Below are 144,179 nucleotides of genomic sequence, written 5' to 3'. Positions count from 1 at the left end.
TGCCTGTTTCTATCTGTCAGGTCTTCAGTTTATTCTTTTTGATTTCTTATGTTAGTTAGTTGTTTGTTTCTACCCACCTAGTGACTGTTTAATAAAATTAAAAGCTTACAATGACATTGTTCTGCAACTAGTCCTCATTTGTGACAGCTGCCATAGTTTTAATTAATCTTTCATGTTAATAATATGACATGTTTTAACTCCTGTATTGATACACAGTGCCTCATGAGGGAATAGTCTATCCTACAGTTACCACTGAACTCAGAAATGAGTTAATTATTGGAGTGTCTTTCTCCTGGGGTCATAAGAATTATTAATTGTATGCACATTTTTGTGAACTCAACTGCTAATTTACAAGCTCCTGTTGTGCTGGATGAGGTGTGTCAGAGTGAGAAAAACACAAAACTATGCAGTGTCAACTCTCAATTCACTATAAAGAAAGCAATGATTACTGATAACTCATGATGAATTCATAATGTTTGTGCCCCCTAAAGTAAAGTGATGAACCAATCACACTTTATTACTAATGAAATACTGATTCTTCATGATGAATTCATGTTTGTGCCCCTGAAAGTGATGAGCGAATCACACTTTATTACTGATTATATACTAATTCTTCATGATGAGTTCATAATGTTTGTGCCCCCTAAAGTAAAGCGATGAACCAGTCACACTTTATTACTGATTAAAAGCTAATAAAATAGCAGAGGTTAATCATTTTACTTACCAAAACGACTGTCATTCTTTTGCCCTCTCAAGAACGTTAAGTACAATATGGCTCATATAAAAACATGACGTTGACGAAATTCACAGGAATAAAAAAGCATATATGACTTCTACACAATACACAGAACCAGAGCACGTGAATCTGTCACTGTAACACGGAAATGAAGAGAAACCAATAACCTACATAACTTAGGTTACTGGTTCTGTAGTTCCACAAACATCTGTAAAACAGACAGAACTGCTAGATAATTATAGTCACAAAGATATTCATACTGCAGCTGTGTTTCCACATAACTCACACAAGCTGAAGATCGAGTCTGTGACTCCGCTTTACTGAAAAACTCAGAACGGAGAACAAAAGAAAGGGGAGAATACGGCGCTAGTTTAGCGCTCGGCTAAGCGCAGTTAGGGCGCCCTCTCGCTGTCTCGGCTCAGTCTGTTTACTACTGGGCCCTGTGAAGTACTGCCACCGCACACATAGCCCTTCACAATAAGAGTCCCTGTCAAAGGAGGAATAACAAATGAACCAAGCAGCATAAAATTAACATGTGATTTTACCCAGACAGAATAGACCGACGCCACATATTACTGCTACAATCACACGACGCTCGTGAGAAACACAAACACCTTACTATTAAAACCAAAAAGGTTTATTGCAAATAAGTAAGCACCAAACCAAATATTTAAGCTACTTTACAACGAATTTAGAAATAATAGTGCCTGCAAATCCGTTCTGTTTCACCACAGATAACAGCTGCATGTTTTACACCTTAGTCTAAAAAGAGGTGAGGCACGAAAATACATACTAGCACTCACAACACTCAGACAGCAATAGCACGTGTAAATATTATCTGCGATGTTAATTACGTATATAATACAGCATGCATATGCATAACTCACCTTTAAAAGTAAGAAAAATGCGAAATATTGCAAAAAGGCAAAAAGAGAAATATTGATTTTTTTTATTATTTCAATTATTTTCATTCGCTTCTCTTAAACGTTGTACTAGAGATATTCACTCAAGTCTCTATGGCCGCTTGACATATAGCATTTAACGCAATTACTGCCATTTACTGGTGAAGAAAAATAGCAGTAATTTCCAGCTGGGGAAACAGTTGAAGTGTTACATTTCAAAATGCTGTGTTTCCATTAATAAAACATTTAGATATAGCAATTTTTAAAAAAGAATAATAGATGTATAACGGGAAACACATTTTCATTTTCTGAAGGACTAACTGTGGCATATATTAAGATAATTAACAGGTTTAATTAAATCAAATGCCTGTTTTCAGTAAATAAACTAGTTTACAATTTATTAAACATACAACAGTTTATATTTCTGTTGTAACAGTATGACACTGCAGTATGACATAGGTAATCATAAACTGCATGACTAGAATGAAACTAACAAAGCTTCTAGCAGTTCGCCAATGTGTGCTAACATTCTTTTTGTATGCTTAATTAAGACATGAATTCCTAATTAATTCAGGCACTGAATAAAGCCTTTATTACCTTCATCTGCATTCATTAGTACATGTGTTAGTAATTTAGTCTTGTGGTTGTTAATATAAGACTTATTCATTTGTTCCTGATTAACGACTCATTACTTTCTGATTAGTTATTCATTAGTAAATGCCTTAATCACTGACAGGTCATGTACCCTTAATATGAAGCGTTACCTAATAATAATAATATCACTAACTTTAGGTCACACTTTTCAGTGAAAAGGATAAAATGCAGCTTAAAGTGCTTCTTTGATATATTGCAAGGACTTTGTAACATGAAGCTTATGGATGTCTCAAATGGGTTCAAAGCTCAAAATGAGAATCTTTAAAGATGAGAGAAATTCGAGAAGTTAAACCAATGATGCAAAAGGAAATGCATATAATGACTGAGCAGAACGGTGAATGCAGAGTCTTCCTTGTTGCAAGCACTCATGTTTTGAAGGCAGCTGCCTCGCTAAAGCTGTAAATCAGAGTCATGTGCTTAGTTGAGTTCTTTCTGTGTTTACAGGAGCGGCTACACAATAGAAGAGGTGTAAATGTTTATTACACAGGTCCAGACTAAGCATATGGTGCCATCATTCAGCATTCTGCTCATAACTGGCAAGCTGGAGATGGAATAGCACGGTCAGTGCCAGCCTGTGGTTATAGTGCATGTTTGTGAACGTGCCATTAGGGGTTGAAGTGTTCTAGTGGTTGCTCAGATAGTTGAGTGGAATATTCCACATCACACATGTTGAATGAAGTGTGAACGGTGTGTTCGCAGCACAGTGATGAAGAAGGGCAGTGCTAGTTATCTCTTGGTTCCAGATTATTGTGCGTTCAGACACTCTTTGTACACTCATAAACTCGTAAAGTTGCCCTTGAACGATAGTAACAGTGGTACTAGTGGTATGTTACTGAAGTTTACAGTGGTGACGTATCACGATACTACGTGAACATGGGAGACCAAGCCAGCAATGTACTAATGGTAAATATATCAGTTTTGGAAATTATAATAGACCTCTGAAGTTGTCCTTCTGTAGCTTGTCATACCTATATTAAGTGTAAACCATTATTCTCTATGGGAAAACTGAATGGCGTTTATGAAAAAATTGCCTGTCCTGTTGTAAACAAAAAAAACGTTACAAACACAATACGTGTTATCTTGTGTACGTATTTCCTCCAAATGTCACTGGATCTTTTGATTTACAAGGTCATTGAACTGTCGGAAAATGAACCCTTTCGAACCAAAAGTCAAGGAATTACAAAATGCAAGTACTATTTGAAATCGCAGTTCATTTTTCCCATAGAGTAAAACTGCATTGCTTATATAACTACAGGATGAAGACACGCCTTCAGAGGTCTGTGCACATGAATGATTATAACGTTAACCTCTTATAATCTCACTTCTATAATCTTACTTCCTAAAGTTTGCTGTTCATTAACCACATGGACTACAGACTTGCTATTTTTTATGTTACAGAAGTCTAGATAATGCACAGGGCAGCGTTCATAAGGCAACATGACATCTACGTAAGCCTTTCATGACAACTGACATAAACCTATCAAAACAAGCTTACTTCAACAAGAGTCAGTTGTCATTCAAATTTACAAGATGAAATTTTCTAATGCAGCCTCTATGACAACTAGAATAAGCCTTCTATGTTAAATGTAGGTTTATGTCCATTGTAAATGTCTTATTTGGGTGTTTACGAACGACGCTCTTCAGTAAAAGTGCATAATAAAAGTTTGGATCTGCCAATGGTTTCTGGACACATGATATATATATTGTTGAGGTGATAAATGTAAAACAAAAATGTTAAATTTTATTGTGATTTGATAACATGACAGTTTTCTGACTTTGTGAGTTGATGAGGACGGTCTAAGTGCATTAAACACACTGAGTGTCTGTGTAGTGTGGCTCTACTTTAGCATCTGTTTCTTTCTCTCTCTCTCTCTCTCTCTCTCTCTCTCTCTCTCTCTCTCTCTCTCTCTCTCACGCTCTCTCACTCTCTCTCTCTCTCCTGTCTCTCTGTGTCTCTGTGCCTGAGTGTCCTACATTCGATTAAAACGGACCTGGTATGGCCGCCATATTTAGCCACCGTACCCACACTCCTTCATGAGCTGCTGGGTCATTTTCTGCCTTATAATATAATTAGAAAGCCTGTGTCAGAGTACGTGCTGTAAAGTCTGTAGCACTGCAAACACAGAGTGCATAAGAAGGTATTATGGAGGTTATTAATGGTATAACTGAATCGTAATAGGCAGGTGAGTTAGTGAACAGCACACAAAATGAAACACAATTGCAGTAATCTTGTTTGTGGTGGGGTGGCTGATGGTGAACTGACTTGTTTTGCATATTTGAAATTAGATTATACTAAATTAGGTATATTTCACTGTTGGCAGATTACAGTTTTATGACTGCAGTTATCTCTACATTTCCTTCTCCTTTAAGCTTCTGGAGTAGCAGTCATGACAAAGTAATAACAAACTTTTATATCATTCTTCCTCATTTGTATTTGTCATTTCTGTCAGAAGTGCAGATGGTAAAAAATACATTTGTGTTGATAAATAGAGGAGCTTCAGTTATTGCCATTATTATTATTATTATTATTATTATTATTATTATTATTGTTATTATTATTACTTTTTTTATTATGATGGTTTGGTTTTCATTAAAATTTATTATTGTGCTCTCAGTCTTGTTGGCATGTTTACCATGTTTTGTTCATTTTTTTTCTGCTCATCAAATGAAACAGAAAAAGTCAGAAATGCAGACTCAAACCTGTGAATACTGAATGTAAACCAAATTTAAATGGAACTAATTATGTAATTATGCAATTAAATATGTATTTGCAAAATTATATTAAAGGGCCACATCATGGAAAACCAAATTTCCCTTGCTTTTTTAAAATAAGGGTATGATGTAATATGTAAACACTGTAAAAAGTTTTGGATATATTATTCACTTCCCAGTCCATATGTTCAATTTATGAAAATTAAGCATCCAAAAAAACTGTCTGTTTTGAATTTGTGTTTGTCAGTCTAGAGCAGTTTATAAGGAGTGTTTCAGCCTGGACCGCTTTTTGAATGAGGCACAGTACAGGGCAGGCAATCAGAACAGAGCTCATTTACATAAATCTGTTTTAAAGGTACAGAAACAGACCTCAGGTAAAAAAATAAAATGCTAGAAAAATGTAGGATATGGGCCCTTTAAGTAGTGTAGAAATATGACATTAATAACTCTCTACGTCTAAGATTTAAAAGGCAAAAATGAGCAGCTGTGAATGAAGAACTTAAGCCAGTGAGATTCTTTTCTAAAGGCAGTCGTTGTTGTTTTAGTCATGTCAGCCAGTAGCTTGACTTTTCTGTTTTCCTCAACGCAAAATCAAAATTGAACTCAGCTGCTCCCGACCGGCCACCCACACAATGCCATTACATCAGCACAAACCACACTGACGCAACCAATCAGTGACATGCCACTGCGGTCATCATGACCATGCATTATTCTCCCGGTCCAGATCGGAGCGGACACACCTGCCTCCACCTAGTGGCCGTTTTGCAGTGCTTTTATACCAAAAAAGCGCTGATTTAGGAAGGCTCTTCTCTGAGCGGCTGGTGTGGAAGCTGGGGAACGGAGGGCTAAAGTCGGTTTGTAGTGGACGAAAGGAAGGAAGTGGGGGTCAGTGCCTGTTTGAGCCTGCCAGGGCTTCCAGAGCTTTCTTTAGTGCAGCCAGCAAGGCCTTTGACATGGATGATTTCTGCGCCAGACACGTAGGCAGCTGGCTGGCACACGCAATGAAGGAGCTGCTGTTACACTGCTGCTGCTTGACTAAACTCACTCACTATCATTCAGAAGTTTGGATCACATGTTTTTAATAATAAAAAACAAATTTTGCTTCAGAAATATGTACAAAGCATGTATAATATGATTCTGTTATGATGCTACTGCTGTTTAAAATGTATGACTTAGATGATTCTAAGTGACTCTATAACACCTAGGAAAGTGGTGTTCAAACCTCAAGGCAAAAACATACAAAAAATAGATTATTACAGTATATTATGTAACAGTTAATAACTTCTTGATGTTTCCAAGAGAGTTAAAATAAAGAATGAATAAAGCATCTAAGCATATTTTTTGCGGTCTGGTTTAAATTAGACTCGACGTTGCATATTGCTGTTGGGACAAAAACCTTGTACCTCCATTTATATATACAGTGCCCTGCATAAATATTTGCACCCCTTATAATCATGAGCAAAATGAGCTGTAAAATATTCTTAAATGCTTATTCTTTTGATCTTTCATTCAAAATATTAGCAAAAATCGAATCTTTAGAGTATAATTGAAAGAAAAAAATAAATTTTGTCATGAAAAATATTTTTCTTAAGTCTATGTGTGCCACAATTGTTGGCACCCCTAGAAGTTCTTAAGAGTGAAATCTAACTGAAGTACATTCCCTTTCATATTTTATGTTTTTAAGTTCACCTGAGTGATTAGAAGAATAGCTCTGCTGTCAAAGCCCAACAAACACAAGCTCCTACAGCTTGCCAAGCGTTACTGGAACTTTCAGTGGGACTGTGTTTATGGTCAGATGAGACCAAAATAGAGGTTTTGGTGTGGACACAAAGATAGCCATGCAGAACAGTACCGCATCCCCACTGTGAAGTATGGTGGTGGATCTGTGATGGTGTTTGTTCAGATACATGGTGTCACAGACTTCAAGTACCAGCAGTAATAAAATCTCAGTGTCTCAGCCAGGAAGCTTAAACTGGGCCGTGGTTTGGATCTTCCAGCAGGACAACGATCCAAAGCACATCTCAAAATCAACACAAAGGTGGTTCACTGACCACAGAATTAAGATGTAAATAACTTGAAAGGTACATTGTGTGAAAGTGTCCTAATTGAGTGGATGAATATAAATGGTACAAAATTACCATTATACACGTCTTTTTCGTTTTTTTTGTAAAGTTACCACTACAAGGTAGCACAAGAAGACACAGGATTTTGTCCTGACAGCCACAATATGTTATTATGGAGTAAAATAACTAAATTATTAATATTAATAAATAATTCTACGTGTTTGAATGGTAGTGTATGTACAGTATATGTACCACAGGGCTGCACATACAGGCTTATACGTCTTTATACAGTACAGCGGTGATAAACACTCATCAGCCTTCAACAGTGTGTTGATATTCCTGCTGAAACAGACACGTCAGCACAGCGGATACACAGAGCACAGACTCTCAGCCGTCACACTGGTCTCTCTGTCTTTTACTGGACTATCAGTCCATTTAAGTTTCATTGTGTTCTGTTTATCTCTTTCTTCTCTACCCTTTAGTCCATCTGTAAGAGCAACTGCTCCAGTTAAGAGTGTGTGTGTGTGTGTGTGTGTGTGTGTGTGTGTGTGTTGAGCGGGTGGAGGAAGTTATTTGTGACTATGTTCTGGTGTCATTACGCTCCAGTAGCCTTCTCTCTCTCTTTCGCTCTCTCTCTCTCTCTTTCTCTCTCTCTCTTTTTTTTTCTCTCTCTCTTGCTCTCTCTCTTTCTCTGTCTCTCTTTTTCTCTCTTTCTCTGTCTCTCTCTCTCTTGTTCTCTTTCTCTGTCTCTCTTTATCTGTCTCGCTCTCTCACTCGCATACTCTTCTTTCTTTCTGTTTCACTCTCTCTCGCTCACTCACTAGCACTCTTTTATTGTGTCTCACTCTCTCTTCTTCTTTCTTTCTTTCTTTTTTCTTTCTCACCTTTATTCATCTTTCTTTCACTCTCTCACACTCAGTCTTTTATTCTATCTTACTATCTCCTCTCTCTCTCTGCCTAACTCAGTCCTCCTCCTTTATTCTGTCCATCTCTTTTTCTCTCTCTCTCTCTCTCTCTCTCTCTTTCTCTGTCTCTCTTTCTCTCACATCTTAATTTATTCTGGTTTTCTCTCTCTCTCTCCCTCTCTCCCTCCTTCCATCTCACTCTCTCACTTACACCAGCTCTCTCACCCTGGCTCGCTCACTCACACTCTTTTTTCACTCTCTGTCTGTCTGTCTCTCTAACTCTCTCTCTCTCTCTCTCTCTCTCACTCACTTGCTCTTTTATTCTCTCTCACTCTCTCTCACCCGCTCTTTTATTCTCTCCCACTCACTCTCTCTTGCTCTTTTATTCTCTCGCTAACTCTTTCACTCATTCACTCTTTTACTCTCTCTCTCTCTCTCTCTCTCCCTCTCCCTCTCTCTTTCTCTCTCTCTTCCACTCCCTAAGGCCACAGCCCCCACTGTAGCATGCATGGAGGAAAAGGCCAATGAACTGGAGTATAAGGAATATAAGGCGTATCAAACTGCAGAACTGGGTTCAAAACCAGACCACATGCAGACGCTTACAGAGGCTGTGAATGAGTGAAATGCGTACATCATTTCCACATGAATAAAATGTATTACATCAAAGCAATTATTACAAAAAAAGTAAACTGAAAGACAGGTTTATGTTATACATAAATGTTATACATTTTATTCACATAGAAATGATGTACACTTTTTAACCGGTTACATTTAATGTGTCTTTTTTTCCTATATACTGACCCAGAGGCTCCACTGCTGGGAAACAATCAGACGTTTAACGTCATTAATGTTGTATGCTTTTGTTCACTTCTGCTGTTCTCTTGTACTCGCACTTTCTTCCTCTTTCATGCTGTCTCTCTTCCGCTGTACATGCTACTGTATATACGTTATATAACCATCTGTCTCATGATCTTAGTGTCACGCACGTCTGCTCGTTTCCCCTCTAAGCCGCTGCAGTTCAGAGCTGAGAGCAGCGCATATCTTGCTCCGGTAGAGAACAGCTGCTTGTCTGTAAATCATCTCACTGATTGATTTTTCATATCAAATAGTGCAGTAAGGGCTGTAAGATCAGTAGAGATGTATACCTTACATCACAGCGCAGTAGGTTCATGCACTGAGTTACCACTAGAGGGCGTAGCTGCACTGATCCTGTGTGGAATATGATGTGCTGTTGCTGGAGGACTTTATTCAGTGGAGTGGAGTACATCTGTAATTGTATGGCTTTGCAAGAGAGGCCTAGCAGTTATTTGGTTAACAGGAGAGGAAGTGGTGAGTGTGGATGTTTGTATGTCTCAGCTGGCTGTTGGCTGCTGTGTTTGTGGTTTAACTTTACATCCCAGAGCTGTTATCACGCTGAGGACACGAGCCTTTCTCTCATCAAGTTATGCACTACACAAACAAACTCACGCATGTACACAAGGGAACTCAAATTTGCATGCACTCAGAGATAAAGCTTCACCCCTAGCATGCAGGAAGTTGTACACTCACTTATGTCCACAGGAGGACTCTTACAATACTGTCAGCACAGATAACGAAATAATAACTAACAATAACAAACATTATATCAGTAGCAATGAACGCAAACTAGTTACCAGTTAAAACGAGTTACCACACATTCATTCTGGCTTAGGCCTCGTTGTAGCTGGATAAGGTACAGGTGTTTACCTGAGGAGCTGCTATAATTTAAGTGTTTACCATTGAAATCCATCATTTTAGTCCAGCAGTGTGCACAGATCATACAAGTCAAGCAGTGATAATTGCAGAGTGAATGACCTTCTATGGCTGGTTCCACAGTACACAAGCTTTCACAGTAAACATAGTTCTCTTCTAATCACCTTCACACTGATGTAATTACCAGACCCTGCTAATTGGCAGAGTTCTGCGATGTGATGTTATTGTCATATTCTCAGCACCTGTTTTATATACATTTTATATACATGATGCATCAATCTGGACTGTAATGTTGTAGTCAAAACTGCTAATAACCAATTTCGAGTCAGAATCAAGGCCAGGACCTTTAGTAGTCAAGTCCGAGTCAAGACCGAGACCTGGAGTAGTTAATTGTACATTCACTATCATTAATTATGCATATATTTAGCTGCTGTCGGAACAAAACCTCGTATTTCCATTTTTGTTGTTTTTCAGTTTTTACATAATTTGAAAAGGCCTGTTGCTCTTTACATTGTGTATAAATTTCATGAATGAATCAAGAGAATCGGACCAAAATGACTCGGAAAAAAAGTCTGGCTCCATTGTAAAGTATGTTTTTCCGTCTCCTGTAAAGTTGTTGTTTCGGAGATACAAGGTTTTGTTCCGACAGCAGCGTTTTATATATATATATATATATATATATATATATGTATATATATATATATATATATATATATGCATAATGCATAATATTACCTTTTACAATGTATTTAGTAAAGTATAACATTAAATAACATGTGGACATTAGTATATATATATATATATATATATATATATATATACTTATAAAAAACTAATAATTGTTATTATAGTCTTAATCAAACTTTGCTTTATAACTGGAAACAAAGCTGACATTATTTTCTGTTCGTTTCTTCTTTAAAACTTATTCAGTATCTCCCTATCGCCTTAAGTCAAATGAACATCAACTACAGTTTCTTAAAACACAAAAAACTGTTACAGTACACATTTAACCACATGTGTTTGTAAATATCACAAATATTGTTGATTATTTGCAAAAATAAAACATTTTATTTATTTTAAGCTTGTTGATTGACTGGTGAAATGCTAGCTAGTCATGCTCATATTTTGAGTGCAAGCATAACCGAAACAAGGAGATACAGCAGTGAATGTAAAGCTCTGGACTTCACCTGCGTGAACTGAAAAGAAGTAACTACAGCTCTGTGCTACTTACTCAGGTAAAGCTTTGAAACCCATCAAATTACACCATCACTTGGAGATTAAACACAGTGAATATGTATCAAAACCTGTCAAATTGAGCCAGAACTCCTCAGCCTTTCTCTATTCAGCCTTCCTCTACTCAGAATTCTATTAGGTGAGTCAGAAAAAAATTGTGTCATCAGTTAAATTCGCAGAAGCTTTTATAGTCGTTTGTGTGGGCTGCAAGTTGCAAAGTTTGGGAACCCCTGATGCGGAGGAAGGACAGTTTTGTTAGATTCATTCTGGTTTTGTTGATGTTCTGTAATAACTCAGCTTCCAGTTAACTCAGATGGAGGCATCACACTTGGCTGGTCTTGACAACAATTTTAGAGTCCACCTTACCCCGAGACAGAGACAAGGCTGAGTCCTAAAGAGCTTGAGACCAAGATGAGACCGAGACCATAGTGTATGGTCTCAAGACTGAGTGCAGACTCTATTTCTAAAACACTGCTGGACTGTCTGTGGTAATGTGTGGGAATTACACAGATACTCTATCCCGTAGTAATCAGCCAGTCAGATCCCTTACAAATCCCACACACACACACACACACACACACACACACATACACACACACACACCTATGTGTCTAGCTTAACAATTTGAGTGTAAAGTAAAATCCTGAATTTCAGAATTTCTCAGTATTTGGTTCTATATGTTCCCCCTATGCCTTAGTGACAGTGGGCACTGAGCACTGGACTCCACAAGCTTAAGCAGAAGCCTCTGATGAGCAGATCAAATCCATCTGAGAGTCGTCTGAAATGTGTTTTAAAAATTGGAAGCAAAAAAAAAGCTGTACAAAAGTTTTGGGCACTGAAGCAAATTATTTTAAACCATTTATCTGGGCAGTCAGTGTGTATTTGCTTGCAAAAACATTGTATATCAGTAGAATAAATGCAAACAAATGCAGTAAATAATGTATAAATCTGTGAGATCTTGTGAGCTGATTATAATACAGTTCTCAGTTATAATACACAATATATAATTTAGTTCCAGATTTCTCCTCAGTGCCCCAGCCAACACATAGATTTACTAAATTCCATCAGCAGCACAGCAGATTTAACATAATGAAGTACTGATTAGCCAAAGCAGGTGTTGGTTGATTATTACAACTCTGGGCTGATATGAGGAGAGATTAGGAAATGGCTAAATGACCACATTGAAATACATAAAATCACTACTTATTGTATTAAATTTATATGTATTTTTTTTCCTAATTTTAATGTTTTTCAGAGCAATAGAAACACAGACAAAACTTTTTGCATATGATTTAGATTCCTAAAACTTCTGTACTGCATATAAAGGTCGTAATGTTCATCTGGATGCATCAAAATCTGATCATCTCTGAATTTGAGCCCCCACCACTTTATCCCCTTAATTGTGTGTAACAGAACACAGAATAGCCTATTAGTCACAGTCTCTTAACACACACCCTCCCACACGCGTCCACTCTGCTTGTTTGTGTGTGTCTGTGTGTGTGTGTGTTCCTGTATCTGGCTGGGCCAAGTGAATCTCTTTTATCCATGAGGCTTTCAGAGCAGATTCTCAAACTGCAGGGGTTCTTTTTGAGCACTGGTGTCTATAAAATGGAGCCCCCCACCCCGCCTACAGTGGACACACACACACACACACACTCAGGGTTTGTTTTTGTACAGTTTCAGGACATGGAGTCTTACATAATGTCCCTTATGTGTTTTATACATTATGTACAGTCACATGCAAAAGTTTGAGTGCAGACCTCTCCTGTAAAGTTGCCATTTTTATATACTTGTACATAAAACAGCGATGGTATTTTTGTTTTATTTTAATAGATAATTACAGTATATTATATATCATTATATTCACTAAATATACCTCTTACCAAATAGTTTTTAGTATTGCATAGTAAATGCACACTACATTAGTTGGGAAACTGCAGTCACTCTGTGGAAATCATGTTATTTTCATGTTTAATTACTTTAGTTTCATATTTAGGTATATATTCATATAGCTATAACAAAACGCACGGTTTTTAAAATTGAAAAAACAAATTCTCTCTTTAGGGTCAAATTTGAGCTGATAAGACAAATGCAATTCACAATTAATTCACAAGATACTGACTTATTTTAATAGTATTGGCAGCCCTAGCGAGTACAGTTGTATAAATTATCTAGAACATCTCTGGTTAAATGACATGTTTTGTTGATTTTCTAAGTGGAAATAGGTGAACACATCCTCTACAATTTCTAGTAGAGGATTGGGAAACATTTCCCTCAATATGTTACATTCTGCAAATAAACAGTAATTGATTATTAAAATGTGTAGAAGTGTGTTCCCTGTATAGGACGTGCTAACTTATTTACACTTACGAAATCAACAAAGCATCATTTGGCCAGGGGTGCCAAAACATTTGCATACCACTGTATCTGTATGTGATAAGGATTTTCTAAGCCCAACCCAAACTTTCACCTCAGTAACCAAAAACAAGTGGTTGACTTTTCTAGCTTTTTCTAAAAAGCAGATAAAAAACAAGTCAAGCAGTGATATTGCAGTGTGGCCTTATAGCTTTATAGGGTAAAGTCTGTGTGTTCGAGCGTCATAAAGGAATGCAGTCAACTGTCTTACTGAACACGACTCAGTCTGATCATATGTCGTGTTTGCGTTCATGTCACGCTGTTGTCACGGTGCGTTCACTCTCTGAACAAATCACATGACTCTTCAACGCTCCAGTTGCCAGCAGGGCACATCAAAGGACCTGTGTGTTGCCCTGTGGAAGCTTTACTCTCTCTGTGTACAGGCGGGTGCGGATACTCAGCGCAGCTCATTTCTATGCAGAGTCATACTGACTTTCCTATTTGGGTTCAGCCAAAAACAGGTGTACGGTCTAATAGACTGAGGATTCCTTAGCCATGATGGCACATAATACCTCACTGACAAGCTCGCTCTTTCTTATATATACGTACACATGCAGTGCGAACACACCCATCTCGCACTTCCTCCTTCCTGTAAAACACAAGGCTGTACTTGTTCATCGTTCCTCTAGGCTTCCTACGCAGAGGTGAAAGGCGAAAGTGCAGACACAGGAGGAAGCGTCGTCAAACTGAGAAATCCTTAGTCATGCTGACTAGTAGTAAAGCTATTTCAGGGTTTGTTTTTTTCACTGCAAGTGGATTTTCAACATCTAATCAGTTTAAGAAATGTTCTGAGGCTGTTAGCGGGTTAAACAGGGCACTACAAAGGCCAAAAAGGCTGTCTAGCTACTGATTTACCAGCACATCTGTGTTATTTATTTATTTTTGAATTTCTATCCCAATTTTTAGCACTGTGTAGTCAAGGTGAGTTCCCACCTGCTAGCTAAGTTCCTACATGCTAGCTAAGGTATGGGCAGTATAGCAAAAATACAACAAGTCTGTACAAGTACTACAACAAGTAAGTGCAAGTACTTAAAGATGTTTTACAGAACACTGTGTGTTATAATATTTAGTTTTTTCTGATTTTTGATAAGTCGGAACAGAAAAGAAAGAAAGAAGTCCCAGATACAGCTTTTATAGCACCACTGTTAGGGTTGAGCTAACATAATACTACACAGTGCATAAGGGTGCTAGCAGAAATGAGCATTAATGAAGTGGTGGGAAATACAGGCTTTTTATAAAGCAATTTTTCACCCTCCTAGCACTGGCAGTATCATGTGATTAGGGGAGTCCTTACTAGTGGGTGGAATTGGAGACAACTGAATTGGGGAGAAAATTGGGGAAAAATAAAAAATAAATAAATAAACAAATAAATATCATGCTCATGGATTGTGTTGTATCTGACTCTCGGTGTAAATAAATGAAAAAAATTGTGCGCACATATGCAGTATTTTACAGCGGCTTTGAGCTCCGCCAGTCAGGTCTTAGAACTGATCTACCAGACCCAACCAAAACCAGCTGGACATTACAGTCTTAAAAAAATGAGCCCAAACTGATAATGAATCTAGGGGCGGCGTTTCACTACATGAACTCCATGTGACACAGGCTGTGTGAATCTTCAGCTTGGGCTGGATGTAAATCAGCCCATCTTAGCCAATTCATATTCTTCTTACAATCTTTTGGTGGTGCTATTGTTCATAAGTCCACAGAAGTCCAAAATGATCAGCTTTTAGTCATTAGTTAACAGTGATGGAACAATGTGGATGCCAAAAAATGAAACTTTATTTTGATGCCTCTTTTCCTTGAAAGTGAGAGAGAAGGCTCAGGGTTGCCTAATCCTGGTCCCGGATCTACCAACCCGCACACTTTCACTCCAACCCTTATCAAACACACCTGATCTGCTGGCAGGTCATGAAGGTCTTTAGGGGCATCTGAATATTGTTGCCAGGTGTGTTGAATCTAAAGTCTCCAGGTGGTAGATCTCCATGACCAGGATTGAGTACATCTGGCTTAGGCCTGCTATGTGACTGTAGCCACTACATCTTTTCACACAAATGCATCTGCTAACGCAACATGATTCGATAGCTCAGCCTGTTTGGAGGGGAACTGTTTTCATCAGATAGCGAGTGCCTGTGTTGGCTAGAATTGCACTGAGTGAAACAGAGAGAGGGAGGGACATCCTACCCACCCACAGACCGAGGTCAGTTATGCTCACTTGTGGTCACTTGTGTACATCTTAAGTGAATCTTGGCATTAATATTTCCCGTCATGCCTTAAATTAGCTGAGTGAATTCTATTCAGGGAAATGTTTAAGTGGGAAGTGAAAAAAGTCCCTTATTGTAAATTGAGTTTTAGAAACTAATTTTAAGTTTCAGTGCTTCGATTATTTGTCAGTTCCAGAATTAAATTAAAATTCACAGCTTTAACTGCATCTCTTAAACATGTAACTAAAGAGGAATACTTAAAGAGGCATTCTGCCAGCCTTTCAAAGTTTCTCCATGATTATACTGATACCATAATTAATGTAATTAAATGGTTGGGATGCAAACAAAGTCATTCAGAGTGGTTTGATGTGACATGGTTCATTGTAGAGAAACTTACCCACTCTGATTTCTTTACAGTGGTAATGGTAAAATAACATGGACGTCTGAAAACACCTTTCCACCTTCAAGGTATTTCAAAATATACATGTTTTGGCCAAGACTATCATATCATGGTGAATAACAATATATCAGGCGTCATGCAATGTATTTATTACCGTTTCATATAAAAGCTCTCTTTGAGGGAGCTTTTAGTGGCTCTTTAGACGTCTGGTTCCTATCACCACCACTGTGAAAAATTCTGACTTGGTGTGTTTCTCTAGAACAGTGTATTTCACACCAAACCACTCTGAATGACTTTGTTTACATCTTAACTATTTAATTGTGCAGACATTTTGAAAAATCTGTGAAATTCCCCTTTAAGTTGTTTTATATAAGTGGCCATTGGACTCCTATCCATGGATGGACACTCCAGCGTTTTTTGCTTTGGCATCGGGTTGTTTAGCACTGACAGTAATATGACTCTAGTAAGAGCAGAACAGGAAATCTTGACTCTGTATAAGTTAACAGCAGAAGCCAATGGGAAGGTCTTCAGCAACTGCCCACTGGCTTCTATTCTAACTGTGTCTTGACCCAACAGTTTTTCTGTTCTTTTCTAAGTACAGAGAGAAGTATAAAAATTATTGTCCACAGTAATTGACCACACACCACTCATTCAGGAGGTAGACGTTAGGTTGGAATAAGCTGGAGTATTCCTTTAAGTGTCGCTCCTGTGGCTCTTGCTGAAGGTCACTTTTTTTATGTATATTGCTTGTTTCTTATTGGCTGCCCGCTTGGACTGACAGTGCCTTTAGCGCCTGCTGTCATCACATGGCAGCGTGGCATTGGCAGAGGGATCTGGGTCATTTGTGCGCAAGTTTGCGAGAGTCCGTCTCCTTAGGACTCGATCACCATAGCAACCTCCCGGAGGTCAGCATCTGGGAAGGCATGCGTGAGCCATTTTGCAATAAACGTCCTTCATTGTGTTTTCCCCTCATACACAGAGTGACAACAAAGATGTCCGAACTAAGTTAGAAAGGAGAGAGAGAGACACAATAGAGAAGTGCAGAGAGAGAGAGGGGCCTCCTTATGTGTCTATCCACATTAATAAGCAAAGAGAAGAGTTGTTAAACGCTCTGAAAGCCAGTGCGTGTTGAACGGAACCCAAACAGCGTGGAAACACTCAGAGTTCTTCCATGCGTGCAGTCAAAGGCCTAGTTTATCGTTCACCATGTGAAGTCCTTGACCTGTTGCCCAGTAGCACTATTTCAAACCCAGTGGAGGAGCAGATATTATAAGCTTCCGAAACTATTGACTCGACAACGCTGTTGTGGTGTAAACACGCTACATTTTTGTGTTGCATGGACAAAGTGCACATGGGCTACGTGACTCATCTGTGCTGTGGGATATACAGGAATAGCATTGAGTTCTAGTCTTTCATCATGGTGGAGCCTGCAGCCTTTTCCCTTGAAGCGCTTTTAACACTTTGATTCAAGAGCTGGGTGTGTGTGATTACCTTACCACTTTCGTTTAACCCAGTCGTTTGGCTGTAATGTCACTCAGTACCATAATACATCGCTGTTGTCGGGACAAAACCTCGTATCTCCATTTTTGTTGTTTTTCAGTTTTTGACATCATTTGAAAATGTCTATTTTCCTTTACATTGTGTGTAAATTACATGATGAAAGAACCAAAAGAAACGGCCCAAAATGACTTGGAAAAAGTCTGGTTTTATAGACTTACATTAAAAGTAAAGGTTTTTTCCTTCTTTTGTAAAGTTACCATTTTTGAGATATGAGGTTTTGTCAACAGCGATATAGGTGTCTGCAAAAGTTTGAACATGTTCTGTTGAAGTGAAAAAAAGTTACCACACCCTCTCCAGTGAACACACCTCTGAATTCGGGGTGGAGGGCAAGGGGGCAGGCCCGCTGCTACTATGTTTATATCATTTAAGAGAGTTCCTTCCCTTTTTTTTCAGTGTGAGAAACATTGAGTACTCACAGCTATTTCACCATTTATAGCTGACAATCATGTGTCAGTAAAGCAACTCAAACTATTGGAATATCAAATGAAAACTAAATTATCTCAATTATCTGAATTTTTTAGCCCTTTAAAATCAAGTGTCAGCCACAAATGTTCCTTTACTGATGATGTAACTAAAGATGAAAGCAGGACAAAAACTTCAGATTCCTGAAGTCAGCAGAACTTTCTGTAAAAACCAGTGGAGCACTTGTTGCTCATGCTTTTTTCACTTTTTTCCTGCTCCTTTTTCCCCCACTCTTTCTCTCTTTCTCTGTCTGCGTGTGTTGGAAAGCCTTGATAAACTCTCAGCACAGATTGCCATGGAGATGTGGTGAATGTGAAAGCGCAGGGTTGTGTCGGGGAGATTATTTCAGCATCCATCGACTGAACTGTGTGTGTGTATGTGTGAGTGAAGGCTCACCCACGTTAATAAACATTAACAAGGACGATAAGATAAGACAGAATGACCACCCACACATCAGCCCAGCTGTCATTGTGTTGTCAGGGCAACACAAGCATGTCACAACTGCCAGATCACACCACAGACTCTTCGGTCACTCATCTACAGCAGAAACACCAGGAGTCTGACCAGTGTGAGAATTTTATGACTGATAACCATTTTAAAGGAGCTAAACCTTTTGATAAATGATATCAGCCAATATAATTTAGTGTTATCAAAAATGACACTCCAGTAGTTTTAGTTAAACAGTTCTGTACTGACTGTTGTGATTGTCAGCTGTGAAATATGACTGTCATTTCTCAGTTGCTGCATCTTGTAAAGTTTTAGGACACCCTCTGAATTATTGAGTTCAGGTGTTTCAGCCAAACCCGTTGCTACAGATGGCTAAAATTAAGCACATAGCCTTGCAGTCTCGATAGACAAACACTGGCAGTAGAATGGATCGTACTGAAGAGCTCAGTGACTTTAAACATGCCACTTTCATAGGACGCCACCTTTACCACAAGTCAGTTAGTGGAATTCCTGTTCTTCTAGATCTGCCCCTGTCAACTGTAAGTGTGATTATTGTGAAATGGAAGCATCTAGGAGCACCAACAGCTTAGCCACGAAGCACTGAAGTGCACAGTGCTTATCCTCTGTTAAATCATTCACTAAATTGCCTCTGGAAGCAACATCAGCAAAAGAACTGCATGTTAGGAGCTTCATAAAGTGGGTTTCAGTGGCCAAGCAGCTACACACAAGCCAAAGATCAAGAGTGGAAGAAGAGTGGAAGAGTGGAAGCTGTTATAGCTGCAAAGTGGGACCAACTCCATATTAATACCTATGGATTTAGAATTGGATATCACTAAAGCTCCTGTAGGTGTAATGTGTAGGTGTCCCAATACTTTTGTCCATATAGCATATCATAGTGTGAGGGGCAGAGCTTCATAGAATTTGTTGCAGTTTTAAATTGTTTGTTAGCTCTTATTTTTCATTACTTCTCTTCACAGAATTTTTGTATGCAATGCTATTCGCAAGCTAAATGAAAGACTTGGATACATTTTACATATTTTTGTTATTCCAACCATGATGAATTTAACATATTGCGGAAAAAATAAAGCATAAAATGTGACCTGTGCAAAAGTAATGACATACTGTATATGCAGTTTGAACACCACTGGTCAGATGGCATGTTTTGTTGATTTTCTGAGTGAAAATAATTGAACACATCCTCTAAAGAGAACCCAAATAAATATGGATGTTTTTCTACTGATTTTAGTGCATCATTTCTATTTATTTGCTGAGTTTAACATATTGGAAAAATGTAAAATATAAGATGTGCCATTATTTGTTGCAGTTTTATTTTTTCTTTCCAGTATATTAAATTCATCAAATAAACAGTAACTGCTTTAAAATCTGGAGATGTTCTCTGTAAAGGATGTTTTACATTTTTTTCACCTAGAAAATCAATTTTCTTTGCGCTCTGATATCAAAACAGAAAATATATTTGAAAGCTTTTTCAGTAGTATTAAATAAACTGCTGCATAAACTGACCATTTAGGCCGGTAGCTGCCGTTTTGGATCGCACAACATATATGAGGGTGGGCCACACCTGTGGGTGGGGAACTACAACAAATGTCAAAACTCTGACACATAACACACTGAGATCCTCACAGGAAAAAAATCTGCTCTTATCTCTTGCTTTGAACACAGAATAATGCCCAACATAACTTTAATATGCTTGTAACTTCAATTATTTTGGGATTCATGCCTTCAGAATTATTGAGCTGGTTAATGATTGTGCCGTGTACATTCAGAGTTGGATAACTGTTTACTGTATGTATCTACTTGTATATGGTGTGCTCGGCTACTTTTGTGCTGTTTGTGTGTTTCCAGTCCATATGGAGATCTAAATGCATAACAAACACCTCATAATTATAGTTATTGTAACAAGACAATAAGATAATAGACTAGAGCCACTGAGACCAATCACACTGCCTCAGCTGGTTTAGGTGTGAAATGAGTGCATATGATCTGCTGTTATATAACATTTGCTTTGTGTCGTATTTGCTACAATCCTTTTTTTTCACTTTAAGACTTTCAGTCAATTTTATGGCTTAAACAAAACATGGTGACACTTTGCTTGAACCTGCTGCATAACATTGACATAACTGTGCATGACATAATAAACACAGATGTCATAAGCTGTCATGAGTGGCCAGGGCTGTAACTAGGATGAAGATTTTAATGAGGTCCATTTAATTGACCTACATCTCATAGTGAATAAAGTGCTAAATATGAGTATTGCACTAACCCTAAGTTTCTTTATTATTATTATTTTTTTTTTTTGGCCAAATTATTTCTTCTATTTTGACCCATCCAAAACTGTTCTGCACCTTTTCCTTTCATTTGTTCCTTCCTTATCCCTCCATTCTTCCATGCTGTAGTATGTTATGAGATGGTAACAAAATACAACTTTAATTTCTCATCTAATCACTAATATAGCTATCAACTAAGCCTGTAGCCTAAACTGAGCAGTTGCTGGAGCTAGACTAAAGCTCGCTGATTTAGCCAGCAAGATTACAAGCAATGCAAACACAAAATGAAACATTGGGTTTGCATTTTACAATTTTAATGTGTTAATTGTGCTCATAAACAATTAGTTAGCTACATTTTTATCAAAGCAATGTTATATATGTTAACCTATAGCATGTGTGCTGCATGCCTGAACATCTCAAGAAGTCAAAGTTATTATTCTCAGGGCTGTGTAGTGTCTGGTACAGATAAACAGAGCGGGCAGTTAAGGCTAGGGCTGAACCACAGCTGGGGCCAGCTGAGAACCAGTCTCTGCATGTTGCATAGATAAGTTGCTGTTTTCCACTCTGAATCTCATAAAACCCAGAAACTGCTGAAATTACGAAGGTCTGGACTTCAGTGTCCTCATAGCTAATTACGGCCATGTGAGTCGCCATGACAGATTTTGTTCAGTGTTAGTAACTGTGTCATGCTGCTATTACCAGTAACATGACAGATGTCCTAATATGATGTCTTGATGAGTAACTAGAGTACACTTGAGCAAAAATGAGCTCACAAGCTGACATCAAACAGTTTGGCATCTGTAATGACAATGACTGATAGTAGTAACATGTTATATTACTAAATAAAGTCTGTCATGACTGTATTTGACATCTGCAATGACATGTTAATGGTATGTCATTTCAGTGTTATTTAGCAGAGTTCGAAAGAAGTGTTATCGAAAACACTTGCTGATATTTTAATGTGAAGATCAATTCTGAAAAAGTATATCGAAACACATTATTGACATTATTCTAGCAGTTTTCCTCAGGTCTGAGGCTTGTTGCATATACTTTGAGCCTGTAGGTATTGGTGCTTTACTGATTCTCACGTTTACCAGTTAATCCGCCAGACCTTGGATGATACCATCAACAACCCGGTACATCATTCAGGCCCTGGTGTCAACTGAGCCTAACTGAGTCTAACAGTTTTGTGGTTACTTTGTGGTTTATAATCTTTGTCATCTTTAAGCCCACTCAACCAGAAACTCCATCCAGTCATCACACGCTAACGAAATAATCAACTGTCGACTCGATGTGGTCCTGCCCGCTTTCTTCAGCTTGTCACAGACGAGTCCCTCTTTGTACAGCTGTACTTGTGTTTGCACACTCGCTGACCATTTTTTCCCCTGTTAACTGGAAACAGTTTCCGTTTCCTGTAAACCGTAAGACACGTCACCCACATGGTCCAGTTAAGCCTGAGGGCAGTTAGGGACTTTTAATAGACTTCTGACCCGTGACTGTTACTGCTCATGGAGTTTTAGTTTGCGTTTGAGTTCGTGTCCTGTTTTTGTGCTAATATGGAGAAGTATGCACTCAGACTGCAGTAATGAAAGCAGTGTTTCCCCGAACTGTCAGGAGCTCTCAGGGTTATTTGTGTAGTTGAGGGTGACAGTATGTACATACGTGTATGAGATGTAAATGCTGTTCATGGTCATGTGGTTCATGTGTGTGTTCACATGCGTGTGGTCTCCTGTCATGTGTGTGGCTGGGAGGTTGTGTGTGTGGCTGTATGTATGCATGTGTATCTGAGAAGGGGTTCTGCAAATGTATGTAAAATGTGCAGTGTATGTAAAATGTGCAGTGACATACTGAGAGAGAGAGAGAGAGAGAGAGAGAGAGAGAGGGAGGGAGAGAGGGAGGGAGGGAGGGAGGGAGGGAGAAAAGAGACAAAAGGAGATAAGCAGAGAGAGAAAAGGTGGGAGAGTGAGAGAGAGGGATTAAGAGAGGGAAGGAGAGAATAGGAGTATAGGAGTAGAGTTAGACAGAGAGGGGGAGAGAGAATGAAAAGGAATGAGAGAAGGAGACAAAGAGAGAAAGAAAGGGGGAGAGAGAATGTGTGTAAGAGAGAGAGAGAGAGTAAAAAAGAATGAAAGGGAGACAAAAACAGAATAAGAGAAGGAGACAGAGAGAAAGAGGAGGAGAGAGAAAAAATGAGAGAGAAAGAGAGGGAGACAAAGAGAGAAAGAGGGGTAAAGAGAATGAGAGAGAGAGAAAGAACTAGAAAGAATGAGAGAGGGAGACAAAGAGAGAAGGAAAGAGAGAGGCAGAGAGAATGAGAGAGCATAAAAAAGAATGAAAGTGGGAGACAGAGAGAGAAAGAGAGGAGGAGAGAGAATGAGAGAGAGAATGAGAAAGATTGAGAAAGAAAGAGAGAAAATGAGAAAATGAATGAAAAGATTGAGGGAGAAAATGAGAGAAAAAATCAGAGAGACAGAGAGGAAAATTAAGAATGAGAAAGATACTGAGAGATAGAGAGAGAAAAAGGGAATAAGAAAGATTGGGAGAGAAAGAAAGAACAAGAGAATGACTGAGAGAGAGAGAGAGAAAGAGAGAGAAAGATATTGAGAGCAAGAGAAAGATGGAAACAAAAATTGAGAGAGAGAAAAGAGAGAGAAAGAAAGAGAATTAGAGAAAGGGAATGAGAGAAATACGCGTGATTCATACGTAAATACTGTACGTTGGATTAGAGTAGATGAGTTGATGAGATTGGAAATGAGAAATTCATTTCTCAGTATGCAGATTTTTGCATTATTGCAGTTTATTGGCTACGTTCAGTTTGTCGTGTCTGGACATTCAACTTCCGACAAAGTTCATTTGTAAAAAAAAAATTATTAATAGCTCTGTAGTAAAGAAACACATTTAATATGTTACCTTTAAGACCTGCTTCATTAATTGCTTAGTGTTAAAGGACCATATCATGAGAAAACAAATTTTCCTCTGTTTTTGTTTTAATAGAAGAGTTTGACGTGGAATGCAAACCTCATCAAAGTTTCAAAATGTACCATACGGTCCATATCGGAAAACTAAGCTGCAAAAATAGACCGCTTTGAATTCAGCTTTTGTGATGTTATGAAAGTCAGCAATTTATATATATTTGCCTAGCTCCGCCCACTTATACTGAAGTTATAAGGAGCCTGAACTGAGTTTAGAATGAGGCACAGTACAGAGCAGCCAATCAGAACAGAGATCGTTTACTCAAACTAGTCTTAAAGGGAGAGATAAATGGTCATGAAAATGAATTTTGGCTTTTTTTTAAAGCATAAAATCATACAAATATTAGTGGACCTCAGGGAGGAAAATAGAAGAGAAGAGAAATTTAGGATATGGGTTCTTTCAAGCCTCTTAAATATAACGGTGTAATATTCTAGTAGAATTTGATGCCGTTTGCTGGATTTTGAAGGACCTTGAAGGGAGTCTGTAATCAATTTGTTTGGCTGCATTTCCGCCTCATTTTCTCACAGTTGGCTGTAGGGCTGTGGTGGTAATGACACCAAATGTGCTGATAAGGAGAGATAGTGAAGTTCTTTTTGTTTGTGCTGCTTCTTATTATCTCTACATTTTCAAATATGTTGCAGTTGTTTAACGTTTGATATTGTAGACGTTTACACATAGTTGCACTGAGTGAAGGTTGTCAGTTTTATTGTCTGCATGAGTTTTATTTAAAACAAAATTAAAGTGATTAAATGAGAAAAGCTGAACTGAACTTATTTCAGTATGAAGGAAAATATCATGCAAAAATTCAAGAAACCCTAAATTTTTTCAGTGGAACCAATAATAGTTATATAAGTACTGATATATAAAATTATACACATACACAAAGCAAATGACTTATGTAGTTATATACAACTGTATATCACTAGAAATCTGCATTTAGATCGATATGCTGCAGTTTTGAAGTGTCTCAAACACAGTACTGATCAAATTAAGAGCATGAGCATCTGTGCGGCCAATAGAAATACATACATTTTTATAATCAAAACATGCTTTCAGTGACAGTTTGTAGACCCGATGAAGATCGCTGATTGTAAAAACCTACTGAAAACATTTACATTCATAACAGAAGGGCTGTGAAAAGCATTGTAAGACTGCTACCCACGCACAGTTGCGCTACTCTCAAGCTCTTCAGAAGTAGTTTATTCGATGTTGAATGAATCGATGAGCTTCATTAACCCGTTTGTTCTAAGAAATCCAGAAATGGAGCTGAACTGAGGCTTAAGCTATGCTGATGATGAGGATTGTGATTTATGTATAAATAGTCTCTCTCAGGCGGGACGCTGCATTGGTGTTGCTTAAAGGGGAATTCCATTGATTTTTATAAAATTTCTTCATAATTCAGTGGTTGAGATTTAAACAGTCACTCAGATTGATTTGATGTGAAATGATTCACTGTAGGGAAACTTACCAACTCAAATTTCTCTACAGTGGCGGTGATGGGAACTGTAACGGCTACAACACAAATATAGCCATCTTATTTATTATCCAAAACCACCAGTGAAACTGCATGTCTTCTGAGTTTTATATATAATGTTGATGATGTTACAATAGTGGAAAATCTGAAAGAATAAAAGACTGTTTTGCTGTACAATGTCCTGCATGTACCTCTCTGCCATAAATGGATTTTTAAAAAAAAGTTTTTGGCCAAAACCTTCTCAATGTCTCGAATATCAGCCATAATATTCATAACAATTGTATGTAATAACTTTCTGTGAGGGATCTTTTAGAGGCATTAAACTCATAAAATTCAGACGTCTGGTTCCCATCACCACCACTGTTAACAATTCGGATTCAGTAAATTTCTCTAGAACAGTGAATTTCACATCAAACCACTCTGAGTGACTTTGTTTACATCTTAAACATGTAATTATGCAGAAATTTTGAAAAATCTGTGCAGTTCCCCTTACAGCACCTATAACAGAGTTAGAGGAAAGAAAACTCTGGGAAAAACAAGCCTTGTCCATTTGTAACCATTAGACCTCCACAGATGTTGTTTTCTTGCTGCTTGTTGTCGTCGTTGGCGATGATCTTATGAAATATGATGTAAGCCGTTGCAGCATCATCTTTCAAACACAACATATTGGCTAATGTGATTTGAATAGAAGATTCTCAGACAAACTTCATTCCAACACACACACAAACAGGTCCCGGTAAGCTGTAATCACTCTGTAGTTCTTGCTGTTGGGCTGGTTGAAGGCTTTTGGAGTCCAAAGCTAATTTTAATGGGCTACATCTGGACTTAAAGCACATTTCGCCCCATTTTCATATTTTCTGCATAATTAAACCACTAAAACTACGTCATTCTGAGTGGTTTGATGTGAAATGGTTCATCGAAGAGAAACTTAGCAATTCAGATTTCTTTTCAGTGCTGGTAAAAGAAACCAGGAGTCACAACTATAATATTTTATTTTCAGGGAAGACCAGTTACACATATACCTTTTTTAAATTGTTTATATGTAATGTTCATAATAGTACAATAGTGGCAAATCTGAAAAAAATGTTTCTCTGTGGACTATTTTGCCCTAAAACACCCTACACATGTTAAAAGATGGTTCTTCCAGGGTTCTTTAGCAAAGACAAAGGTTCTATTTAGAACCATGAGTTTTATACAGAACCATTTCAAGCTTAAATTGGTCTCTGCTTGGTGAAATAGTTCTTTAGATTGATGGAGTATGTGTATATGGTTCTATATTGAACATTTTTGGAAACGGTTCTATACAGCACCAAAAAGGGGTTCTGCTATTGTTACAATGTCATGATTATAGTAATAAAAGAACCTTTTTTGGGTGTTTAAACACACTGAGTGTGTTTACATGCACTTAATAATCCGATAACTGCAGAAAATAAGCTCTCCAAAAGTGTTTTGCTGCCATCTCACGACATCCACCATCTGTTCTCGTGCATGCGCAGACTGAGAAATCTGATAGAAATCGGAGTGTGAGTATACATGCACCGGGAAATCTGATTACTGAGCTAAAATCCAGCTCTCTTTATTGGATTTCTTAATCGGATTTCTAGATTGGAGTATGGTGTTTACATGACCATTTGAATAATCGGAAAACTGCAGAAATCCGATTATGATCAGATTATTGAGTGCATGTATACGCATTCACTGTTGTAAACAGTGTGCTAAGGTGCCTTATTAGGAACACCTGTACATCTACTCATTCATTCAGTTACCTAATCAGCCAGTCATATGTCAGCAATGCAGTGCATAATATCATGCAGATACGGGCCAGCAGCTTCAGGTAATGCTCACATCAACCATCAGAATGGGAAAAGTGATCTCAGTGATTTTGACCGTGGCATGATCGTTGGTGCTAGATGGGATGGTTTGAGTATTTCTATAACCGCTGATCTCCTGGGATTCTCACGCACAGCAGTCTCTAGAGTTTACTCAGAATAGTGCAATAAAGAAACATCCAGTGGGCGGCAGCTCTGCGGATATATATGTTTTGTTGTTGAGAGAGGTCAACAGAGAACGGCCAGACTTGTTCGAGCTGACAGAAAGATTATGGTAACTCAGATGACCACTCTATACAATTTTGGTGAGTGCACATTAAATCTTGAGGTGGATGGGTTACAACAGCAGAAGACCATGTCAGGTTCCACTTCTGTCAGCCAAGAAGTGCAGTGTACACAGGCTAACCAAAACTGGACAGCTGAAAACTGGAAAAGCGTAGCCTGGTCTGATGAATCGATTTCTGCTGAGGCACACAGATGGTGGGGTCAAAATTTGGCACCAACAGCATGAATCCAAGGCCCCAATCTGCCTTGTGTCATGCAGTCCAGGCTGGTGGAGGTGGTGTAATGGTGTGGGCAATGTTGTCCTTGTACACTTTGGGCCCATTAAAACATATCAATCGTGGCTTGAATGCCACAGCCTGCCTGAGCATTGTTGCTCACCATGTGCATCCCTGCATGGCCACAATTTACTATCTTCTAATGGCTACTTACAGAATGATTATGCTCCATGTCACAAAGCAAAAGTCATTTTAAAACTGGTTTCATGAACATTACAGTGAGTTCAGTGTTCTTCGGTGGCCTTCCCAGTCACCAGCATCTTTGGGATGTGGAAGAATAGGAGATTTGCAAAATGTATATCTAAAAAACCTGCAGATATTGCATGATGCAGTCATGTCAGCATGGAGCAGAATCTCAAAGGAATGTTTCTAACATCTTGTGGAATCCTTGCCATGATGAATTGACGCTGTTTTGAGGCCTTACCCAGTATTACTGTAGCATTCCTCATAAAGTGCCTGGCGAGTGTATATGTCTATGTATGGGTGAGCAGTTGCTAGAGGCGATGTCACTCCTGATTGACAGCTGTAATGAGGACGCAGATTTGCTTAGCAAGCTCAGAGGGACGTAACTGCCTGTGGAAATCCTGTTTGTCCTTATTTTTTTTCCTTTCTGTGTTGATTCTCCCTCTTTCTCCGCCTCTCCGAGTGCGTGTTTGTGTGTGAATGTGTGTGTGTGGGAGTTTGATGGCCTGTTGTCCTGCTTAGTGTCGACTGCTGGTGAGTGTGTGTTCTCTGCCTGGTTGTGCAAGCAGAATGAATCATCAGGCCACAGGTGATAAAAAGGGGCATAACAAAGATACAGGAGTTTGGAGGAACAGTGTTACCTGCAGTGGAAGAGAATATGTGTGTGTGTGTGTGTGTGTGTGTGTGTGTGTGTGTGTGTGTGTGTGTGTGTGTGTGCGTGTGAACATGAGTCATGCTCTAGTTTCATTAGTGAGAGAAATACAGAGTTGCCGCTTCTGAATTTGAATTCAGAGAGAGAGTGAGAGAGAGAGGGAGAGGGAGCGAGAGAGATTCACTCGAAGAAGGGAAGCGACTCAGCAGTGAGTGTTTGCGCGTTCGCTCGCGCTGCGCCGTGTTTCTCTGCTCCGTTCTGTCAGAAATAGAGATTAACGCGAGCTGAAGGAGAGTGATGGGCTCAGACCTGAGGTGAGTACACAGTACACTCTCTGTGTGCTTTGTTTTTCTTCTGTAATTCTCTCTCTTCCAGTTTTTGTCTTTTTTACTTCTTGTTCTTGTTCTCTTGCACTCTTTTCTATCTCGTTCTTGCACGCTCTGAGTGTTTCTCTCTGAACTCACTCTGATTACTGCTCTTTCTCCTCTTTTTCTCCCTCTCTTTATCCTTTATCTCTCTGCATTATCTCGCTTTCTCTATCTTTCTCTCGCTCTCTAAGCTCTTTCACACTCCCTCTGCATCATCGTACTCTCTCACTCTTTCCACTCTTTCTCCCTCTTGCGCCCTCATTTTCTCTCCACTCACTCGCGTTCTCTCTCTGCATTATCTCTCTTTTTCTCCGTCTCTCTCCCTCTCAGCTCTCTTTCTCACACACATCCTGCTCTCTTTCTCTCTTGTCTCCCTCTCCTCTTTCTCTCTCTATTTCTCACTCTTACATTGTTTCTCCTCTCTCTCCATCTTTCTCATTATCTCTCTCTTCATTATCTCACTCCTTATCTCTCTATCCCTCTCCCTTACACTCTTCCTCCACTCTCTCTGCATTATCCCACTCTCTTTCTCACTCTTGTCTCTCTCTCCTCTTTCTCTCTCTATTATCTCACTCTCTCTTACTGTTCTATCTCTCTCTCTCTCTCTCCTCACTATTTCTTTCTCTCTCTTTCTCACACACATTCTGTTGCCTCTTTCACTCACTCATACACGTAAACACACAGGTCGGGCTTTCATTCGTCTCCCGGTGGAGTTTTATTCCGTCTGTAGTTCAGCTTGTAAATGCTGTGTTTACTGTGGAGATGAGCTGATAGTGTTGTTTCTAGTGCTGTATTAATATAATAAGTGCTCTAAATGTTGCCTCAGCTTTTGAGCAGCTACAAGTGAGTCTGATTTAGTGTTTTGTTCTTTGAGTGATGTGGAACTGAATGGTGATGTGCTGGAATGTTACATACGGGTGCTTGATGTTCTTTTCAGTGTGCTCGGTCATCATGACCTTTATGACCATGTGATGGATCGTGTCAAAGTGTCCAGAACTGCTGGTTAGATTGGCGCCTTTTTCTGCCCCGACTGTTTGTAGAATGATGTGGTGTAGATAGCTACCCCCGCGCGTGTGTAGTACAGAAAGCGTGCACAGTCAGAACAGCACAGGAAGGGCGGGATCAGCCGCAGCGAACTAGTTCAGAAATGACTCGCGCCTGATTGGCTGCGCGATGCGTCCATCAGATAAAGAGTCCTTGTGGTTGGGTGACGTTCTCCTGGCACTGCGCCAGACCTCCTGCGGGGATTTTACCTTTTTCTCAGGAAGGAGAGATGTGTTGGCCGGGGTTTCCGGGGACCGAGGCCCCTTCAAAACTCATGCGAAAACAAAACTCTTTTCAGTTCTGTAACTCGCTTCACTGACACGTTTCACACTGAGAAAAACTCTTCACAGCTCGCAGCCACAAACGGGACTTTATAGCAGCTCTCATTCTGAGAACAGATTTCTCTCTCTCTCTCTTTCTCTCTTTCTCTCTTTCATATAATTCTCATAACAGAAATGAGGGGATTAAAAATGAGCTGTTTATTTGCTCATTTGCATAACGCACTTGAGCTACAGTGAGTTTCAGCAAAGTTAAGGCCAGTGGATTCTTAAAGAGGACGTAAGCTAATAAAGAGTGGCCAGTGGGGGAGTGAGTGAGAAGGGGAGAGCAAAAGAAAGCTAGAGGGGGAGAAAGAAACAGAAGTAGAGAGAGAATGAAGAGAAAAGAAGATAGAGAGAGCATGCAAACAATATATATATAGAGAGAGAGTGATGTAGAGGGAGCAGGAAGAGGAGAAAAGAAGTGCAGGAGAATAAGATAATGGATAGTTTAGAAAAGAGAGAGAGAATGAAAGAAAGAGAGAAAAGAGAAACAATAGAGAAAGTAATATAGAGAGAATGAAGAGCAGAAAAAAGGGTGGTGGAATAAGAAAAAGTTTATAAAAGACAGTTTTATAAGTTTATAAAAGAGAGAGAGAGAGAACGAAAGAGAGGGAGGAAAGAGAAGTGGAGAGAAAGATGAAATGATAGAGAGAGTCAATGAAGAGAAGAAAATAAGTGCAGGGGAATGAGATAATGGATAGTTTATAAAAGAGAGAGAGGAAGAAAGAGAGAGAAAGTCATATAGAGAGAGAATGAAGAGCAGAAAAAAGGGTGGTGGAATAAGATAAAGTTTATAAAAGACAGAGATAATGCAGAGAGAGCATAGAGAAATAAGAGATAAAGATAGAGGGAACATGAAGGAGAGAAAGAAAGTTCAGCTGAATAAGCTAATGGATAGTTCATAAAAAGAGAGAGCAAACGAGAGAGAGAGAGAACGAAAGAGAGGGAGGAAAGAGAAGTGGAGAGGAAGATGAAATGATGGAGAGAGTCAATATAGAGAAGAAAATAAGTGCAGGGCAATAAGATAATGGATAGTTTATAAAAGAGAGGAAGAAAGAGAAAAAGTCATAGAGGGAACATGAAGGAGAGAAACAAAGTTAAGTGGAATAAGCTAATGCACAGTTTATAAAAGAGAGAGAGAGAGAGAGCATGAAGGAGAGAAAAGAAGTGCAAGGGGGTAAGATATTATGTATATTATAGAACAGAAAATGAGGGGAGAGAGAGATCATGCAGAGAGAGAGGTGAGAGAGTGAGAGACAGACAGGAGAAAGAGAAAGTAATGTAGAGAGAGGATGAAGAAAGGAAGCCAAGAAAATCAACAGAAAATCAGAGGTGGTGTATCAAGATAAGAGAAGAGAGGAGAGATGGATGGAGGGATGGAGGGATGGAGGAGAGGAACCTGGAGCCCTGCTCAGGCATGGTCCAAGGAGGTGATGCCAAGAAGCACATTCTTTGGCAGGATAGGTGGCCGCTGTAAAAGGCACTCTGGAACACAATGTTCAGGTTGAGAACTCCAAGAAACACACAGCGGTAAACAGGGGTCACGTGTTAGGCAGGAAAGTGTCGCAGTAACCCTTCAGGTGCATCAGTACGTCTGCGGAGCAGGAGGAAGCTCGGGCGGGTCCCTTCCTGTAGATTCTAATGATCATATGAGTAATCAAGTAAACTGAAGAGTAGTTTGAAGATTAATTGAGTGATCAGAGTTTAATGAAAGGCCAAACATTGGAAGTGGACTTAATGAAAGAGTAACAAAGTATGTAGAGCCTTTAAAGATATATGATATATTCAGAAACAATAAACAAGACTTTCAAAAGGCTTAATTAAAAAATTGATGTGTCAAAAAATACATATAAATGAGTGTCTGTTAAGCTGTTTTTTACAGTAAAAGAGACCAGTAGGAGAAGATAAAGGGGAATTCTATTGATTTTTTTTTTTTAATTTCTGCATAAATCAGTGGTTGAGATGTAAACAGAGTCGTTCAGTGTGGTTTGATGTGACGTGGTTCATTGTAGAGGAACCTGCTGGCTTAGATTTCTTTGCAATGGTGGTGATATGAACCAGGGGTCGCAATATCTACAATACCACTATAGCCTTTTCAGACGTCTGGTTCCTATCACCACCACTTTAAACAATTCTGAGTCAGTAAGTTTCTCTAGAGTGAAGCGTCTCATATCCATCCACTCTAAATGACTATGCTTCCATCTCATCAATTTAAATGCGCAAATTCTTGGACAAAAAATGTGGTATTTCCTTTAAAACAATACAATTTTTAGGTTAATTGAGTAATTGTGACAGCCCTAATTGCATTAGCATGAGTGTAGATGGCTTAGTCCCAAAGATGACCACCTTTATCCAGACCTCTGTCCTAAGTACCTCCTCTCTGCCCTGAGGGACGATTGCTAAACTCAGTTATGTCAACACACATCCGTGTAGAAGGGTTTGGATAACATCATGGGAACTGAGCTTGGCTCACAATGAAACTGTTTAGTCACTTGTACGATTTGTCCATTCACAGACAAAAGGAGTTCTGAGATGTTTACTTGGAATGACTCTCCCTCTTGCGCAGAGGTGCAAGTTCTAAGTCTGCACACAAGGGGGGGCTGTGGAACCTGTCTCAGGTACAAATCCCTTCACTTTGGTGAGAAAAGCTGAACTCCTGCTGGTAAAATGTGTGATCTGGGACCAGCTTTCTGTGTATCAGCAGTAAACCGAGCTTCTTTATCTCATTAGTGTGAGAGCGTTCTGGGATCTGAGCCCGCAGGTTTTAAAGCGACCCTTTTCTGGCTGGTGTTGTGACTGAGAGTCTGATGTCTGTGTTTTGCATGCACAATGACTGTGAAATGTTCTGCGACACTTTGCCCTCTTTTGAATATTTGATTATCATACATACTTTTTGGTTAATTAAAGAAAAATCCTTTTTTTTGGATACGTATTTTGCAGCAGTTTTTTGTTCATCTAAGTGTCTTCTCTGATGTGAAGGGCAGGTTTTGCCTAAATAATGATCTGACTGATTCATTTATTGGTAAAAGCACATATTGGAACTCTTTTGGCACAAAGGTGATTCAGTCAGCTGAAAGGATTGAGTGCTGGTGAGTTGTTGCTTCCATTTTGTACAATGTGTTTGCAAATCTAAACAGCTTTCTATGTAATATTTTACTGCAAGGTAAATTTGTTAATTTTCCAAGTAAAATGTTGTAGAACATATAAGACGTCCTCTACAGCCATTTTTGCACACTTCAGGGCAAAATTAATATTTTTTTAAATGCTGAAAAAATAAAACGTGAAATTTACTTATGTATTTATTTATTTATTTATTTATACGAAATGTGCCAGAACTTTTGCACAGGCCACATTTTATGTTTTATTTTTCCAGTATGTGAAATTCAGCAGATAAACAGTAGTTAAACAAAAAAATTAATTCTAATAAAAAAAAATTCATGTTATATGACCTGGGGCACCCAAACTTTTGCATGCGGCTGTGTTTGTTGTGTCTGGGTGTGTTGAGAAGTGGCGCAGTGTCATTACCCTGAGAGAGGAGACCACTCAGCAGAGAGAGAGACCTGTTAATGAAGACAGGTTCTAAAAACAGCAGTTATTAAGAGATACAGCAGATACACAGCTTCAGAGAGAGAGAGACATAGAGTGGAGAATGAGAGAGAGAGAGAGAGAGATAGAGAGAGAGAGAGAGCATGCACAGAGAATGAAAGAATGAGGAAAATAGAGAGACAGAAAGAGAGAAGGGAGAGGAAAGTAGAGAAAGATAGACAGACAAAGAGAGAAAATGGTGATAGAAAAGAGAGAGCGAGACAGAGAGAGTCATAAAAAAGGGAGGAGAGAGAGAGTGCGGAGAGGAAGAGAAGTGAAAACAGAGAGCGAGAGAGAAGAGAAACAGAGAGAGACAGAAAGAGACAGAGTGGAGAGGGAGAGAGAGAGAGAGAGGAGAGAGTGTGACAAATGGAGAGAGAGAAAAGGGGAGGGGAGAGAGCGTGAGAGGAGAGGGAATGGAGAGTGAAAAATAGAGTGGAGAGAGAGAAAGAGAGTGAGACAAACAGAGTGCAGAGAAAGAGAAAGAAAGGAAGATAGAGGGACGTGGAAAGAAAGAGGAAGAAAGAGAAATTGAGAAAAAGGTAGAGTATGAGCAGAGAGAGAGGAAAATGAAAGACAGACAAAAAATGTACAGAGAGAGAGAGAGAGAGTGAGAGTGCAGAGAAAGAGGAAGAAAGGAAGATAGAGGGATGTGGAAAGAAAGAGGAAGAAAGAAATTGAGAAAAAGAGTATGAGCAGAGAGAGAGAGGAAAATGAAAGACAAAAAAATGTACAGAGAGAGAGAGAGACAGAGATGGAGAGAAAGTTGAGAGAGAGAGAGAGTGGTCAGGTTGGTGTACGGATGGTGAGGGGTGTTGTCCGGTGGCATAGCTGTGGCTCAAACACATGCAGGCTTGGCAGAGCTCCTGGAACACCAGAACAGTTTATTAGAGGCACCGGCGGAGGCTGTGCGGCCCAGCTGACCGCTGGGCCGGCTGGAGCATCTCACCACTCAGATGGTTTGGTCTGGCCGGGTCTGTGACGAGGTTTCTCAGCCTTACACACTCGACATGTTGTTCACAAACGCTTCCTGAGCTGCCGGGGCTCTGTGTGAAGAGAAGCTCCAGTGCTTCTGTGCAGGCTGAGAGGCTCTAATGTTTTCAGTACCAGGACTAGTACTTGAGAATGAGTGAATGTCCGTGGTAGTCTTCATTGAATTAAAAAGCATTGTATAATGGCCATGTCCATAGCTATGCTCTGCTAAAGGCTCTTTAATTCAATAAAGAATGGATCTTTTTCTCATGTGTGTGATTATTTCCCTATCAGTACGACTCTCTGTGTTTTTCTGAAGATTATCAATACTAATACATTGACTCCCATACCAATTCCTGAGCAGTCATTTCTCCTATTAAATACAAAAAATGTTGAATTAAAAGTTATATATTGCAACAGATTGTTACAGTAATCAAAGGAGCACAGTGCAGAATAAGCATTAATTTAAATTTGTTGTTTTGATTTAACACACCATCTGTTTCCTGTGTTAGTCCAGAGAAGCCATGAGCTGTTGCTAGAATTTTCTAGATTGTTATGTTGAGATAACAAGTTAAGTATCTTGTGATCTCAAGATAACAACTTTGTTATCTTGAGCTCACAAAATACTTAACTCGTTGTCTAAAGATAACAACTTTGTTATTTTGAGATCACAAGATGGTTAACTTGTTATTTCAAGATAAGAATTATAACTATAACTACTATAAGTTATAGAAAATTATAACTGCCTCATGACCTCTCTGGACCTTCGCAGTTTTCTCTTAGAGAATCTACGAAACATGATTTGACAGGGGTGCCCAAACTTTCGCACACGACTGTGAATTAACAGCCAATCACTGACTTTCCTTTCCACTGATATTTGATATTTAATGACATTGATTTTATGGGACAGGAACTGTAGTAATTCAGTTGCGTTCATCCCATAAAAGGGCTGAATGTGAACTCTCAGCCCAACATTAGCATCAACTCTATATTTGTGTTTGTGTACAAAACACGGGTGCGTTAACAGAGCCTTTGTATCGGATCAGTGCTCGGTATCGCCGTCTAGATATCAGAATCAATACTGAGAGAGAAGTTGCATGGCTAATTTTTGACAGAATTAACTCTCTAATCAGCGTTCGCTGCTTGCAGTGAGACTCGCACCTTGTATGTCCACTTCACACAAGAGACTATAAGCTATATATGTTCCTGATTGCATCTCAGTCTAAGTATAGATGGCATTTATGTCTGCTCTATAATAAATCCATAGGTGTCATAGCTCAACGAGTGTTCATTAGTTCCACTGAGTCCCTTCCTTTTAAGAATCTTCAGCCGATCGATCCATAATTTTCTGGGCTGGTATTGACTCAGGATACTCATTAATAACATCTCCGCTAAGTGGCTCGATAGTTCGCTCCAAGAAAAGTGTGGTTTGGGAGGGCAGTAGAGTGCATGTTAGGTCAGCTGCCCTGAATGCTGACAGACCGCTGTAAAAAGGAGAGAGTGACTCATGAGCTTTATATGAAGAAGGAGAAAGAAAGGAAGAAGCAGTCTGATTGGTGGTAGAAGAGCATTTCAAATCTTTTCAAATATGACAAGTGTGAGTGTGTGTTTGTGTATAGAGTTGTATGCAAATGTTTGAACACTACTGGTCAAATTACATATTTTGTTGATTTTCTGAGTGAATATATCAACTCATCGTTTTCGTCAACAATATTTACAAAACTTAATATTGTAGCGTTAACAGAAGAAGAAAATCGGGAGGTAGCCATGATCTGCTGCAAGAAGTGCTCTTTATTGAGCACACTAGCAGAAAAAGGCAAATATAGACCACTGAAACCGATACACTGAAATACTCAGTGACCCTTCCCCCACATACAAAACCCACAAAACAATAAACACATGTATACACAACTTAAACTAACAGACAACAACACAAACAACAGAAATAGTACCTTTTCAGGAGGACATGCATATCATGAGCCTTTGTGTATGGTCATCTACAAAGCCATGATCCCAAAAATGGGATGAGAATATTGAATAAAACTTCTTGAAATACCTTCTGGTGTCTAGTTTATTACATTTCAATCAATAATTACTAAAATGTTCCAAACGTTTGACCTTTTGTAGTGTGTGTGTGTGTGTGTGTGTGTGTGTGTGTGTGTGTGTGTGTGTGTGTGTGTGTTGCGTCTGCACTCATTGTCCATTTTATCAGGCCCATTTACAAAATAGGAGCACTTTGTAGTTCTACAGTTACAGACTGTAGTCCATCTGTTTCTCTGCATACTTTGTTAGCCCCCTTTCACCCTGTTCTTAAGTGGTCAGGACCACCACAGAGCAGGTACTATTTGGGTGGTGGATCATTCTTAGCACTGCAGTGACACTAATGTGGTGGTGGTGTGTTGGTGTGTGTTGCGCAGGTACAAGTGGATCAGACACAGCAGTGCTGCTGGAGTTTTATGTTTTATTTTTTTCCAAATATATTAAATGCGGTAAATAAACAGAACATTGAAATGTGCAGAAGTATGCTCTCCGTGGATGATGTGCACTTATTTTCACCTAGACAATCAACAAAACATATCATTTAACCAGGTGCACCCAAACTTTTGCACACTGTTATTTGCACTAATGCATGCCAGAGTGTGATTGGCACTTCAGCATTCTGACCACTCAACAAAGAAAATAAAGGATGCCCAAGATGTGAATTAAGGAGTACGATCCTACGTTTCGTTCTTGCTGCTGAAGTGCAAGGGCAGTGAGTTTATGTTCACACAGGCTCACACTGACTTTATATAATCTAACACAGTCACTGAGGCTGTTTCCAGGCTGTGTGGGAATATTTAGACTCTGTAGTTTAATATATAGGCTCTGTCTTGTCGCGGTAATGACGGCGCGTTTCCTGCGGTTAAATTCACACCAAATTAAAATATCAATAACACCCCATGTTTTGTGTCACCCAAAATGATATACAGCTACGTCCCTATCTCCATGGCGACGGATGAATAAACATCTGAAAGGGATGTGTTGTTAAAGGAGCCGTTCGCAGCTCTGAGGACTATTAAATGATGGAGTTATATAACCCGTCGGGCAAAGAATTGTTCTGGACGCTTTGTGGCGTTGCGCTGAGGTGCGAGAGAGTTGTGAGAGGGAGCTGGAGGGTGACCAGGCGGAGCGCTGGAAGTGTGTGTGCAGTGTGTGCTTGAAAGATTCATTGTGGTGTGTGCAGCTTCTCATCAAGGTTAATGATGATTGCAGGGAGCCAAACAGCTTGTGCCACTGCCATCAAGGTTAAACACGTGCGTGACCATGTGTGTGAAGCCTGTGTCTGTATATGATGTCAAGGGTGTCTATAAGGCTGAGTATCGCTGTGCAGTTTGTCAGCCTGGCTGATGCTGCCAGGACCTTCAGCTAGTAGTGGGCTGTTGAAATTCTACAGGTATGAATTTTATCATAACTGTTACACTGGTGTAACACAAGTAATCAGATGGACAAACAGCGCATGCCACACTAATGCTATCCCGTTTAGCTGATTGTCTGAGTCAGGGATGTTTCAGGCAAGTTTCAAACAAAAACGAAAGCACAGCAGACCCTCAGTCACCTACTGCTGTCGAGTCCAATGCATCTGAAGTTGTCCGCTTTGTTTTCGAGGCAGCAGACATAAAGGAAGGATCCATTTTTGGAGTCTTAGTCTAATTTGGACAACAAACCTTTTGCTGTGCTTCTGTTTTCTCTCGTACCAGCAGAGGAGCTGCCTGATTCTGTCAGTCGCATCAGGCTTTAGAGCCTTGGACCAGTGTGAATGAGTGTATTATTTTTTTTGTTTTTATCTCCAAAATGGTAACTTTACAGTAGAAGAAAAAAACATACTTTACTTTTAATGTAAGTCAATGGAACCAGACTTTTTTCCAAGTAATTTTGGATCATTTCTTTTGGTCCATTTATCATGAAATTTACACACAATGTAAAGGACAACAGGCTTCTTCGAATTATGTCAAGAACTGAAAAACGGACAAAAATGGAGATAGGAGGTTTTGTTCCGACAGCAGTGATATATAAATATATATATATAGATACAAAACACAATATACATTTTTGGCATACCACAAAATCCTACCTTCAGCACAGCTTATAATATATGACAATATATGATCAAGATTAAGATTGTGTGAGTGTTAGTTACTAAAAAAGTAATCAATTACAAAATACTTCTCTCAAACTGTAATGGGATTACTTTATTTTATACTTCCTTGAAAAATTAAATGCGCTACTCATGACTTTACTTCTGCTGTACTTTCTAAAACACATACAAATCTATACCAACTGGACTGTACAAGGGAAAACCTCAAAAGCCCTTTCAGTACTTTACTTAGAAGGAAATAGCCAATCAAAGTAAACATCATTTAAAAGGCATGTGACTGTCCCCACCTTTGCTCTGACCAACACACATCCAGTTATGCTTGATTAAAATCATGAATTTGACTAATGTTATTTGAACACATAGAAACTAGTCAGAAACAATTCGAAAACAGCTCGAAATAAAATCTTCATGAATAAAATGTAAAGTTTACAGAGCTGATTCGGAATGAAAATCGAGGCCTGTTTAGGTGAGATTCTCTCTTCTTCAGCACAGAGATATTTATCTGTCAGTATCATATCAACGTGATTAGATGCTTTGACAGATTGCTCATTGAGTTTATGGCGCATCCCTCACTGCACTGCTCACACTGACAATCAAAGTCACGCAGTCAGCTGATGCAGGTAGGACACGCATGCAAATTCCATACAAGCACAGGCACAATAAACTTACGATCTAAATAATTCCCGCAAAATTCATATTTTCTCGTAGGGAAATATGCGTAACATAAGTACCGAAGCTGAGTAACTGTAATGTGATTACAGAATCTATACTGTAATGTGTTACACTGCTACATTACAGGAAAAACTAATAACATTACAGCAGCGTGTTACTTGGTACAGCGTTCAATCCAGCCCTGCTTGTGTGTTTGTGAGTTTGTGAAAAAGTGTGTGCGTGTGTCCATGTCTCCTTTGTTTACCTGGCCAGGAGAATGTGAGGAATGTGTGTGTGTAGGCGAGTGTTTGCCTGACATTGCTGCAGGACTTTTGGCCTCTGTCCTTCACCACACCTTCCACACTGAACTTTACCTCTGATCAGCTAGAGCTAAAAGAGGATTAACGAAAAATCCCCTTCAAACATTCAGCAACAACGTTCCCTCACACAGCGCTGACAATGACAAGAGGCAGTGTTGGGGAAAACTGACTTTTACTTGCAATTTTAAAACACAAATTTGAAGAATTATACAAGTTTCAAAATGAACTATTCCCTCATCAGCCCATACAGCCCATATATGGAAACTAAAGCTGCGTGCAACAGCAGCTCATAACGCTGAATTTCAGGCCTCCAACTAAAAAACTAAAAACAAAACACCCCCCAACTGGGAATTCCATGAGAGACAAGGTAAATGTAAAAAAGATGGATTTTGATTTCAGGTTGACCTTAAACACTGTGTGTTTCTACGCTCATTGTCCATTTTATGAGCTCCACTTACTATATAGGTGCACTTTGTAGTTCTACAATTACAGGCTGTAGTCCATCTGTTTCTCTGCGTACTTTGTTAGCCCCCTTTTAGCCTGTTCTTCAGTGGTCAGGACCCCCATGGACCCTCCAGCAGCAGGTACTATTTGGGTGGTGGATCATTCTCAGCGCTGCAATAAGGTGGTCATAATGTTATGCCTGATCGGTGTATAATTGTCCAAAGAATCCATAGGTTCAACCAGAATTTCAGTTTGACCTTAACAGTTTGTTCTGTACGTTTCAGTCCAGACTGCTTTTTGACGGAGACACAATACAGGACAGCCAGCGAGAGCAGCCTGTTTAATTCTATAGGATAAAGAGCGGTTGGAAAATTGGCATGTAAAGATAAATTATGACTGTTTTTGTACACAAAACCACACAAGCGTCTTTAGTGGACCTCAGAACAAAATGCAAAATGTGAGAGACACATAATGACACATAATGACAGGCTTCACAGATTTTTGTCCTTGGTCGTGCTTTAGTCCCCCGCACTACAAGATTCGCCCACAACAACACCACACACTTTCGGATTATGGTCACGAACCAGTTGGGTTGTCAGAATTTATTGCGAACAAACCTGGCCTTAGATCAAAACAAACATGGTGGACAGCAGTCGTGGTAGTGTTGTGTGGATTTTGCAGTGAAAAGTAAGAAGAAAATAAGTATATCATTTTTTTTTTTACAATATTTAGCTTAAACAAAACTATTCTTCTCATTTTTGTGCTTTTTCTCATCCAGCACACCAGACTTAACTCATGAGATCATTAGTAAGATCCTGATTGGCTGGGTTAGATGTGTGGAGTTTGAAAAAACGCAGAAGTGTGCAGAGGATGGGGCCACCAGATTGGGATTGGGAGCCTCTGGTCTAATACTGTGTTTGACTTGTTTCAGAAGTGGGAAGTTGGAGCTCTGAATTTTTGACCTCTGCTTTGTGGTGAGTGCAGAACTTGAGGTTTGAAGTGTTGTATTTAAACAACCCATAAGATCTGCAGATACATAATGCGCTTACAGCTTCAGAAGACATCAGAGTAAGAGTTTTAACCATCTCTCCAAACCTTCAAAAGGCAAATCCGTCTCAGCTCAGTTAGGGATGTGCAGTCCAACTAGGTTTGATACTGAAGTCAATTCAAGTGTAAGTTTATTCATATAGCGCTTTTTACAGTAGGTGTTGTCACAAAGCAGCTTTACAGAAAAATCTGGGTCCGAGCCCCCATGAGCGTCTCCAATGGCAACAGTGGCAAGGGAAAACTCCCTAAGAGCAAGAGGAAGAACCCTTGAGAGGAACCAAGACTCAAAAGGGGAACCCATCCTCCTCTGGTCGACCTGGATAGCAAACAGCGTTAGTATAAAATATTACAATACAAAACGGGAAAAACAGATGGAGCAATGGTTAATTCAAGTGTCCGTCAGAGTTCATGATCAGATATCCAGTCAACTACAGGGGAGGAAAAACAACGGCAAAAAAAAAAAAACGGACTTCGGCTAAATGTGTTGATGAGCTGTAGGCTTATCTTTATATGTAACAGCACTGATGTTGCACAGAAATATAGCAGCACACTATATGTTTTCGTGTTGAATGAGTAACGAAGGCTGCCTCTTCAGATGAGCTAATGAACAACAGAGCTTACAAGTGTCAGGTTAGAAACTGATGAGGACTTGCTGTCTTTGACATGAGGACTTTTCTCCTCCCAACATGTTTCTTACCAGAGAAATATTGTCTCTCTTTCTGGTCCTAGCTATCATCAGCTAGAGTCTGTCAGATCCTTAACAATGCATCGTTGGCAACATGCTCACATTCAGAAACTCGTGTTTTGGAGAAGCAAGTATAATATAGCATAATATCTCAAATACAAGCAAAGCCTCTGGGTTCCACTGAATTGTTCTTTTTCTCTGTCTTCCTGCGATGAAATGCAACAAATACTGAAGTAGTGATATCAGTATTTAAATACTCACCTCAAGCAGTTAACCAAGTACTCCAGTACACTTCCCCACAGCCTGAGGTCTGCTGCTGGGGAAGTCAGGAGAATAGACAGATGGATGGACGGAGGAAGGGATGAGAGGAAGGAAAGTGTGTCCTGCTGATGAATTCCTACACTCAGCGCAGCTGGAGGGGGTCTGGGCTGTGAATGTGTGAATGACAAACAAGAGAGAGAGTGAGAGAGAACGAGAGTGAGACAGAGGGTTGTGAATCAGGAGGGAATAACTGGGTAAAGGGTCAGTGGGCAGAGAAGGACGTTCACACATACAGACTCCACAGTGACTGACCATCACGTTCCTGTGAGCTGAGTCACATGACCACAGCATGAGTTGCTCCTCTGCGGCGCCAGAGCCAATCCCGTCTGCCATAGTGTATCTGAGTGTGTGTGTGTATGTGTGTGTGTGTGTGTGTGTGTGTGAGGTCTGCCACTGGATTCCTGACCTGTGACTTGCAGAAGCACCTGCCACAGTTGCCAATCTGCGGAAATCCAATCTATTTGGTGGTGAAGATGAGTGTGTGTATGTGGAATTTCCCTTCACGTGCAACCTCAAAGAGAGCGATAGGTTAAAGATACCTGCCATTGTTCCATTAAACAGGTATTTAAATGTGCAAAATGCTTTTTGCTACATCAGTATGGTCAATCGAAAGACTGTGTTGCTTGTCAACTAACTTATTTCTTCATGTTTTGTTTGTACTGTATACAGTGGGGAACACCCAAGACCTTTAGACCTTCACAGAGGGTCTAATGATTTCTGTGAACTAAAAATACGTGGCTAGTTACTTTGTATTTAAGAGAATTGTCATGTTTGTTGTATTTAAACTCTGCAAGTATTTTGTACGACTCTTATTTCAGTTGTAACTGGAAACAAAAGCTTTAAGATCTTGAAACTGACAAAAATTGTCCAAGCAGGGCTTTTTTAGTTATGTAAGTAGATTCAGGTAAGCCAGCTCTCCCTTTGGTTAGGCCTTAAGGAACTGAACAGAAGGCTTTACACATTGATTACCAGCATAATCGTCAGTGGAAGTAACCAATCACATTTGGATAAACAATGGATGAGATCAGTTGCTTGATAAAAAAAAAAAAATAGTCACACTATGCATCTGGAAGTCCAGAATACATCACTGTCTGTGAAAACTTGCAGATGTCATACTGTCAGGATTCTTTACTGTACAAGTGCAAAATGCAAAGTAAAATATATGTTGTCTCTTATGAGCTTCACATAAAAATATGGAATGTTACAAGGTTCAAATGCCCATGTTTAAAGGGGAGTTCCACCATTAGGGAATTCCTATCAGCACCACTGTGAACAATTCTGCTAAGTTTCTCTAAAATGGCACATTTCACATCAAACCACTCTGACTTTGCTTACATCTTAATGACTTAATTAGGCAGAAATCTTGGAAAATAGATGGGATTTCCCTTTAATGTAGGTCAGCCAAAAGATGCTTTTGCGCACCAGTGTTAGCCTAGCGCTGACATACTCTTAGAAATCTCTGTATATGTGTGTGTGATCCTTTCCAGCAGTAGCAGAGTTGGTCTTTATGTATCTTCATGTATTTATCTCATTGTGGGGACTAAAGGTTGCCAGATTGATGGAAAACATAAAAGTGGGTGACATTGTGGGGACCCTTATCAGGTCCTCATTTGGAAAATGTGTTTTTACTAAAAGTTAGATTATTATTCTGAAAAGAAGGAGCATAAAGAATTTCTTTTAGTGACTGAAATCATAGTTAGTGTTAGTTTAGCTTTTAGCTACAGTAATACAGAGGTCAACGGAAAGACCCCACAAAGGCAGTAATACAGACTAGTGTGTGTAATTGTGTGTGTTTAAGAGAGAGAGAGAGATATGTGAGCTGCAGTCCATTTGGTTTTACCGAAGCAGTAAGTGTTTATCTTACGACTAGTTTGGGCAAAAGTCTCCCACTTCCTTTCCAGATGATTATACGTTTGGAGCTTCCAACACAGAAGAAAAAATCTGTCTGAAACATCTGTTGCAGTGACATGTTGTTTTTGATTTTCACTCTGTCGTAGTGCGTCCACTCCCACTGGCCCTCCCTCGCTCTCCACACACAAACCCATGAGCGGCGTCTGTCCACACGACCGCGAAGCACCTGACTGGTGTGGTTTGAGGGACGAGTGCGCCCTGGTGGTGACAGAAGTGAAGTGCAGCTACTGATGACTCAGAGTTAAATTGTTTACTGAAAGAGCAAAGGGGGGAAAATGTGAGGGGGTGCAGGGGAGAGAAAGAGAAAGTGAAATGAGATTGCTTAGTGGTTGAGTCATTTGGAAGGCATGGGTTGACTGGATGTGTCGTATGTGACTGTGTTACTCAACACGCACTCAGGCAGATGCAGGAGAGGCTGCTCAGATCATTCCGCTCAGTACGCTGCTGGAGAAAGAGCTGTTGGGTCATTCCGGAGCTCACTGGCGCTCTTTCACTCTCTCTGTCTCCCTGTATTTAACTCTCCCGCTCAGAAGTTGCTGGAGGCCATCAGCGTGGACAGCTGCACCGGCCGAGAGATCTGACTGAGTGAGTGTTACGTTTTCATCTGAGCTGGTTCAGGCTGTAATAAGGCTGTGTGTGCAGGTGTAGGTATGTTGGTATCTGTAGCTAACACTTTCTGAATGTTGTGTAGTTGATAGAGATGGCATGATACCACTTTTCCTTTTCTGATACAGATATTGAACCTGGGGTATTGGCCAATACCGATCCAATCAAGCTTTTTAATGATCTATTTTTGACTGACGTATTTCACTTAAAGGGGTGATTTGGTAAAAAGTCAGATTCAGACAATTTTTTATCTAACTCAGATGAAGTAAATTGGCCAAATTTTGCTTCTTTAGTTTTAAACTGAAGCTATACGCTAACATTGCTGACAATGTTTTTTTCTTTTGTGATTTAAACTTTTTTTGTTTTCACTGTAATTGGTATGCACAGGATAATATCATATTAATCCGGCACAACAAACAAAACAGCAACATTTTTTAAAGCACATCTAGGAAAATAGGCATGAATTAGTCTCAGAGTTCTTAAAAAGCTATAATAATAATAAATATGCCAATCAACAAAGAAGTATTACAAAGTGTTACAGAGTCTACTACTCTGCAGCCTTCTTCCACATTTCATGGTATGATTTACATTTTGGTTAAAAGAACAGGACGCTCATTCTAGTACAGCCCCCCCCAAATCTTTTTTCTATAAAAACATCCACCAAAACTTCTTTCAACTGGCTTGAAGCGCATCCAGGTCTTCATTATGATTGCACAGACTTGTTGATGTGGTTTAGAGCACAGTATGATTTACTGTAAACTATAAAATAGAACTTCCCCATACAGCTATTTATGGTTGTTTTATATTACACAGTAAGTCATACTGTGTACTAAACCACATCAGCAAGTCTGTACAAACTTAGTAAAGACCTGGTTGTGGTTTCGACAGATTGAGACAAAGTTTTGGAGATGTATTCACAGAAAAGATTTGGGTGACTATTGACTTCTAGTGTTTGTCAGCAGTGTTGGCCTCAAAGCTCCAGCTTTAAACAAAAGAAGCAAACACTAAACTTGGACACCAAACTTGTCTTGCCTGATCAACTACACCAGGGGAAAGTGGGCAGTTCTGTAAATTAGATTTTTCGCCAAACTGTCTCCATAAGATCTAAAGAGTATCTAAAAGCAGGCCATCATGCTCAAACTATTCAAACAGTCTGCTACCCCACAGTAAGAAATACATGAGTAATAACAGCACATCACAGTGTGAGTGAGGGCTGTTTCAAGGTTTACAGGATTGGATCAGATTCATTCTTTTTTGTCATCCAATATCAGACCAGCATTTTCTTCTGATATCAGCCTGATACTGAGACCTGGTATCGGCATCTTTAGTAGTTGATTAGTCAATGGCACATGCAGCAGATAAGGGCACTGTAAGTAATACACACTGTCGTACATGCTTACATGTAATGGATGATAAGCTTCTGTTGAAATCAAATATTTACAGAGCAGCTGTACACTGTAGGTTCTTGATAGTCGGATAAGGAGGGTTTCATTTCATGTTGTAAGCGGCAGAGTTTGACCGCAGTGCATGTTGCTGTTGACCAGAGGCTGTAAATAAACAAATATGTTTACAGCAGATTTCTCTGAATGGAGCAATTATGTGGAGATTCTGTGCTAATCTCTCTCCAATCTATCTCTCTTTCCTTTTCTTAAAGACACATCCCACCAGGGGTGGAGCTACAGCGCCTAAAGTGGTGGGGCCAAAATATTGGTCCTTAAAAAAAAATGCAACTGCGGCTGACTGAGTGAATCACAAACTTTGCTGACTGACAAATGACAACTAGGTCACTTACTGACTAAGGAAAACGACATATGTCATGGCTGTAACACAATCTGTTCCAATAAAGCTATTCATAAATAGTGACAGTGTTTATTTTGATTCTGCGGGTTCACTGGATTCCAAATCCTTACATTATAAAGGAGGAGGAGACAGTTCAGTGATTCAGTAATGAATGGGATACCTTGTAATGTTCAAAATGGCACCTGTCACTATGTGAGAAGTCCTGCCCTTCACTAAAAAAGCCAGTTGGCTTTTTGGGAAAGCCGCAAGGTAAAAACCCTATTGAAACTGACTTTTAATAAATTTCACACAGTGCGGAACATAAACTGTGACCAAGTACATTAGTTTGTGTATCACAGTAAAAAACATTTTACTGGATTTGTGATCGTTGTTCGGGAAATGTCCCAATACACCAGCTGAAATTTGATTGTTCTGCTGCTGAGTTTGTCTGTTTGTGCCTATAAGTCACCAGAGACTTGCAATGTAAGGATCCTGAACTCAGTGAAAAAGTGGTGGGGCGTCACCCCTATACTTTGAAAAGTGGCAGGTCAAATGCCAGCTCGTTCCTGTGGTTTCATCGCCATGTTCTGGTGATGGGTTTGGTCTTGTTTGTGTTTTGTTTGTTTGTGGTGTGCCCACACCTAAGCTTCAGGAATGACTGTGTATGTTTGTGTGAGTGGTGGGTGTGGTGAACATAACCTTTATTAAAGTCTTTATTTGATGCCTAATATAGATACAGATACAATAGGCCACCCATGACTCTCAGTAAGATCCTATTTCTTAACATACCTTACCAGTTAGCTTGTGAGATGCTAGAGGCATGCTAGATGCTAGTGGGTGGAGTAGCTTGTTAGATGCCTTGAGAACATCACCATCTTTGAGACATAGCAATAGTGAGAACTAGCAAATGACAATGTCTGTTTTTCATTCTGTAATTTGTATGGTGGGGGGGACCATTCATTTTCGTTTGCACTGGGTCCCATAGGATCTTCTGGTGTATGCAGTTGTTGGGCCTTATTCTGTCTCCAGAGCTGCTGATTCATTGGGGTTCTGGAAAGTTCACCCTCGTTAGCGCGTTAGCAACCTGCTTCCTCATCACTCAGCGTCACCACATGCTTTAATCACAGCCAGCACTAATGAGACTGGAACCGCGACGCTGGATGATGATGTCAGCACTCCTGGAATCTTTTAGGTCAGGGCCAAATGTGGTCAGCCTCCAGGCTTGAAGAGAGCATCTAGTTCTGAAGCCTAGCGTAATTTAACCCAAAGTTTCGTTATTTATCTTAAAGGAATACTCCAGAATCGCTGTTGGCCACATCTGTAAAGTACAGTCGATTACTGCGGACAATAACTGAGATGCTTTTTCGTAGACAGTGGAAAACCTGTTGACTCATGCTTATAATAGAAGCCAATGAGCAGATGCTGCACATATCTTTTACATTTGTATATGAATATATGTTTTCTGCTTATTTTCCCTGACGCTGAAAAATTAATAACTTGTAGTGGCCATTTTTACTAGAAGTTAAACAAATGGAGGGTGGTCTCTGATTTTGCACAGTACTGTATAATATATAGTGAGTAATTCATAGTTTTGGACATAGTCAGAGACTTACTGCCTTAGTCATATAGAGTCTAATAAAGTTTAATGTGGAGGGAGACAGAGAGAGAGAGAGAGGGAGAGAGAGAGAGAGAGAGAGAGAGATAAACAGAGATAGTGGAAGTTGGAAGGGGAGTTCCATTCCGCCCTATCAGAGGTGTGTGTGTGTGTGTTTGCTCGGTCAGGACAGGGTCACCCAGGCATGAGGGGTGAGCTACACTTCCTCTCCTCCCAGGTCTCCAAGGCAACAGGCCTTGGCACTACAGTAACTGTAAGCGGGCTTGCTGTTAGGGCAGTGTGTGAGCGACTCGACATTTAAACACCACTGAGCTCCTTCACTGGCATACAGGAGGCACCCGAGCCAAAAGGGGCCGGATGGGCAGCGGGGGAGAGTCTGAATGTGTATGGACTGCAATGAAGCTCTCAGACGGTAGCCACAGGGCTGAATCATTTTCTTTGTTGAAATCCAATCAAATCCCACCTATATTAGCTTGTTGGATATCCCATTGAAAAAGCATGGGCATTAGTGTGGAGTTGATAAAATGTCTTTGTATGCAGTAGCATTAATATTATCCCTCACTGGAACTAAAAAGCCGAGCCCAAACCCTCAAAAACAGCCCCAGACAATTATCCCTCCTCCACCAAACATCTTGGCACTATGCAGTCTGGTAGGTAGTGTTCTCCTGGCATCTACCAAAGCCAGATTCATCCATCAGACTGCCAGATAGTGAAGCGTGATTCATCACTCAAGAGAACACATTTCTGCAATGCAACACATAGTGATCTTAGGCTTGTGTGCAGCTGCCTGGCCATTGAAAGTCCTTGAGCTGATGTTGCTTCCAGAGGTATACTGGAACTCTGTATGAAGTAATGAAACAGAGAGGATGGGCGATTTTTACACACTACATGCTTTATGACCCCACTATGTGGGTTTGAGGGGTCTACTGCTTAGCGGCGGAGCTGTTGTGGCTCCTAGATGCTTCTGTTTCACAACAGTAGCACTTATAGTTGACCAGGGCTGATCTAGCAAGGCAGCAACATTCACAAACTGACTTGTGGGTAAGGTGGCATCCTATGACTGTGCCACGTTTAAGGTCATTGAGTTCTTTAGTACAATCCATTCTACCACCAGTGTTTGTCTATGGAGATTTTGTGGCTGTTTTATACACCTGTTAGCAATGACTGTGGCTGAAACACCTGAACTCTGTTTAGGAAGGGTGTCCATGTACCTTTGGCCATGTAGTGTATTTTCTGCAAAGTGTTTTGTAAAATCATCAGTGTTTTAAGTGAAATGGAGTCGATTTATGTCCACTTGGATAAAAACGAACACTATAAGAGCGAGTTTGACGCTGGTGATTCTACAGTGAACCGCACACTAACACAACGCTGCGAGTATAAAGACCTGTTAATGTTCGTGTTCACGCTGGGAGAATGGTGGAGCTGTGTGTGTGTGTGTGTGTGTGTGTGTGTGTGTGTGTGTGTGTGTGTGAGACAGTGAGAGAGAGAGTGAGAGAGAGCGAGAGAGTAAGAAAGTGCCAAGGAGGGTGAGAGGGTGGAGTCGGAGTAATTCTCTCTCTCTCGCTCTCTCCCTTTCTCAGTGTCTCTTGCTCTCTCCTCAACGGTGCCATATTTCTCTAATTCTCTTTCATGGGTGTGTGCTTCCTTTTCTCTTTTTTTATGACTGCATGTGTTTGAATGTGAACCTTCAGGAGGGCTTAGATGGACACACCCAGTTTTAGAAAGAGATCCTCAAGTGCACTCACTCACACTCCCTCTCTCACTCACACTCCCTCTCTCACTCTCTCTCTCTCTCTCAGCAGAGCGTAATTGGCGCTCCAGATGCAGGTGCTTTGCAGGGGCCGATGGTAAACGAGTGACCGACCGAGCCACGCAGGAGCGTACGGAGAGGTCTCAGCAGGATCCGCATTCGGACGCATAGAGGTGAACGGATCACCGAAGTCGAACCAAAGGCAGTCGGTATGAGATCAGGTCCCATTTGAGGTATGTGCGCATAGTGCTGGGGGCTTTATGGTTTATGAGTACGTGTTATTATTCTGTGATTTTGAGTCCAGATTGAGAGCCTGTGTGCGTACGTACTTACATCTGTGTGAAACTGAGAGCTGAAAGTACGTCAAACGGAAGGTAACCGAATCTGGCCAGCTCAGGCTAACACCACACTGCTGCTTTACAGTTTCAGTACTTTGTGCTGCGCAGTTTACCTGCTCAGGCTGCGAGTATATGTGTGCAGGCTTGTTAGTGTGTGATGTATGAGAGAGAGAGATAGAGGGAGCGATAAAAATAGGAATAGTCATGAAAGAGGAGAAGAGGAAAACAGTGAGCGAGGGAATTGAGGGCCAGCAGGAGAGAGAGAAACACAGAGACAGGATAAAATGAGGGCACTCTCTCTGACGTAAAATTTTGTGTGTGAACCACACCTCCCTTTCGCCAGTGTGCTTGTGGGTGTGTGTTTGTGTGTGTGTGTGTGTTTTAGGTATGCGTGCTCTCTTGTTGTGCAGACAAATGGAGCCCCTGGGAAGACTAGGGAAAAACATGTTTTGTGGAGGGCGGCGAGCTATTGAGTAACACTGGACGGATTTAATGGAGTGTTCTCACACCAGCCGGCAGGACGTGACAAGCCATGACGACATCACTACGCACAGGAATAGTCAATGGACTGGAACTCAGCTTCACATGGCCTTGTGTATGTGTGTTTGTAGTGTTGATGTCAGACACCGTAGAGCTGCGGTGGGAGGCAACTGGGTGAGTTGATGGTTACTTAGCTTGAGTACAATTAGAACATTGTAGTTGCTTGTAGACCTAGTTGTTAAGGAGGAATTCCATCAATTTTTATGAAAAAACTCTGTAATTTAGTCGTTGAGATGTAAACAGAATCATTCAGAGTGGTTTGATGTGAAATGGTTCATTGTAGAGAAGCGTACTGACTCAAACGTCTTTATAGTGGTGGTGATAGGAACCAGGAGTCGTGATGTCTACAACACAAGCATAGCCATTTTATTTGCTATCCAAAGCAACTAGTGAACCTACTCATGCCTTTTGAGTTTTTATATCCAGTGTTGGTTCGGGTAAATCTGACAAAAATATATATTTGCCTTTCAATGCCCTACATGTACCACTTCACCATGAATGGGTTTAAAAAATATATTGTGAAACTACCATAAAACAATGTCTCAGATATCAGGTTGCACACAATTTCCTTTACTGTGGATCAGTGAGTAGATAGAAGCAAGATTAGTGTCTTACTTTCTTTTTGTACAGTATTAGAATGAATAAAAGAAAGGAGCACCATGCAAAAAGTTGGGCAAACCAAGAGATTGAGGCTCTCAGGTAACTTTTGCCAAGGTGACAGACCATAATTAGCTTGTAAGGGCTATGGCTTGTTCACCGTCATTGCTAGGAAAGACCAGGTGATGGTCAAATTTCAAAGCTTTATAAAGACTCCTCAAACCTTGTCCCAACAATCAGCAGCCATGGAATCCTCTAAGCACTCTAAAAGTTAAAATAATTGATGCCCACAAAGCAAGAGAAGGCTAAGAGAAGATAGATAAGCGTTTTCAGATAGCCATTTCCTCAGTCCGTAATGTAATTGAGAAATGGCAGTTAACAGGAAGAGTTATGAGGTCAAGTTGAGGTCTGGAAGACCAAGAAAACTTTCAGAGAGAACTGCTCATAGGACTGCCAGAAAGGCAAAGCAAAACCGCTGTTTCACTGCAAAAGACCTTCAGGAATATTTAGCAGACTCTGGAGTGGTGGTGCACTGCTCTGCTGTGCAGCGACACCTGCACAAATATGACCTTCATGGAAGAGTCATCAGAAGAAAACCTTTCCTGCATCCTCACCACAACATTTAGCATCAGAGGTTTGCAAAGGAACATCGAAACAAGCCTGGCGCATTTTGGAAACAAGTCGTGTGGACTGACTTAAGTTAAAATAGGAGTTTTTTGCTGTAATGAGCAAAAGTATGTTCGGAGAAAAGGGGTGCAGAATTTCATGAAAAAAACACCTCTCCCACTGTTAAGCACAGGGGGTGGGTCGATCATGCTTTGGGCTGGTGTTGCAGCCAGTGGCAAGGGGTACATTTCACTGGTAGAGGAAGAATGGATTCAATTAAATACCAGCATATTTTGAAAGCAAACATGACATCGTCTATAAAAAAGCTGAAGATGAAAAGAGAATAGCTTCTACAACAGGATAATGATCCTAAACACACCTCAAAATCCACACTGGACTACCTCAAGAGGCTCGAGTTGAAGGTTTTGCCATGGCCCTTGCAGTCCTCCAACCTAAACATCACCTAAAATCTGTTGATAGACCTTAAAATATCAGGACATGCAAGACAGCCCAAGAATCTCACAGAACTAGAAGACTTTGCAAGGAAGATTGGGTGAAATTCCACACATAAGAACACAAAAAAGTGTTTACAAGCTGTGATACTTGCCAAAGGGGTGTTACTAAGCACTGACTACGCACACTGTCCAAACTGTTGCTACAGGCTCTTCCTTTTTTGTTATTTTGAAACTGTAAAAGATGGAAATAAAAAAGTGTTGAAAATATTGAAGCATGTGTCATCTTTGTGTCTTTTTGAAGTCAGGTCATCTTTTATTCGCTTAGCTATTCACAGTAACAGAAATTTTGACCAGGGGTGCCCAAACTTTTGGATGCCACTGTGTAACCATTTCATGTTATAACTGTCTATGGTGTAGTTTTTAGAGACATTCAACTCTTCTGACTATTTTTTGGAATGATGTATTTCATATCAAACCACTTTTGAACCCAGTTTCCCCAAAGCATCTTAGTGTTAAGATTATCTTAACTGGTAGAGAGAGTGTTCAGTGTGATGCTCGCTCTACCATTTAAAAAATTGTCTTTGTGCTGAGATGCTTTCAGGAAACCCAGCCCTAAATGTTTACATCTTAGTGCTTTAATTACATAGAAATTTAACACAATCAATACAATTCTCTTTCACCTCTTTGATGTCTAGATGTATTGTTGTTGTTTTGCTGTGCTGTTTAAAGAGGCTGTCTTTTTGTTTGTGTTTATGTATTCTTTATTCCTGAGAATTAAATTGGCTGTTTTTTTAACCGTGCCTTTCAAACTGCTACATGTAAAATATCTCTGTTCTGATTGGCTGCCCTATATTATGCCACATTCAAAAAGTTCTGCAGGCTAAAACACTCTTTATAGCTTCAATGAGAGTGGGCGGAGCTAAAACTACTTTAAGCTGAATTAAGAACTTAGCATCTGCACTTTTGACAGAATTTCTCTGCTCTGCTTTCTCTGGTTCTTTGAACGATGTGCGATTGTGAACGCTATATTTGCTTGACTGGTTCAGTGTGTGTCTGAAGGCACGTAGACTGATGTGTGTTTGTATGAGAATGAGATTTGGCTCACCCTTTAGTGTTTGCAGTAGTTAGGTCAGGAACGGGTTTGGTTTGTTTCGAGTTTCCCTGAGGACCAGCACAGCAGCACCAAACCATGACATCATTGTTTTCAGAATTAGACTGATCAGGCCTGGCTGCACGGCGCTGTGTTCTGATTGTGTTCTGTAGTTCAGCTGTAAATATGCCTGAATTACCAAATGTTGTTCTCATTTGAGGATTTCCTAAGTTCCTCTGTCTGAAGGCGAGTGTGACCAGACCTCAGTGTTAGACACTCCACAGTCAGAGCTGATGAGACTGTGCTGTGAAAAAGTAATATTTAAAAATATAAAAGAGACATTTAGATAACGTTCATTTAACATTCATATGGCATCTAAAATTCATATAGCATTCATATAACATTCATATAGCTTTCATATAACATTCATGTAATATTCATAATTACATTTCACTGGACAATGAAGTGAGCGTGACTGTCTCGTTCTATTTCTGTCTCTTTTTTTCTCTCTTCCTCTTTCCCTGTCTCCCTCTCCCCCCTGATCTATCTATCTATCTATCTATCTATCTATCTATCTATGTATCTATCTATCTGTCTATTTGTCTAGCTCTTTCTTTCTCTACTTCTGTATCTCTCTTCCTTTTCTGTCTCTATCTGCCTCTCTCTCCCTACCTCTCCTTCTCCCCCTCTCCTTCTTCTTCTCTCTTTCTCTCCCTCACCTTGTCCATCTTTCTCTCCCTCTCTTTCTCTCTCTGTCTCTCTCTCTCTCTCTCTCTCCCCCCCCCTCGCTCTGTCTCTCTCTCTCTCTCTCGAGATAGTGCAGGTGGTTCAGTGTCACAGCGCTAAGTTAGCTGTAAACGTGGTCTGTGAGATGTAAATTGCAGTAGTCCAGGCCGCGTTCAGCGTGTTGTAGAGTGTCCGGTTACTAAATGAGCTCACGCATTGATTTATTGGCAGAGGGAGACGTACAGGATCCGTTTGGTACAGATATTGATTTTAAAGGCGGCGTACGCTCCTGTGGTAATGCAGGAGGACTGTAAAGTTACTGAAGTAAGACGTCAGAGAGATGGGAGTTGGCGTGGTGCCACAGAGTGTTTAGGAGGAGCTAATCACGGTGGGGAGGGGCAGAGAGGTGGGAAGACAATTAGACATCGCAGGGGACTCATCGCTCTAATGCACGGAAGACGCAGCGCATTGATTCACAGTGGAATGTAACCGCGCGATGCAGAGCTGGAGAGCGTATTTGGAAAGTTGCGGTTTCAGTCCTTTGGCCTTCTATTCAGGTGTGTGGAGCTGTTTTAAGTGCACATTACATAATCATCTTGTTCTGCAGCATCATGGCTGTTCAATGCACACCTCTCACATTCTGCTTCCATGAGCTTTTGGCCAGAGCATGTAGCTCATCAGGTTCTCACAGTGTGAAGATTTTGGGCAGAGTGGAGCTCTATTAGGTCATTAATACTCAACTGCACATGCATGATTCATGGTCAGATAGTAGGCTTTTCCTTTTCGGGTTTCTGTTTCTATCCAAGGGTGCTTGCACTCCTACCTCATTAGGCACGGACCAGTCTTTTTATTTAGTTTGGTTCGTTTAGACAGGTGTGAACACACCACTTGTACTCTAAACAAATGAACCGTGGTTTAATTTGCCTCTGGTGGGAACACGTTTTTATGATGGTATGAGGGAATTTAAAGCTTTTCTGTTCTTATAGCAGCATAACAGCGCTGTAGCTGATATTGAAAGACAAGCCATAAAATAATTTATCAAAGTAGGACGTTTGATTTTGGCACATGGACCACAGAACATTGCTGGTGTTGGAGCAAAACCTCGTATCTCCAAAATGGTAACTTTACAGGAGAAGGAAAAAACATACTTTACTTTGAATGTAATTTAATGTACTTTGTAATTGCTTTAAACATAAAGCAATAAGCATTTGGGTTATTGTTTTTGTTTTGACTGTGACACATGTAGACGTTAAGCATCTCTGTTTTAATGATTATGATGCATGTAGACGTATTTAAAGTACACATGCAAATTTTGGGCGCCCCCAAAATGTAGGTGTATGTATAGTGTACAACATAATGGGTAGGATTTTACACTTCATCAAAAAATATATCTGAGATATAGATCTGTATTGTCTGTGTTATGGAAGTTCAAATATAGGCTAAATTTTACGTTACAGAGCTAAATTTTTGGTTTGGCTGAATGTGAGGTTAACACCTTACGTTGCCAGGGTTTTAACTCAACCAGTTTGCATTGAAGTCCCTGTAGTTACTGAATAATAAGCCTTAGTATGTAGTAAGACTGGGATTTTAAGGAGTTAAAGGGGGATTTTGAGTAAATTTGCCTGGCTCTAAATTTCATGAGCCTCTCTTCTTCCTTAAAGGTACTGTATTTCAGTTTGAAATTCCCTGAATGGAGCAATAAAAGGCTCCATTAACCATTAAACACACCCACTACAACGTAGGTGAGTAGGTGTGCTGACACATATCAACACACAAGATTATGGAAGCGCAGGCTTTGAAGTTGGTGTTCTTTGATACTGCTTTGATTCCTCACCCAGCGTCCCTCCGCAGTGCTAGTCCACTAACTTCTAAGAGTTTATTATTGTTCGGTACAGTCATCCAGCTCCTGGTAATTCCAGGAAGGAGAGGGGTGTTTACTGTAAGTCCTTTCTTTCTTTTTTTTTCCTCAGCCGTTTCGGTTTTTGGGAAGTCATCCTGGCCCGGGGCCAGAGAGTTGAGAGCTGAGGGATTTCTCCTATATGAGTCGCCCTCGCGGTTAGCTGGAAGGCCGCAGCGTAACGCGGCCCATCCGCAGGCCGTCAAAGCGACAAGGATGCCTTCTGCACGCAGGAAACTGTGGCTCCTTTTTTCACTCTTTTTTGACCATTAATCATCACCAGAGGTTGGCGCCTTGACAGGCGGAGTGATTTAAGGGCTGCTTGTCGCTTGACTCAGAGGAAGTGAGGCTCTAAGCTACCGTACCGAAATGAAAAGCAAATGGGGGCTGATCTTTGGAGAGAGAACCAGGTGCAGAAGGCCAAACAGAATGCTCGTTGCTTTGGGGCAGGGGGGAGGAGGTCGGGGGTCTCTGGCTGGCAGCTATAGATGAGTCATTTAGAGTCATATAGCACCTCCGCTTCCACAGACTTCCAGCAGTCTTTAACCCTTTAAACAGCAAGGGCCTGTATGTGGCTCACTTTCTTTACTGCTTACAGATTAGTTCCACAGTAGATACTGAACTATTGATCTAGCCGTGCTCCCTCCACAGATACGTTCTAGCAACTGTTGAGAGTTTAGACAAGCTTTAAAGAACAAAAATCTCAAAGTTTGAAAATCGGAAAAGTTTGAGTACATTCTGTGCATGTGAAAGTTTATAACGTTCAGCATGGCGGGAGCAGAAACAGGTCTGCAGAGGAGACGAAGTTTATGCTCTAAGCTTTAAAAGACGGCAGTGGGACAGGCGTCCAGCTTATGTGTCTCAGAACACGACGTCTTCCTCTCGCCACTTTCTTAATACGTATATGTGAAGCTCATCTGGCAAAATTTTAAAGCAGTTAAAAACACAAGCGCTGCTCACTGCTGCTCGTCTCACTCTGACTGGACTCATGATGCTCGTTGTCATGGTAACGCCTGCACTAAGTGGTACTCTACTCATGCACGTAATTTTGGTTGGATTACCTTCAGTGCACATGTAAACAGATTTTCCATCAGACTGTTAAATAGAGTGCATATAAACACCTCAGACTTTATCTATACTTGGAATTCAATCGGATTGGCAAAAATCTTTGCATGTAAACAGCTACTGTTAGGATAAATTTGGTGTAGTTTGTCCTTTTTTGTTGTGCAGCTGAGCATTTAAATCATAAATTATCTCTAAATATATTATCCTTCTCTGTCAATGTATATAATTTACATGCAAATTTTATTTTGAGGCAGCTAGTTTAGAGCTGTTACTACCGGCTAGTTTCTCGGTTTTCAGCTTCTCATAATTTTAATCAGCATAACTGGCTGGGTCTTGTTAAAGGCAGACAGACATGTCTTTTAAGCAGTCTTTACTGTAGTTGGCTTTCTTTCTGAATAACTTTTGTTCAGTCAGCTCAAGTGGGTTTTAGAGAGTAATGTAAAAGTAATTAGTACTGAGATTACTCTTTCCAGAAGGTAATAAGTAACGTAATCTCAGTACATTTCAGAGAAGTAATTAGTTGTAATGGATTACCTTTTTCAAGTAACTAACACAGCACTGCTTACTAGCCTAAGTGGCTAATGTCAGTGCAGTAAAAGTAACATTAAGCTGGAAGAATTGGAAAATAGAACATTTTGTGAAAGAGAGAAACATTCCAGTGATGTTAAGTCCAGCTTTGTGAAGCTAATGCCATACTGAGGGAGCAATTCAACAATGAAATCATGAGGCTCCAAACTAACGGCATATGTTTTAGATTCTTTTGGGACAATGACGTTGCAAAATTGGTAAAATATGTAGTCATAATATCTCACAACATGGCAGTGATAGTGTTCATGTCAGCCACAGTGTTTAAGGCAGAAAGCTTTAGCTCATGATGTATCAGATGTTTCCCAGGCATTTAAGACACGCCCCACTCAGAATGATATAAACAATGACAAAAATGGAAAAAGATAAATGATTACAGTCTAGAACTGAGGAAACAGGAAAGGTGATAGGTTGAAAAGACAAATTAGACAGTTTGGAGACTTTATTTCTCACTAAAACAGGAGCACAATCATTAAATTGATCGCTTAATTGAAAAAAAGTAGTTGATAGATCACATTTAATTATGGACATTGTTGTTAATTGCAGCCCTGGTGTTCATTTGCTACAGCAACATAGCCCAGTTTGGTAACATAGCATTTTAAACCAGCAACTTAATGTTATGTGGGGACTCTAAACAAGGATTGTTATGATTTCTCATTGGATTGAATGGGATATTTTATCCTATGTTAAACTTGTCCAGCCTTGCAACAGCTGCTGTGAAAACTGTGCTGTTTGTATTTGTAGATCATAGCAGTTACTGAATAAGAAGTCTTGTGGAATTGAATCATCCAAAGGGGCACTTTAAGGGCTTAACTCAAGCAGTGCTCTTTTCCAAGAAATTACTAATAATAGTTTAGTGTTACATCATATGTCTGGTGCTGGTTTGTGTTGGTGCTGGTATGGTTTTATAGTAGCACTGTGCTCTGATGGCAGTGAGCTATTGATGTGGGTCTTTTGTTTAATGGGTGTAGGCGGGCAGTGGAAGGTTACCTGTGGTCGGCGTTGAGTAAGTCATGTGGTCATGCCGAGTAAGATGAGACTTGCAAGAGCAAGGAGAGGAAGACTGAAATGCTGCAGTGCTGCTTTTGACAAAGTATCTTCTAATCAGAAAAATACTGGAATTCCCAGGAGCCGGGTGAATTCTCCGCAAGGCTCAGCGAGCGTGGGACTCGTTTGCGGAAATATCACAGAGACGGCATCGCATTTCTTCCTCTGATAAGGAACTGTGCAAATATTATGTATGAGATCCCAAAACAAAAACATACGCGCACACACAGAGGAGTAAGATGAATGGTCATGGTGAGTCAGACTGCCCATTATTAAGAGAGGAGTATTTAATATGATGCAGCCTGCATCACATCCCCTCCAGCATCCCTCCCGTGCCATACTGAGCATGTGTATGTGTGAGGCATAGAAACACTCATCCTCTCAACTTGCTTGAGAAGAGCTGGATCTCTCCGCTCTCTCTGTTGTTCTGTTCAATACTGCTCTGAAGTGCTAGATATTTTCTCTGGCCCTCAATTTAGAGCTCCCCTCCAATTAGATTGTTAAGATTGTTTATCTGTTTTGCCACGAAAGGTCCATTCTCCTGCGGCTGTGTCACACTGCGCGAGCAGAAGTGGGCCAGAGTTCAGCCCCTTCCTGTAAACACATCAAACGGACCAGCCAGATGTTTGAAATTCCCCAGAAAAATCGCAGAAGATTCTGGAGAAATTGCTAACCAAAAGCTGGCCAACCCCAGAGCCTCGGGACCACAGGATTAAGGAGAGAAAATATTTAGCTGCAAGTGTCCAGGAAAGAAAGCGCAACAGCTCTGGTTGTGTTTTACATGTTTTGCATGTGTGGGTGGGTGTTTGTCCTACTCTGGTTTGTGTAGTGAAGATTATGTATTGTGTTTTATAGACTTTGGTCTGTAGTTCAGTGGAGTGTATATAGAGTGCATTCTCTCATAAAGTTATCTGTGTGTGTGTGGACCTGAAGGAAGGAAGGTCATTGGTCATTAATATGATAAATATGCCAGAGAGAGAGAGAGAGAGAGAGAGAGAGAGAGAGAGAGAGAGAGAGAGAGAGACAGGCAGACAGGCAGGCAGGCAAAGGAAGGAATGGCAGAAAGTAGGAGAAAGAGAGATATAGAGAGAATGGGGAATATGAAGTGAAACAAATTGAGAGAGAGAGAGTTACAGAGAGGAAGAGAGAGGGAAAGAAAGTATGGGGAAGAGAGATAGGAGAAAGAGAGACAGAGAGCAAGTGAATGATGTAGAGAGAGAAAGAAAGAGGGATAGAAAGGAGAGAGAGAAGAGAAAGTCACCTAAAAAGAAAGAGGTAGACAGGGAAAGACAGATTAGAAAGAGTGAGAGAGAGAGAGAGAGAGAGGTAGGTAGAGGAACAGAATGAGAGAAAGAGAGAGAGAGAGAGAGAGAGACAGAAAGAGAGGAAGGGAGAGAGGAGAGAGAATGAGACAGAGAGAGAGGCATAGACAGAGAGAGAGAGAGAGAGAGAGAGAGGGAGAGAGAGAAAGACAGACAGAGAAAGAGGGAGAGAGAGAAAGCAGTATCTGCTGACATTATAGCTATCACTCCCCATGGCCCATACATGAACCCAGCAGCACTTGCTGCTGTGCATTAACACAGAGCTGAACTCTATAGGCTGATCTATATTACCCCCTACTCTGTAGCACACACATACACCGCTGCATTAAATCGCTCATCCCTCACAGTGGATGGCTTTTATTAGCTGTGTCAGTGCTGTGGTGGGCACTTGGCAAAACTAATAGCCCTCAGCTCTTCTCAGAGGGGAGTCTTTAAGAGGATCCTGCCACACAGAATCTACCTGCTCTAGACTTCTGCTCTTTGCTTTGGTGGGCCAGGTTATTAGGCTGATGCCTATTAAGCTAATAGGCTTGTTTTCGCGTTAGTTTGTAGGGTTAGACTGAAATTACTTTAAATGATTTGAAATGAGTTTTCCTCTGCCTGTTTTAAATGAGTCACTCTATTTCAATGGAAACATCTGTTTTGATAAGTTGGTGCTTAGTGTGTGTGTGTGTGTGTGTGTGTCTTTGTGTCTGTGTTTTTTTTGTTACTGAGGTTAAGATTCGGGCGTGGTTTAGGGTCAGACTTAGGGTTAGCCATGAAAACTGTTTAACTATTATTTCTTGGTAGTAATTGTGTTCTTGTCTCCTGCAAAGTACATATATATATATATATATATATATATATATATATATATATATATATATATATATATATATATATATATATATGCATATATCACACCCATTGAACGCAATAATTAAGACATGCTATGGGGTTGTTTTTCAGGGGTTGGTTTAGGCCCCTTAGTTCCAGAGAAGGGAAATCTTAATGCTTTAGCATACCAAGACATTTTGGACAATCCCATGCATCCAACTTTTTGGGAACGGTTTGGGGAAGCCCCTTTTCTGTTCCAGCATGACATGGCTGGGTGAGTTTGGTGTGGAAGAACTTGACTGGCCTACACAGAGCTCTGACCTCAACCCCATCAGTGTCTGACCTCACAAATGCTCTTCTGGATGAATGGGCAAAAATTCCCACAGACACATTCAAAAATCTTGTAGAAAGCTTCCCAGAAGAGTGGAATCTGTTATAGCTGCAAATGGGGACCAACTCCATATTAATGCCAATGGATTTAGAATGACATAAAATATCCTGTAGATACAATAATTGTCCATATATATATAAGCTCATCCGAAGCGTGTAAGCATTCCTGCAAGTAGCAACAGTAGTAAGTAGAGGAGGTTTTTAACAGTTTACGAGAGGAGTGTGGATGCGTTTGTTTGCCAAGTACGATCGGCAGTTGCATAATAAATACTGTTAGTGTATTATAGATGTGTGTAATACCAGCTAAACCCAGCAACTCCCAGCTAGCCCTGAGTAACAAAACAAAGCTCCGTAAAACCATGTCTGCGATAATCCATCTTTTTAGTGTATCAAAGCTGAAGTTGGCTTCATATTCAAATTTACATTCCGTTCCACCTTACAAATGTAACTGCTGCACCACTTAGGGTGAAACGGAAATTTTGATTAAGAAGGCAGCTTCAGTCTTGTGCATCCGTGATGTTTCAGATGGACACCTCTGGACCTAACATCCTGGCTTGTGTGTGTGTGTGTGCATGAGGCCCTGGCACCAGTGCAGATGATGCGTAACCGTCTTAGTGCTGTGTCAGGTTAAGCCAAATTTTATTGTAGCCCTTGTTAAAGCAGGCATCGTCACCATGTGGCTTTACAGAAATTGTTATCTGATTTCACAGGGCTGGTTAAGGAGGCCTGGACTTTATTAAGCAGCCGTTTTATCCCTCAGCTGCACTGTGAACCCGTAGTCATCCCCTACTGCCGCCCTTACTGGAACCTCACTGTTTAATGACTGCTCCCCTAAGGAGCACTTACAGGAATAACACACAGCTCAGACATCAGCCCTGTGTGTGTGTGTGTGTGTGTGTGTGTGTGTGTGTGAAAGATCAACAGATTCAGTGCCGCTGTGTGTCACGCTTTGATAGCTCGCCATCATCTAAGTGCTAATTTGATGCTTTTAATAATAAAAAAAAACACTTTTCAGCATGAGATATGAGTCATGAATCATCATATTTGTGCGAGAGGGAGAGATCTATACATATCTCTGTCTCCAGCGCAAAAATACAGGATGTCGTGTCAGGACTCTGCACGTTGCGACAGAAATGGGACAGATGATTGTTTCCCCTTTGTAACACTGCAGGGCTGGCTAACAGAACTTGTCATAATAAAGTGGCTGAGTGTTAGGATGTGTGTGTGTGTGGGTTCTGTCAGACAGAGGTGGTGCTAATGTGTTTTATTAAGCCAGAGAGTAGAACCTGATGACTCACTCTCGCTCAAGGCAGTACGATACCTCTCTGAAACGTGGACACACACACACACACACATGTACGACACACGGGAGGGTAATTGTCTCTGAGGCAGAACAGCCTTTTTGTGTGTGTGTGTATGTGTGTGTGTATGTGTGCGTAATGCTTCCTGTTCAGTGACGGGCACATCCTTCTTCTACCCCCTTCTCATGCGTCCTCAATTGCTTATTTGTCCTTGACGTGTGGACTACCTGCGTGGACCATTCACATAATCTCTCCTTCCCTTCATCAGTACGCCATACTGACTTTGCCTCTCTTCTTTTCTTTCAGAACACCCCTCATTTCCCTCTCTTTACTATACTTGTGCATATGGAAGGTCCTTTCAGCTCAGAGTCGGAAACATCTCACATCATCAAATCGCACATAAATGTATGTAAATGTGTAACATGAACAATATGTCGTCATGGTCACGACAAAACCCCATATCTCCAACATCAGCTGTTCAAGTCGTAATTTCTCAGCTGTTGGAAATTCATGAGTTTATGAGGACCGTCCGAATGCACCATAAGCCTCTACTTACCTTTACACGCAGGTGAAGGTAAGACAAGCTAAAGATAACTCTGCCTACCTTCACAGATCTGTTATGCAATGGGAAGTAGTGTTGCACCTATACCGATACTGTATCAGTGCCAATACTGGCATTTAAATGCAGTATCGGTATCAGTTATGGAGATACTGATACCTGTGAATGATGCCATAAAGCAATTTAAAATGCTCTTGGCAGAATCTATAACGCCAGTTTTAGGTGTTAAGAACGTGCTAACAGAGCTGCTTACCTGAGCAGCTAAGCTGCTTTACGGTCACTTACAGCCTGAGTTAAAGTTATTGAGAGAGCACATTTATTGAAAGAACCGCTGGACTCTTGCTGTATTGCTTTTTGCTGTATGCCTTTAGCCTCAATTTAGCCTTAGCATAGTAGCCCGCTAGCCAGCCTGTGCATCCACTAGCCACGCCTGCGGTGCGCGTCCGTCGCTCAGCTGTATCACTCAGCAGCGGGGTCCCGCGGCCCATCGCCTCAACCAAGCCAGAAAAAACACTGAAAGTCGCTGATACTGACAGCGTGAATGGTGATATTTACTGAACTGACGCAGCGTGAGTGAACAAGACGCATGTATGAGACCAATGAATTGAGAAGTTTGGATGCGAAAGAACATTCAGCTCCGTCTTGTAGCCAGAGAAGCTGCTGTGTGCTGATGTTCAAACACCACAAGTTTATCTGTACACTGTTCAGTTCTGTTTTTAGCTGTTTTGCTCATTAAAGATATTTTACACTTGCTGAAGTTGTTTTGTTATGACTAATTATATAAGAGTAAATACTAAACATATACAGTAAATAAACAAAAATAAGTTTTCTCAAGCATCTTATAAATATAGTCCAGCAAGTAAAGGCCACCTAGCCAAGCTGAGTGTGTTATATTTGACGCAGAACATAGATTTTACCAAAATGTAATTGTATAAATATCAGGACTTATATGTGAGTTAGTATCGGGATCTGTGCTTGGTATCGGCTGATACTAAAGGATCACGTATCAGTATTGGTATCGAAAGGGAAAAAGTGGTATCGGTGCATCTCTAATGGGAGGAGGACACAGGTACTTGACCAGTGTGCAGATAGTTCTTTGTTCAGATTTGTAACCATACACTGCTGTACCGTACTGCCCAGTGGAATAATACTGTGAGTCAACCAAGAACCCAATCGAACATTAGTTGACTCATCGTCTTAGAGGGAGCGGCCCTGCTATATAGTGAATAGGGCATAGTTTGAGAGTGCCATCCTCAGTGTATATGCGTGAATAGTGCAGGCCCAGCAGAGGGGAACACGCCACCCCAGGCAGTGCCGTGCCTTCCAGAGGCCACAAATCCGCCCAGCAGTCACTCAGAGAGAGTGAAAATGGAAAGTGTTTACCCGTCCCAGTTGGGAGCCTGGAAGGCTGTGACTAGGCGCAAAAAACACCAGGAGAGAAGGAGGGTGAGCAAGTGAGCGAGTGGGGAGAGAGAGGTTACATAAACGCCAGCTCTCGTCACTCTCGCCAGAAAACAAGGCCGAACAGGAGGCGTCAAGAAAGAGGGTGATGTCATCGGTGCTAGTGATCCACGAGCAGCCATTCATCAGTGTTTGTGTGTGTCTCTGCATGTCACTTCCTGGGAGAGAATGGAGCGGGAAGTGGATTGACTGGTTGGATGGAACAGCGTCTCTATGGTGGGCCTTTCTCACACATACACTGGAAGTGTATTCACAGCACTGCTCTGCTCTGTTGTAGCTTGTTGACTGCTGGTGTCTGTCATTGCTGTGATTATATCATGAGGTTTAAAACTGAAACACTGCCCTCTTCTGTTTTCTCACAGAACTGCAGACGTTGCTGCTGCCCAGTTTTCCTGTAGGAGCTGGTAAGACCACATTCAGTGTCGTCCAATATCACATGCAGTTGTCTGCGGTTTAATCCAGCCTCTTAACTACTAGCTTTTAGCTACTAACCACTCTGCTATCTCCCTGTGTCTATGTCTGTTGCTGCAAGCCTCAGGGGATTTTAACCTGCTCTTACACGTGACCCACAAATTGATATTTTTATCACAGTTGCTGCCATCTATGTCAAATTCGGCAAAGCCATTCCGCCCCAGGGAGTTAGCAGATGACAGTTACCTGTCAGTCTGTGTAGAAGTCACGACTCTGCTTATATAAGAGCTGGTCTAGTTCTCATTCCCTCAGCCTTGGCCCTCTGTTAGCGCTTAAAGCATGGCTGATGCGAGATCCTGTCATGGTGCCCCAGATGGACGATCAGGTGGGTAATAATCACATCTGAAGGTGAACTCTACGTTCAGAACAGTTTTAGCAATGGGACAAAGCAACACTTGCAGTAGAGAAGGGTAAGATGGCGGCAGCGTGAGACAGCCTGCCTCTGCTAATGTGCTGATGAGTGTTAAAGTCGTGCGTCATGCTTCTGAACTCATTCTTGAAGTCGCAGCAGATGTTGCGTTGCTAATTTGGTTGGATTTCTTCACGTTCAGCATGCACAGCCAAATTGTCAGCACTGGGTAAAGTAAAAGTGGACGAAAGTATGTCATATAGCAAAACAGCAGTGGCATCTTAAAGTGGGGATTTTGTCTGTACTTTTATTGATACCTTTGTCGTACAGTGTCAGAAACCACACAACGTTGCTGTCATGCAAAAACTTGCTGTGTACATTTTTGTCATTTTGTTGTTTTTTTGGCATCATTTGCCAACAAAATGGTCCAGTATTACTTACAGTATTACTAAAGTTTTTTCTTCTGTAAAGTTACCATGACAATGACGATAAGTATGTCTGTTTGAGAATATTTAAAGGGCCAGTGTCCTACATTTTTTCTTTTTTTCCTCTGAGGTCTACCTGTGACATTTGTGTGGTTTTATGTACCAAAACAGCCAGTTTACATGTCTTCCCTTAGGCTATTTGTGTTGCTGTGCCTTTAAGACTGATGTTTGTAAATGAGCTCTGTTCTGACTGACCCTGTATTGTTGCCTCATACTGAAAGCAGTCCAGGCTGAAATACTGCTTATAACTTTGACATAAGTGGGAGGGGTTAAACTGCTGTAGGCTGACTAGGCAGATGGCATCACAAAAGCATTGAATTCAAAAGAAGCTGTCTTTTGCATAATTGAAATATACTGACTGGGGAGTGAATGGTACATTTTGAAACTGGGCCTGCTTGAAACAGTGTTTGCATACTACATCAAATTCTTTAATAAAAAAAAAACAAGGACTTTTTTTGGGGGTTTTACACGATATGGGCCCTTACGTGGCCAGGGCCGCTGGCGGGCTCAGTTTTATTACACACTTCTATAACCTAAGAACAGCTCACCCAGTTTGCATTGAAGTTCCTGTAGTTACTGAATAATAAGCCTTATTATGTAATAAGACTGTGATTTTAAGGGGTTAACAAGTTACTCATTTATATTAGCCCCATAGCTCTGCTGCAAAACTAAATCAAACTTTCCCTGAACTATCAGCACCACTTTAGTCACCAGCTTTGACTGACTGGCTAATGCTTTACCACCTGTGTACCTTCTGAATGCGTCCTGCAAAGTTTAGTACACGGTGACTTGCAGACTCTACTATCTAATCAGAGCTTTTTCAGCATTTGTATCATAATCCTCCAAAGTGAAGGGAAAGTTTTCTGTGCACAGATTTAGGCCTGGACTTTGGCCCAGGATTTACAAAGGATGATTCCATTTAACAGAGTGATTTAGTCATGGACAGAGCAAGCATGATTGGTTTCCTCTAGAAGTACCACAGGTAAAGGTTTCACTGCATGTCCAGTTTATCTTTCTAAAATCAGCCCACTGAATGCCACATCACGGGTCAGTCAGGTTCACTGACCGAGGTCCAGACCTGTTTAAATGATGATATTGTTTAGAGAGCTCTCCGTGACTCATGTTTTCCGACTCCTGTTAGTCGCCCTCTGAAAGTGCAGACGTCATCCTCCCACGGCAGTAACTGATGCAGGGATTCTTGTGGCCCTTTCAGAAGCTGATAAACAGCGCAACAAGGCAGCTTATTACACAAATACAAAGACACAAAGTCACCCCGTCATCGTGACATTCTCCTCAGCTGATCCGCCACGACGCCGAAAGCTGAAACCAGGGTTGGTCGACGTCAGTGCTCAAGAGGTGCGCTGCCATGGCAACCATGACGGTGACATTTGTTTTAACAGACACAACCACTTCCTGTTACAGTGTGCCACCTGCTATGTCAACCTTTCTCCTTTCCTGTTGTCTGTCATCGGCCCGGCTGGCCGTGTGAGGGGCTGGCGATACCATCAGATGAGTGAAAAAAAAAAAACTTCTCCCGGATGCTGGTTTCATATGGTGGTTTAGATGTGTTCTACCCAGTGTCTAGCACCATTTGAAATCAGTGTTCCTGAAGAAGAATGACGGCCAGTGTACAGCTGTGGAGTTGGGTGATCTTCTGTGGTAGAATGTATGGAAGAACAATGTGGATTGGATACTCCAGATTAGCCTACGTGGAGTAAAACTTTAAACAAACCTGGCTGAGTTTCCCAAAAGTGTCTTAGCACAAAGATGATTCTTAAATGGTAGATCATCATATTGAACATTGTCTCTACCAGTTAAGATGATCTTAATACCACAGTGCATTTGGGGAAACTGGGCTTTGTCCATTACTATTCAAATACCTGGGCGGCGTTTTACACGGCTAGACTTCTCAGTAGACTTGGACAACTTAAAGTGAAATTTCACTGTTTTTTCTAAATCTCTGCAAAGATAAATAGTGAAGATGTAAACAAGGTCATTCAGAGTGGTTTGATGTGAAAAACGTGGCATTGTGGGGAAACTTACAGAGTCAGAATTGTCCGCAGTGGTGGTGATGGGAACCAGACGTCTGAAGAATTTGATGTCTCCCTCTCTTTAACCTGTAAAATGAAATGGTTATGAATGTGCTGGTGTCTGAGACGTTATTTTATGATAGTTTTTGGGGACTTTTTACAGTTTTTTTTCCAATTTAGTCATATCAGATTGCACCCACGAATTTGGAACCCCCACTCACACCGTACCACCACTGCCAGGAGGACGAAGGTCAGCGCAAGCTTCCACTGAGTCATGTGAAGCCACCCACTGCATCTTTTTGAACTGTCACTAATGCAACATCATTGGACAGCTGAAAGTGCTTGGAGGAGAACACTAACCACCATTTAGCATCATGCTGGGGGGGTATATATATCTTGTTGGGTTGATAAGGTTCTATTGAAGTATTTCACATCAAACCACTCAGTAACTCAATGATACAGCATTAGACATTTTTTTTTTTAAAATATCAGTGGATTTCCCCTTTAAGCTTAAAGTAAGGACTGTCCAATAACAATGTCCCTTACTTTTTCTCATATTGGGCAGCCTTGACTTTTGGTTAACTTGACTTCATCTGGCAAAGTGAGAAAACCTCCTTTACGAAATGTCCCCAATATGCAAAGCATGAACACTTTTAAGGTAAATTCCACTGATTATTCACATTTTCTGCAAAGGGTAAAGATGTAAACAAAGTCATTCACAGTGGTGTGACATGAAATGCACTGTTCTAGAAAAACATATTGAGTCACAGTGGTGGTGATAGGAACCAGACTTCTGAAGCATTTAATGCCTCTAAAACTCCCTCACAGAAAGCTGTTACACAAAATGATCATGTAAATGCTGCCTGATGCCCGAGACATTGTTTTATGATGAGTTTTGCTCTAAGATTTTGGTTTTAAATCTATTTTTCAAAATCCATTTATGGTGGAGAGGTACATGCAGGGTGTTGTATGGCAAAATAGTCCCCAAACAAAACTTCTTGTTCTAGGTTTACCACTATTTTACCATTATCAACGTTACATATATAAACTCAGTGGTTGTTTTGGATATTAAATAAAATGATTATATTTGTGTTCCTGGTTCCTATCACCACCACTGGAAAGAAATCAGTAAGTTTCTCTATAATGAACCACTTCACATTAAAACACTCAATGAGGTTTATATCTCAATGGTTAAATTATGCAACATTTTTGGAATTCTCCTTTAACACAGTGAGGTATACCTAAAAACATCTACCTAAGTCATCAAAGTGATTAGATTAAGAACTAATGCAAACATGATGTCAATAATGTTGTCTTTTGTGTGGCTGATGACCAAATCCGTGTTTCCTCCTGAACCTTGCTGTGTGGATGAGTCAGGAGAGCACTCTATCACTTGCTCTCTCTCTCACCCAGCCTCTCTCGCCAGCACTCCCTCCCCACCAAAGGATGACTGATTTCCTCTGGTGCTTAGAGTCAGTCCTGTCTTCTAGCACCATTTGAAATCGGTTATAATGACTGGGGATCAATTCTTCACTCTCCCACTGAATTCAATGAACCGGCGCTGCCCTTTTCTTGTGAACTGGTTAATCTGATCTACACATCCTGGCTCAGTCATGTTTAGACTTGCTCAAACCTTCCACCCATGCCGGAGTTATGTGTGAATAAAATATCTTTTCATCCAGATTTGGTGTCTTATATATGAGAGAATTAATCCATTTAAGCCACACTCGGATGTTCCAGAGACTTTACACAGGAGTCTACTCTCACATCTCTCTTGAACTTCTGCCATCAGTTGTAATTATTGCAGCCCCCTGGCTGCCCTGCATGAACTCCTAACCTGTTTGACTGTATTTTACCACTGACTTGTCCCATTGATCTTTCCTCTCTATCTGGGTGCTTCTATCACTATACTATGAAGTTCAATACAAACTAAATTGGTTTTGATCCCAACTTTGATCCTGAACATCCGTCTTACAACGTTTTATTTCTAATTTAACACACTTCCTTGTAATGTTCACATGTTTCTGACCTCTTTGATCAGGTGTGTAAGATTAGGGTTGGAACTAAACTCCACAGGTTAAATACATCTCCAGGAGTAGTGTTAGGAGCCACTGATCTAGAGCAGGGCTTTTCTGCTCCAGTCCTTGAGACCCACTGCCCTGCACGGTGTCAACTGTTCCTTGCCCTATCACACCTAATCAAACTCATGAAGGGCATGATGACTAGATTATTAGTGAGCTGGAGCGGAGACTGCTTCCCTGAAAACCTTTTGTCTGTAGTATTTGTGGTGGACAGGGGGCCAAGAAGACAAAATAGTATAGAAATAAAGGTTAGTAAGGCTTTGATTTGATGTTAAAAATTAATGTTACGCTATATCTTGTTACTCAAATAGTACAAAACACAGAAAACGTAGGTTATATTGATATATTGTATAAAAAATGTCTGTTCTCTTTTTGGGTGAGAGGGTGGGGCCAAATGAAACATTTTCACAGGCCAACTTTAGCCCATGAGCTGCAATTTGGTCAGCCCTGATCTAGAGTATTTGTTCTATGGGCCTCATCTCACACTGTAAACTGTGCCTGCTTGAAACAAATAGGCTAAAAAGCTTGATATTTTGGGAAAAAAAGCTATTAAACTCTTCCCACAGTGTATGTTCTCCATGTGACTGTAAACCATATGAAATATTAAAGCTATGCTGCCCTCTGCTGACTTTTTTATATGTGCACTGTTTTTCTTAGTTAGAAAGAATATATCACAATTGTAAGCTAAAATACGTAGATACAAAAATCCAAGCATAACAAATATGCTTTACTGAAAGCTCCATCTTGCATTCTACAAGCAAGAGAAATAGTCAAACAGTGTATATGTTGCAGTAAAGCTTTACTTGTGGGAGAATCTCTGATCTTCTAAAAGTGCAAGGCTTGGCTCCAAGGCCAGCAAAGCAGCTGTGTGGTGTAAAGCATTTCAGAAAATAAGCAGAAAGGAGAGTTACTTCTCACTCAAACTTCTCTTCCAAGTCCAGAGGGTCAGAATAAAAAAATGTTACTGCATTATTTTTTTATAATCCATGCTTTGATAGTCTGTTAGATCTGTTTTTATAAATCAATGTCAGATTCAACGGACTGCTGATGTAGAGTTCAGCTCAAAGGTAATACTAGTCAACTAAATGGAGCAGCCTTTGTGCATTAAGGCTGATGAGTGATATTCAGTGGGTCACAGTATTTAAATGCCACTGTACACTTCAAGAACATAATATAGTAATAATTTGTATCTAGAGTTTCAGGACACATTTACAATGTACAATCACAATTTGGTTGTGCATGAAGGCTGATGGGTGATATTTAGAAGGTCACAGTATAAACGTGCCTCTGTAATTTATGTTCTACTCCAGTATTGTAATCCAGCTCTACTTATACAAAAAAACATCTAGCTAGAGTTCAATTTCCAGTGTTGTCCTATTCCATGTGCATTGGGTGAGGATCAGCAAAGGTTCTTCTTCCTTATAATTCATGCTTTTAATGGTCCACTAAATGTATACTCATAATTTAGTGTGAGGTCAGCAGATGATCTGGGCGTCCGAACGCAGCTCTCCAGCAAAAATGCCCAACTCTATTTCTCATTGCTGCATATGGCTCGATTTAACGAATCGGTTAAATATCGCCCTCTAGCGGCGAAATATCGCCAGAGCGACGTTTTAAGGTGGACCGGAAAATTAAGTCTTTTTATTCGGATTGTGATGCAAGTATGTGCATTATTGTGTTTACGAATACTGATTTAAGATTCTATCTGATGGACTTTTGACGTCATAAACGGCAGAATATATTTATTGTGACGACATGAGAGATTAATCCACAACATTCCCAATCTGACTGACTGGGTGTTCTCTTGATCCAGCACAGAGTCCTGGGCTGCACCGGTTTTGTGTAAGTTTTTACTCACGTTTGTGCTTAGAATTTTTATTACGTGCTTAATTCACATTAAATGGTCATTTTACTAAATTGAATTGCACCACAAATCCTTAAGTAACGTCTCAACTAGTAACCGCTAACTGCGTATGTCCCCTTAACACAACAATTACCTGTTCAGATAAATGTGCTAGCACGGAGAAACGACGGCAGCATGAAAAAGGTATCCAGTGTAGAAGAGGAGGCCACTATGGCCCAATCCCATTTCTTCTTTTTACACCTACCCCTTGTTTTCGAGTGTCACCCTAACCCCTTGGAACTTAGTTACAAGGGGTAGTGGTTGAAATCTTGCCCTATGAAATGGGACAAACCTCAAATAAAGCAAAACAAAACGTTCGCTTCGTGAACAGCTAGTAGCGCTGCTCTGTAGGCGACCCGGCCCGTCTTCAGTGACAGCAGAGAAGGGTAAAGTTCAGCTCCTCACTGCTGGGCTTTAGTTACATTTAGGGCATCATATGTTTTAAAAGAGGGGGATAAGACAGTTATTTATCATCACCCACCGCTAATTCTTTGGTGATACGAAGCTGAAATCAGCTATTCACCAGCTTATTGTTGTTTTTTCCCGTTCCACCTTAAATGATGCAGCAGGTACATTCTGACGCTTCAGGCGTTGATACTGGTGGACTATTTAAGGTAGAACGGGAAAGTTAGCTAGCTAGCTACCGAGACGTTAGCATACTATAAGCGATTTTATGCTTGTCATGAAGAAAACGACCATAATACATTGAAATGACATTAAACTAAGATAATTCAATGGTTATCGTAATTTTTAACGGAGAAAATACTCACATTTATGGGTTTCTTGGGTCGCCCTCGGAAAAACCTCCGTTTGGAGGGCCATGTGGCCCTAACACTTCGCCCTACCCCTCTATCTCAACAAAAATCGGGACACCCTACCCCTAGATGTGAACGCGCAAAACAGAGGGCTAAGGGCTAAGTGGTAGGGGCGAGGGGTGAAATGGGATTGGGCCTAAATCTGTCTTAAAGCCATTGGGCCTCATTCACCAAACATTCTTAAGACTAAGTTGGTTCTTAAAACCCACTTACGCAGTTTTCATATTTGGGATTTGTTCTTAGGTAGGAACAGAATCTAAACACGCTCAAGAGCGCAGAGGTTCGAATAGTTTTGAGGTTAAAGAACATGTCATGAATCTGACGTAGACTTTTTCCTAGAACCTTTCTTAAGAACAAATTAAAGGTAACACTTGGGAAGATACGGGTGAATGAGGCCCATAGTCACCTGCTGGTGACATCCTGTATAAATAACAATAATATGTGGCCCCAACTTAGACTTGAGAATGAGATAATTAAGTCATGGCCATGACTTAGTAAGGCATGGGAGCGAGATACTAATGCTTGGGCATGAGTTAGGTAAGGCATGGCCAATAGATAATTAAGCTTTGAGCACAGCTTTATAAGGCATGATTTTGTTCCCGCGCCTTACTAAGTCATGGCCACAACTTAATTATTTCGTTCCCACACTATGCTAAGTCTTGAGCATGCATTAGGATCTCGCTTCCACATGTTAATATGGTGTGGCCACACATTATTGTTATCTATATCGGGTGTCACCAGCAGGGCTCCATAGTTTTTTAATGTTGAAACGTGTTTTAAAACTCAACAGACTGTGTCGGAGGAAGGGTTACACAAATTTATCAGAGCTTTAAGATTTTTGTTCGGGAGAAACTACAGCTTTCTGGACAACTTAATGGCTAGGTGGATGCCTGCAACATGTTCCGAGAATAACATGTTTTGGATGCAACCATGCAGGGTGACCAGCTAAACCAGCACCAGACCAGCACTAGAGCTGCAAGCCAGACGTGCTGTTTATGTCAGCAAGGCCTGGATGAAGAAGAAAAAAATAAAACAAAAACACAGCACATACCAACATGACTTCCATGTCTGAGCTGTTTTATGCTGGTCTGGTTCTGGTTTAGCTGGTCGCCCATCATGGCCATGCTGATTAACTAGCATTCACAACTCAACATATGGTCTATGCCTGTTTTTCTAGCAGGGTACTTAGTTTCAAACTTTCCTTTTGCTAAATTTGGTTGTGGCACAGATTCTTAAGTAGTGACTAGCGAAGAACAACATGCTTATATCTCTTTAATATGAATTGTTTTTTCTCTCTACACTAATCATCTGGTGTCTCACCATAAATCTGTTAAAAATGTGAAATATGCAGACATTACCACAATAATAGACCTTATTACAGATAGCAATGAGCCTAGTTATCGGCAGGAGGTGAATCGATCAGCAGCCTGGTGTACCAGCAATGCCCTCCAGCTTTATACATCAAAAACAGTGAAGATCATTGTTATTACAGGAAAAAAACAGACTGTAAAAACTCCAGTGCAGGTTTTAACACAATCAAGATGTACATTACTCACATTAGCGATTCCTTGAAGTGGAGCATCAATGTTGATCATATCTTCAAAAAATCTCAACAGCGGTTTCTGAGACAATTAAAAAATAAAGAGTAAGAAGATCTATCGGTTAAATTGTATTCATCCGTTATTGTGAGTGTTCTTATGTCATCTATTACAGTTTGGTATGGAAATATAGATATTCAAACTCATAATAAATTGCAGGATATTATTGGTAAAGAAAAATGATTTCAACATCGCTTTCAGTTGACTATGTTTATATACAGGGCACTCTTAAGTGAGCAAAGAGAAAAATTTAAGATTCCTCTCATCCAGTGTACATCTTTTCAGAGCACTTCCTTCTGAGAGGCACTATAGATGTTTAAAAACTAAGACAGCCTGTTTGAAGAACAGCTTTTTTACCTCTGCGATAAGGTTACTAAACTCTTCTGAGTATTGAATATCATAGTCATTCTGTAAGATTTCCAACCCAGATAAGACAATTTTCCATGAGTCCCATAGAACAAATGATGTATTGTCTATTGTTTGCTGTTTATGTATTGTATGTTTATGTGTAGTTCTTGCTACAACAGAGTTGAATACAGTTGCCACCTACCTACATGTTGTGTGGCAATAAATTAATAAATGGATGAATCAATCAATACAATGCTCAGAACCATCAATAAACCCACTGCCATGAAAACTTAATGGCAGCTTGCACTGACTTTTTGGAAAGCGTGAAAAGAAAAACCCAGTACAGAAGAGAACTATGTGTAAACACTGTAGTTAAAAGTAAGTACTGTTTCACAGCCTCAGTGAATATAATGGGGTGTTGCATAATGTTGGACCTCACTTTGTTCACCAACTGTCCTTAATATCTGTGAAACCAAAGCTTAGCCAGCACAAATTCTTACTAACTTATCTGTGGTTTTGTTGCTTCCATTATATATTTTGAGTGCATTGGATTGTATATCTAGTTAGTAACAGTAACTTTAAGTAACTGATCAACTTTGGTGATCTTGAGCACTCTCTACAGCATGTTAAGAAACAGGCCTAAGATGGCAGAGCCTCTCCTCTGCCCTTTGGAAGAAGAGTTGATGCCTCCACTCGCAAGGGAAATTTACAAGACAGCCAAAGGTGGGTTACAAGCATCTCATGAAGCTCACAGTAGCACCCTGGGTTTAGTGTTGCTTTGTGGTCAGTGGGATTTACAATCGTTTTTGACAGTCAGTGCATTTACGTGCACTCAATAATCCAATCATAATCAGATTTCAGCAGTTATCCGGTTATTCAAATGGTCATGTAAACAGCAAACTCTGATTTCTTAGATTGGAGTAAGGTCTAGAAATCCGGTTAAGGAATCAGATAAAGAGAGCTGGATTTTAGCTCAATAGTCAGATTTCTCAGTGCGTGTAAACTCTTACTCTGATTTCTTTTGGATTTCTCAGTCTGCGCATGAGCGAAACAGACCGCAGTACCGGAAATAAGCAAGCAGTGTTACTGCACGATGGCAGCAAAACACTTTTGGAGCAACGCTGAAACCAACTACATGTTTGACGAAATGAAAGATTCAAATATTCTTTATATTTTAGATGATGTATGTTCATGTTTTCAGGTAGAGTAGTTTTAAAAAAAGCCACAGTATGATGTTTGAGTTTTACATTATGTTTACATCACGTCTTCTTCTGTGAGTTTATTGGCTGGTTGCAAAGCAGAAATCTGATTACTGCCTGACTCATGTAGACCCGTTGTTTCCCCATTGTCTGATTACTCAAGTGCATGTAAACGCGTTGATCGGACAAAATCTGATTCTCAGCTGTTATCAGATTATTAAGTAATGTAAATACACATGTTTTTGACAGTTGCTGTTTTCTGCCTCTGTTTTGTCTTTGTTATGCTTAATGCTTGTTATAATGTCAGCTTCTCAGTATATGCATTATCTTTTATTTGAATTGTGTCTGGCTTATAACGTCAGGCCTCAGGGACTACAGCTGAAAATGAGCCAGTTGGCTAACATTGGCCTTAAACTTGGAGCTGATAAATGTGCATCATCCCTGATATATGACTAAAATTGAAATATTAAAAAACATACACACTTAAAAAAGATGGTTCTTCAAGGGTTATTATTAGTAAAGAAAATGGTCTATATAGTACCCAAAGGGGTTCTTCCACTGTTACAAGCTTGATGACATAACAATAGAAGAACTCTTTTTGGTGCTATATAGAACCCTTTTCAAAAAGGTTCTATATAGAACCATCTACAGCACATTCTTAAGAGCTCTTTCATGATACAAAGAACCCTTTAATCATACAAAGGGTTCTTTGAGTGTTCATGGTTCTATATAGAACCATTTTCTTTACTAAAGAACCCTTGAAAAGCCATATTTTTAAGAGTGTGTGTTATTATGTGCCTGGTGAACACACTGAAAAATGTCATCTTCTGACAGTGTCCATTTCTGAGGAGGTGTGGAAGATTCTGAGAGAGAAATCACAGCTGAAGCTGGCCCTGTTAGAGACGTTGCAAGGGCCGTCACGACTTAAGGTTTGTTTGGCATAAAAAAACAGGCTGATTTGTTTTTTTGTGTTGTTTTGTTCTTGTTATTGTCCAAAAAGCTCTATTCAAAAGCCCATCTGTGGGACTGTGACATTATGAAACACTCACCTTATAATACTTTTTTCCCCTAAGTCTGATGTTCTTCACTGTGTTTACAAAGGCCTCCAGTGTCTCTGTGCTCTCTGCTGCACCCACTGTGCTGTATATCTGAGTCACTGGCCATGTTCTGGTAATTAGTTCAGAAGTGGACGCAGATGTGCTGTTGAAAAGCAGTTAGACTGTGAGGTCGGAGTTGAGAAATGACCAAATGTATTTATCAATTTAAACCCTTAAAATCCCAGGCTTATTATATACTAAGTCTTATTATTCAGTAACTACAGGGGCTTCAGTGCAAACCGGCTGAGCTGTTCTTAGGTCATAGAAGTATGTGATAAAACTTTCGGACTGCCAGCAGGCCCTGGCCAATTAAGGGGTTAAAAACATAAGTTAACTTTTTTGTTAACTTTTTTGAAGGTCAATAAAATCAAAGTTGCAACTTTTAAAATAATATTTACCAGTAATAATAGGTTCCCTCCCCTTACAGCACCACTTATCATGAAAGAAAACCCTCAGTGAGCTCAGAGACCCTCCAAGTGTTTCACAGTTCAGAAGGAAAGTAGGGGAGAGTGGGCTAGTTGGCACAATGGTCACTCTCTGCTGTATGTCCCAGGCAGAGAAACATCTTAGCTATAGCTTCAAAGGTTTAAACATCAAATAGCTTTTAATTTCAACCAAACCACAAATAGAAACATTCAGTGTCAACCAAATAACGTTTTAAATCACAATCAAAAGTGATGTAGTAGCACCACTGCAGTGTAGTTAGTGTCATTTAGTGTGCTATATGTGTGACAACAGCCCTACACTTGGGTAGGCTGGCACATGTGCCAACCAACCCCAAAATCAATGTGTCAACCAACCCTACCCACATCCTGACACACCACTGTGTTTATTTTTATGTTAGCTTGTTAGCATTACTTCTCAAAGGCTTTCAAATCACATGTAAGATATAATTGAAATTAGTATTATAGCCATTTCTACTTACTAAAATGAATATATTATTCAATATCTCTCTTTAAAATGATTCTATAATAAATGTATTCAGGGATTTTTTTTTTCTTTTAACACAGAAAAACCTAAGCTATCCCCGCCTCAAGAGCTTTTGATAAAATAAATAGGTGTTGGTCAAAAGGGTAATTGTTTTATGTTGTATTTTGTTATATTTTATGTTATATTTTGTTTATGTATATTTTGAGTTCCCCCTACAGACACAGAAGTTAATACTGCCAGCCCACCCCATTCATGTTGTCTTTAAGTTACTTTTTTACCACTACATTTTTACTGCTTTTACTTTTTTTAGTCTTTTGTAAATGCCAGCTGTCCTTTACATACATTTCATGGTGAATGTGATAATTGAAGTTATAGGTTATTAGTTATAAGATATTTTAGGTCTTTTTAATGGAATACGTTTGTGAATTATAGCACCATTGTTTTTAATCAGATTTAAATTTGATTCTACATTGCTACAAATTAAAGCAATTAGCCATGAGAGAGCGTGTATTACACTGATTTTATCACAGGCAAGGGTGTTATTAGGTATGACATGCCTAATAACACCCTAAATCCCTGATTGCCTAATTCCCACATTGGAGGCTGATCTCAAGTAGCTCCTACTCACTATGCAGTGCACTATGTAGGAATGAAAATACTGCCTCCCAGACCCAGAAAGTGCATAATGTGTCTAACAAATAGTCATTTTTAATTCAGCCACGTCTGCACAGTTTCACACTGGACAAATAATGCACTGTTTGGGTATAGATGCCAGAATTTCATAACTTACATATAGGAAAACAAAACCAGGTTCCTTCTTTATCATTAATTACACGGGGTGGTCCATGTGAGCAGAATTAATTAATTAAAAAACATCATGCTGTTAATTATTCCATTAACAGCATGATGTTTTATAGTGACTGGGCACAGTAATACAGAATTTGATTGTTGTGAGGTGGTCATAGGTGTGTGTATTTTGAGTATTTTACAACAATCAGATTTTAGGACTGGATTATCCACTTTATAAAGGAGGTTTTATAATGGCCATGGCATAAAACATCCTAATCCCAGCTATTTATGAGCTAGAGCCATTGGAGATATCTCTAAAACCATCAGACAAGGCAATAGGTTAAAGCAGATACTTCGTAGAGGAAATGTTTTGAATGTCTACCTCTTAAGATTCAAGAAGGTTCTATATAGAACCACATACAACACATTCTCCGTCAATCTGAAGAACCCTTTCATGATGCAAAGAACCCATTAATCATGCAAAGGGTTTTTTAACTGTTCATGGTTCTATATAGAACCATTTTCTTTACTAAACAACCCTTGAAGAGCCACCTTTTATAAAAGTGTACATTTAAAGCAACAAAACATTCAGACTTCGATAAGGATAATGACTTTTCTCCTTTTTTGAAAATTATGGTTTATTTACATTTTATATCAATTACTAGTCATTGTTTGTGCTGTTATGTTGTTTTGTGTCCTAGTGTAGGCCACAATGTGTCAGCACAATGTTTTAAACCAGGTTCCATTCCTCGCGGGCCACAACAATGCAGACTTCAGCACATGGCCTCATTAAACACAGCTGATTCAGCTCATCAGCTAATTAGCAAGGCCTTCATGAACTGAATTCAGAGTGATAGATGAGGGTAAACATTAATCTCCGCAGCCATTGAGCCCAGAAGTTCCCAGTTTGACATACCTGTGTTAAAGTATTGCCATGTGTTAAGGGTTTTCATACTTTCAGAGATTTTGTGCTTTGTGAGTAGTTTGTTTTATAGGAATGTTCAGAGATTACATCTCACGTTAAATAAAGGTTCTTGAAAGTAAATATAAAGTAACTGTGCATTACCATTTGCAAAGTGTTTGAAAAATGTTTTGAACAGTTTGCTGCAGAAGTTGTGTTTACTTCTTTTCACAAAATATGTACTTTGGCCTGAACTGCCCAAACTTTTTCTTACCACTGTATAATTGGTCAATATTAATTTTCCTTGCCTGCTGCTGCACAGTGACTCATTTTCAAGGTGGGCAAAAGTCACTATATTTTTAATGGAAGATTGCAAGAAAATAAGAGTCTTTTAAAAGATATGATGAATCATGCCTAATATGATGCAGCACATGAACTAACAAAGTAAAAAAGGTCAGTGTTGATATTAGGTTGACTTTAACATGCACTCAAGTTAAGAATCTTTTTTTTCTTCTGTAAAATTACCACTTTGGAGATACAAAGTTTTGTTATGACAGCAACGATATGCATTTGGGGTATAAAAATACATGCTGAAGGGGGCAGAATTGCATCAGAAATGTCAGGGTGACATTTTGATCCAATGAACAATGAATAACAAGGCAATAGAGTGGTCAGAGATTATTGTGGATATTGCATGGTTCATGCATTCATCTCTTGTAAAGGTTAGACTTTTCCTGAGTTCATTGTCTTCATTTTTTTTTTGTCTTCAAGACGTTTGCTGATCACATGGAGCGTGCAAAACGGCTGGAGCTTCAGCACAAGTCACGGTGGCAGAAAATTCACACTCGTGTGGTGCTTATGTACAAAGCCTCTGAGTCTAACACTGACCGCACCGCCCTGCTAATGGCCAACAACCCAACACAAAACCCCACTGAGATGGACGGAGGTGATAGCCCAGCCAAATACCTGCCCTGTGAGCTATTCACCAAGGTACTACATACATACGTCTCCTTCTTAATTGTGCTGAAATAATAAGTCCAAGGCTGCCACTACAATTCCCAAAAGCAGCTAAAGTATTTTAGCTGTTTTATTAAAGGCTATGGAGTCAGTTTCTAGTGAATTCAGGTCATAACTCCACATAATATAAGCATTATTAGCCTTCTATTTTTATACAAATGAATGCATTTAAAAGTATTATGACTTAATGAAAGTGTGATAACCAGACAATTAATGCATAATTATACATCACCTCTCTAGAGGATGCCCGTCTTCAGTCATCAGCACAGCTTACCTGCTCTTACTCATCCATTTCAAATAACAACTGGCTCACTGAAGGACACCAGTGGCCTGGGCAGCAGGTATGTGTGGAAAGCATAACACATTCTGTAAAAGAGATGCTGTGGTTGTGTGACCCATATGGGCAGTTGTAGGAAGCCCCCCTTATTGCAGTCATCATGCTTGTTGTATTTAAACTCTGCAAGTACTGTATTAATTTCATTGTTAAGTTTTAGTTAGAAACAAATGGTTTCAGGATTTATTTTCTTTGTGGTATCTAAGTCGATACAGCCAACTGAGCTCTCCTATAGGTTAGGACTTCAGGAGCTGAACAGAAATTCAGATGTCCGTGACTGATCTGGAATGGAGGCAAAAGTTCATGCCAGTCTCAGTTAGCTTAGCGCTGACATATTTATTAGAATCCCGTAGAGATGCTAGCAGAAATTAGCATTATCATAGAGGTGTTTTTTGACCGAGTGTTGACATTTATGGCCCGAACTCGGGATCTGGCTCTAATAGTCACAGTTCACCACTGGTTGACTTAAATGTGTGACCTGGATTGATATTTTGTCTGAGCCACCTTGTAGGCATCAGAGGGGAAATTTCTGCAAAATTCCTTTTTAATTTATAATTTTTCTTTTTTACAGTGGTGGTGATAGGAACCAGGGGTCACAATGTGTACAACAGAAATATAGCCATTTTATTTACTAAGCAACATGACCAGTGAACATACATATGTCTTTTGAGTTTTATTTGTAATGTTGATGATGGCAAAATAGTGTTAAAGTACAAAAAAATAAACTTTCTTTGAGTGTTTTGCCTTACAACAGCCTTCATGTACCTCTCTGCCACATAAACCTTTAATACATAAATATTTTTAAACGTTTAAGCAAAAATCTTATCTCAAAACTATTGCAAATCATTTAACCACTATGAATGACTTTGTTTACATCTTCACATTTTGAAAACTTTTGAAAAATCAGTAGAATTCCCCTTTAACGAAGACCCGTCCTGTTATAGCTAATAGATGTTTATGCACAGATCTTCAGGTTTGCCAAACAGCCACTCTGTCCATTTTCCTGCACCAAAATCCACTGTGTCCAGCAATCAAGTTGGAACAGAGGGTGAGTTACAACTTTTAAATGGTTTAAATGAGAGCTTTCACCTGAAAAAGTAGTGCATTGAATTTACTTGACTTTGACTTACTTTAGACTGTTTTGATGTAATATATGTTATTAATGTGGAAATGATGCACATATTTGAATCAAGTAAATTCACCACATTACTTTTCTCAGTTTACACAAGTAGCCTCAGCTAAGTTGCTCATTTCCTCTGTCCAACTTTTTGCAAGAGACATTACTGTTTGCACTAATGACCGTCTCTCCCAGGTTCCCACACATCCATCCGAGCGGCAAGAGGCCAAAGCACTTCACTCTGGGAGCCCCTCGACTTCTCCTCCCTGCTGAAGGTCTCGCCAGCGGTGACTGCGCCAGGTCGGGGGGCATTCCGCTGTGGACAGACAGCTTACTGGAGAGTCACCAGTAGCACTGATGCAGAGACTATTTGTTAGACACAGATTTAAGTGTCCTGTGATAAATCTTATGAGAAAGCTGATATGATAAAAGTAACGTCTTCTGAGTTATTTATTATGTTTCTTTGACCTGTGAAGTTTTTTTATAGATCAGTCATAAATACAGAAAGCTGAATGTGCAACGTTAAAACGTGTCATGTAAAATGACTCAAATGTAATAACATAGTTTTATATTTGTAATTCTGTAATATATTATTTGCACAATCAGTGTTCATAATACACAGCTCCCATCACTCTTCAGTTTTGCTGTCAGTCTTGAACTATGGTGGGTGGAGAAAATGAAGCCTGCTTGGTTGGTTTCTGTCTTTTGTGATTGTTCTTGAGAATATTTGTTTAATGTGCTCCTTTGTCTTGTTGATGAGCAATCAGAGACTGAGCGGTCTGTTTCCGATGGGTGCCAGCTCATGTGGGTGTTTAAGAGCCACCTGCCAAATGAGCTCAAAGCTGAAAACAGCAGAATGTGAAATGTGTTGAATAGAGGCGAGTTTAAAGAGGAATTCCACCGTTTTTCAAATACTCTGTATAATTCAGTGGTTGAGATGTGAACAGTCATGCAGAGTGGTTTAATGAGAAATGGCTCGTTGTGGAGAAACGTACTGACTCTTTAAAAGGTTTTCTTACAAAGGTTGTAACAGGTACCACGGGTCGCGATGTCTGCAGCACAAATAGATCTATATTGGTGTAGACCCCTGAAAAGATGTTCCACAATGATCACCTTTTCTTTGTTTAGAAATTTTGAAAAGGTGGAATCTCCCTTTAAAGGGGCACTCTTGAAAAACTGTAACCACCAAAAAAAAACTTCTTATGATTTATTTTAAAGGTGGGGAAGAACTTTTCAAAAACTGCAAGCACTTTGGTGTAGACAGATGAGATCGTGCTGTACGAAATGTTTTTTGTTTGTTTGTTTGTTTGTTTGTTTGTTGCTAGCTGGCTAATGCAGAAGAAAGTCAGATATGTAACGTTACTGTTAGGAAGCCAAATATCAGTCCCGGGTTTATTAGCTCCCACATGAGCGGTACATCAGCCTTCTCGCAGTATATGTGTGTGTGTGTGTTTGGAGGGTTGTGTATGACGTACTTGCATAATGCGTGCTGGGTATTGTAGTGAAAGAACGTTGATAGACGTAAACAGTAAGTAAAACAAGTAAAACAACAACAAACTGACGAGGCGGAGGGATGCAATGCGCTACAGAATCACATAACACGACAAAGAACACATTAAATACTATTTTTAGGCCGGATTGCGGCTTTAACTAGACTGGAGAATCAGAACCAACAGGTGGCAGTAGTGTGCCTGTGTGTAAAGTGTTATACAGCGCTGAAGCGCCGTATTGTTGTTTTGACCATGTACTAAAAGGCCTGTAAGCAATTCGCATTTATCACATATTACATAGTAAACACGGTTAATAATCCCTCTAGGCAAAGAACTCAGAGTGAACACCGCCAAATACCGCCATGAAAGTCTGAAGTTCACGGTGTGAAGCTCCTTATCAACAGGCGCCACGCATAACCCCGCCCATGTCAGCCCGTATCCTAGCAACCACGACCTACCGCCTTTCTTATTGGTCGAAATTCAAGGTTCCGCCATATTCAAACCTCCCAGAGTCCGTTTGAATTGATCTCCTTCCCCATTTTTCCCATTTCATAAATATTACATTCATATTAGGTTATTGTGCGCTGTACATCAGTTACGGCCCCCCTTTCAGTTTATAGCGCCCCTTACATTGTTGGTCGGTTATTTTCAATGGAGGAAACAGACGAGCCCCAAACAACAACATTGCCCGAATCTACGGATGAAAGGCCGAAAAGGAAGGCGAGCTGGAGGAGAAAGTCTGCTGTGGCGGACGCAGAGCCCGAGTCTCCGGGGAGCAACGACAGGAGACGGTGAGGAGGGGACCTGGCGATCAGCCGCTTCGACTGCCAGCCCGCCCGCCCTCGACGGCCTTAGCTTACTTATTTAGCGTTAGCTAATGTCGCCTAAGTGCTGAGCTGTTGTTGTTCTTGACACCTGTTGTTTTGCCCGTGGGGCTGAGGTCAGATTCCTATTCGACCTCTTCTTGTTCCAGTTTTTGCGTTCAACTTTCAATGGTGCGGCAGTTGCTTCACCATTTAAGGTGGAACGAAAATTCGACCAAGAAATCGGCGAGTAGGAATCCAGCTTCAGTTCAGCCTCGTGTTTTGCCCTCTTCACGGTCTCTGCAACGTGACTCGAAGCATAAAATTATATATTTTTTGCTATTCGGACAGTATTTTGTCGAGTGCTGCTCAAATACCACCCGTTGTTCCTTTGTATATAACAGAAGCTTAGCAGTTATTTAAACTAGTTAGCTAGGCTAGCTGTAGCTGGCTAACTGGTCGGTGATGCAACTTTACGTTTAACGTTAGTCTTAAGGCCCCACTGTTTTCTTTCACATTCATAACCTGTTTTATCTCCATTAATGTTGTTGTCAAAGCAGTTAGGTTCCCTAACAAGAGAGGTAATAAAACCATTCAAAAATCATGGATTAAGTTGTAATAATACGAAACATAGTTGAATAAAACATGCTAACGTTAGCTAGCTATGCTAAAGGGTTTCATTGTGTTTTCTGACGTGTTTTGGGTACATAGCTGACTAGGTAGCTTAAAACAAATTATGTAAGCTAATGTTTGTATTGTTATTAAACTTTAACTACATCGCTATATGTTTACCGGAAACTAAGACCTTTCCGTGTTCTAACATGCCTCACTTAAAGGGGAACTCCACCAAATTTCAAAATTTCTGAACAGTTCAGTCCTTGAGATGTAAACACAGTCGTGGTTTGACATGAAGCGGTTCATTGTAGCGAAATTTACAGACTCAGATTTCTATACAGTGGTTGTGCTAGGAACCAGGCATCACTGTGTCTACAGCACAAATACAGCCATTTAATTTACTGTCCAGAACCACCAGTAAACCTGCACTTGTCTTTTGAGTTGTTATAGGTAATATTAACAGTGGTACAATAGCCATAAATCTCAAAAGTAAGTTTTCTTTGGAGACTCCTTGGCCGCACAACGCCCTGTGTGTACCCCTCCACCATGAATGGGTTAAAATAAATTGTATCAAATACATTTTAAGCCAAAACGTTATCAAAACTGTCATAAAACAATGTGTCACACATCAGGCAGCATATATCTAACCATTTCATGCAATAACTTTATGTAAGAGAGCTTTTAGAGGTGGACATCTGGTTCCTGTCACCATCACTGAACAATTCTGACTGGGCAAGTTACTAATAGAATGGAGCATTTCACACCAAACCGCTCTGAATGGCTTTGTTTACATCTCAACCATTAGATTACACGTAGGTTATTTTTTTTAATTCAGTGGAGTTTTTTTTAAAAATCAACTGCACACCATTTGTATTGTTAAACCGGTTATGTTAGCAGTGGGAAAGTAAGTTTTGCAGGGTTATGATTGATAACTGGTCTGTGTAACTACATGGTCTGTATTATACTGCAGTTCTCCTTTTCCCCCTCACGGTGGAACTCTGTTCACACTGATAAGAGCATGTCGTTGAGCATGTGCACCTTAGAAGTTCAAAGTCAGCCTGTTTGCCTGGCTATAAAGATAGCTCACTTTTGTCACACTGACTTGCCGATTTAACTGTACCTTGTATACAAGCTTTTCTGGAATATTTTAAAGTCTGAACTGTTATCTTGTTTTTTAGTGGAAATATGAGGGATGAAAAACGAGAACCTGTCAGGAACCTGGGCCATTGCTCTAATCCATTTGAAGCAACTGTAATACTGTTCTCTGAAGTATGATGTTCTTCCAAGAATTTATGTCCAAAACTGATCCAAACATAGTACTGGCCCAATATATTTAGCAAATCTCTCCAGTAAGCCCTGTGAAAGGCCACGAAGAGCACGAAAAGGTTGTTCTAGTTTGAGCTAAGATAAGAAGGCGAGAGTTTATGTTGGCATAAGCTGCCAGTTTCCTCCCTCGTCTTGGGTGCTTTCAGTACCTCCTGCCAAGTTCCATGACCTCTGTGGCCACTCAAGCATCAGATGTGATGTATCTTCATTAGCAGAGGAACATTGGAAAATTATGACCATGTAACTTTGGAAATGGACTCGCTTTTGGGGATGTGCAGTTGCCCTGACTGTTAACCCTAATGAAGTATTTAGTGAGGAAAAGTCAAAGATATAATTGTTTTGCTTTATGATTCTAGGGTTGTCCTCCTGTACCTGTTTTGCTCTGACATTTAAGGCTGATAAATGTTTGCTTGCACTGTGTTCATGACATTTCAGTAAGTTTTGTATAAAGCTTGTTTTGACTAGTCAACAACCCAGAACATTAGCTAACAGATTTGTCGAAGGATGATGAAAGACATTCAAGTTGTCTAACATACTGTTTTTTTAACATGACCATAAGGCTTCTAATAGGTTTGTTCAATGATACCCTCAGGAATAATGACATTTGTCAATGTCATTTGTGTCACATGTACTTTCAATACTGTTTTAATGTTACAAGGCAGTAGATTTGATTTTCATAAAACTAAGGCCTTTCTTGTAAGGGGATGAATAAAGTGACACCTTGTTCCTTGGTATAACTGATGACAAAACATCCTTTTTCCATGTCCCAGGATCGTTGTTGATGAGTAATTGCCCCACCAGCGTTTCTCCTCAGCAGAATCTTGTGGTTTTTGGAGTTTCTCAATTGTTCTTGAATGCACAGGGAATTTCTCAGTCACCCGCTCTGTTATCCTTAGTCGTTCTTGCCTTACAAATACATATGAGTTGATGGGCTAGAGTTTAGGCCTGCTTGCACTAGATTGACTAATTTTCTTTGTCCTCGTTGTTTTAGTGGCCACTGGGTGACTTAATATTATAGCCTGTAAACTGGGCCCTCTTCCATTGTGATGTACTTTTATACTCTGTGTCCCAATTGCATCACCTTACAAGATTCAGAGACTTTAGTGGTGATGTCACATCATTGTAAGCAACTTACACCTTATTGGCGTGCACAAGCAGAAGCGTTCCCACACTCTTAGCCATTTAACTCTTAGCCATTACTGTCACTCTGCGACTGTTTATTTTTTATAGAGTATACAAAAGAGGTGTGGTTAGCAGTAAATATCACACAGGTATTTGTAATGAGAATGCTGTGGATTCTTATGGTAGCTTTGACATTGTAGTGTGTCAGAAATGTTTCCTGGCTGCTTTGTGGGTGTGAGGAGTCTGTTGTAAACACCTATATGTGTGTGTGTGTACGTCCCTGAATACTCACAAGGCCCATGCCATTCATACCAGCACCCAAGGCACTGTTGTTGCAGCTTCCTGAGAAGACCGGATCATTTCTCCTAAGCTTGAGCTCTGCCCGCACCACCTACGCCTGCCCCACATGCAAGCTGGACTCATCTGCTGTTTTTCTTTGATCAGAAGGCAGAATGCTGAGATCATGTTGAAATTACCCAGCCTTGAGGCCATTCATCATTCAGTCTTTCTTTTTCTCTCAGTCATATCATATTCTCTTTCCTGGGCGTGTGTTGCGTTCAGTTTGCTCAACACCGCCTACTGGTAAATTATTCTGTGGTGATATGATCCTAGATCATACCTGCCCTTGTTTGCTGCGTATGATCTCACGCTGTTTAAAAGCAAGGTTCTGGTCCATTTGCATACAGTTGTGTGCAAAAGTTTGGGCATCCCTGGTCAAGTCCATGTTTTGTTTATTTATTTATTTTTTGGCTTTATATGTGAAAATAAGAACACATTCTCTACAGAGAACACTTCTGCACATTTTAATTTTTTGCATTTAACATACTGAGGAAAAATTAAACAATTTGCTTGTGCCAAAGGTACAAACAGTTATTATATTAACACCTATTATATGTTATGTTTTTTACCTATATGTAATTAATATAAATTGTGCAGTAATATTTCTAGAAAAATCAGCAAAGCATGCAATTTTCACCAGAGGTGCTCCAGCGTTTGCATCCGTCTGTACGTAAAGAGTGTACAGGGGCAGGTTTCGTGTGATATTTCAGTTCACCATATAGATTTGGATCTTGCTTCTTTGGCTGTTCAGACCACCCACAGCCTTTCCACTCTCTGTGGATTTGTTTTAGGATTCTCTGAACCTCCTTATTCACCACTGTGCATCTCATATCAAACTTAAGTGTTCTTACTCATACAGGCAACGCATAGAAATCTTTTAATGGAAAGGCACTCCTTTTGATCGAACCAGCATTTGGTCATACACAAGCACACTGTTACCAGACTTGAGACCTAAAAGGCATGTATTGAGTCATATTGTTTCCCCTCACTACTGTGTAATGAAGGCTGGTTCTTATATTGGGCAACAATATGTATCAGGTGATTTATTGTAATAGTAATTGTCTTTGCCCAACTCTATTCCACGGTATCTCATTTGAATACTTGACAACTGATTACATTTCATGCATAAGCTTGTACATGAATTTATATTGAATCTTTTAGTGATTGTTCATCTAGAAGAATGTTGTTAGCTATTTTTTCCTCCGTCCTCCTTTTTCATATTTATTACCTTATTGCACACACTAAGTTGTAATAATTGCCATACTTAAGACCTAAAGAGCATGTATTGGATCCCTCTGAGTCATATTGTTTCCCATCATTACTGTGTAATTAAGTCCGGTTCTTATATTGGGCAACAATATGTATCGGTTGATTTATTGTGACAGCAGTTGTCTTTGCCCAACTCTATTCCAAGGTATCTTATTTGAATACTTGACAAATGATGGCCATTTATTTTTCCACCCTCATTTCATGCATAAGCTTGTACATGAATATATGTTGGATCTTTTAGTGATTGTTCGTCCAGAAGAATGTTGTTAGATATTTTTCCTCCTTCCTGTTTTTTTGGTATTCGTATTTATTACCTTATTGCACACACTAAAAGCATGCATTTATATGCTGTGACATGCGTACGCTTTTGAATACTGGGTGGTCTTTTGCTCTTCTCCATGCTGTGCCGCCTGCACACATTCCCTGGTTGATGCATGATTGAGTGAGAGGGAAGGACGGGGAAGGGCAGCTGAGCGGCATAGAGTTAAGACACATTAGTTGTACTATCAGTGAAATACTGGGTGCTCATGCAGTCTTCTACAGCTCTTCACATGTCAAGCTGGACCATGGGATCACCCCCAGCCTGCATAAAAACATTTCTTTTGGAAGCTTATTTATGTTTTGATGTTGATGAAGAGAATAAATAAAGTTCTGGTGCCATATTACAGGAACTTCTTTAGTCTGAAATTGTATCTTATTAGTCACCATGACAACTTTAGTTAGGACTGAATTTAGGGCAGAAGCTATTACAGAACAACGGTTCTTAAGTTCATCATCCAGACCAATCGATTGTCTAGATTTTGGTACATCTATGCTTATCGGCTCACCTGTGCTAAGATACTTAGATATTACAATATGGTGTCAAATAATGTGGAATCTCTGTATTACTGAAATAATTTATTTGGTAATATAAAAGTATTGAAGTTCAGTACTCAGCTTAGGGCTGGGCGATATGATAATATTGTTACCATGATAAAATATGTGAGAATATGCTTTTCTGAGCATATTGTGAATATCATCAGTACATGTAGAACACTAATTAACGAAACGCTTCGTTACGAAGAGAGCATGGTTATTTCTGTTTAATTGGACTTATAATTGTGTAGTGCACTATGAGAAATGCTGAAATAATCAGTTGTGTTGTTTTTGATAGTATTTGATAGCACTAATGGCTCTAATATTATTAGCACTAATCTTTTTGCCATACCGTCCATCACTACTTAGCCCTACTGACCGCTGATGTTGTTAATTTTGACTTGTCATTGTTCACAAAAAGAATATAATAGGCATATATGGGCGAATGTGACTGGTCATTATCATCATGTGATTTAACCACACAAAAACAATCAATTTCTTCCACTGTTTCTTTCCCTGATCCAACCAGAGTCCGTGGACTTTGAGTGGTGAGCTAATCCCTGTCAGGCTTTTAGACTGCAGATAAGCTGATGAATGCGAGAATATTTCAGTGTGTTTGGGGGGCCCTCACCTGTGCGTCTGAAAAAGGACTCTTGTTATCTGTGCAAACATGACCTCACAGGCACAGTTGTTACCAGGCCCCAAATAAAGAGAGAGGTGCAGGGCTTTTGTGGGCTGCCGGAAACAGAAAGAGAGGGGGGCAGCTAGGAGGAGAAGAGGTAGCGTGTTGGTTGCTCTGAATGTAATGGATATAGAGGGCAAAAGAGAGAAGAGTTAAGACCCTGATCTGAGAGCCCACGGTTGACAGCCCTGTTTCTCTCTCTGACTGGCTTTACTCTCTGCAGCTGAAGATGCAACATCACAGGAAGCAGCGCTACACCAGGCTTGGGGTGTGGTATGTATTGTAAGCGTGGAAATGTGTGATTGATGCAAATAAATAGTTAACCTTTTTTCTCATATTTACACAGTAACATGGATAAGTATTACTACTACTGTGTTCAGGTCGGGGTCTTTGTACAGTTTGGTGGTGGAGGAATGCAGATATATGGCTTCTGTGCTACACATACCTTGCACAGGTCTAGGTTCATTGGGCTGTATCTTCTGTTTGTCTTGGTTGTTGTTGGAGCATGTTTGGTCTGGGAAGAGCACAGATAAAACTCCATTGGTTTATAACCTTTGGATCGTGATTCACTTTGTTTTACTGATTTACACTTTGTATGCTGACATACATGACTTAGTTCATAATTTTCTGAACTTGGTCAGATGTCACTTCTAGTGTTTTATGGTTCAGTGATTGACGTTATTGATGTTGTATATGACTTCTTTTTTCACTTTCTCTCTCTCTCTGTAGGCCTCCTTTGAGAAGAGGAAGTTCTTTCACATTTCGAACACCTGGTCCCCAGTGGGACTTCAGTTTGGTGAGTTCAATCATCATGCATGACTTTTCTGTTTCTGTTCAGTGTTTTTCCCTCATGTGAAACAGTTGGACTAAGAATTGGGAACAGTTTGGTGAAAAATCATGTCACTCTCAAACGCATCCCCAAAACCTCTCAGTCTGCTCCAGTTCATGCCGACTTGTCAATATTGATTAGGGCACGTTATGAATTACTCTGAGCTATAACAATTAACAATTAACTTCACTGTGTAGATGAACACATTTTAGACAACAGGTGTGCCGAACTTTGACTCCTCTGTGTTATGCAGGTATGTGGATGCTGCAGATTACATTTACAATTTATATTGTTGCTATTCATCTGAAATATTCAAACTGAAGATATGCTTATAAATGGAAACAACATTAATCATGAATGTAGTATAGCGTCCATATGCCTGCTTGACGTATGCACATGAAAAGAAGGGGTAGACTAACATCACTAACAAACACTATGAGTCAGTAGTCACCCAAATTGCTTAAATGTTTCTGTAGAAATATATCCCCAAAACTTGTCTCAGCCCACTTAAACAGCATCCAGGTCTTCATTAAGGTCACACAAACTTGCTGATGTGAGTTAGAGCACATTATGACTATGACCGTGAGCTATAAAATTGACAGTCACTGTACGAAATGCTGAGTCTAGATCAGCACTCCTGCTCCTGAGGTGGTTTGTGAATAACAGACCATGGAGTCAAAAGTGGCCGAGCTGAGTTGGCCTGTTTAGGTGACTATTGAGTTCTAGTGTTTGTTAGCAACGTTAGCCTTGTTACTTCAGTTCTAAACCATAGAAGCTAAGACATCAGCTATGTCTTAACTGATGGGCTACATCTGTGGTGAGTGGAAAATTGTGTAAATTAGATTTTTTTTTTTTTGCCAGACTGCATTGTCATCTGGTTACATACATTTTGCAAAATTTATGTGGAATATTGATAGAGCATGGGTACCCAACTAAAGGACCACCAGCACAGTTTGGTGATTTTTCCAAGCACACATGATTCAACTTGGATACTGTTTACCAGGTTTAGTAGCTGTGCAGCAAAATCACCAAACTGCACTGAGCTGCATCTCTACAGTACTGAAATTGCGTAAGAGATGTGTGTATCAATAAAGTGTTCTCATTCCCATCCACCACCCCCCTTCTGATTCTCAGACAAAAACAAGGCACACTATGGTAGGTCTAAAGGTCTGTGTTTATAGCTTTTGTACAAAACGTATTGTACCTTGTGATACAAACAAGAGCCCATAATGTTTGAATGTGTGCATGCATAGGGAGCTCAAAGTGCTCTTCCTGTCCTCCACTCTCACCTTGGTCATAAGCACAAGTGACAGGTTGCTCTGTTCATTCTCACTTTCCTCTGCAAGTCCTTCAGCTTCAGTGCCGATTTAATTTTTTTTACTGCTTTGTTTTGTGTCTGTCGTTTCCACAGTGTCCTTCCCATTTCCTACTCCCGTGAGTTATAGTCTGAATTCCTTGGTCCTCCTTTTCTGTGTGTGTTGGAAGTTTTGGACTGAGTATGCTGAGCATTTGCTTTTCATTATTAGTGTCTTTTTGTGCACATTCCGATTTTATTTAGGGTTTTGTGTTTTAATCCTGCTCAGTACTGAACAGCAGTGTTAGACTTTATGCTGCAGTATCACAAAAGGACACAAACAATGCATATAACACTTTGATGAGTGGAAACTGCGTTGCAGTGGGTCCCTAAGAGAAAGATTAAGAAATACTGCTCTAATAGATCACAGGAGTCTCGAGTGATTAGCTGTTGCTCTGTAGTTTTGCCGTGATCGGCACCCCTAAGGTGTCTTCTTTTTTGTACTTATTGTTATTCTTTTGATGTAAGATTTCTCACTTGTTTCTCGCCAGAAGTGTGTGTAGGGGAGGTTCAAAGGCATTGTAAGCACAAGGAAGAGTTTGAGACTCCTAAAGTTCCACTCTTCAGATCCAAGGCTAGAGACACCTTGTCAGTGTGCTGGTTTATTTAACATTTATTTAGATATATCATCTTTATCGCCTGCTGTTTTCTAACAGTACTCAGTTACTGCATGGTCTTTAAGTGGAAAATGCAAATTTAGTTTATTTATTTATTTATTTACTTACTTACACACACCTAGTTTGTCATCTTCACTGAAAAAAAAGGTCATGCATTGAATGGGAAGTTGATACTTTCTATATATATATTCTTTAGCCATGTCTCAAAACCAACGATGCAGGTGACAAAGGCTGCGTTTCTCAGCTATTATATCACTGATTGAAGACTATTATATATAGAAGGTGTCAACTTCAGATTTTAAGGTCCCATTCAATGCGTGACCTTTATTTTTCAGTGAAGACGACAAATTAGGTGTGTGTAAGTAAGTAAGTAAGGTGGCTTTGAGACATGGCTAGAGGATATTATGTAGAGACAGTGGTTGATATAGTGTAGTGGTTAACACCTCTGCCTTCTACACTGCAGACTGGGGTTCAATCCCCCCCGCTCGGGCAAGGACCCTACACTATACCAATAAGAGTCGTATTGCTTACGCCGTTAAGCCATGACATGTCAGCGTGGCCTGTTCAGTCTGTCTCAAATGTGCGTAAGTGAGCACTGAAGTGGAGGCTTTGTATACCAGGGCTACAAAGGTCTCTCCTACCTTGTCTGTAGCCCTGACTTTTCCACACGGCTTCTGTAAGGTTTAGATTTTCACCGTACAACGCTTCTGTCCCAAAGTGATGGCGTCAGCAGGTGAGCTTAATCCTTTCATGTAAGCTCTAATGCTGTTGCGTGACTTTAACCCAGCTGATGTAGATAAACAACAGATTCCATGATTCCTCAGGACTGCCTTTCTCCGGCTCTCCTTTTTTCTTCTTTTTCCCATCATAATAGAATTAGCATAGCTCCCATTCTGCCCGGATCAGTTAAGTGTCATTTGATTTAAATGTAAACTGTTTCTGATTTAAACCAGGGAGCAGGAGGGAAGATTAGAAAGAAAAAAAGAGGCCTGGAGCATTCCGCAGTTTATGAAGGCCAAGTGAAACTCTATCCATCATTCATCTAAGGAGAGTGAGAGAGGGAGGGTAGGAAAGAGAGGAAGAGAAGAGGGGATTGCTTCATCCTGTGCCAAAAGATTGCTTTGATATGGAGGGTTTTTTCTTCTTTCTAGATTGTTTGTACGCATTAGCTCATCAGTTTAACACATGGGACTCATTAAGGTTCCAATTGAAGCTTCATTATCTCACCTTCAGAACCATGTTGAGGTAAAAGATGGGCACATTTCACATGCCCCCCACCCACCTGTTACATCTCCATGCCAACCTTTTGAAAGGTGAATGAGGGTTGGAGTCTTTGATGTGGAAACACTTCCATAGCCTGAGTTAAGGCAGATTGCGGAGCCTCAGGGATAATACTGTATCGAGAGCATTCGAAGGTTCTCTTAAAAAGCCTGCATAATAAAAGATGGTTTTCAGACGTCTGCAATGTTGAGATTGTGTGTTGGATTTCCTGGCCTATGCCAAACTACACACGAAGCTTTAATCTTGGGTATGAAGGTATTTACGAGAGGATTTGCTGTCACTGTCTCAAAGCATATTTCTGGTCATTCACATGTTCTTGGTTTTAATAATTGAATTCAGTTTGCTTAACAGCAGTGACTTATATTAATTTGTAGAACTTAAAATGTTTTTGAGACTCCTTTCTGTAGATACACCAGTTCAACATTTAATACTGCAATCAGTTCAAGTTCAAAAGGATTTGTCATTTCAGCTATAAACAAGTACACAGTGAAGCAAAACAGTGTTCCTCCAGGACCATGGTGTAACACGAAAAAGATGGGTGCAAAACAATCTAGTATACACATTGCAATAAATACAAAAGACTTGGAATAAATACGAAACAAAATCAATGAACGCAGGACAGACAGTGTAGATCAGATTTTTATCTTTTGTTTTTTGTGTATTCATGGTGCTCTGTTAATTGGATGCATGTAAACTCGTCGCTTTTTGCTGTTCTGAATGAGGAACATGCTGTTCATGTGAATCACGTGGATTTGAAGAGTTTTTCATTTTGTGAAGTGTGTTTTAAGTGGTTTCATTTTCGCACATTGAATTTCTTTCTATAATAGCTTTGAACAGTGGGTTAACATTTGTAAATTATCATTCTTAGCAACTAGAGCTGGGCGACATGGCCAAAAACGTTATCACGATAAACAAAATTCATATCGTTCGATATCGATACACATCGCGGTGAATGTCGAATCATTATTTCTTTCACGTTTGAAGGCTGATTTTGCGCCTGGGTGGTTAATTGTGGTTTTAAACTATCACTTATGGTCGGATCATGACAAACACTCACCAAACAGTGGAACAATTCACACGTCTGTCTTGGGACAGTGGGAGAAAGTTTCTGAGCTGTTTTTATCAGCTGGAAAAGCACAGCTGCAATTTTTGTAATAGTCATGATTTAAGAAAGAAAACAGATTATTTTTAGCTGTCTGGTGACGAGCGCTCGGCTACCCCGCTACAAATGCTAAACAAGTGGCCAACAACAGTGCTAAACTCTTTAGTTTCTCAACAACGTCAACTCGGTTCGGTAGGTCACTGCTGTCACTCCTACCACATCCATGTCAGAGCAGATCACAGTATTCAGACACCAGCTAGCGACGACTGGATTCTCTATGCTGTCGTAGTAGTTTAAGGGGTGAACCACAGTATATCTGACGTTCGCTGTGTAAAAGCATTATCTGCAGTGTGAATCTCTCACACCAGTCAAACAGAGTCCTCCTTTTAGGTATGTTTAAACTGAAGCGGTGCTTTTGTGTCATGTTTGATCTACAGTATCATCAGTTCTCCGTGTTGTGGAGTGACGGAGCACTGCTTCAATTAGCCAGCAGCTAAAAACAGCTAGCCTGGAAAGCTAGCGCTCTCCCGCTTCCCAACGCCTCACAGCTTCCTCAGTTTACTTCCGTTTAAATCAGGGCTGTAATTTACATAAACCCACTTCTTTCTTTCACTTTTGTTGCGATAGAATGCACTAATACTAAAATATGACGGTTTGGCGCTGTAACACGGCGCTGCAGACGTGATTTAACACCGCTAAAGTTGTTAGGATGCATGGAAAGAGGTGAGTTCACTGTAGGACAGTACAGATACGCCACTGACCTCGTCACTCGGTCACAGGAGAACAGATCGCCGGTTGCTCCACTCAAACAGGGACTGTATAACTCTGCGTTTTAGATGTTGCTAAAGTATATTTGGTGACTTAACCTCCGCCCTCTCTAATCAAGTGGAAAAACTTGGAAATGCGCCCTCTCCTGGCGACAGCAGAGTAGTGTCGCTTTCCTTGCAGTAGAAAACGCCACCAGGGCTTTCGCTAAAACGTGGAAGTGTGAGAATAGTATATTATATTGAAAATGTATCAAACCTGTCTTATCGCTCTATCGAGGAAAAGTTATATCGTGATACTTATCGTTATCATTTTATCGCCCAGCCCTATTAGCAACCAAAACAACCAGCCACTTATAAGTTTGTGCCTGAAATGTATGAAATATTTATATATCACGTTTTTCTGTTGACTGTCGTAACCACTATGAGAGCTAAATGACGTCTACGTATGGCCACAAGTACACTTCCTGATTTCTACGCTTTTTATCCATTTTATCAGATCCACATACCATCTAGGTGCACTTTGTTGTTCTACAAATACAAACTGTGGTCCATCTGTGTCTCTACATGCTTTGTTAGCCCCATTTCACCCAGTTACATGTCACCCACCACAGGACCACCACAGAGCAGGTATTACTAGGTGGTGGATCATTCTCAGCACTGCTGTGACACTGATGTGGTGGTGGTGGTGGTGGTGTGTTAGTGTGCGTTGTGCTGGTACGAGTGGATCAGACACAGCAGTGCTGCTGAAGTTTTAAACACTGTGTCCACTTACTATCCATTCTATTAGACACACCTGCCTTGTTGAACCACCTTGTAGATGTAAAGTAAGAGACAGTAGCTCATCTGTTGCCATGCAATTTTTGTTAGTAATCATCTAGTTCTTCATCATTGAAGAACAGGTAAACGGGGGCTAACAAAGTATGTATGGAAACAGATGGACTACAGTCTGTAATTGTAGAACTACAAAGTGCACCTGTATGGTAAGTGGAGCTGATAAAATGGACTGAGTGTAGAAACACGGTTTTAATATTATGGCTGATTTGTGTGTGTGTGTGTGTGTATGTGTGAGAAAAAGAATATGTATGCACACACACACAGAGTACTGTGAAAAAGCAGTGTGTTTTTGACAGTGTAGACACAAGGAGGTGTACATAGGAAGTGGCGATCATCGAGGTTGGAGTACTCCGCCCCTTGTGGAGCCAACAGAACACAAACGATGGGCAAGGTTTTTAAAATGGCCTCTATTTATAATAGATGTTGTCTCAAAAAGTGTCTACCAAATGTTTTCCACACTGATAGTTGGTAGGGTGTGCAAGAGATTTTAAAGAAATAAGTCAAAATACCTAGAACGCAATCTTTAAAATCATGAATATTTTCTTGTAGGACAGATGCTGCCGGACTTTGCTACCGGGGACTGGTTTCTGAACTTTTTTAAACTTTTTTAACTGCTCATAAGTTTTCATGTCTGTTATTGCTTGGCCTCATGAGAACAGTAAGGAGGAGTGACGGCCTGTCAGACTGGATTATTTCTGTACCCTGCTGCTGGAGTAAGGCAAAGAAAATGTCAACATTTATTGTTTTTGGATACAGGTTCTCTATTAAAGAGCACAATTTAGGCTGGAGTCTCTAGACAGCCTAAATATTTCTGTTTGTGCTTGTCACTGGCACTCCTGATGTGCCAGTTTAGTATCGTTTGTTTGGAAAATTCAGAATAAAGCAAACACTGGATTCGTTCACCTTCGGAAATATCTTCTCTCGTTCCTGTGAAAGTGCCTATCAGGCGTGTTGTGTATTCAGGGTGCAGAGCTCTCTGTGCTGTTATTGTGTTTTCCATTTGAGTCTGTTAGGCCAAAACAATGAACAGCCCCCTGAAAGAGGGAGTGGCTTTGTTGTTGTTTTCCCCTAGCTAGCTATTTTAAAACTGTTAAAATTAGACCTTTGGTCATAGTTCAGGAGACCTTCAGAGTAATGAATGAGGTAAAGTTGTTACTTATGTTGCAGTCACATTAATACCAAGTGATTGGTTCAGTGTTTAAACCGTTGTTTACACTGTATAGTTGAATGTAATTGTGAAAAAGAAATTTACAAAGCATGCTGATATGTTGGAAACCCCTTTTGTAAAACTCATTATAGTCTGGTTTATTACTTTCTCATCTCAAGCAGAGGGAAGCTACATGACTTAACATCTTAATTTCTTAGACTGAAAGAACGTCTTTTACAAAAATTTCTTGTCTTGGAATAAATATTGACTAGTTTCCCCTCTCACATTACTAGATCTTCCATGCTGTTAATTAAGCACCTGTGCATCTGATTGAGCTCCCAACCTCAAAGTTCGATTGTCAGAATTTGTCAGAAGGGGCAAATTAGGGAGAAAAATGTGTGAAAAGCCATGTAGTATACACACAGCTTTATCTACTTCTACAGAAGTGAATTATATCTGTGTTTTTCAGTTCCAGATTGCACTTTAGTTAAGCTTCTTCTATTCCATAAAAGTGCAAACAAGTCCTGTCTCGTTTCAGCTTGGTTTGTGTCACAAGATAACTGAGACGTAGGCTTTTGAATGCTATGCAATACATGTTTTTCCCTAATTCTGATATGTGTCCACCTATGGCAAGTAGGCAGGAGATTCTGTGAAATGCTTATGTTAAGTAGAAGATGCTCACTGTTTTGGAAATCTGTTGTGCCCATCTTAACCCTCTTGGAACCTGCTCTAGAATTAGCCCTTGTCTTTTGATCTTGTATTAATTGTTTGAAAGATACAAAAATATGTGATTGTATAGGCTTAACTATTTCTACTTTGCTCAAGATTTCACTAAATCACCTGTCTTTCTGTGTGTGTGTGTGTGTGTGTGTGTGTGTGTGTGTGTGTGTGTGTGTGTGTGTGTGTGTTACTGACTTCATTGCTCCCCTCAGCTGCCATCTGCTGCCTTTGTTTTCTGCTCATTTTGGCTCACACATGGCATTCTGTTAATAAAGTACTCACAAATGGACAATATAGTCCTTTGGGCCTCCTCATAAGACACTACAAATGTAGTGTTATGGGGCACTTTTCCCCCATTTGTGTGTCCTTAAAAGCTGAAGAAGAGCTTCTCCCTGCTTTGTGACTTTACAGAGCTGTAATTGGGCCACCACTTTAAACGTCCAGGCTGGTCTTGTATTTCTAGTTTTGCAGAGTGACTTCCTGTAGTGAAATGGACACACACACACACTGCAGGTAATGCTTTTCACCTGCCGAGCCTCAACACTTAAAGATTCACACAGTTGGATGCTAAAATCTCCTGGGGGTAATGATGTTCTTCCTGATTTTGATGGGACCTCCTTGGGGGCCATTGTAAACCACAGCTATGTCTGCTTTCAGTAGACACCCAGCCTGCAGGCCATGCAGTCTGAAGCAGCAGGAAGCAGAGAGTTTATTCAAGCTTATTTTCTTCTCGCAGTTTTATCCAGAAAGTGTGTATTAGAGAAATGCCATAAAGAAAAAATTTCTGTATGCTAGTTTGTTTGTTTGTGACAGCATTTAGGTTTAATGTTTTTATTTTTGAATTTTTAAATATGTTAATGTCGTTTTTTTTGTTTTGTTTTTAATTGTAATATATTTTTTTTTCTCTCCACAGAAACGTAAACGCAGAGAGAAAGACGATGATGCTGTCAGTCTTTGCAGCTTTGACTTTAAGGTGAGTGGCACATGAGGTCAGCTCGGAGATGACTCGATGAGATGTTTTTTAAATGAGCCCTAAAACAACTTATTGACTTCCCTACTCTCTAGAGCATGCTCAAAATGCAAGTCCATATCAAAAAGGCTTTCCTCTGTTCTATAAATATAAACCACTAAAAATAAAGTCGAAGAAAAAGGATAAAAACAACCTTGCAAGTTTCCCAGAAGCATCCTAGATCATCAGGAGATGATAGAGAAAGTATCACTGTGATTTACAGTAATCTTAACACTATTTTTGGCTAGCTGTTCTTAGGAGAGTCTGATAAAATCGTGTTTGTTTGCAAGAGCAAGCAATCAGAGCCAGCCATTATAAACTTCTGGAATTTAATCTCCATGTGTTTCCATAGTTAATCCCTACTGTGTTGTTCTGAAATGTAAACCTCGCATGATTAAACAAAAGCATTGCTCTTAGATTTAGAAAGTTCAGGATAGTGATACTGTAATGTAAGAAAACGTACCATTTGTAGACCTGTTTGTTTTGCAGTTCTGCAACTCTCTCTTTCCTGTGATCTTCTGTTTTCTTTTTTCACAATTTTTGGCATTGGATAATTCGTTCCCGTATACTCTTCCATGGAACTTTTCCTGTTGTGACAGTTCAAAAAGCAGCGCATGCCCGAAAGCTAGATTAACTAATTATAGAAATAATCATTAGTTGCAGCCCTGGTGTTATCCTGCTTCCAAAGGAGAAACCAATGTAACAGTAATGTAAACAAAAGCAAATTCAGGTTTCTTGTGAAACTGAACTAACTGTGCTAACTGGTTGGTGTTAATAACTGGATAACTGGATGGTGTTAGTCTGGAGCCTTACAATATCTTTACTGAAATGCTACCTCAATATGGCATTAATTTCACTACAGTGTACTGGGACTGGCCAATATTACGCTCTTTTGTCATTATCACGATAAAATTGTCACAATACTCTTTTCTGTTCGTATTGTGGATGTCGTCAGTACTTGAAAACGGACCAACTTGCGAAGAGAGCATAATTAATTCTGTTTAGCTAGATTTAGTGCATGGAAGTATGTGAGACTTTAAACAAATATCATGACACATTTTTTCGATATTCTTAATTCTGGCAGTACTGGGCCTTTTTTTTGAGTTCCAACCTATCAAACCTCAGAAAAACTAAAAATCATTATACATGTTGCGAAAATGTCTTCGGGTATTGCGATGAAATTTTACCTTGTTGCAAACCCTTATATTATACTCGACTTCACTGAAATGATCCTCTTTTCCACAAGACGTTCTATTTACCAACCTGTGCTCTTAGGCTAGTTAGTTAAAGCACTTACTGACTATCAGCAGGAGCAGAAAGTGTGTTGGAACTCAGGTGCTTTAGTATAGATTTTGTGTGTGCATTGTTGTCATGCTGCTGTGAGACACCACCTTTACTCACATATTGTGCTTTTGTAATGTGCTGTGACTTTTGTTGGTAGTTTTTTTCTATTTGCCTCCATTACTTGAAGTTCTGTCTGGGGCACATACTATCTCTGTCTTGAAACAGATAGACAGAATATATTTCCGCCATGCCTACAGAGTCAAATTTAATGAATGCCAAAATTAATGTGGATACTAACATTTATTCTTCACAATCACAAATCACAGTGACTGTTTATAATCAATGTAGTCTGCTTTGTCAAGCAATCATTGCAGCCCTAGATAACACTACACTTTGCATTTCTTCTCCGTTACATGCATGTTTTCAAATCTTTAATTTATCCTTTAACACTAAGTAAAGCAAAAAAAATATATACTACACTAAACTGTAAAACTTGTGGATTAGAAAACATTTGTCATTTCATTTCGGTGATTACTTCAGTGCCAGTCTTTTTTCCCCCTAAGTATTATTTTGCCCTGTTTGCGAATGTTTTTGTTCTATTAATAATGAAGAATGAAAACTGGAGCCAAATTCAACTTTTTATTCCTTCCTCTCAAATTCCTTTGTCTCTGTTCTGCCTTTGAAATCTATTTTGATAAATTACTCTGGATTAAACATTTCTGAGCTAAATTAATGAAATTTCTCTTTTGGAATCTGTCGAGTGCAGATGCGATTGTGGGGACACTTAAGCCACACTCTTGGCTGAAACCACTGAGTCCAAGTTGGTGTGAAATACACATATTTGTTCTTGTAGCTTCAGTCTTGTTGTTAAACATGTTTCACCAGGCCATGTTCTAGACTTCCATCTTTCACCCCACCCCCTGTTCAAACATACCAACACACACAGATGCGCAAGGCCTAATCTATGCATGACGTACGGGGGAAGGGGACCTCCAGGTGTTCTCCACCTCCCCTAGTATTGCCTTGTAACCCATAACAAGAGAACAGAAGTGTTGGTACCATGAACTTTAAAGGCCAGCAGAAGTGAGTAAACTGACACACACACACTTGTATTAAGTGACTATCACTAATGCCAGAAGCTGCTTCAGGACGGATAATCCTTTAAAAAACAAAGGTGCAAGTCAGTTTTCAAACACCCCTGATTTTCACACGTGTACAGGGAACAAGTAAATAGAGACAAGCCACGTCATCTCCCTCTGTAGACTCCTGATTCTAGAACTTCCTATTAGCATTTCCAGCTACAAACTACTCTGCTCGTGAAATGACATCCAATCTGAGGTATTTCAGTTGAATATTCTGAAACCATTCTGACAAAGTCCCAGTATGAACAGTCTGATTAATCAAAGATGATTCCACATAATGCATTATGTACTACAGTGTGCTAATCACTGCTAATTACAGTGTCACGGAAAATAATAGGAACTACCTTAATACTGTTATACTGTCTGTGTGTGTTAAGTAACAGTAGTATGAGCACATCATATAGTATACTGTCTGTTCCCGCCGTCTGCTGTGTCCAGTCAGCAAGGTGTATGTGTGTGGATATTAGTTACCTGTTCTGTTTGGTGGCAACCAGCTCTGTTTGAGGGTGTGCACTCATAGTCAACTGCACTTAAATAAACTATTGTGCAACAAGTGGGAGTTTGATTTCAAGTATTTTGTTTCAAGTGCCCTTCATTTGTTCTGTGCAAGATTGGCTGGTGTGATAAAAAGTAATAGAGGGGAAAATAAAAAAAATAATAATACCACACAACACCAGGTCCAGAGATGCTGTGTGTCCAGCTGAAATACTGCCAGAGGATTTTCTGCCCAGGCCCAACCTGACACACATAATTGCATTTTGAGTCCAAACTCAATCTTAAGTTTGACACGATTCTGTCTAAAACCAGCTTGACCTGAACCACATCATGTTTACCGTCCCGAACTGACCTGAGTACAACAGTAATGTCCGAAACAGACCCAAACCTGAATAAACCTTGCCAGGATAGCACAGGATACTGTGTAGGGATAGTAACAGTCATCATTAGAGTGCAGACAAGTAAAATGTAAAACAATATAGAATAATATGCTATAAAATAATCAGCTGTTCAAAGTTAAGCTTGAAGACTGCGTGAAAGAATTTGTCAAATAATGCTTTTAAACAGCATTTCAATCGTTTTCTAGTCTGGATAAACTTTCCTTGCTGCACTGTTCTCATGCCTCCACCTGCGTATTCCTAAAAGTTTATTTAATTGTGTAGAACACATTACATGTAAGATTTTGAACGTATAAAAATATTTTTGGCCGAACAAATGACTTATTCTTTTAGCGGTACTAAGCTGTAGTTTCCTGAATCTGTTCAGTGTTTGTTACATTTTCTCACAAGCATGTGTCTTGTGGACCTCAGTGTTAAGAGGGGTCTCCAGCATACCAGATGAAAATGTGATTTTAGGTAGTTGAAGCAGTGGAGAATAAAGTTAGGAGAAAACTAATGTAGGAGGAAATGCAGGGTATAATATGTTAAGTGTGAGGTGGGCTGTGAGAACCCAAACGTGAAATTTAAACCCAACCCGAGCCTGAAAATATTCGGGAAATGACGTCCAAACCCAGCATGAGCAGTCAGGTCCTGTCTTGTTCGGACAGATATTGCGAGCTCTGATTTTGTAGCATCTAGGCAGCTACACTCTTAAAAACATAGAACTGCCATACAAGAACCCCTTTCATTTCCCTAAATAACCATGTGTGAAGAAGAGATTTGTGATTTAGTATTTATTCACTTGTTTTTCTCGTCCCATTCAATAAGGTAATTGAAACTGGGCTCAGTATAGTTCTGTAAAGCTCTAGAGATAACCAGCCAAAGTTATACATGTGATTTGCTATTTGAAACATTGTGTTTCATATTTTTAGCTAGCATACTTCAGACAAACTTGCATTTTACTTGGTTTCATAAACTCCCAATAGAATCACCGCAAATGAGCTGTGAGTGTAAAGGATTTAAGGCTTAAATAACTTTCTCATAATAGAAAGTTCTTGTACCAATTTCACCAAGTTTACATAATGCGATCATTAAAAAGTTTGTTCACACACATCTCAGTTACAAAAGTAGTTCTCTACAGAACCAGCCATTGAACGGGAAACAAACATGGTTCTTCTGTGGCGTTGCTCAAAGAACCCTTTGTTTTTATCTAGCATGAAACAAAATGCCAGTGATAAAATAGCAGGATTTTCATTTGCCTCTGTAGGATGTTGTGCAGTGTTTCTGTTCTGCCCTTCATAGGAACTCATATTTTGTGTAATACCAGATCATGACTGTGATATCTGTATCATAAAGCGCATGATGGTGCACGTCTTTGTTAGAATTGTATTGCAGTGTATTTTCGCTTTCCTTATTTGTAACAGGATGAAGCAGATCAGAGTTACTCTCGGAAACTATGAAAGGGTGTGAACTGATTGAGCTACACAGAAGTGTCTATCTGTTTACAACATATTTGCAGTGGGTGGTATGCTAAATTCTTTAGGCCTTCATGGAATTGTTTGCTAAATAAAAATTAATTTATACAGTTTGCCTCAACCCCAAACGTAGCTGATTGGCACAAAAATTGTCGATTGCTGCTTCAGTAGAGGCTGACGACACCCAAAAAAGATTTTCTTAGCTACATTAACCTCGTAGCTCCAGAGCAAAACTAAAGAAGCAGACTTTAGACACCAATATTTGAAGTAAAGGGGATATTATATAAATGTAGTTTTTTTTCTGTGAGCCTTTCCTATAAGGTGTGCAGGAGAGGGAATAGATAGGAATCATTTCAGGTAAAAGGATGGATAAACAAGACTTCAGGAGAAAGGCAGGTGACCTACATTGAGATAGAAAAAATAGAAATAAATAGTAAACATAAGGCCTTTGCGCACACACTGTGCAGACTTGCTTAGTGTTCTCACACCTTTGTTAAAGAGGAGGTCATCTCTTCCGGTCTGTTCAAATAAAGAGTTTTATACGCACCATCATCTTTATCTGGAAGTACATCTTCTAAAATAAGGCAACCGTGGGATCACCACCTCCTCATGACCACTTCAGAAAGGGTTTCCATAGTTTACCTTTGCTCTGTTTGTTTAGTGTAAGTGTTTAGAGTGTGGAGTCCAAAGACAGTGAAGTAATGTCAGGGAGTAAAATGGACTTTTTGGATCATTAATGCAATGAATCATGTTTCTCAGGGGGTCTGTCATGATGCTTCAGCATCACTGCTAAACATGATCCTTTTGACATTCTTTTAAGTCCGTTATTGGGGCAATACATTGGTATTAGAGGTTCCTCTGGCCTGCAGTACCTCAGCTTTCATAAGAGGGCAGCAGTCAGCTCAGCTGAGGAGTGGCAACTGCAGAAATAGCTCTGCAGGCCTTATTCTGTAGAACTGTGTGGCTGAGTTGTCTGATAATAAGCATCAAAGCATGTTCGACAACCCTGTTCCTGGCAAGCTAGAGTGTAGTGACTCAAGTATGTGGGTGGGTGGGAGGTGTGCATTGTTTCATACCATTTCTCCAGCTGCCCAGGTGTCTGGGTGTTACCTTGCAGGAAGAAGAGCATGAGGTGTTGTGCAGGTTCAGCCATGTCCACCATCCAAAAGACTGCCAAACCCCTTGTCAAAACAGAAAGGACAATATGCCGTATCTTTCCATATTATAAGTGTGGAGGCTGCTGTGTTCTGTGGTTGACTTAAACACATACACACCAGAGCACGCCCAGTGAGAGTTTCATGTAGCTTGCAGAACCCATTTTAGCCATGATTACTTGATTAAACTTGATTTCAAAGGAACAAAACAATCTATTAGCCTCAACCTTAACTATTCATTTTCTTTCTCAGTGAATTTGGAATGATTAGTTGGTAATATGCCTGTCATAATCATGAAATCATAGTTGACTGTTAACTGACATTTAAATAATTGCGATTAACATTTGTCTTTTCTGTTCATTGTGTGCCACTGTTAAAGTACAAGCCTAAAGTGGCCATTTTGGCTGATTTAGTTATTTTGCCTCGTAGTTGTCAATGCTCAGTCGCTCCAAAACTGTTGAGACACACCTCAAGTCGAAATAAACAAACTTCTCACTGCTGCCTTTTAAAAACATTACAGCACCAGTCAGAACTTCTGTTGTTTTTGTGAGAACCATAACACGCCTTAATAAATACATTTTCTTTTATTTACATGCATTTGTCTCAGCCCAATTCTCATTCTATTTGTTCTGATGTGAACCTGTTGTGAAAACAAACAACTCCGGAAAGTAATAGCAGTCAGCACAAATAATTGTGATCAGGTGATTTGTGTATTGTGATGGGAGTAGTTGGCAATTGATTAAAATGTATAATTAAAATTCTACCTTAGAACTTTTACAGTAAATAGACTTTTTTTCCTGACACATTGTGCTTACATATATATATATATATATATATATATATATATATATATATATATATATATATATATATATAAAACTTAATTGCTCGATCAGCTTGCTACATTATGACCAAGTAAAAAGCAAAGCCTGCTCCCATTTTAACCCCAATACCACAAGGCAACTTCCCACGCAAACGCAGTGCTGCATATGTGCAGTTTCACACTTCACTATTGACATAGCAGGGTGAGCGGAGGGCCACTAAACTACTGTCCTCCATTTGCTTAGCACACACTCACAAGTCTTATTTACACCATTTTACACCTAGCTTACACATACAAAATGCTCAGCTCCATTTGCACAGCTGAAGTTTTTATTTAACTGTATGGGAAAGTAGCAGTAAATACTGTAGGCGTAGACTCTCACAGCATACAGCACACCCCAGGGGTCATTTTTATACTGCATACAAATGTAGATTAACTGGTTGTGCAGTTTTGGGTGCAGAATGTAGATGGATGCGGAAGGTTTCGTTCAGGTAGTTCTGTTTTTTGGTGTGGCCACGTTCAGTTTCTCACTTCTGTCTGCTGTGAAACTTTTTGTTACCTTTGGACCAAACTACCCCCACCTTTAATCAATACACTGAGACCAGTGGGGTGGAAGGATGGCTGGGTGGGTGGGTGCCTCAGCTCTTACTCCTTAAAACTTTGATTGATATTTCTATTGATCACCCCCCCCAGCTCCCCCTTGCCCCGCTTTGCCTGATGAGGGTGATAACGACTCTCTCCTTCATTAGGCAGATTTCAGAACACAAGGTACTGCACTTTGCACCTTCCATACAGCTTGTCAGTGGCTCTTGTCCCAATCCACATTTACCCTTATCGTGGACTTCTACTCCTCTACTTTAAGCTGTATCGCTTAGCTCATGTCTAGATGTCTATCTCTAGTCATGTTAAATTGGAAAAAGTGTTGCTTAAATGCTTTTGAAAGATGTAAAACCTTGACTTAAGGCCCAAACAAGGAATTACTGATAGTGTTACAACAGTAGTGTCAGCTGTATGGACAGAAAGCATGCACAGTGTAACAATTTATATATTAGTTGATGATGCTACTTGAAAACCTCTATCATTGCAATGAATTCTGATGCTTCCAAGTTAAAGAGCTGATGTAATTTAAAAAAACAGATTTTAGTTTAGATTCTGTCAGTATTGAACCTCTTTTTGCCTTAACTTCTTTAACCTTTATGAATGAATGGTCTATGTAAACTTCTCTGTGTACTCGCAAACTTGATCTTGCATCAATTCCTACTACATACTTTTCACTCTCTGTAAAATAGACACAGGGGTTTCTTGGCTATCCTCCTGTCTGGTTCAGGCCATTTTTCTTATCCCCACCCCTTTCTTTCTAAATTGGGTGGGGTTTTACAACTAGGCCCCTCCTTTCCCCAGCGCTGAGTATTTGAGTTCTCTGCCCTCCCACATCCACAGAACAAAGTTGGAGATTATCAGAGCACACCGTGTGTGCGTTTTTAGAAGTTAGACAGTGCCGCTCAGGCGGACAAAGAAGTTTTAGGGGTACAGAACTGTTGTTTTTTTTAACCCCTTTCCTCTGCTTAATTTTTTTTTCATTCGAATTTCTGAACTGTTTGTGGACTATCGCTAACTCTTGGGAATAGAACAACCTTACCAGTGGATTTTACTGAAAGAAATGGTGGCTTACGATGAACCTGGTGTGGTGCCTATCAAACGGACTCTACAGAACATAGACTACCAGAACCAGGCTTGTAAAGAACTTGAGGTGAGATTCAGATGCTTAAAGATGACATTATACCATATAACTCTGGCTGTATTTTCCCACTTTGTACATAGAGGAACACGTTTGTTCCCACTGTGTTATCAGTTGAGTCAGAACCTTGTCCTGGCTCTTATCTTCACCTTAACAACGCTGTTCTGTGAAGGCCATGCAGGTGTGTTTCTCTAAGGTGTGTGTTAGACAGAGTAAATGTGTACGTGTTACAAATCGTAGCCTCCGAAGGAGGTCAAAGGTCTGCTACCTGTGGCCACAGGACTAGCCGATTTTGACTTGTTGTCTAGATATAAGAGCATTTTGGACTGGCCTGCTTTAATGGTCAACCATGTGTAAATGAATGTGCCTGGACGGAGTGAATGAGTGACTGCAGACCTGAATCACAGGTAAAGCAGATCGGTGGACTGAGGTGCCCTCAGGGCTGCACACACTGGGATAAAAAGCATTCCAGCAGCTTCACAGCAATGACAGACTATGGCAGCCCACAACCCAGGTGTGCCCCCCACCCCTGCTCCACCCAGGCTTGCTGAGAACTGCAGCTATACTGTGAGGAAAGAGGATTTAGATAAAGAGCTGGTTTGCTAAGTTCTGTACTTTGGGTGCTTCTTCCCTTTTGTGGTTTCGGCTCCGGTGATTCAGAAGTGGAGAGAGAGAAGTGGTTGCTTTTCCAGGAAAGCTGAACGAGAAGTCAGGCAGAACTATGAATGAGTGAAGTAATTTAGGAACTGGTGTCCTCAGACTTTATTTTTAGTGGTTGCCTCATTCCGCAGCACACACTACGTTTTCTTCTCCTTTTTTTAAAGTTACCCAGCAGTTTCGCAATAATGCACTCAGCCTTTTTATTGATCAGTAGTTTGAACATTGGTGTGGTCTGCATTGCAAATCAATGGTTATTCAGCAGGGGAATAAATAGGGGACACCCAAATCCCCTCCCCACCCCCCTTCATCCCCAGCGAAGACCACAGTCAGACCAACAGTAGTGTAAACTGGTTCCTCAGGGGGGCTTCCTGGGGCCCGGGCCTGCTCTCCTGCGAGCTCCCTCACAGTCAGCAATGCCAGAAATAGCTGCTCCTATCTGTCTATCTGTCTGCCTACTTGTTTCCCTTTCCAAAAGCTAATATACAGTTGAGGGGGACATTTTGTTATTGGAGGGCCACTTAAAATGACAGGAAAAATGCTGTCGGCAGCTGAAACCTTGCCAAGGTTTATTTAAAGCCTCTGATCACTTCATCAGTTCATTCTTTTGCCTCATTAGCTCATGCGTTTAATTTTAGTTGTCAGCCTTTATCAACAAGTCAGCCTTCTTCTAATCCAATATAAAGGTTTTCCCCCCTTGGACCACCTGTGAAGATTCATATGTGATCTTTCAGCAGAAGAATAGCAGGGTGAATTATTTGGTCTGTTAGTCTGTCTGGTGGTCTCAGATAGCCAAGTTTGTCCTCAGTGGAGGTTCCGGCTAACGTAAACTAGTGGATCTACTGTGCAGCTGTTTGTACTGGTCAGAGCCTGAAAAGCAGGACTGTTCATCAGTCTCATTTTGGCAAGCTGAACACAGCCCCTATTACAGTGCTGTGGACAGGAAGCCAAGTGTCCATATTTAATAATGCATTTGAAATGGATTACGCACATAAACAGTTGTCAGTGTCATACCGTGAAGTTGTAGTGCAGTCTATTTTCCCGCATCAAGCTCCAGAGTGTTTTAAGACAGTGATTATAGTTTAAAGTAATCCTGCATGTCTGCTTTGACTTTTTCCTCCTCCCCTTGATGGTTTGTTGGGGTTGGCTCAAGTCCCAGTCATTATGGGGTTCAGGTGTGCTTCTCCCTCTCACGCAAAAGCCCTGTAGGGCCTGTCTCAACATGAGACTGTCAGCCTCACTCGAGGATTACAAGAGAAGCATGAAGGAAAAATGGAAGGGCAGTATGGAGGAGGTGGGGTGGGGGGTGGTTTAAGTACGCCTTGTTTACCAGGCTTGGGTCTGTTCCCTTGGTCTGGACTCAGGCATAGACATATGTATATCAACGATAGCCCTTCAACCTCTGTGGAAGTGAATTAAACAAGATAACAGAGGATTATAACGTTTTGCTATTGTCTCCCTTATGCTGCAAAGAAATTATGCGTTTGTGTCAGCACAACTGAGCAAGGGGTCTTGAGCATTCCACAGATGCCTACAGACCCCCTGATCTCTAGGGCTACAGGCAGAAAGGGCCCTTTGTGCATTTATTTTTTTTTCTTTCTTGCTGAGGGGTCTTCCACACGTGATGTACCCAACAGCTGCTGTCTCCAGGGATTCCAGCTTCTGCCTGCATGTCCACAGCCCAGGAAACGCCAGCCAGTCTGACCCCAAATCCACCCCTTTAGCACCTCTCTCCTTTCCTTTCCTCTCCTCCCTCCTTCCATCCATCTTTCCCCTAGGCGGTGGAGTCCAAGAGGAAAGTGTGTCCTATGACTGGTCATGCACCTCCTTGTTTTCATGTGAGATTAGTCAGCCGACCAGCTCCCGTGTCCTCTGGCTATTTCCAAGCTTCATTCTGATTGTGTCATAAGACGCAGTTTAGTTGTTAATTATGTTAAAGTAATTGTGGTCACTTGTGGTCATATAGGTAGATACAGATGGAATATTAATTTTGTTTTTTTTGGGTTTTTTTTTTTCTCCCTCTTAAAGGAACCCAGTACTAAGCGCGTGCGGCCACTGGGCCGAGTCACCTCGCTGGCGAACCTCATCTCCCCCGTGAAGAATGGGGCCGTCCGCCGCTTCGGCCAGACCCTCCAGGCCTCGTTTCGGGGCGACGGGCGGTCCCCAAGCGTGCCCCAGCACAAGGCCTGCAGCAAGGCAGCGGCACCCACACCCCCCAAGCGCCGTAACAGCACGCTGTGGTCCGAGACCCTAGACGTACACCAGAAAGGAACCTTCTCCACCAAGGAGATCAAGCGACAGGAGGTGAGTGTGGCTAAAGTTGGAGAAAAAGAACAGCACAGAACAACCCAGACTACGAAATCCCCCCTCCCAGCCAGACGCTACTGAATCAGGCCAAGAGACTTATTAAACCCTGAGGGCCTAGGGCTTGGACGCTTTCCTATTTTTTTTTTTTCTCTCTCGCTGGGGCTGGCTTTGTTTATTTGGTGTGCTCTGGCTGAGCAGAGTGGAATAGAGCATTGCAACTGAATTTTCATACCTCACAGCCAGACACTCTGAGCTAACAGAGGCCCACTGGTGTGACTCACAGACCTCCACTCTCTAGCCTCCTTAGACAGACATTACAGCAAACGCAAATGCGTTTGCTAAAGTGGTCTTTTTGGCTTGTTGATCATTTTGTTACTAACATACTAAATATCTGAAGTAACACGTCATGTTGTTTTCTGTTTATTCAGGCAATCTTTGAGCTCTCTCGGGGAGAGCAGGACCTGATTGAGGACCTCCAGCTCGCTCGCAAGGTTGGTATCTTTTTGGATTAGTGCTTACGAAAGTCAGTATGCAAACAGGTTGTGCAAGAGACTGGCTGTGCTCTCAAAAAGTCTAAACAGTTGCCTTTTCTAAGTTTAAGATTACAGTGGACTGTTATGAACCGATTGATTGATTGATTCTTTGTTTACAGGCATACCATGACCCAATGCTGAAACTGTCAATCATGTCCGAGGAGGAGCTAACGGCCATTTTTGGTGATCTGGACGCTTACATCCCACTTCATGAAGGTGAATATAACACTCCATTTCTCCTGTCCTTGTGTCTGTTTGTGTTTGTAACATTCAGTGACACTAACATCTCACCCTCCTGCCAGATCTGTTGGCTCAGTTGGCGAAGGCTACAGGCCCTGACGGCACAGTGGGAGAGATCGGCCAAATCGTAGTCAACTGGGTAAGAGCTACAAGTGCAGTTTCATTCCTCTCATTATGTAGTATTAAAAGTGAGATTTAAGTCACTGACACCCCCCATCTCTCCATAGCTGCCGAGACTGAACGCATATCGGGCGTACTGCAGCAACCAGCTGGCAGCCAAGGCCCTTCTAGACCAGAAGAAGCAGGACCCACGGGTGCAGGACTTCCTGCAGCGCTGCTTGGAGTCGCCCTTCAGCAGGAAACTGGACCTGTGGAGCTTCCTGGACATCCCCCGCTCGCGCCTGGTTAAATACCCACTCCTGCTGAGAGAGATTCTCAGACACACGCCGCCCGAACACCCGGACACCACCAGCCTTGAGCAAGCTGTGAGTAGAAATAGAGCAATACAGAGAGAGAGAGAGATACGCAAGCACATTTACAGAAGTTTTGCCTGTGGAGACATTAGGGAGTAGTTTCTAAATGGTCTTGTATGTTTACATCCTTGCAGGTCAGCATCATTCAGGGCGTGCTAGCAGATATTAATATGAAGAAGGGCGAGTCTGAGTGCCAGTACTACATTGATAAGCTGGAGTATCTGGATGACAGACAGAAAGACCCACGCATAGAGCAGTGCAAGAGCCTGCTATGTCATGGGGAACTGCGCAACAAGAGTGGAACGGTAAGTCTTGCACATACAGACACATCACTTTTTCTGCCTGTGTCCTCATGAGAATTATCGCAAATCATTAACCAGTCATGCAACACCCAATTCTAATCTTTCTAAACGATGACACAGTGACCCAGGAATTTCTGTAATGATTACAACATGGGAGGCAAAGAAAATACTTGGTTTCTGAGTGTCTACACAGTCTGCCCAACAGTCTTTAATCTCTCTAATCTGTCTTTTCTGCTCTGCTCTGCAGAAACTGCATGTGTTCCTTTTTACCGAAGTTCTGGTCGTAACTCGGCCTGTGACGCGGAACGACCGCCACTGTTTCCAAGTATATCGCCAGCCCATCCCCGTGCAGGACCTAGTGGTGGAGGACCTGCAGGACGGAGACGTGCGCATGGGCGGCTCCTTCAGAGGGGCCTTCAGCAATGCTGACAAAGGTGAGATGAACTTTTTCTCCTGCAGCCTTGCTGCATTCAGTGCTGTAACTGTATAACATAAGAGCTGTGGGCTCTCAGCACTTAGACGAAATATCAGAACCGATATATCACATTAGCCTAAGTGATTGACAGCACAGTTTGGTTATATAATGACATGAGAAGGACCCTAGTTATGTAAAGGACTTTGTCATGTTGGTTTTGGCTATTGCTTAATCTGCAGCGCCTCTTTTTTCGCATTCATTTATTTTAACACTGCTCATTATCTCTCTCCTCCTGCAGCCAAGAACATCTTCCGTGTTCGCTTTCAAGACCCAGCGCAGGGCCAGTCTCACACGCTTCAGGTCAATGACATTTTCCACAAGCAGCAGTGGCTCAACTGCCTGCGCAGCGCCATGTCTGTCATCCAGAGCGAAGCCCCGGCTACCAACACTGATGTCCGCTCCAAACGCCGCTCCTCCACAGCATCTGCCGTTGTCCATATGGAAGAGACTGATGAGAACCAGCCCCAAAGTGCAGCCACAGCGCCCAGCTCACCTGAGAGTGACGAACCCCCCAGTCCTACTCCCTCTGCCACCTCCACCCTCTCTACCTCTTCAACATCCTCCTCAACCTCCACATCCCCACCCCGCAAATCCAAAAAGGACAAGCGTGTGCTCTGTTCGCTGGGTAAAAGGAAGGAGACAATGGTTTAGTACTAACCAGAGGACTCTTCCAGGACTTAAGCTCATCCCTGGACAAGCCCAGGGTACAGCGGACTTGTATTTATGTGTGTGTTGGAACCAAGTGGTTCTGCAGCAGTGTTTTTGTGTTACTGTCCTTAATGGCAGCTATACCCCCTCCACTCCAACCCGTCCCACAAGGGAACGAATCCGTACCAGTGACATGCAGGACTCTCAAGACGGACTGCGTGTTGTGATCTCAAGGGATCGATCACAAGAAAAGATTCACATGCACATATTCTGTAAGAGACTGTGAGCGAGTGAGCGTGAGATCACACATCTCCTGTTTACTGTTAGTTAGGTATTATTTTTGATTTTGTTTGTAATTAAAGTTCTACCTTTTTTATATATATTTTCAATCAGAAATTTACTGTAGCTCTTTCATTTTCATTGAACCAGCACTGTTTAGCTTTCAGCTGAAAAAAATTGAGGATATTCAAGAAAAGCAATAAAGTATGAACACAGCAAAGAAATGAAGAAATTGGAACTCGGAAACGTCCGATATTGCCAAAAGTCTGATTCAGAGCTCTGTTGGAAGAGTCTTATTTCAGTACATTCCTATCAACCTTTGTTTCATCACCCAGACTCTTCAGCTGTATATGATTTATGACAGTTGGCATTAATTTAAATCCAATAGTTTTATTTTTTTTTTCTTTTCAAAAACCAAAAGAAATGGCAGTGAAATAGTCATGTAATTTACACTGTTGACAGATCAAAATATGTGGTATTTTATTTTACTCATGTAAAATTAAAACTGAGCCATGTTGGCTTTTTTATTACGAAAGCTGACTCCCCCCAACATGAAATGGTTTATTTTTCAATGTAGCATCTTGCATGGAGCTTTACTTGTGGAGTCCTGCCTGTGTGTGCAGAATGGACCATGGCATGTATATGCTTGTCTAAGCACAGGAGTTCACTTAAACAACAGTCACCGATTGCTGGCAAGGAACCTGTAAGTTGTATGAGGGCTTGAGAAATGTTGACGCAAGAATTGATGGAAACTTTGTATTGTATTAGATGAGAAGAGACTGACTTTGATTCAAGGCACTACACACAACCACAGCTGTTGGTCTGATTGTGTTTTTGTTGTAGTCTCTTGAGCAAAGTATGAAAGTTTGATGCGCTGGTGAAAAGCCTGCGAGTGTTGTTTTCAAAGAAAGATAAAAAGCATGTTACTAGAAAGGTGGAATTGTTGAAGGTTGAAGAACGTCACAAGAGCATGAAATCAGTTTGTATAAAAGACAAAGGAATATGTTGAACTTTGAAAGACTGCAGTGGGCTTGTAAATGTGTTTTGATGTAAAAAGAAAAAAGCAATAATTAATGGAACAATAAAGGTCTGTGTAAGATTTGCATCTGAAAATGGATTTTGTGTCTTTCCTTGTCCTTTTCCAAACCAGAATGTATGTCTGAATGGCTGCAAGGTTCCAGCCTCATGCCTTTCAAAGCAAAACAAGTAAAGGTTACCAAAGAAGGATACCCTCATTCCTTAAAAAACTGCATCTGTTTCAATTTCAAACGAAATCAAAAGCCAGTGAATCCAAGAAATACAGCCCATGAGTTGGCATGGTGCCCTGATTGTCAACAAGCTGAAACTGCATACAGCCTCTTGCTTAGTTTAAGCCACAATTAGCCACTCATTTAGCAACTTTAGTGCTTGTACAGGCTATGTGGTAGACCACTTCCATTACTCATCTATTTGTGTTTCCAGTGAATTCTTCAAACCCGTTTCACCAGCAACGAAGGAATAGCCCATCGTGGCAGGGCGCCTAAAACACCTTCCATTTTGCGCCCCCCCCCCAAACTTAGTTCACTTCCAGGACGGTCCAGAATGCCACTTGGCAGCTGTATAAAGAAAGCAGGTCTCCATTAAACAGATTCTTCCATCTATCTCTCGATCTCTCGTTCCAAGGCCTCGCTCTCTGACGCTATTTAGCTCAGCCTTAATCTTTCTGCAGCAGCCCCGGTGATGAACGGCCCGTCCGGAGCCACTTTACACATCCAGAAGCATGCTCCCGCTTTGTCTCACACCTGATGACCAATCATTGAGGCTTTGTTGGTTTACGCTCACAGTGAAGAATGCGACAGGCTTCGAGCAGATGAGCTCATGGGTTGGAGCGAGACTCTGAGGGCCTCACTCTAAACACTTTTACACGACTTGACCGGCCTCGCTCTAATTGGTTCCTGCATCGGATGGTAGCGCTGGTTTTTAGGGCCTCTGGTTTTTATATGGAAACTGCCTCATGTCTGCCTTCTAGCGATGAGGGAATTCTTTGACTGTTCATTTTTTGCCTACGGTGCCCGTCTGCTGTTGCCTATTTACATTAATGAAAGTCTAATGCATGCTGGCATGAGGGCTCCGGAGGTCAGCCGCTGGACACATGCTTGGCAGTGTAGTGACGTCTGTGCAATGTAAGCCTCGATTGTGGAGGAATACATTGTGGCGCATTATTGTGGTTTGCTGTGAGAGGAGAAACTAAGCATTTGTACTTTGGAAGTCAAAACCGAAGCCACTATCATTTTACAACAGAAAACAGATGATGCATGTACTGCGAAGTGTGGGTCTGACAGGGCGACCCTGTTATAAAAATAACCGTCGTCGATCAAAATCAAGCCATGTTTGTTTCTTATTTTGGTGACACTTGAAATGTAGAGTGATGAGCCATAATGGAACGTCCTGGAAAATCCTTTTAAAAAGCGATGAATCACTTAAAGGCAGGCCCAAGCATCTGCTGCTGTTTGCTTTACGCCCGTAGCGTCTCTAAACAACCGGAGGAGAGCTTGTAGGTGATAAAAGGGTTGGACATGTTGTTAATACGAAAAATCCCAGTTGCATAACGTTGTCTGTGTCTTCAGTGTGCACTTTTCAAATGACTAGTTACACAACGTACAGCCTGGGACACATGCAGTCACGCAATATGAAGCTATTGGGGTCAACGACACCATATAGACAGGGACAATAATACAGCCAAACAAAAGATTGGCTAGTCTATTGTTGTTCTGTATATTAGGTGACCGTGTGCTGATAAATGGCAGCTTTCGGCTATTAGATCCCTGGTGGGAACTGATCTGTGCTGATCTGTTTGTTTTGTGGGTCACTTCACTACATACACGATACAAGCCGATGACAACTAAATTACACTTCACTCTTCGAAGCTTTCAGGGCGCAGGACTGGTTATGACGGGGCACAGAGGTGTTATCCAGTCATCACTTTGAACTGTTGAACTGAGCAGGGAAATGACTGGCAGAAACAGCTGTGCACTCGCGTACCATAGAGCAGAACCCACTCATTTGTGAATTTTTACTGAAAGTAGCGTCATACAGCAGTGGTCACCAACACTGATCCTGAAGATCTACCTTCCTGCACAGTCTAGTTCCAACCACAGTCTGCCTGCTCCAGCTCATTAACTTCATCAGAAGTCCTTGATCGGTGGGATAAGATGCAGTAGTGGGGGTGGCAGCATCTTAGATTAAGGTTGGAACTAAACTCTGCAGGAAAGTAAATCTCCAGGAGGGTTGGTGACCACTGTCACATCATTATTACCTGGGCAGATTAGCCCACTGAGACCTAGAATTCATTTACAGCGGGGTCCTGTAAAACATAAAATACATTACAATAATATAGTAAACAGAAATGATAACAAACATGAAATATGTCAATAAGTCAATTAGAACAAACAAAATAAATAAAACAAGCCAGAAATTACATAGAATTACACTGACAAATCTACCAAATTGGTACAAGTATTTTAAGTTGACTAAAAGAGTTGTGTTGTAGCGCTCAGTTGAACATTAATCCACAGTTTATTGCCAGATTCTGTAGATGAGAACGGTACATTCAACACCAGCCAGTCATTATTTCTGATACATATTTCATTTGTTCTAACTGTACGGAAAGATGAAATATATGATGGAAGCTGTTTCAACAACGCTTTATAAATAAAAAAACAATAAACGCTGCTTCCTTCTTATGTATGAAAATGACAAACTATATGGAACCTGTTTTAAAAAAAGGGATCTATACAGCACCAAAAAGGGTTCTTCTATTATTATGATGTCAAGCTTGTAACAACAAAGAGCCTTTTTTGATGCTATATAGATCCCTTTTCAAACAGGTTCCATATAGAACCATATACAACACATTCTCCAATCTAAAGAACCATTTCACCATGCAAAGAATGGTTTAAGCATGAAAAGGGTTCTTTGAGTGTGCATGGTTCTATCTAGAACCATTTTCTTTACTAAAGAACCCTTGAAGAACTTGTCTATATAAGCTGTAAGATTACTTGCCAAACTATTGCTTCAAACTGTCGGAGAGAAAATGACTGGCATAAACAGCTGCGTGTTCAGGACCATAGAGTGAAACCGATTATACTCGCACACAAAACGTTTCATGTAGGCTGACCTCTTCTCTATTGACCCTGAGGTCCCAAAAGCAATAAATGAATCAGCTAAAGCTGGAAAGTGGTGTGGATTTCTCTTACATCTGATGACTCACACAGCCTCACAGATAGGTCGGTGATGATGCTCGTTCCTTTCACTAATTTGACCCTCAGGAGGGCGCATTATTTCACACATAGGTCAGGTTTCAACCCAAAACACGCATGGTAAAACGAGCAGTGGACTTCATGCTCCCTCCCTCTGTGATTCAAACACTCGGCCTTGATGACTAGAGGCTTTGGTCAAGGTGGAGCCCTGCTGGGCACTGACTCCAAGCCAAGGAAGCAGGAGAAAGTCAGGAAGGAGGATCTGGTAACCCCTCTGCAGTTATCTGTGGGAAAGCCTGTCTCACCCTTCTGTAACCGAACTCTGACAAATGGAGCACACTTGTAGGTCAGGAAGAAGACACTGTCTAAGAGAGAGAGAGAATTGTGGATCATTCTACCAAACTGTTTCAAAGTCAGAGTTATAAAACACATTTCAGACTTTTGACACACTTGAATTTAGACTAAAATAATTTTGGTCTGATTGACCCTAAACCTTACTTATTATTATATTTACTTTACTAAAATAAATGATTCCATTTTTTATTTCAAAATGTAGCTCAAAGCTAAATCTATGTTTTAAAGGAAATCAAAAATACCTTTAAAACATGGAAAAAACACTATATATGCAAACACACCCACACACACACCCACACCCCCCCACACACACACACACACACATATATATGTTGAAATTTAGGGGTTAGTCTTTTGGACATTTAAAGACATAGTTTGGGAATTTGGTGTTAAGTGGGGTTGAGGTCATGGCTCTGTGCAGGCCACTGGAGTTCCTCCACACCAAACTCATCAAATGTCTTTATGGCCCTCACATTATGCACAGGGACATAGTCATGCTGAAACAGCAAAGGGCCTTGAAGGCATTGAATTGCCTGAAATGTCTTTGTATGCTGTTGCATTAATTTTGCCCTTTACTGGAACTAAGGAACCCACTTGAAGTTCACTGAAAAAGCAAACCCTGTAAAACAGCCCCCAGACCATTATCCCTCCTCCACCAAACTATACTGTTGCCACTATGCACTTCATTCAGTAGGTTGTGTTCTTCTGGAATCTGCCAAATCTGGTCTGCCAAAATAGTGAAGTGTGATTCATCACTCCAGAGAATGCTTCCACTGCTCCAGAGTCCAGTGGCGGCGTGTTTCATACCACTCCAGCCACACTTGGCATTGTGCATAGTAATCTTAGGCTTGTGTGCAGCTGCCCAGCCATAGAACCCATTTTTGATGCTCCTGATGTGCAGTTCTTGTGCTGATTTTGCTTCCAGAGGCAGTTTGAAACTCTGTAGTGAGTGACACTACAATGAGGCAATTTTTACACACTTCAGCATTCTGCAGCCCTGCTCTGTGAATTTGTGTGGTAAACCCCTGTGTCTGAGCTGTTGTTGTTTATAGACACTTCCATTTCACAATAATAGCACTTACAGTTGACTGGGGCAGATCTGGCCAGGCAGACATTTCACAAACTGGCTTGTAGCAAAGGTGGCATCCTATGAGAGAGCCACATTTAAGGTCACTGAGCTCTTCAGTATGACCCATTCTAATGCCAGTGTTTGTCATGCGGAGACTGCAAGGCTATATGCTTGATTTTATACACCTGTTAGAAATGAGTGTGTCTAAAACACCTAAACTCAATAATTAGGAGGGGTGTCCACATACATTTGGCCCCATATATCACTCTCTCTATACATATAGAAATAAGTAGAGAGAGAGAGGAAGATCCAGTTCTAGGGAAATGTTTGAGGGAGGTCAGATTTTTGTGTCACTAAAATGATATTAGTTATGAGGTAGTTTTCCCTAAATAGGATTTGCTGAAGGAATATGACAGTATCTGTACCGTCTTGCACAGACTCTTGCAATGTTGGAAGGAGGTGAACATTTTTTCAGTTTGTGCTTTCTGAGGTTACATAAGAGGATTTGTTCCTGACTTCCATTTGGGTGTCAAAAATCTGCCAACCACGCCTTTGATATGGGGATTTTTTGGAAGCTTCCATCTTTCCTTTCTCCTGCCGTAGCGCAGAATTTATGGAAGGTCAGTAAATGAAGTGATGATTAATGTCATCCTCACTCTCCAGTCCCTGCAGATTCACTTTAAATCTTCAAAATCTGGTGCAGCTCTCTGGCAACTGTTGTATTTTCACTGTCACATTAAAACCTCATCATTTCCATCATCATTTCTTTTTTTCAGTTTTTATTTTGTTACACAATTTGAAAACACCAGATGCTCGTTAAACTGTGATGAATTGAGCAATATGTGGAATAAAATGTTTTTACTTTAATCCTCTCGTGAAAAGATAACAGTAACACTTTATTTTGTGTGGGACTTTGTAGATGATTATTAAACTCGTAAATAAACAGTAACACATCAGCAGCATATCAGTGAATTAGCAGTAGTGAAGCATCTGAACACATTGAAGTAAATATCTTGTTGATGTTCTGTTGATACATTGCTTACATTAAGTAGATGTGTTGTTAATATGTTACTTCCATTACACAGAACCTAACCTTACCCAACCTTACCCAGAACCTAACCCTCACCCTGGACCTAATCCTAACCCTAAACTTAACCTCAACCCAAAACCTAATCCTAACCCTCATATGTTTTTGACATGTTACTGAGAGTCCATTGAGTGTTTGTTTCTTCTAAAATGACCACTCAAAATAAAGTGTCACTGAGATAACATGCCCCTGCTCCTTGGTCTATTTGGAGAGTTTAATTTCAGCATGCTGTATATCCATTTGTAACAATTTTGGATATTTAGCCAACTCCAGAATTGTTGACACCCTTATATGGAATAAGCAATGATTAGAATCACTTTATTTCACCAAGAATGTTACATATAAAAGGAGCGTGTCTTAGTGAGTGCGTACATGTATAACAAATAACATACTAAACAGACCAGACAGCACACAGACTATTAACAAGTATTAAACTAAGGGAAAAGTAAAATAAAATGCAATAAATAGAATATAGATTAAAGAATAATAATAAAAAACAATCAATGTGAAAGGAGCTCAGGATTTGTGGGATATCTGCACATATACAAATATGAACATCTATACATATGCAGGTCAAGTAGACATGTACTATAAAATATAACAAAGCAATATTATATACAGAATATTACAGTGTGATATGAATATTTGTAGAACGTTTCTTTGTACTGTAGTGCAAATAAGCATTCTGCTACAGGAGGAGTTATACTGTAATACAGTAAGGGAAGTTTGTTGGTTCAATTAAATATTTATCAATAGACCACCAATACAATAAGTGATCGTTTGTACTTAAACAAATGAATAAATTGTGTATTTAAATTTTTACACTGTGTTTGGAACACCTTTTTTTTAAATATTGACATACCCATTATTAATATTTGCTTAAAATATTGACACCCCCATTATTAATATATGCTCTCTGGCGAGAATAACGACACTGAGCTGCTTTTTTTAAAGCTTAACTAGGTTGAAGAACACTTCATGGATCTTGAACCACTCCTCCATGCAGAACATTTCCAGATCCTTGATTTTCTTAGGTTTTTGCTTGTGGACCACCCTTTCCAGAACAGACCACAGTTTTTCAGCTAGAATCTTGAGACTGAGAGGGCCATTGCAAAACTTTTTTTCTGTGTGGACTTTGATTTGTGTTTGGGGTCATTATCTTGCTGAAAGGTCCAACCATGGCCAAGTTTCAGCCTTCTGGCAGAGATTCTTCTGGCAGACAGATTATGGACTAAATCTACCAGTTTTTAGTGGAATTCATTGTGCCATTGATTTTCACAAGAGCACCCTGAACCACTAGCAGCAAAACATCAGTGATCCACCATTTTTGACAGTGAATATCAGGTGCTTTTCATTGTATGCAGTCCTTTTTTTAACCAAATGTGAAACGTGTGCATGACCAAAATGTGCAAGTTCAATCTGACCACATCAAATGATTCCAGTTCTAGTACCAATGGCATGTTTCAAAGTTCAGACACTGCATTTTGTGGCTTGGCTCTTAGGAAAGACTTCTTTCATGGAAGTCTTCCAAAAAGCCTGTGGTGATGGAAGTGGCGTGTGACAATTTGAACCAAGATGTAACGTAACTGAGCTGGGTTTGCTGAAAGCATCTTAACACAAAGATGATCCTTAAATGGTAGAGTGAGCATCACATTGAACACTCTCTCTACCAGTTAGGATGATCTTCACGCTAAAATGCTTTTGGGAAACTGGGCCCTGTGCAGTTCTGAAACTGTCATCTCTGGGTTCCTCTTTGCCTCTCCTACCATCCTCATCACTGTAATGGGTGGTGGGGTTGGTGCACAGTATGCTTATGCAGTATGCAGTTGCTTCTCATGTGTTCTCTAAAATTATTTAAACTTTTGCTCGATGTGCTTCAGCCAAGTCAAACTAGCCTTTCGTCCTTGTTGGAGGGAACTACCAGACGTGCCAAGTGTCCTCCTGTTTGCCACACTGAGACTTGGCCAAAGTGTGACCTATTGCCACTCTGTGAAATGGTGCAGGCAGAAATTCCACAACTCTATGTTTGTAACTAATTAGTTTAATGTATTTATACTATGGAACATTAGTGTAAAACCTTTTAAACTTACATGTAATAAAATGCCACCACTGTTAGACCAAAAGCAGCCACTTGCAGAACGTATTGAGGCCGAAAGGCCACACCTATTGCACCTGTGTTCTGCCATTCCTATGTAATTAGAATCTAATAGAGCTACGTGGGACTATGTGTAAACAAACATTTACACAATATAGATAATCTCTGTCTTGAGCATCATAACATAGGTTCAAATAAGTAAACAATTATGAAAGCTTTAAAGTAAGCTAGGCAAATAAATGTGAAATATTACAAGTACCCACACAGATTAGAGTTAAACCCATTCACACCGCTGACGCTGCAGTTGAACCCTCTCTTACTGCTGAAACTTCAGCTCAGCACATCGACTGGGAGCTGCTGTAATTGGTAAATTACAGACTACTATGATTGCTATAATCGTCCTTAATCTATAACCAGGATTCTGGGAGTAGCCTAAGTTCATCTTCAGATGCCTTCCTTCAGTTTTAATAGAGATGTGGATATGTGAAACTACAGGAACGTTAATCAATTGCAGGGCCCATATCATGGAAAATATATTTCCCTCGCTTCTTTGAAATAAAAGAGTTTGAAAGTTTTAAAAACTTACCATTCCCTACCCACTCCATACAGTCCACACAAAAACAGCTCATTTTGAATTCACTGTTTCTTTGATGTCTCAAGAACCAGCTCTGTTACATATACCCACCTAGCCAGCTTATTTCTGCCCCCATGATGCTTGGAGTGGCTTCCGATGAAGCATAAATAGACTTAGCTGCGTTCCAAAGCCTAGGCTGCAGCTGAGGTAGTGTGGGTCCTTGGTAGGCCTATCCTATAAACATCACCAGAAAGATCTGCCTCTTGCAATTGCGGCACAAAAGTTGTGAGGGAACTGGTTGCCCATTGCATTGTGTTTGTTGCTATGGTAGCTGATACGCCAACAAGTACGATAAACTACATATATACAAATACTATGATTAAAATACAATATATGGGCGAATGTTTTAATTAATTAATTATTTTACACTTAAGGTAATGAAGACGAATTCAAGGACTTACATTTTAAAACTCCGTGATCACTGAACGTAGGCTGCATTTCTAGGCTGTACATGAAGGGTCCTTCACTTTTGGAACAGGCTTCAATGACATAAAGGCTGAGAAATGCAGCCTACTTTGGCTGCAGCCTAAGCTTTGTAACAGAGGTAATATGCTGAATGCTTATAACGTCTTAACTGATAGAAATGTGGGAATCAATAAAAATGTCAATAATCTTTATTGTTGGGATGCCGAATGCTTGTGTGCTGATGTTTGTAGCTGTTTACACAGAGTAGTAGTGTTTACACAGTGAACTATAAAGCAGTGCTATTACATAGCAATGTAGAAATAGCAGTGCACTACGATACTATGCTAGCATCAAGCTAGTGAGGTTAGCTCGGTGCTATATGGAATTTTATGTCAGCTCTAGTTTGAAAAAGGACACTTTTAGCTTGTGATAGGCACATTAGAGGCATTCTTTACTTTATATGTCTCAGTTTAAGGGCTTGAACTTGGAGTCTGTCGTGTATTACTGTAGCATTAGTCTGATAGCACCTGCTACCTGCTTAGTCTGTTAGTGAGGGCAGAATGCAGTTATAAAGAGAATATACCGAGTAAAACAGTTAAAGAAAATCTGTTAGGAACAAACAGTGATGTTTAGCTGGCAGATTTCAACTCTAATAACTGGGCTTCTTTTTTAAGCAGTGATTTTGAAGCCACATTCACATGTCTGCTGAAGCTCTGTGCTGTTTATGCTTGTAGTCTTGCTGTTCCTGCTGTAATTTCATCTGCACTCGGCCGTACTGGCAGCCACAAACTGCACAACTACACAAACTGTTCTGTCCCAGAACGCTTCAGACACCAGAGTGTCTGACCTGGACTTGAGTGTGACTCGAGTCACAAATTTGATGACTTGAGACTTGACTGGAGAAAATCGAGAAAGACTCCGGACTCGACTTTGACTTCAACACCAATGATTTGGACTCTGACTCGGACTTGAGCGTCATGGAGGAACGTAACTGCTGCACCATTAAGGTGGAACGGAAAATTAAAATAAGAAGCTGGCAAAAAAAAGTCAACTTCAGCTTCATACATTCACCATCATTTTGTTGTCTTTTCTGTAAACTTTGTTCAGCTCGGTTGTTGGTTTCTGGTGTCGTCTAAATTCAATCAAAACTAGCTGTTGTTTTTCGTTGGCTGACATAGTTTTTATTTTAATCCTGTGCATCCAATGTTTCCAAAAATCATCAAAAATTATCTTCAAATATAAAGTTTTTTTTTATCAAGTTCAGAAGTATTTTTAAAATTCTTTTCATGTGTAGTGCACTACTCCTCGTGTGTATAGCATGCCGGTAATGGTTATCTGTGTACCATGGATTTGTTTTATTATTATTTTTGTATTTTTGTATTTTGGAAGGGTAAAAAAAAATTTATTATGCAGCCATACACTGCTAACATGCTGTCATTAAAAGTCTATAATACTGTTACCATTATTCAGTGTTACGGCCTTAAATTAGCTGAAGAATCCATACTGACTTGTTTAGGACTCTGAGATTAGGACTATTGACCTGGGACTTGACTTGAGACTCAACTTGGGACTTGAATATGAAGACTTGAGACTTTCTCTTTACTTGCAACTTGGTGATTTGTTCCCATCTCTGTCAGAGACATTTAATGGGACAAAACCATAGCTTACGTAAAGTAAAAACACTTTCTTTGACTTCAGTAAAACAGTAACAAACGACACATCTGTTTCCTAACTGGAAATTTCAGCCATAATCTCGAAACACAGTGGTGATATGAAAAATAAGGTGGATTTAGTCTTCAGACCTTGTAATTCTTTATTTTTTTTTTTAAAAATACACCGTTTGAAAATTACAGCTGCCCTTTACACACTTTACACAAATTTGATGATTAATGGATCAATGGACCAATATTACTTGTAAAAAAAAAATACTCCTGAAAAGTGACCATTTTGGAGATACACTGTGTTCCGACAGTGTTTATAAGTTAGTTTAGGGTTTCATCAGGTTCTCTGATCTTGGTACTTTATAAATGATTGCTGTTCCAGACCTTCATGTTTAGTTCCTTTTTCCTAATTTGGGTTTGTTTTTATCCTCTTTTGTTTGATCAGCATCTGCTTCGCTGGTGTTCATGCCTCTTTGGGACTTTAGCGTTTTGTTTTAGACAAAAAGGATCCAAAAAGAGAAGAACGGTGCCTGAAAAGCTTTACTTTCTCTGCTTTCAGGTGATAGATGTATTAAGAAGTTCCATTGCAGAGGAGTTTTTTGTCCTGATACTTTTTTACTGACTGTAGTTGTTTTTTGCTACTTTTACTTCTGCAAATCAATATTTTGTTGAAGCAGTAGTGTTTTTGCTTCTCTATGGTTTTAGGCTTCTCTGCACTAGTACGACTCTGGCGTAAGATAAGTGGCACAAAAAGTGGCATCAAACCAGCCAGAAAGAGCTTCGGGCGCCCTCGGGCCTGGCCTTCGTGATGTGAGATGCCAAAACACCTTTCCTTTTTTGAAAGAATTAGAAATGTTAGGTAACCTTTATGTTTGATAACGTGCTCTGTTTCTCTGACTGTACATCAACAAACCAGACGTGCCGTTCTCCACATACTGTACCTTCTGCCTGTTTAATAAGTCAGAGCAGCCCTTTCATTTCCTGTTTGGAAGCCGGTGGGCTTTGGTGGGCTGAAATGCTGTGGCTGAGGAGGTTTGGTGCTGGAGGAACGGACAGTTTATCTTGGGTCTCTGCTGCTCTCTCACTTCTCCAGCTGTGGGCAGATGTGTGTATATGCCGAGAGGGAGAGAGAGAGAGAGAGAGAGAGAGAGAGAGAGACTGTAGTGTTTGGAGCAGCCATACAACACACTGTACTCACTTCTGATGGTCTCTCTCTCTCTTTCTCTTTCTCTCTCTCTCTCTCTCTCTCTCTTTCTGTCTGTTTGCCTGTCTCTCTCTCTCTGTCTGTGTGTTTGCCTGTCTCGCTCTCTCTTTCTGTCTTCCTGTTTTTCTCTCTCTTTCTCTCTCTCTTTCTACCTCTCTCTTTGTGTTCATCTCTCTCTCTGTCTCTTTAACGCTATCTTTCTGTCTTCTTCTCTTTTTCTCTGTCTGTCTGCATCTCTCTCTGTCTGTCTGTTTGCCTGTTTCTCTCTCTCTCTCTCTCTCTCTCTCTCTCTCTCTCTCTCTCTCTCTCTCTCTCTCTCTCTCTCTCTCTCTTTCATCCATTTGGCTGCTTTGTGCTTCCAGATTCACCACAGCATAAAATCACATACAAAATGGTGCTCTTGTCTCTCCAGCTGGGTATATATTCTGGGTACATTTTTCCAGTGTTTGTTCCAGCCTTTCTCTCTCTCTCTCTCTCTCTCTCTCTCTCACACACACACACACACACACACACACACACACACAAATACACATGCAGACACAGACACACACACAATCTTCGATCCAAATGCCTTTTAAACCTCTTGTCGTCTGAGAAAGTCATTTGGGCCTCTAAATCGACACACAGCATGCTGAGCTGCTCTTCATGTGAGCAGTACAGCACGTATCATTACGGTTACAGGAGGGAAGAACAGAAAGGAACACAAATTTTGGAGGTAAAACTTAAAGAAATATCCTTTTTGAGCTTAGAGCCACTTTATGTTGTTTTCATGTTGTTTATTCTTCAACATTCTCCCACTACAATACCCAGCATGCATTACGCACACATCACACAACCACTGGGAATCCCTGTGATGGTAACCAATCCTGACTGCGAGCCTAGCCAAGGAGATATATGCTAATAAAGACAACCAAGCTAACATTAGTGTAACCTCAGTCATTGAAAAACATAGTAAAGAAAACAGAGATTCTTTATTTATTTAGCGCAAATCAGACGCCAGGGTCACAGATCAACAGGGAAAAGAAGCCAAACTGAGGTGAGGTCTGTAGATACACTAACTTTAGTTCTTAGCTTGTTGTCCTCAGAGTCATATCTCTCATTTGGTTAATCTGTTCTCTCCATTGTGATGACAAATTGAAGTTACTGCAGTTATACGGCTGAAATAAGATATTTGGCTTCCTAGCAGTAACGTTAGCTATTTGCCTTCCTTCTGCGTTCACCAGCTACAAAAAATAAATAAATAAATAAATAAAAACAGCAAAAGTCACCATCAGAAGAGCTTTTCTTGTCTTTAAACTAGACAGTCTGTCTCTGTAGACCAAAACAGAAATGGTAGTACTATGCAGCTCCCCCCCTTTAAGGTTGCATGTTTTAATTAAAGTTATATAATCTTCCTAGATGAAGTCCAAACTGCGGATTTCTATGGTATTACTCGAATAATCTTTTTTGGTTCCGCTTTGCATTGAAGTGATTAATATGCCGCAACTTCACTCTCTGAGTAAAAGGCAAATTGTAGAAGAAGTAAAACCAGGGTCACTTGTTGTTTGGAGAACCCCAACCTTGTATTTTAAACCACCATCGTTTGGCAAAGACCCTTTTATCAGGAAAAAAAATGAAATCAGCATAGGTTAAATAGTTTAAATATTTATATATATAGTCTAAAGATAAAATATATATTATCTTTAATAGTGTACTGTAGATAATTCATCATCATCATCATCATCATCATCATCGTTGATCGCTTAGTCCAGCTAGGGTCGCGGTTGTAGATAATTCAGTTATGTTAAACAGTATCATGGTGGGAGGAGGCTTTTGTGTTGTGCATGTCTGAGAGAAAGTGCTGTCAGTGTGCTCCATTAAAGAAGCGTGATTAGGCGACGTGTGGAGGGTGTTCTGTGAGGATGCGCTCTGTACTCTCTTTGTGAAGCTTAACAGTGATTTGTTGTAAATTGCTGTCTACAGGCTGATCAAGATGGAGCAGACTGGCGCTGATAAGGCACCGACTGAGGCCTGTGTTATTGTGTGTGAGGCAAAATCAATCAGAGATCTCGTCATGGTGTTTAAAGTAACTCTGGGATGTGGTTATGTGGCTGATTGCCAAGTTTCAAACAAACAGAAGCAGTGACAGACAGAGTGAAGTGTGAAGTGTGAAGTGTGTGTACGTGTGTGAGTGTGTGTGTGTGTCTTGTTTGGGGACATTTTCAGGACAGACTTTGTAGAAAACCAGGAAAAACAGGACCAACCTACAATATCAGAACCAACATGCTCCTGAATTTTTACCAAATTGATTTCTTTCATTTTTTTTTAAACTGAAAACATTTCTTTTTGGTTACTGAGGCTCAGGTTAGATTAGATTTAAGGTTACAATCAACATATTGGTGTTGTCTGAAGAAAACCTTGTATGTCCAAAATGACAACTTGACAGAAAAAGAAAAAACTGCTTTACTTTTAATGTAAGTCAATGGAACCAGACTTTTTTCCAAGTCATTTTGGGCTGTTTCTTTTGGTCCATTACTTATGAAATTTACACACAATGTAAAGGACAACAGGCATTTTCAAATTATGTCAAAAACTGAATTACGTCAAAAACTTAGATATAATGTTTTCTTCTGACAGCAGTGATATGTAGGTGGATATAGCTTATATATTGTCATTGTCAGATCCTAGTAATCCTAGTAATGGTGTGTGATGAATGGACCAGTATGAAGGACCCAAATTCACTTGAAATAAAAAAGAGATACAAAATTTTATTACAACAGCAATGATGATATATCGGCCATAACATCAATGCCACCTCCTTGTTTCTTCACTCTTTGTCTATTTTATAAGCTCCTCTTACCATATAGGAGCGCTTTGCAGTTCTACAGTTACAGCCTGTAGTCCACCTGTTTCTCTGTATACTTTATTTGCCCCCTTTTACGCTGTTCTTCAGTGGTCAGGACCACCACAGAGCAAGTATAATGTGGGTGGTGGATCATTCTCAGCACTGCACTAACACTAACACTGACTGGATCAGACACAGCAGTGCTGTGGAGTTTTTAAAAACTGTGTCCACTCACTGTCTGCTCTTTTAGACACTCCTACCTTGTTGGTGAACCTTGTGGATGTATAGTCAGAGACAGTAGCTCATCTGATGCTGTGCAGTTTGTGTTAGTCATCCTCTAGTCCTTCATCACTGGCCACAGGATGCTGCCCACAGGACACTTGGCTGGATATTTTGGTTGGTGGATTATTCTCAGTCTAGCAGTGACAGTGAGGTCACTTTCAAAACTGGATCAATTTGTGTCTTCAGTCCCCAAACCATTATTAAGTGCTGTTAAAAAGAAAGTGATGTGGTGATGTGATGTAGTCCCAACTCAATTCGGACTGAGCATATATTTACAAAAAACACAGTCCTTAAGGTAAAACATAAAATACTGTGCTTTTGTACCATTTTCAGTTGAATACAGGTCAAACAGAACTTATTATTGACTCTTCTTAGAATTTCACATACTGTCCCAACTTTCTCAGAATTGTGATTTGTTTGTCCTTGAAACAAATTTCACTTGAATTTAAGGTTCATTCACGAATTTCAGATCAAAAATAGGTGTATCCAAACTTTTGCCCGGTAGTATATGTACAATATAAGTGGCGCGTTTGCATGTCCCACTTTCTGACACTGTATGAAACAAACCTGTGTGTGTCTCTATTTGTATACATGTATATGAATATTCATAAATATTTACATTCAGAAATTTCCAAGTGTATTAGACTGAGTTCACCCGTGTACTGTGTGTATGTGTCTGTTTATGACCTGATTGTCAGTTATAGTGCTGTGTGTGTGGAGGGACCAGGTCTGGAACACAGTGTCCTAAAAAAAAAAAAACAGTGATGGGTCACTGATGTACAGCTGCAGACATTTATACCGCCGCCTTTATGTATACAACTCTGCTCTAATGCAAGTCTGGCTCATAGTTCACACACGTATGGAGGATTGCACGGTCCATCTGCGTTGGCTCTATCACAATCCACATGGGGGCTTAAGATTAGTTAGTGGACCACCCACTCCTGTCCCTGGATAGATCCGGCCCTGCTTGGCACTTTTATACTTCTGGGTCTTATTTTATTCCTCTAATGCACTTTAATCATCTCCAGAAATACTGCGTTTGTCTCAGGAGAGCAGGCGATAAACACTGAGACCCAGATTTAGGACAGAGAGATGGAGCGCTTGTGATTGCCATTGTGTTAGAAGAAAAAAAAATAAAAGAGTGGGGAAAACCCAGGCCTGGGTGGAGTTGTTGATTGGATGTGGTCCAAAATACATACACACATGCGCCCTGGGGGGTGTATTTTCCCCTCATGGGGAGCCTCCTCTGTCTTCCTGTGCTTTTCCCAGATTTGGAAAAAAACAGGTTTGGAGTTCGAAAGGCCTACCATGAAGTCCCTGCTCCATTGTTTTCTCAGTCACCCCTAGTGACCTCTGTGTCCATCGACTCCTGCCTGTCTGCTCATCAGCACCTTTGTGCAGTCCCAGCGGCGCTTTTGCTGACAATGATGGACACACTCCTTTTACCCCATCTAAATTTTTTCTTAGAACCAGTAGTGCCCAGTCTTGGTCCTGGAGTATGCTGTCCTGCCCCGATATTTTGACATTTTCCTGCCCTAACATTCCTGATACAGCTAATCAGCTTATTATCCCTTTGCTAAATCCCACCTCTGGATTATGTTAGCTAGCTTGCTGGGTAGTATTATATATATATATATATATATATATATATATATATATATTTTATGGATTTTAACCCATCCTACCCACCCAGGGAGCAAGCCCAATTGGACTCCCGGCTACGGATGGCTGTGGCGTCACCGGGGATCAAGCTCGAGATCTCCTGATGATAGCGCCAACGCTTAGACGGTTGCGCCACTCGGGAGCCCCCCCCGGGTAGTATTATCAATTAAACCCATCAAAAGCTAGCTATTCAGACTCTCTAGTTAGCACTACAAATTAAACCAATTGAAAGCTATCTATGCAGACTTTTTCATTAAAATTACGTATTAAACCCGAGAAAACTAGATAACCAGACTTTCTCGTTAGTATTATCTATGAAACCCATCAAAAGCGAGCCATCCAGACTTTTTAGTTTGCATTACCATTTAAACCCATCAAAAGCCAACTATCCACACTTCCTTGTTAGCATTGTCAGTTAAACCTTTCAAAATCTAGCCGTCCAGTCTCGCTTGTTAGCATTGCTGATTAAACCCATCAAAAGCTAGCTATTCAGATTAGCTAATTAGCATTATCAATTAAACCTATCAAACGCCAACTATCTAGACTTGTTAGTTAGCATTGCCAGTTAAACCTTTCAAAATCTAGCCATCTAGACTTGCTTGTTAGCATTGCCAATTAAACCCATCAAAAGCTAGCTATCCAGACTTTCTAGTGCGCTTTACTTATTAAACCCATCTAAATCTAACTATTCAGACTAACATGCTGGAACACCCAGAGTCCTCAACAGCATTCAGTGTTGTACCAGTTAGCCCTGTTAACTCCTTCAGCTCATTTGAAGAGGCAGTTGCTGTTACTCACCCAACACAAAACCTACTGATTTCTCTCAGCTATTTTTGAATAATAAAGCATGTTTTCAAATGTATTCTTCTGTGTGCTGCTAAATGTTTGTGCAACACTAGTGCTGTCAAAAAAAGTCCCTACAGTCCTACATTAGTGTTGGCCAAAATCTGTTTTTTCCCTTATTCTGTCTTTCCCTGCTCCCTGTAAACTGATTATCTGTTCGTTAACCCTTACGTATCCGCTCACACTAAAATTAATCAAAATGCACAACATTAATTTTGCTCCAGTTTCACAGAGTAAATTGTTTACCCTTGACCATAAAAACTGCATAGTTAACATGTGAGGCTTGATAGCTTGTCATGCATAGCAATAGTAGCAAAAGTGGTGGGGCTTAGACCTTTATAGACCCTTTTTGAATTAAAGAAGAAAACACCAAAGTATGCACAGCAGGGTTACACCAGGACAAAGACTGGAAACTGCTGATTTAGACCATTTGATTATGATATGAAATTACTCCACACATTGTCTCCCCCAAACAGACCACCAGTTTTGAGCACCACCTTTGGTTGAAGATAGTAATCTCGGGCCTAAAAGGTTGGAAACCTGGTACAAGTAAGACAGTCCTTCAGCTGAACAGTTAGACGCACTTTTATTTTTACGGTTCACATGTTAGCATTTCTGAGAGCTTGTGCTCTGCTGGAGACCGTGAAGAGCGGGTATTACGTAAGGAAGCCCTGCACGTCTTCCAACTCAGTGCCCTCTCTCAGCAAGCATCAAAGAGAGAAGACTCCATCCTAACACTCCAATTATGTGTTCCTAACCTGACCACAGCACTGAAAGACAAGCCCGAACAGCTCCAAGTCCAACTCAGCAGGCCTTAATCCTCTCTCTGGATGTCTTAAAGATCCCCTTCTTCCCCCTCTCTTGCCATCCTCAATATGTCAAACTCTCCTTTTCCCTCTTACTCTGTCAGAAGAAGGCAAGATCCATCCTGCCTACAGTTCTTCATGCTTTTACCCTGAGCCTCTTAACTGAACCATGATAGGATCCACAGATGGAGAAAACTTGGAACAGTTGTGAACCTTCTCAGGAGTGCCCGGTCTGTCAAAATATCACCAGGAGCGCATCGACTCATCCAGGAAGTCACAAAAGAACTGCAGGCCTCACTTGCCTCAGTTAAGGTATGTGCATGAGTCCACAACAAGATAGATGCTGGACAAAAATGGCATCCATGGGAGAGCTGCAAGGCACAAACCACTGCTGACCAAAAAGAGCACGAAGGCTTGTCTGTATATGATTCACTGTAAATGATTTGCAGGTATACAAGCTTTCAGAAATTTAGAATCACTGTTTTCAGTAAAAATATAGTATTAGAATAATTTTCATCATATAAGTTAAAATTGAATAAAAAACAATCATTAACATGACAAGTTATTCCAAATTTTTGAGTGCTAGTGTAGATGCCATACATGTATATAAACTCAGTGAGCACTTTATTAGGAACACTATTCTAATACTGGGTAGGGCCTCACTTTGCTCTCAAAACAGCCTCAATTCTTTGTGGTATAGATTCCACAAGATGTTAGAAACATTCCTTTGAGATTCTGCTCCACATCCCAAAGGCATTCTACTGGATCTAGATCTGGTGACTGGGAAGGCCACTGAAGAACGTTGAACTCGTTGTCGTGTTCATGAAACCAGTTTGAGAGGATTTTTACTTTGTGACATTGGGCATTATCCTGCTGGATGTAGCCATTAGAAGATAAGTAAATTGTGGCTATGAAGGGTCAGCAACAATATTCAAACAGGCTGTGACATTCAAGCGATGATTGATTCGTATTAACAGGCACAAAGTTATCTAAGTTACTGGAGCCTTTCTGTCAGTTTGAACCAGTCTGGCCATTCTCTGACATCAACTCAAGGCACTGAACTGCTGCTAACTGGATATTTTTTCTTTATTGCGCCATTCTGAATGAACTCTAGAGACCGTTGAGCATGAAAATCCCAGGAGAACCACAAATACAGAAACACTCTAATCAGCCCTTCTGCCACCAACGATCATGCCACGGTCCATCACCATATCTGCATGGTTTTCTGCACTGCATTGCTGGCACACGATTGGCTGATTAGATAATTGCATGAATGAGTAGGTGTATAGGTGTTCCTAATAAAGTGCTCAGTGAGTGTATATATTAGGAAACAACTAGGATTTTGATATACTTACTTAAAAATGCAGATACATAAAAGATACATAAGAGATTCACGTATTAGCTGTTATTAATGCTAACTACCTATAGTTAGCTATAGGCTACTGGTGCTATAGGTGGTAATTCTACTTTAAAATACTCTAAGTTTAAGTAACACTATTGATCTATAATGGCAAACATTCAGAATTACATTTATAATTTGAAAATAACACAACATTAATGTTGATGGTTTTTAGGTGGCTTGTTAATTTAGCTAGCTAAGTGTTCTAGATATGTTCTATGTAGGGTATTCATGCTAGCTATAATTGGGTCAGCTACAGTGTACCCACTACTTCAGACTCAAGTACTCCAATGTGGGGCAGCTTTTATTGACAGTACTCAACATTTCATGTAGACAAGCAAATAAAAGAAGCAGAATGTTCTGTTGTCGGGCTGCAGGTGTTGAGACTGAGGGCAGTTAAGGGCAGCGAGGTGGACAAGGACATGACTCAAGATATTACAAGGTTCACACGACTACACAAATCAGACATTTCCCAGCTGTGAAAGTACAGAGGAGTCACTAATAGATATTTTTACAGTCTCAGACTACATGTGTTGGAAATGTAAGGGTAATAAACAACAACTCAAACTCAGGTGCTATCAGCTGCACAGCTGGAAGGAAGGCGTATCAGATGATCAGAGTGAACAGTGTGTTTGCGTGAGTAAGTGTGAGTAAGTGTTGTCTGTGTATGTTGCTAAGGAATAAGACTCTTACTCTGTATGAACATGAGCTGTGTTCAGGGTGGGTGGATACACTCAGTCGATGTGTAAACTCATCGTTTTTGTCTGTCTGTGAAAGACTGTATGATCACATGCGATATGTGGGTCTGTCTGTGTGCCTCCCAAAACATTAGATATGGTCAGCAGGAACTCTCTGGTGTGGCTGTGTGAGGGAATATATGCGGAACATCATCATTTCTGAAAGTTTTGGCTTTCAGCAGGGCTTTCATGAAAGCCTTCCCACAATTACAGTAGCAGTGCTGGGAATGTGCCGAGGATTTATGACTTCTGTTCCTGGATCTTAATGTCTGTCCCTGACTAGGAGAAAAGATAGAAGTAGAAAGGAAACTGAGATAAGCTTAGAGGCCATAAAACAAAGATATTAAAAAATGTAGTGGCATTTGAGAAGAAAAGCTGAGTTCTTACTCAGTGTTGGGGCGCAAAAAGAAAAATCCATCCAGTTACTAATTACTTCCCTCAAACTGTAATGGGATTACTTTACTTATTACTTTTTGTAAAAAAGTAATCTTATCACTCTCATTAATTTACGTCTACTGTACCCACTGTACATAGGAAAACCTAGTAGTAATTTTCAGTCATTTATTGAGAAATAAATAGCTTATCAGAATAAACATCACTTAAAAGACATCACATTCACACCTCTGAACAAGACACAGCCAGTTAGCTTGATAAAAATGACAAAAAACAAGAAACTAGCCAGTAGAAGAGCTGAGTAGTAACTAGTTACATTTACTCAATTAAAGTAGTACTTTTAATTAAGTCATTATTTCATTATTAATACTTTTGCTTGAGAAATTACTTAAAGTACTTTGCCCACTTCTAGTCAGTAAAACAGTTTAAAACAGCTACCTTAAAATAAAATCTTTAAGAATACAGTCTAAAGCTTACAAAGCTTTGACTGAATGAAAATCAAGTTTGGGTGAGGTTGGGTTTTTTCTTCATCAGCACGGGGATCTTTATCCATCAGTTTCATAGTGTGATTAGATGCTTTGACAGATTTACAGCCCTTCCCTAGGTCACCTCCACACAAATAACATACAAAGACCAGCACGGATAATCTACATAGAGGAAATTTATCATTAAAATGCATCACATGTAATTAATATTGTTCTCCTAGACGGGATTCATCATTCATAGAGAGGAAATACCAGTTTACCAGAATGTTTACAATCAATTTGCATGGGATAAGAAATTTGGGAGTGGCTACTCGATTTACGCACTGCCTATACTTCAGAAAAGAGTAGATAACATGTTAAAACATTTAATTTAGCCAAGAGCAAATTTACCATAATCATCTGTCTTGTTGTCTTAAGTGAATACATAAAAATTAGCATTATCATGAGCTTGGGACTTCACAGCCAAGAGTGAACATCACTGCATAAAATCAAACTTTTATGTAATTTTTATATTTTAATGTTCTGAGTTGTACACTTGAGGTAGGTCAGTATATAGCAGTTTGATTTTAGCCACAGAGAACACAAGTTTTTTGACCATCAAGTCACATGGGATTAAAATAACCTGGGGTTATTTTATATGCTTTCAGATGGAACAAAATCACTGAGAAATGCTGGTAAAAAGTATGTCATTCCACCTTCCCATGTAAAACTAATCCTGTCTGAAAAGTGCTTTAGAGACATATAAGTAACATAAAAAATAAAATTTGTATTAACCCTTGTGCGGCGTAGATGTGTTTGTTACTCAGTGGTCTGGTGGACCCACTGCATTATTTTTTTTTTAAATCAATGCAGCCAAAACCATTTATGAATATGAAAATACCAGATGTTTAAAATATCACACGTGGCCAGCATAGGGTTCTCCTTTAGCAGCTATAGCCAGTCAGCAGCCTGTCCATGTTGTCCACCCTCTCACATAAACATATACAAACACATACACACACACATACACAGGTGGAGAACAAAGTGAAGGACACAGCACCTCCACACTTTTATCATTGGGTTCACCCAACACCACATGTGTGATGGTGAACAGTGTGAAGACACTGAAAATGTGTTATTTTATATGTTCTTCACAGAAAATGAGCAAAGGCCAATCTGAGGTTGAAATAATAATAAATCACTTCATTTTCTTTTAGTAAACATTGAAAACGGGTCCCACAGACCCCAAAACCACACAAGGGTTAAGTCAGTAACTGTAATGTGATTACAAGAATTTAAACTGTAATACATCATACTACTCTGTTACAGCAAAAAGTGATCACATTACTCCAATGTGTTACTTTGTACTGCATCGCACCCAACACTGTTCTTCATACACACTAAGGCCCGTATTCGTACAAGTCAGAGTAAGAGTTGTCCTTGCTTGGACCTGTAGCTCCAAATGACTGGGTCATGAGGGGTCTGTTCATGGTTGCGTGTGAGAGGCTTGCCGCACTGGACTGCAGCCATGGCCTTTAGGCAGCACTTGAGTTAATCAACTCTCTGAGTCACCATTATATCACGCACAAACAGAGCGAACCTGCCTCATAACATGCATTTCAACACCAGCCTCACTCTGCTCCGCACCAGTTTGCCTGCAACATGACCTCTTGGCGGAAAGAAAAATAAAGAGAGAGAGAGTGAAAGAGAAGGTAAAGAGAGTGGTGAGAGAAAGAAGAGAAAGGGTAGATAGTGTACAAGACCTGAGTTCATCCAGTAGGACTGGAGAGAAAGAGATCAACAGAGAGAGAGAGAGAGAGAGAGAAACAACATATGCCAAGGTTTACCCATTCATCCCAACAGTGCTTTTCAACAGCGTTGCATAATAGCTCGCAAAAGCACATGTACATACAGACACACATCATGTAAACACTTCAGCATCTACCCCTACAGCAGTCCATCCAGCTTCTCCCACTGTGCAGTACAAACTACTACAGCAGACCCTGTTACCTAACCCCTCCACGGCTCTCCTATGAAAACAATACCCTCCATCTCTGTCTCTGACTGACTAATGTGACATTCCAGCCTTCACATTTAAACCCAGCAGCCAAAACACATTCATGTGGAGAGAAAACCAGCATTTTTCCAGCTGCCACTCTGGAAACAAACATGCCTCCCAAAACATTGGAGTTTAGAGTGCAATAGGTGTTATTATGACTGCCTGGGGATCCAGTTAAAGCTGGAGCAGTAGTGCATCGATGGAATAATTCATGTTGATGAAATGTCTGAATCTGGTCATTTTTAACAGTCATTCATTCGTCTGGAAAATGACTAATTACCCCCTGTCCTTGGGTCAGTTTAGTGCATGCCCATGACTGATTGACTTAGCATTTAGGAATGACTCAGTAGTTAGACAAAAAAAAAACATTTCTATTTAATTTTACCCCACAAAGACTAGACTTACTCAAGAGCAGCATAACTCATCACCATCACATACATTTGCTTGGTTTAAGTTTTCTTCAAATGGACCAACTCCTTTGTAGTTGGAAACTAGCTCAAGATACAGCATGGCAGGTAACAGCTTATTTCACTAGTTACGTTTGTGTAAAGAATAAAGTTTGATTTCATTTTAATGATGCAGAATTCCATAACTACATATAGCTAGCCTGCAAGGAACAAAAACAGCATAGACCAGCATGGCTGGTCACCAACAAAACCAGCATATGGTGTGTGTTGGATGCTGATATGCTGGTCAGCAGCAATGGACGTTAATATGCTAATCACCACCAAAACCAGCATATGTTGTGTTTTGGTTGCTGGTGTGCTGGTCAATTAGCATGACCATTCTGGATGACCAGCTAAACCAGCACCAGACCAGTAATAGACCAGCATCCAAAACACAACATGTTGGTTTTGGTGGTGATCAGCACATGTTGTGTTTTAGATGCTGGTACACTGGTCAACCAGCACGACCATTCTGGGTGACCAGCTAAACCAGCACTAGACCAGCATAAGCCAGCTTAGACCAACATGGAACTTGTGCTGGTCAACGCTGTTTTTCAACGCTGTTTTTTTAGCCTGTGCTAACTGCTTGACTTGCACATGAACAAATGCTTGTTTGGCTAGCTGCTATTACCTGGTTGTCAGCTAACATTAGCTGGATGGCACTGACGTTTGGCAATTTAGAACTGTTGTCAATTTTGCACAAATATTGTAGCATCGGCTCAGAAGAAGATGAAGAGAACATAGCGTGTAAATGTAAATGCACTTTTATTTTGAAAAGACAGCAAGAAATTCCCCATAATAAAGAAAAAGAGTGGTACTAGCTCTATTATACTTGTATTGTACAGCTTGTGTAATACAGTGTGAACCCCTGTTCAGGTTTAAACTCCCTCTCTGTGCGAGAAGCTCTTAACAAACACTGTTAACCTGAATAACATTAACAGTGTTTACAGAGCGGTGGAAAAATGCACTGTTTGGCCTTGGTATGGGTTTCTGTAGACACATTTCCTCTTTAGACATGTCTGATATGTTCTAGTATCCTCACTCAGGGCCCATATAACCACAGAATTCCGGTAAGTTTGAAATCCTGGGACACTGTAAATAACAAACAACATCCTTTCATAATACAGGAGACCTGTAAATTAACCTAGTTCTTAGTTTCTCAGTTTATATCCAGCTAGCATGGAGTATTGCCAGTCCCGTGCCATCGTAAAAACATTTCTTGATATGATGCAGTGGAGAGTTTATTAAAATGAAAACCATTTCACCCAGAGGAACAGTGATTGTACAGAATAAACCACTCAGGGCGTATAAACAGCACTCTGGGATTATTAAGACATTAGTCAGTGGGGGTCAGGTATGCCCATAAAACAACTATTCCTCTGCTGAGGAATTTAATTTCATTGATTGGTCATTACATGAAGTCATGGCCATTAGGTTTTTATTATTGTTTCATTTCAAAGAGGGAGTTGCACATTAGAACAGACTTTTCCACTAGAGGAAAAACATAGTTTGGCAATGAGATTTTTTTTTCTTTATGAAAGGCAGAGACTGTATTTATGTTAATACGACACTAGCATTAAACTGCTGCCTGCCATTCTTAGATGTGCTCTTCAATATGAAATGCATAATACCTACATATTTTCTGAAGACATAGACCTAGATCAGGGGTCGGCAACATGCAGCTGCATACGACTCTTTTACTGCCCTGTTGAAGGTCCACAGCAGAATTAGATTTTTATGTAAAAATAAAATAATCGTCCTTTGCAGTAAAATAAAGCTCTGCAGATTGTTTTAACACAGGTTTAACAATAAATGGTCTTAAATGCAGGAGTGCATGTATAAATTCTAATTCACCAACCTTTGACCCTGAAGGTTGCCGTGCAGACTGCTGGTCACTATAGCAACGCAGACAAGAATCTAGCCTAGCTAGCAGCTAACAAAAAGGCAAAGAGAAAGATTTAAGACTGACATCAATAATTTGGAAATAAACTTATTTGCATTTATAAGCACTCAGATGGTTTCCTGATACGTTTAATCTGCAATGAAAAACTGTCCATCATTAAAAACTCATGAGGCTGAAGTCAGTCATTCGCCAGCTTCTTGTTAGAATTTTCCCATTCCACCTTAAATTGTGCCTGAGGTGCCAGAATGTAATTGCTGCACCGTTTAAGGTGGAACTGGAACATTTGAGACTTCAGCCTCATAAAAAATCAAACATTGAGAGACATTTTTCAAGAAACTATTTCACTTTTGCGGAAAAGTTTCCTGCCAGAGATGCGAGAAAAGCGGCTACAGCTCACCTAAAGCTTAAAGCTGAGCAAAGTAAGCATAAGTTTTCGTTTATATTGTATTTTTTAGCCTATACTAGTATATTAGCACATACTGATACATATTTACAGCCAAGATGGTAAAGTGGACATAAAATGTTGTGACTCCCAAGGTGGTTTGATTTTTGTTGAAAGGACAAAATGACTCTTTTTAACACTTGGGTTGCTGACCCCTGGCCTAGATGGTGTTTGTAGAAAGTAAGGACCTGCCTGGTGGTGTGGAATTTGACATTCATGAGAGAAAAACATGATGTGAATAATGTGAAGCTCATCTGTTGCTTGGTTCTTGCTGTTGCATACTTTCTAGGAGGCTTGTAGGCCTGATCTTTAAGTTGATACCATGTTTAATAAAAGACTTATTTATTGCCAATAGCGGCAGATAAGAGTGTATATTCATTGCATAGTGACTGGAGTCACATTACTCCACAAGTGACTTCACTGTGCACACACAGCAGACCTGACTTATCTTTCCTCCACATAAAATGATTACAAGCCAGATTTAGTCTATGTTAAGAGCACTGACCACTGCAGGCGGGTCAATTCAAAAGCTAGATTTTTTTTCTCTTTTGGCATAGATTACAACATGAGGGCTATTTTAGGATTAAATCCCTTAAAATGCCAGGTTTATGACATGCTAAGGCTTAACTACACAACTACAATGCAAACTAGTTGATTTATTCTTATGTAACAGGGGTCTGTAGTAAAACATGGGACCGCTGATGGGCCCTGGCCATTTCAAAGGTTAAATCAATCCAAAAGCCAAATTGAGTCATGCACTCTTAAAACTAAAGGCTCCTAGCATGGAGATTTCTTGTTTTTTCAATTTAATTGATGTAGAATTTTACATTATCACCCTTAACCACTTAATCCAGATAGGGCTGCGGTAGCAGGTGGGAGAGCAGAGAATCCCGGATGACCCTGTCCTCCGCAACTTCCTTCAGCTCATTCCGGGGGACCCCGAGCCACTCCCATGTCAACTTGGAAATATAATTCCTCCAGCAGGTCCTAGGACAATCTTAGGGTCTCATCCCAGTATGCAGTACCTGGTAAACCCCCACCGGGAGCCGTCCCGGGGGCATCCTGATCAGATGCCCGAACCACCTCAACTGGCTCCTCTCAGTGTGGAGGAGTAGTGGCTCTACTCTGAGCTCCTCCTGGGTGACTGAGCTCCTCACCCTGTTAAGTAGAGTGTTGCCTGCCATCCTGTGAATAAAGCTTATTTCCATTGCTTTGCGATCTAATTCTTTCGGTCATTACCCACAGCTCATGACCATAGCTGAGGGTTGGGATGTAGACTGACTGGTAAACAGAGAGCTTTGCCCTATGGCTCAGCTCCCTCTTCACCACTACAGTCCGGTACAGTGACCGCAGTACTGCTGCCGCCTGTCCCAGCCTGTGGCTGATCTCATAACCCTCTTCCCATCACTCATGAACAAGACCCCGAGATACCTAAACTCCTCCCCCTGGGGCAGGTCCTTTCCCCTTATCTGGAGTGGGCATGCCATCCTTGGAGGTGCTGATCTGCATACATTATGCTCTTTAAACTTTAAAAAGGTTCTTCAAAAATTGTTTGTTAAGGAATCATACATTGAAAGTACAATCAAACATTCTATGGTGCCTATATTAGCAGCTCCGGGTCTAAGCTGAATTTCTCTGAATGCATCATATCGCGCCCTGTGGTGAACAAAAATGTTCCACCTCCAACTGCTGTACACAGAACTGACATCATCAGACCAGCAACCTCATCAAAACACCCCATGCAAAGCAGCAGGCTTTGTTAAGTGTGGTAGTTAAGTTGCTGTGACAGTGTTAGAGTTTCAGTGCACATGAATGGTAGTTCACTTTTAGCATGGATCAAACAATGTTCAGAGCTCTTAAATGACATCATAATTCAGAGGATCTGATGACATTCCATGGAAGAATGTATGTAAGAGAAAATGCATCAGGGATAATACAGAACACAATAGTAGAGATTTTCAAATATCCCATTCATTTTTTTCATAGAGAATACCAGCTCGGACTCAGAGCTCCTAATATGGACATTTAGCTGACTATAGAATGACCCATGACTTCAGAGGTCTATGTCCTCACTCCAAATGCTAATTTTTGGCTTTATTTTTAAGAGCATACAGATAGACCTGCTGTCAAGAACCTCAAACCCTGAAGAGGTCTCAGCCTGGTTTTGCTGTACTCTCAAGTTTAAAGAGTGCAGGCTTACCTTAGCTGGTGCTTCACCACATCACTCTCACACACCTGTTTTCTGTTAACACAAGACCTGATATTTTGAACTTTCTTTTAAATTGAAACTGAAATATTTAGATTCATTATGAGTTTCTTTTTAAAGTAAAAAGAATGTATTCAGAAAACGTCACTACCGAAACACAAAGAATTGTAGTCAACAGGCGGAGCCTTATTTTAGCCACTCCCCTGCGTTTTAG

At 40.3% G+C, this 144,179-nt stretch overlaps 2 protein-coding genes across 4 annotated transcripts; both read left to right on the top strand.

Moving 5' to 3' along the window:
* Window positions 1-27,816: 27,816 nt before the first annotated feature.
* LOC118803258 lies at window positions 27,817-82,717 on the top strand. The gene is made up of 9 exons (XM_036563828.1): window positions 27,817-28,691; window positions 49,980-50,922; window positions 63,012-64,941; window positions 65,088-65,129; window positions 76,839-76,933; window positions 80,493-80,711; window positions 80,979-81,079; window positions 82,038-82,120; window positions 82,385-82,717. Exons 3-9 carry the CDS (start codon window positions 64,923-64,925, stop codon window positions 82,564-82,566), a joined length of 741 nt encoding a protein of 246 aa, XP_036419721.1. The 5' UTR covers window positions 27,817-28,691; window positions 49,980-50,922; window positions 63,012-64,922; the 3' UTR covers window positions 82,567-82,717.
* Window positions 82,718-84,330: 1,613 nt separating this feature from the next.
* Window positions 84,331-115,867, top strand: net1 (neuroepithelial cell transforming 1). Of its 3 annotated transcripts, none has more exons than XM_036563779.1 (11): window positions 84,331-84,470; window positions 91,420-91,486; window positions 100,255-100,314; window positions 111,524-111,799; window positions 112,231-112,293; window positions 112,455-112,551; window positions 112,638-112,714; window positions 112,803-113,060; window positions 113,183-113,353; window positions 113,598-113,784; window positions 114,064-115,867. In XM_036563779.1, the coding sequence occupies exons 1-11, from the start codon at window positions 84,331-84,333 to the stop codon at window positions 114,474-114,476; spliced, it is 1,809 nt and encodes a 602-aa protein (XP_036419672.1). In that variant the 3' UTR covers window positions 114,477-115,867. The 3 variants fall into 3 exon arrangements, with proteins under 3 accessions (XP_036419672.1, XP_036419673.1, XP_036419674.1); XM_036563780.1 differs by lacking the exon at window positions 84,331-84,470 and adding an exon at window positions 90,259-90,963 and having other exon boundaries at window positions 114,064-114,476; XM_036563781.1 differs by lacking the exons at window positions 84,331-84,470; window positions 91,420-91,486; window positions 100,255-100,314 and adding an exon at window positions 108,517-108,850 and having other exon boundaries at window positions 114,064-114,476.
* Window positions 115,868-144,179: the final 28,312 nt, after the last annotated feature.

This window comes from Colossoma macropomum, unplaced genomic scaffold (assembly GCF_904425465.1).
Source record: "Colossoma macropomum unplaced genomic scaffold, Colossoma_macropomum, whole genome shotgun sequence".
Taxonomy (NCBI): domain Eukaryota; kingdom Metazoa; phylum Chordata; class Actinopteri; order Characiformes; family Serrasalmidae; genus Colossoma; species Colossoma macropomum.
This window is presented reverse-complemented; position numbering and strand designations above follow the sequence as displayed.

Bases quoted from the DNA above. Each gene is read 5' to 3' on its own strand.
- LOC118803258 (XM_036563828.1), top strand. The intron at 76,934-80,492 runs GTTTGTTTGGCA...TTTGTCTTCAAG, and splicing joins AAGGGCCGTCACGACTTAAG to ACGTTTGCTGATCACATGGA. The intron at 81,080-82,037 runs GTATGTGTGGAA...GTTTATGCACAG, and splicing joins ACCAGTGGCCTGGGCAGCAG to ATCTTCAGGTTTGCCAAACA.
- net1 (XM_036563779.1), top strand. From the start codon at position 84,331: ATGGAGGAAACAGACGAGCCCCAAACAACAACATTGCCCGAATCTACG. The intron at 100,315-111,523 runs GTGAGTGGCACA...TCCCTCTTAAAG, and splicing joins TTTGCAGCTTTGACTTTAAG to GAACCCAGTACTAAGCGCGT. The intron at 112,552-112,637 runs GTGAATATAACA...CCCTCCTGCCAG, and splicing joins TTACATCCCACTTCATGAAG to ATCTGTTGGCTCAGTTGGCG.